Source organism: Pinus tabuliformis, chromosome 9, assembly GCF_031772625.1.
Source record: "Pinus tabuliformis cultivar Carrire ecotype Pingquan chromosome 9, CPIR1, whole genome shotgun sequence".
In the NCBI taxonomy this organism is placed as follows: domain Eukaryota; kingdom Viridiplantae; phylum Streptophyta; class Pinopsida; order Pinales; family Pinaceae; genus Pinus; species Pinus tabuliformis.
The window spans coordinates 403,596,955-403,741,133 of record NC_142307.1 but is presented as its reverse complement, the minus strand read 5'-3'; positions in this window follow the sequence as shown (position 1 = coordinate 403,741,133).

Below are 144,179 nucleotides of genomic sequence, written 5' to 3'. Positions count from 1 at the left end.
ATCTCTGAAAAGAGATGTGATGACTATATGCCTTCTAAGCCATGTTATAATGAGTCTTGGAGGCCTTTTTATCATGAAGAAACATTGAGAAACCCGAAACATCCAAAAACTTAGCCCTAGGAGATGAAGCACCCAAAGGTATGGGCCCCTATGGGGTTAGTTGGAACGTCAACTTTCTAGGGTTGTAACTTTGGCATAAGATCTCCATTTGGTGTGCATGATATCCCATTAGAAAGCTCTATCTAGGGACAACAAAATTTCAACTATCAATGTTAGACAATGATTTCTGTTTGCCTGTTTCGCCAAAAAAGCGTTGTTTAGGGCCTCAAAACAATTCCAGAAGTTTAGGACCCAAAAACTACAAAAAATAAAAAATGTTGAAATAGGAAACTATATTGAAAAATAGGAAACTGATAGAAAACAATGTTGGGGGTCCAAGTGGAATAGGTAGGTGGCCACCAATATCCACCTAGATCAGTCCTCGCCCCTTAGGAAGCAATGGTCCCCATTGCGTTGAGTGCCACCATGAGGTGAGGAAACTTTTGATGAACTTTGTCCCTTGTGAGCCACTTGCCTTGGTGTCGGAGTTGGCTGGATTTGACAACCTGAGATAGTTGAATCCTCTATTGGAAAGTGCTCTTAATTTGTGTGTCCATGATTTGATCAATTATGGCCTGTTCAATGCAATCCGAGTTGAGCTCTATTGGTGTCAATTGCTCAACAGTGATTGATGTGTCCAACAATGGTGGAAAATATGGTTGAAGGCGACCCACATTGAATAATGGGTGTAGGCTAACGAAAGGGGGGATACTTATCTCGAAAGCATTGTCATCCATAACCTTGGTTATGGTGTAATACCCGTATCAGAGTGGTTGAAGCTTTTGATGGGATCTAACAAGGTGTTCCTTCTACAAATGCAACTACAACTTATCGCCCATTTGAAATTGATGTGGCACCTGATGTTGGTCATGACATTATTTATAATTAGTATTAGCTTTATCCAAGATATCATGAACCCGCTGGAAGATGTGCTAAATGTGTTCAATAAACTTGATGGCTTTATCATCCTCAGATTGAATATGAGCATATTCTACCTGGGAAGTTGCAAGAGGCATTGCAACATCAATGAGACACATTGAATGAAATCCCATAGCCACCTAAAAGGGGTTGTGTATAGTTGAGCTATGGAGAGCTTTGTGGCAGTTGTGTTGAACATAGGGGAGACTCTCATCCCATGTTCATGGATGCTTAGAGTTTTACATGCGTAGTATGTGCACTATCATTATGTTCATGACCTATGTCTGGCCATTACTCTAGGGGTGGAAGGTAGTCGACTTGGTGAGCTTGGTGTCCAAAAATTCCCAGAGGCTCAACCAAAATGCGCATAGGAACTTGTTATCCTAATATGATATAATGGTTTGTAGGATCCCAAAATGTACCCACTCTCGTTCAAGGAAGAGTTTGGTAGTGGCTTCTGTTGTGATACTCTTATTGCAAGCAGTCAATATGGCCATTTTAGAACATTTATCAATGACTACAAACACATAGTCATTACCATGCTTGGTAGAAGGGAGGTCAGACATATAGTCCATGGAGATGGATTCCCAAGGCCGGATAGGAGTAGGTAGATGAGTGTACAAGCCTTGCTTCTTAATGGTTGGTTTGGCCATGGCACATGTAGTGTAGGATTTAATATATTTGTCAACATCCTGTTGGATTTTAGGCCAATAAAAACACTTTTGCAGTACTACCGCTATCTTCCCCACACAAAAGTGCCCGTGACCCGACTCTAATGCACCTCCCAAATCATCTTGGAACGCTCGCTTGAAGGAAAACAAAGATGTCCCAGATAACACACTAGTCCATCCTGAAGGTGGAAGTCTAGAACTAGATCTCCAACCATCAACATCTTGTAGGTGGCAATGGATTCTAAGTCATTTTCATATAGTTGTGGCCATCTGTGGGTCTCATGCCCACAAGTTTTGAGAACAGTTCTCAGTGCCACAAACAGGGGCTAATTGAGGCAATCTACAAAGTGATTGGTGCTTTCCTTGTATTTTATGTTCAGACAAAATTGGTGCAAACATGTCGATCATTTTTTATGGCAATCATTCTACAACTTCCCCTATGTCTGCATAAATTAAAGAGATTGGTGATCCATGTGGATGATAATCTCCTTCCCCATAATATGATGTTTCCATTACTGATAGAGTTTCATAATAGAATACATTTCCTTATAATAGGTGGGATGCCTTTGAACAATATCTAAGAGTGTCTCACTATGATAAGCCACTAGATGCCCTTGTTGAGTGAGGACTGCACCAATAGCATAATTTAAGGCAATTGTATCAATCTTAAATGGCTATTTCAGATATGGCAAGGTGAGGATTGGTGTAGAGCAAAGGTGGTGTTTCAGTTCAACGAAAGCCTTCTATTGAGACTTAGACCAAAAACACTTTTCTTTTTCCCCACCCTTGGTAACTTGACATAAGGGCAAATACAAGAGAACCCTAACACGAATCTCCAGTAGAAATTAACAAGGCTCAAGAAGTTGCACAACTCTGTTAAAGTCGTCGAGGCCAACCAATCTTGAATGAATTTGATCTTAGCTGGATCCACATGCACGCCTTGCTCATAAATTAAGTAGTCTAGATATTGGACCTAGTCAATTTCGAAGGAGTGTTTCTCTAGGTTGGCACAAATCTTGTGTTTTCATAGGGTTTGAAGGACCTATTGAATATGTTGTAAGTGATATGCCCAACTCTTTTTGAAGATGAAGATATCACCTAGATATTCAACCGTGAATGAGTTAGTGAAAGGCTGAAAGATGTCATCCATCATCCTCATAAAATTTGCGGGGCAATTGTTATTGCGAAGGTCATGAAAAACCACTCAAAGAGACCCTATGATCTGTAATCTTCTATGGATATTATAGTGGATAGTTCGTCACAACAAATTTGACAATATTATATTTAAAATATGAAATTCTACACTATTACAGTTTTATTAAATTTATGGAAATATAGATTTATTGCTAATAGTGCACCCATGCAAATGAGAATTATGTAGAAAATAGAGAAGGACAAAATAAGAAGCTCATACACACATTTGACACAAGATATTCTTAGGGAAACCCTTTCGGGAGAAAACCCATTTGGAAGGTGAGGCTGCTCCATTCTCTTTCTCTAGATGGAAATATGGCCGAGTATAAAGAAGTATGGCATGTGGCCTATGGGCTATTACAGTGCAAAAATCCTCTCTGCGTGCTCTACCTCATACCTCTCTTGTCTCTTTTTGCTTAAATATGGAACAAATGTACTTGAAAGAATCAAACCCCCTTCCTCTTATTGGCCCAATTTAACACAACCCGGTAACCTATTAGTGGTTAGGTTTAACTACCTTAACCCTTAACCAGAGTCACAATATAAACTATTATAGAGTCTTCTACATAATAATCACGTGGCTATCCCCTCATCCATGAATATTGGGGGCTGACATTGCATCCTCTCGAATTATGGTGGTGAAAATAGGAAGGTCAACTTCTGAGTGGCATAACTTTCAAATACAGACTCCAATTGACGTGATTTTTTGCACCATTGGAAAGGTCTCTATGTGTAGAATAACATGAGAAGTTGATACGCTAAAATGACAAATATTTATCCCCAAAAAAAATTGTTTGATGTCTCAAAACGTTCCCATAAGGTTTTTTGACCATGTTTTTCCAAACTGGGTCCCGCTGGTAAAAACAGCCTCCTGAGCTGATTCCTCCACTTTTTCCACTCTGAAAGCATCGAGATGGAGGAGAAACAATATAATGATCAAATCCAGACTACCCTCCTTAGACTTGAAGGTTGTCTTCCATACATTCATGGATTTTATTGGAACTTGGTGATAACTGAACTTCAAATCAATATTGTTGAAGTATTTAGCCCCCTTGAATTGGCCAAGAAGGTAATCAATATGTGGGATCAGGTATTTGTTCTTAACTATGATTTTTTTCAGTGCTTGATAATCATTGTAGAGTCTCCAGGTCCCATCTTTCTTTAGTACAAGTATAATTGTGCTCCCACAAGGTGAGGAACTTGGTCGGATGTGCCCTTTTTGCAGCAACTCCTAGATTTTCCGCTTGATTTCCTCATTTTCCATAAGAGAGCGATGATAGATTGGCCCATTAGGTAGAGGTGCAACGAGAGTTAGATCGATCGAATGCTTGGCCTGACAGTGTAAAGGTACCCTTGTGGGTGAGGAGAAGATGTCCCTATACTCTTCCACAACCTTATCCACTTGCTTCTGCTACGCAGAGTGGCCCTTTCTAGGGGCCACAGATGTGGAGACGATATTCCCCTTAATTTGAGAGTGAATAAGGAAGAAAACAAAATTCCCAATCTAGGAGAAGGTTTTACTACATTTCTTAGTAGAGATCATAGAAATGATGGTAGGCAGGGCTACCTATGGTATCCTATATAGCTTTCTGCCCAAAGTAATAATAACCTTACGAGTTCTGGACTCATACACAACATGACACTTCCAAAAATATAGTTGGATTAATAAACCATCACACACTTCAAGAGGAGCAACATCATACAATACCTTGTTCGTGAAAATATTGATGCTATAGGGAAGGTGACACTACTGACTGACGCAGAGATCTCGTCCTTAGTGGAGCCACCTGATGGTGTATGGTTGTAGGTGTGGTGTTGTTGGTAGGCATAAATTCTTAAAAACCTCTACTAAGATGAGGTTCTTTTGCCTCCCACTGTCAATAATGAACTACAACAAAGCACCCTTCATCCACATCTGTGAGTGGAAGAGCCGCTCACCCTCCTACAGATCGTCAGGCTCATTTTTCTTGACCTTAGTGGTGAAAACAATGGCACTAGGTTCTACATCAATGATTTGTTTCCCCTAGTTAGGTTCTGGCTCAGAGTTGAAGCATGCATCTCATTCTGAAGCTTTCAGCTCAACCACCAGTGACTACTTTGTGCGACATTCATTTGTGATGTGAGTGGGGCTCTTGTGGAACTCATACCACTTTCCTATGTCTTTCTTCATCTTCCCATTTTGATTATTTTCTTATGGCTTCGATGAATTGTCATGGGTCATTACACCTTGGATATGTCCTTTGTTGTGCAGTTTAGAGGTGCCTTTGCCCTGCTTTGGACTCACAAATCCAAAGTGTAACTTCTTCTGTTTAAATTTCTTCTCTATGTTGACAACATATCAGTATGTTGCGCCAAGAAAGGAGATGTCCTGGAACTCCATTTCATCCTAGATGTATTTTTGCAAGAAACCATAATAATTGAGCACTAGGTGTCGCTCAGAGTCCTAGATACCCAACTTCGTGCATAGGGTTTGAAATATATTCGTGAACTCCAACACTTCTTGGTCCCTTTCCTATTGTAGTGTGGTCCATTTTATGTACCTGTCTTCATAGCTCCCAACAGGGTAATATTGTTCCTTAACAACATCTCAGAAAGAGTCCCAAGAGGGTGTGGATGAAAATAGTGAGGATTCCTCCTCATCCTTCTGCTCACAGTAAGTTTCCCACCAATCCTTGACATGGGTGTGGCCTTAAGGAGTACAAAAGTAATATTTTCTCTATCAGAAAAATTATGGAACGAAAAATATCCTTCCAGTAGATTTAACCATCTATCTAGAGCATCTACATCTATTTGGCCTTCAAATATAGGAATTCCAAAGTTAACTTGTACCTTAAAGGATGCGGTGCCTCCAAAGTGACTTATGGATCAATATACTTAACCCATTGACATTCACTGAAGGATTTGGGAAAAATCATCTATCATCCCATTCCTTTGTCACTCGAGGGAGTCTTAGAGAAATTTTTTGAAAGGATCTCCTGCTTCCTTGTCTTTCTGATCTCATATTCCCTTGTCTTTCTTTTCTTCTGCCATATGAGGTCGTTAGGGTCGGCAAGGTCAACCTTGTAAGGGTTCAACTAGTTTTAGTCCCAACTCCTTATACCCCAGCCTCGTTGGGGACACGCACAAAAAAACAGAGAAACAGTAGATGACTCAGATACCAGTGATCCAAATTTATGAAGGAACGAAATGAAATAAAAATAAAAAACACATAGGTACATCGAAAAAAACTTCAATTAATAAATAACAAATGTTGGAAAATGTTTACATGTAAAATGTCCAATAATGGTAGCTTATCCTTGAGAAGAGATGTGATGACTACATGCCTTCTTGTAACACCCTCCTACCGCATTTACCCAAGCTAGCCAACCAATCGAGGTAAATATGTGAGGAAGAGTTAATATGATATGATTCAACTCCCCATGTATAGTTAAGGAAGTGGAACTAACAATACAAGACCATTTTGACCTTCCTTAGAAGCTACAAAACCTTCAGGAGACAACCAACACTTCCACATGCCTAACCCCTGAGACAAATTGATGTTTTTCTGATATAGACCCCTAGTGGCTCCCATGACAAGACATGCATTCGATTGAGACCCTCTAGTCGCTCCCATAACAAGGAATGCATGCGACTGTGGCCTTTTTTAATCAGTTCTGTGCTAGCGACCCTAAATTTTATGCCAATTTTTCAGGGCTAGGACTTAAGCCAACTACCTAGAACTTCATGAAACTTCCAGAAAAGATAATTAATACACTTGATAAGGTTAATAATGCAAACACTTGATCTGACCCCTACTAGCCATGACAAGCATTTCGTCAAACATACCGTAAACATGTAATCTACAGGCCATAACAATAAATTTGAACATAGGGATATCATACTTATCTGAGGATCGTCAAGGAGGACTTATATCTCCTCCCAATATATGCATTGTTATCTATTAGGTCATTCATTCCTTATTATTTCATCTACTAACCAAAGCATGATGAGATCCATACATCAATATTATCATAAATCATGCTTTAACCAATAAATAACCAGAAATACATCAATGATGAAGCAACCATTAAAGCCATATAATGACGAGCACATTTACTCATAAAATACCAAAGGAAAAGGAGCTCTTATTAACATATGAAAATCCAACCAAGTTAGGGACTTCCATGTACCACCTGATTATAGATTGGGATAAACTAAATCTCTCTTTCAGCCAATCACCCCTGTGCCATATTCCAAGCATGAATGTGGGATCTCATGAAACAAATCAAACAAAACCAAACTAGAGCTTCCAGAGGCCAAACCACTTCAACCCTCAACTGATGATTCCGCATCACTGTCGGACATCACCAACCATCACTAGATCGTTCTCTACCCAAGTTGTCTAGGGCTTCAGAGCGTTTGTTGCAAACAAGGCTTCCATGACTAGTAACTCAACCCACAATTGTTATTGGGCTTTAGAGCATTTCTCCAACCAAGGCTTTCAGGACTAGTAACCCAACCCACCAGGGGCTCGAGAGAATTTTTCCAACAAAGGCTTCTAAGAATAGTAACTCAACCCAAGCTATTATAGGGCTTCTAGTGCGTTTTTCCAACCAAGGCTCCAAGAACTAGTAACTCAACCCACAAGCATAAGGTACATGAGAACCAACCAAAAAAAAAGGGAAAGAAACCCACAACACCATGGCTATCCAGGAAATGAAAAGGCTAGGTAAAACCATTGTCAATTCAGGCAATCCTCCATTCCAATGACATATCATAACCAAGAAACCACATGCATGTTCCATGCATGCCAAAACTAGCAAGGAAATCATACATGCAACTCGGTACCTACAAGAAAAGCCCACTGTCGCTTCTGATCCTGATGTCCTCTTGTGCTTTGTTGCTCTTCCTTTGCCTTCTTGCTCCAAATCCCAAGTATGCCACACTCCTCCAAGAGTACTCCAAGAAAACTCAAGTGTCCAAGAATATGAGAGAGAGAGAGAGAGCTCCAAGCTAAAACTGAGAAAAGGTTGAATTGATCCTCATAAGCCTTTTTATCATCGAGGCCTCTATTTTCTTCATTTTCCATTATTTTCCTTCATTTTCCTCCTCACATGCAACCTATGACCATTCACCTTCCTTTCTCCTATTTTCCATTATTTTCATAAATAAAATGCCAATAAATACCTCATGCCTTTCCAAAGCCTTTGCCAATTTACATAGCCATAAATAAATCATAAGTGATCCTCGTCTCATGTTTTTTTCCCAACATTCAGCTTGGAATACATGTCCCATGACCTTGGTTATTATTTTTCCTTTATTAATTTTATTACATGCATTTTTTACTAGGGTTGTTACAAAATCCCTCTCCTTGGAGGAACATCGTCCTCAGTGTTCAATGACACCTACAATCCAACAAGACTGATGAAAAGAAAGGTATACTGTCCATGGAGCTTTATAACTTAACTCGTTGTAGTATTTACAAAGAAAAAAAACCTGCTGAAAAGCAACCAACATGACAAACATAACAACATGACAACCATACCGCTTATTGGAGATTTATAACACAACTCATGGTGACATTTACATCCATATACATATACCAAAACTGTTTTTCCTTAACCAACAAACAATGAAATAGATACATAGCCCACATTTGATCAACCATCTCCCATGTATCTTCATCAAGCCTAAACTGCTACCGCTGCACTTTAACTTGCTTGATTGCTCGGTTCCGGAGCATGAGCATCTTTCTTTGCAAAATGCACTAAGGTTATGGCTATAATTACTCTTCTGGCTCCACCTGCAATACAGACTAGTCAATCACATGATCAACATCTTTAACATACTTCTTAAGCAATGACACATGGAAAACATCATGGACTTTTTGTTAGGTGCAACCCAACTTGGCTAGATTTTGGGCAGATTTTGGGAAGAAATCCAAGTTTTGTGGAAGTGCGTAGTAGAAAGGATGTCGCGGAGTACGAAGTGAAATGCACAACAAAGCAGTGGAGCATGATGAAGACCCCACAACAAATTCACCACGCAACATCGAGGCTTCACGGTGAAGCCCCTTCTTTTTTGTAAAAGCATTAAAATATTGTAAAGTTGTTGGTTTTGGGCCATAGTCCCTTGTATTTCGGAAACCATGGTATCGGGTCCATGGTAATGTAGCGATGTAAATCCCTCATGTAATAGTATATATATGGATGAATAAATAAGGAAGGAATAATCGAATTGATCCATATTTATGTTTATGTGATATTTTTGTGGTTTGTAATTTGGAGTAAGGGTGAGGCTCTGCAGCTGTTTGCGCGGAGGCTTGGGTCTGCAGCTTCGTGCGCATATTGTCTTCAACTTAGTGCGCAGACACCCTACAACTATGTGCGCAGGGAAGAACTATTTGTTGAACCAAATTCCATACTATAATCAATAGTTCTTGTGGACATAGTCCCACATTGGGATGAACCACGGTAAAATATGTCTCAAGTGTTTATTTTCTTATTATCTGCACTTTATTTAAGTACTGCACAATTTATGAATGTTTATGACATGTTAAGTGATGAATATAATTATGCGAAGTAATCTATAAGTGTGAAGTAATTTGTTGATAAGTATTAAAGCATAAAGAAAATACAAAAGTGCCACTTCACAACATCCTTCAGGCTGCAGAAACCTGGTTCTACAACCTCCCATAGTCACTTCGGGTGAGACTGCGACTTTCTTGCAGGTTGTTGCTGAAAGGGCCAGTGATTGAGGGTTTTGTTCGATCACATCAAAATAATCGAACCTGGGTCAGCCCAACCCCAAGACAACAAATGGTTCCATTACCGAGACCGAGATCTATGTAAGGGATGTTTATGTGGAATCCATCTAAGAAGGAAATTCAACAATGGATAGAAAAGAAGGAACGAGAATTTCCAGATAAGAAGAACATAAACCCTAAACTGTCATCTAAAAGGTGGTTACAACAATATATTTTTGAAGATCCATATGAAATTTTCTTCAATTCATTTCCTGTCGAGCTATACGAGTGTATTTCAAGATTGACTGAGATAAATAATTTTTTTAAAGGAGACGAACCTAAGCATTGGACTCTAGAATTGATACAACAACTAAAGAACACTGGTAACAGAATTTCAAGAGTTGTCAATTTATGGGTTGACAAAATTTTAGGAGGATTTATTACTGTGTTCACGGTAGATTGAACTGTATCATACAGTGAAGCTGAACAAATTTTTTCAAGGGACCGCGAGGTAAGTACTTGAGAGCTTTCAAATTCTCGATTAAAATGCTCTTGTGAGAAAAGGGAATTCTTCGAATGCAGTCAGATTAGTAGATTATGTTTGGAAAAATATTTGAAGAAGAGACTAGAACAACACATAGTGTAAAAAGGTATAGAGTAGACACTAAGAAGAGATCTCATGGCCAAGATCATAAGATTTTCATAGAGACTAACTATAGCCCTCTGCTGAGTGAATCCGAAGGTGAAGGAAACCTCCCTAAAAACCTTAAAGGAAATCCCCAATGTTCACTTTTTCAGCCTAAAAGTGCGTCGAAGACCGAATCTAGCCAGAGTCAGAAAAATTTTGGTTTTCCCCATCCCCCTACCCTTCCCCCCTAAGAAGAATGATGGTCGATGATATTAAGTTACTGATCTTTAAAGGAACTAGGTCAGAGGATCCAAATCAGTTTTGGTTCTTATGGGAAGCAGTATGGACTGCGAAGTAGGTCCATGATGAAAATGTGGAAAAAGTGCAACTTGCCACAACATTCAGAGATCAAGCATTAAATTGGTATATGAAATATTCAAGCAACTTGATCAGCTTTTACACAGACATTAAATCAGCATTGGTAAAGGAGTTCAAGAAACTAAAATCCGAGTCACAGTGCATCACAAAAGTATAGGAGATCAAACAGAGGCCGACTGAGTCAGTGTCAAAATTTGATCAAAGGTTTAAAGTGTTGTTGGATCAGGTGAACTTCTATATAGCTCTGCAACAACATAAGGAATGCTTTATAGTTGTGTTGCTGCCACACATCAAATTACCTTTGACACATAAAAAAATAGAGACTCAAGCCAAAGCTTTGGAGTTGGTGATGAAGTTAAAAGCTTCGTCAATAGGTGATATAAATTTGGGTATGCAGCAGATCCAGAGTCAGTTGGCGAATTTGAATTTTCAGTTACAAGACATGAAGAAGATTAAGGAAGTTTACTAAGAGATCTGGTGTACAAAGTGCAAAGCAGAAGTTCACTCTAAAGAGCAATGCCCTATTTTCAAAAATTACATAGCTAGTGGAGAACCTAATACTTTGAATGCTTGATCTAGCTTATGGTATGAGATATGCAGAACTAGAGGTGAACATTTCTCTAAAGATTTCTATTTGTTACAAAAATATGTGCAGATTGCGAAGAATTTATTTTGCAAGTTCTGTAAGTCGGTGGGGCATGATGAAAATAACTGTCTAGCTTATGAATTGATGATGGATCATGGTGCTGATACATATAGAATGCAAACTGAAGAACAAGGACATGAAGGAAGTGGACAATGCGGTGCTCGAGGTGGCTATGCAGGACGAGGTTGAGGTGGTGGATCTAGTCAAGGTTGAGGGTAGATTATTTCTTATAACTGCGGTGAGGCAGGTCACTGGGCAAGAGATTGTGAGAATCCGACTATGACGTGTAAGTATTTCAAAGCATTTGATCATGTAATAGAAGTGTGTCCAGTACTTATAGCGAAAATGAAAGAAAATAAGAAACACAATCGACCTAGAACATCTAGATGATGATCATGGAGTTAAGGACAGATGAACCTCACATTAATATTGTAAGAAGGAGTGGAGTTGTGACAGGAAATGACAAAGTAGATGGGAAGAAGGTAGTTGAAGATACATGGGTTAGAAAGACTACAAAGAAAGCACTGATGTTTGATATTCACAAGGAAAAATAAGTCTTTATGGAGGCGAAGCAAAGCTTTATGGATGCAGGATCTTCGACATCTAGTGCACAACCGAAGTAGAAGAATAACAGTGACATAATAGCAGTTGTGACATAAGATATGGATCCAGGTATTTTAAAATATTTCCTACAAAATTGCATGAAGTTGTTACGAAACCAGAAAGCTGTAGAAGGACTACAAGAATTGATAGACTCCTATGCATCTAAGGAAGTACTGCAGAGTGAAATGCGCGAAGTAAATAATTTATATAGACAAAAGAGAACTGGAAAGGAAATGAGGCTTAGTGCACAAATAGGAGAATATGATATGGACCAAGTTATTTTAGATCTGGGATCTGAAGCTAATGTCCTGACGAAGCAAACATGGGAACTAATGGGTAAACCAAAGTTGCAATGGTCACCTATTCAGTTGAGAATGGTAAATCAACAGAAGATTGTTCCTCTAGGAAGATTATCAGGCATTACAGTGGACATTGAAGGGGTGCACACTACTACATATTTTGAGGTAATAGAAATTGTGGATGATAGTAACCCCTATCCTGCATTACTTGGATTGGATTGGTCATTTGCAAACATGGCTATAATCAACTTGAAAAAGAGGCAAATGATATTTGAAAGCAACAATATGAGAGTGATCATTCCCTTGGATCCATTAGAAGGAGCAAGGTATACTGAACCAGTTCAAGAGGAATATAGCACAACTGATATAGATAACATCTATCAAGTGACAACCAAAGAAGAAGAATGGATCAACCCTACTGTAGATGGAGAGTTGAGTTGGGAGCATGATAGCTCCCATGTTTCAGATTCAGAAGAAGAATTAGAAAATTATCAAAACAGGTTATATGAAGTGTCTATAAGGCGATGTGCAAGAGTGACTAAATCACTTCGATGTATAACCTCTGAGGTATATGATTTGCCTTACTGCGATGGTTTGGGTGATATAAATAATTTTATTGAAGAATATAAAGAACAGGGACCAGAATGTCAAAGATTATTATCCCTGGATATAGCCCTAAGAGCTACTCCTGCTAGATGGTGGGGTACACATAAGAAGAATATAAGAACTTGGCAAGAATGTCGAAGGTTGATATGGGTAAGGTTTGGTCAAGTAGACATAGAATTGATAGATAAATATGATGGTCAAACTAATCCTAGAGAGCACATCCATCTTTGTGTGACAACATGGAAGGAGATTCCACGAGAAGAATGGGTGCATGGGTTCATCCATACATTGGAGACAATTCCTTAAAACTGGTATTTGGAAACAAAACTTCGACATGGTATTGCGAACTGGGCAGAGATGGTTGATGGGTTTATATTGACATTTAGCTTTGAAGATGACTATCCATATATAGACTCAACCCTTTAAGATAGTTAAAAGGAATATTTTTGAGAATGAAATTCCACTCACTTGGCAGCCTGATTGAGTTGTACAACTACAAAATGTATTAGAATGCTACAACACCACTGTTGAAGAAGATGAAGAACCTCACAATATTGACATAGCAGAATCTTAAGGTTACCGCAAAGTGAATGGACATGAGTTAGAAATGCCTGATATAACGAAGCCATTAAAGACAAAGAAGGTAAATATAGGGTCAGAAAAGGAGCCAAAGTTTGCAATGATAGGAGATTATTGGGATGAAGACACAGTAAGCAAGGTAACATATCTTTTGCATGAATATCAGGAGTTATATATGAAGGGCATTATAGGAGATTTAGGAGTTATGAGGATTCCTCTGAATCCCGATGGAAGCCACTTGAGCAAAGGCCTTATAGACTGAATCCAAAATACAAATAAAAAATGAAGAAAGAACTTGAGAAAACGATAATAATTGTTATCATTGAACCCGTGGAAGAATTAGAGTGGGTAAGTCCTATGGTAGTACAAGAAAAGAAAACATAGGGTGAAATCAGGATTTGTGTTGATTTAAGGAAGTTAAATGATGCATGTCTACATGATCCATTCCCTACTCCTTTCACTGATGAAGTATTGGACAATGTAGGATGTCAGGAAGCCTATTCATTTATAGATGGATTTTTAGGATACCATCATATTATAATTGCACCATAGGATCGACATAATACCGCCTTCGCTATAAAATGGGGTTCATATTAGTATACAATGATGCCTTTCAGGTTGAAAAATGCCCTTGCAATATTTTCAAAAGTAGTGGTTGCAACTTTCAAAGAGTATATTCAAAAGTTTTTTGAAGTATACTTAGATGATTGGGCAATGTTTGGGTTATTAAAGAAACATGTTGGGATCTTAAGGCTGATGCTCGACACATGCAGGCAGTATCAGATTTCTCTGAACATCAAAAAGTATATATTATTTGTACCTTTTGGTATATTATTAGGACATATTTTTTGCAAGCAGGGATTGATGGTGGATCCTGCGAAGATTGCTATTATTGTGAATTTACCTCCACCGATGATCATTAGATAGATTCACACCACACTGGGACATACATGATATTACAAAAACTTTATAAAGGGGTATGTGCAGAGAACTGCACCAATGGAAAATTTTCTAAAGAAAGATGTGCCTTTTCAGTGGAACGAAGAGTGCCAGAAAATCCTGGACGTATTGAAAGAGAAAATGGTGACTACACCTATTCTGGTTTTCCTGGACTGGAATAAGGAGTTTCATGTACATGTCGATGCATCTTTCATAGCGTTGGGTATAGTACTGGCACAACCAAGAGCAGGAGAAATTGATCACCCAATAGATTTTGCAAGAAAAAAATATCCAAGGTAGAAAAGAACTATACTACGACAAAAAGATAAGGGTTAGCCATGGTCTATGCATTACAGAAGTTTAGGCACTACTTGTTGGGAGCACATTTCAAGATGTTCACTGATCACTCCAGACTGAAATATTTGGTGAATAAGCCTGTTTTAGGAGGAAAAATTTGTCGATGGTTGTTATTGTTCCAGGAGTATGACTTTGAGGTTGAAGTCAAACTAGGAAGATTTAATATTGGACTTGATCATCTGTCAAGGTTGGAGACAGGAGAAGAAACCACAAGTATTGAGGATAACCTGATCGACCTGCAATTATTCGCAATTAGGGTCACAGATGATGACTTCGTAGATATGATTCCGTTTCTTGCCATAGGAATGGCACATGCGGAGTACACTACGCAACAAAATAATGAGCTAGTAGTCAAAGCAACCGATTTCTCGTTGATTGCAGGACATTTATACAAAATGGGACCAAATTAAATATTGCGCAGATATGTCCCTGAATATGAAAGGCAGAGTATTCTGGAAGAATCTCATGGAGGATTCGCGGATGGACATTATGTAGGAAAGGCCACTGCGTAGAAAATCTTGAGAGCTGGGTTATGGTGGCCACAATACATAAGGATGCAAAAGAGTTTTGTCATGCATGTGATGTATGCCAAAGAACAGGAAAGCCATTTAGAAGAGATGAGATGCCCTTAGTGCCACAGGTGACGTTGCAAGCATTTGAAAAATGGGCTATTGACTTTGTGGGACCTATTAACCCACCAGGAAAGAAGACCGATGCAAGATACATAATCATTGAAACTGATTATTTGACGAGGTGGGCCGAGGCATAGCTAGTGAAGGATTGTAGCACAAATACTGCCGCAAAGTTCATATTTGAATATATTTTGTCAAGATTTGGGTGTCCCAAGATATTGATGAGTGACTGGGGTTCACATTTCTTGCATAAGACTATTGAGGCGTTGACTGAAGAGTTTCAAGTATACCATCAGAAAAGTACTCCATATCATCCTCAAGTGAATGGGACAGTCGAAGCCTTCAATAATATTATGGAGAATGCACTCACAAAAGTGTGCAATGTGAATAGAAATGACTAGGATCTAAGGATTCCAGTGGTGTTGTGGGCATATAGGAAAACATGCAAGAAACTAATAGGACATACACCTTTTAGGTTTGTATATGGACAAGAAGCAAACATGCCTATGGAATAAATTGTGCCAAGTTTGAGAATTGCAGCCTTCACAAGAACCTCTCCCACTTCCAAAGCTTTAAATATTTGCAAGTCTTATTGATTAGCCAATGTGGAATTGAGAATATGCTTGAAAAGGTAGGTGTATGCTTATTTGTTTTAGAATGCTTATGTATGTTTATGTGCTTTTAAAATTCCATTGTTTGTGCTGATATGTAAATACATATGACAGTAGATAAATGCAGTAATAAGAAAACACATAAGACAACAATTTAGCATGGAGTTCACCCAGAACTCTTGGGTTACGTCTCCTTGAGCTCTGGTCAACTCGACTAGGTTGTCTGGGATTATGGCAAGTCTTTTTTACAAGCTCTTGGCTCAACTCCACTGTTTTACATAGAAACAATGGGCTCAAAACACCATCTCTCCCTGGCTCTGAAGCTCTCGACTTTCTGGCTTAGGCTCTCACTCTCCGCCTCTGCGTGCCTCTGTGATTCGCTTGACCTCTGAGAGATCCTCGACAACCTTCTAGTGACCTTTTGCAGCTCTGCTTTCAACTTTCTCTGGCTACTTCTTCTAGCTTCTTCCTCCTGTGCCCTCACTCGTGCTCTCTGGCTCTTTTGAGGCATTTTCTCGGCTTTTTGGCTTCCCTGGCCATTTCTCTGTGATTCATTGTCCCTCTACGGCTTTGTCGCTTCATAATGCATCATTGCCTGTAAAAACGCCTGCTGCAGTGTGGCATGATGATCAGGAGCAGTTACAGAAGGAATTGGGGCCTTTTCATAGGCAAAAACCCGAAAACTAAGAAAAATCCCATTATACAGGGAAGACCCGCAAAATAGACTATCGAGCGTGATTTCCGGACGTGAAGTCCCATTCAATCGACCCTAAATCTGCATCAGGTCCACCTTTGGCTGCTATCGCAATCCCCACCGTCGATCTGGGTGATCTTCGATCCAACGGTCAATATGCGATCTTGGGCGGCTTAAGGGTACGAAGATTACCCGCCTGAAAAGGTGGTTTTCCTCTCTCTGTTGTGGGGAAAAATATCCGACTCGGAATGATTCTATCCCTACTCTAAGGGTGATAGTTCCTTAGCAACAACTGAAAGTAAAGCTTTGATATTTTCCTTTATGAAAGTACAGAGAAGGAAGAAAAGATTGACCAACCGATATCCTTCGCTTTTGTCGATCCTGTCTTCTCTCGTTGCCTCTTGTTCCCAGCTCCTTGCTCCCTTTGCCGGCCCAGCTACACAAAGATCCTGCAAAAACAAGAGAGGGAAACTACAAGAAACATGTACTCATAACTGATGCATGGATTAGAGTGAATCAGATATACAAGTAAATACAATACATCAATGCAATACAAGTATATAGGAGAACATTCAAAGCTTTATTGATAGAAGTAAAAGGTTCTGAGAAGGTTACAACCATAAATGGCTCCAATCCAGCAACACCTCCCCAGCAGCAAGAAATCTCCTCTTCCCCTCTATAAAAGCAATCACCCAATAGCTCTAACTGTAAACCAACAGCACTTCCTTGCTTTGCCCAAAATTCCAGCCTCCTGAGCTCATAGGAGAGAGCTCAATATATAGATGAATTGAGAAAGGATGAGTCAGCTTGCAACTGATGTGTAGCTGCCTTGTGTCCTCTCTCTCTTCAGTTAATCTTTAGTTAGTCTTCAGTTCTTGAGTCCACTTGGTGAACCTTGCTTCCACTTGGAGAAACAAAGCCTCTGACTCATCACAAGGCGAAATACCTGATCCAAGTGTCATTTTTGGAAGTTTCCAAGGTAATGACTCACTGTGCCACATGTCCAATCTCGCCCAGCGCAGGTAGCCTTCATTGATTTTGACTTTCAGCGCAGGTACAAGGAGGAGCAGTTGACTTCCAGCGCAGATGCTCAGTGGAGCAGCTGACATGATCCAAAAATAGCCTGTTTTTGAGTGTTTTCAGGTGGAGAACTGATCAGGAGTGCTGTGGTTTGCTGACCTTGTTCCTCTAGGGGTAAGAACAACATGTTTAGGGACTGAGGATCCCTGTAATTATTGACATTTCATGCTCCATGCTGCGAGGCACAAAAATGTCTATAACAGTTGCCCCCTAAAGTATGAGGTCGTTTATCGGGTGAAATGCTTTATGCAGAGGGTCCGAAGTTCATTCAAGTGCCGAGAGGTGCCCTGTAATACAATACAATACAATACATTATTTTTCATTCTGCTTTCATGATCTAGCTGAGGCGGGCATTCCCATGCTCAGCTTTATAAATACATTTTGGTACATAGAACAGACGATCGTCTGATAGTAGACTGATAATTCTCTGCTGAAATTATCATCCTTTGAATAGGATGATCATCTGCTGCAATGATGTACATGGCAAATGCTTTTATATTTCCTGAATATATATCGCAGCCCGGATGGATGAAACTAGATCCGGGGTCTTCAAACTCGTTCGATCTTCACTCTAAGTACAAGTTGATCCATGTGAGAATTTCGCTGAAGTCGAACATGGAAAGACATCGCTTGATTACCGGTCAATGATGAAAACCGTTAACAAGCGCGAGAGGAATCACCGATAATGATAATGACCCTCAAGGTACTCCAGTACAATTCACGTGGCGTGAATAAAGGACTTGGCGTCGAACGCCACACAAAATCTTCTGGTCGAAGGTCATTGATGTATACCTGTCGCCGGAAGTGAGAAACTTGCCATTGAGGCATGCAAGATTCAAAGTACTGATGGGGGTTGTCCCTAGATCAACTTCTTGGATAATAAGCTGAAGTCGACAAGAAGCGATCCGTCAAAGGAGGGCCTTAATGAATCCCACATCAATGACACGGAACGGAGCTAATGATTTTAATGGAGGTGAAAACAAACTGTGACATATGATTCAGGGTGGCGATCATGAATGGATGAAGGATAATGTATGGCAGTGGATGGGACACGGTTGACACTTTCAGAATGACCTCTCTTGAACATATAACGACACTGATGCGATGGATCGGTAGCATTACCCCAAAATGTGGATGGTTTGGCGAAGACCATGGTGATGAGACCGGTGAATGAAACAACCCAACCCGATGTGGTACGGAGGAAAAGTGTCATGTTCAAGAGCGACTTGCTACCATTAAGCTTTGATGTTCTCCCAATTTTTCCCCAGTCATTTCTGACCAGTACCTCTTTATTTTTGTCAAGCTTGAGGAGGATAACATATGCTTGTTCTATAACCTGCCCTTCGGGCAAGCTCATCGCTATGATTTAACGAGCTTAGCGATAGGGAAACTCGTTCTCGTCTAAAGACAAGTTTGTCGCTATTTAATCATTTTAACGAGTCTAACGACAAGGAAAACTCAGTCCTTTTCATTTTTAGAGAGTCTAAAAAGGTACAGAAAGTTAACTCCATAATTCCTTTTTCGTCATCTAATCCCTTAAGTCCGAAAAAGTATAAAACAATACAGAAGGGATGGGTGTTCGGTACTTTTAACGAGCCGAACAAGACAAGCGCTCGATCTTTTTGTGCAATAATCCCTCAGGTCCAAAAAGATTAAAATCTAGAGGAGGGATAGCTCTTCCGATCGTTTAACGAGCTGGAAGGCCAAAACTCGGCAATCTTTTCATATTTTACGAGTCAGTTGAAAAGAGCTTAAAGAAGACTCGTCTTTTGAGGAACGAGTGATAAACAGGGATAGCAGCAGATTCCAGGTACAGTTTGGAATTTTCCAATCACGGCAGTGTCACAAGGATGACTAGGTGAAATCACTCTTCGCAGCTGTTTCTCAAAAGAGGTAAACACACAAATGGAAGTGAATGATCGGCCAAATGACGGTGGAGGTGACGGTGCACAAACACGACCAAGGCTTTTATGGCTGATGAATTTGCGATCTCAAAAGGTTATTTACCGGTTCATTTTTTCTGAATGAGCTTGAACTCTGAAGGAAAGCCTGCTCATAAACTTATGTTTATTTTTTAACGAGCATGAACTATGTGCTAAAACTGCTCGGATCTTGCGTTTATTTTTTAACGAGCATGAACTATGCTAAAACTGCTCGATATACCAGTCATAAAAAAGAATGCCTCCTGTGAGATAGCTATTTTTTAAGGAGCTTTATCTCACGAAGCTATGCTCCAAATTTGGCAAGTTTTTCTTTTGCCCCACAGGCTTTCTTCATGCAAGGTCGGAATCGGCTAATCCTACGAGTTTAAAGGGTTAGACCTACAGGTTTAAAGGGAGGACCTAAAAATTTAAAAAAATAAATAGTCGTCCCTCGCTCACATTCCAAAAGTTTGCATGCCCCCAGGTATAGGATAGAATTTCGAGGCTGCCCCTCCTCTCCCCTACCTCCGCTTTTCTTTGGGTGTTCACAGCTACTTGTCATCTTGCCAATCTAATGTTAACGATACTAGTCTTCTCGTTATTTTAAGGGGTCTTACGCGGTACTTGTCTTCCCGTCGGCCCAACTTTTAACGAACAGCTATTTGTGACAAGAGAAGAACACTACTCAAAGACAAAACATTGGTATTATTGAGGGAGGCTTGCCTCTTTCTTATTATCCGAAGAGGGTTCTATTTGCTGCCGCAAATCAATCTCTTTCTTCGGCGATGTCTATCATTGGGTTACTCAAAGATGGTTACCCTATATCACAACAATAGAATCTCTTTCTTTGGAGGCTGCCCCTACTTATCCTTCAAAACATTTGTTTTAATGGGTGAGGCTTGCTTTCCCCAAAGATGGTTACTACTTGTCGCAATAAGGGAATTCCTACTTGGGCATTGCCCACATCTTTAGACAAAGGTGAATGACATGCTTGTCAAACACATAACTTTAACAAAAGAATACTATTCCAGAACAACCCCTCTTCCATCCACGGACGGGGTACGGACTAGTCATATTCTTCTGCGGAAATTCTACCTTATACCCAGGGTTTCTTCTGCCCGAAGCAGACCAGGGTGCATGCCCCCTGGGTTCCAGTCTTTCTTTCCGAATCACTCGCACTCATCGGGAAGGAGGACTGGGGGTGGAGGCAAATCTTGAGTGAACAGACCATTTAGGATTGGTATTTGACTATTTGCTATGCGAGATCCCGGAAATGAAAGTTGGTCTACGAGCTTGACCATCCTTCCTTCGTGTGGAAAACACATTACTCTAAAGAGTGAGGAGACTATCGCTCCCATGCAATAAATATAGTCACGTCCAAGGAGTAGGTTATAATCCAAGGGTCCTTGGACGACCATCACGTTCATATTAACGGTCTTCCCTTTCAATGTAACAGGCACATTGGGGAGGATCCCTAATGGTCGACTCGTTCCTTTATCAAAACCTGAGAGATTTCTTAACTCAGGTAAAAGCACCGGGGAACCCAGTGCTTTCCAAGCAACAGAGGAAAGGATACTCACAGACGCCCCTTCATCAATGATAGTACCAGCCATAATCATTCTATAGATCTGGACAATGATTCTGAATGGTATGCTGGCTGGTAACCGGGGTCTGCCTAGTTGATTCCAATCAAAGGATACAACCAGGTTGCTTGGTGGTGGGACCGAATATACGGCCGGGTATGACCCTGACGATGTTCCTTCCTGCGATAAAGGAATGGGCGCATTGCCCTGACGCTCATCAGAGTCGGTGCTGATGAAAAGAACCTGGATGGTGTCATCCTTATTCTCTTCAGTGAGGGTGTCGCTTGAAGACGACTCTTCGGCGACGGTGTCATTTGAAGATGAAACTTCTGAAGGTAGAACCGGGTCAACTGCCGTATCGACCTTTGGACTTTCGTCCGATCTGGATTCAGTAGGTTCATTCTCAATGACCGACACTTCAGCTGACCACTTGAGCGGGTCAACTGGATTTTCAACTATCGAGGGATTAGGTGCGAGTTTTTGGTATCCAGGAGGAAGTCGCAATGGTGAAACCGGGCGATCTTCCAAAACTCTCTTTGCCTCATCTAAGAATGGACATCGGTGGATGGCATGCTCGCCTTCACACAACATACAGGGTGATCTTGGTCTCCCTCTTCGTCCTTCACTCTCGCTAGTTGATGGACTGCAATCAACATGACTACCAGAGGTTGATGCTACCGGATTGTGCAACCTTGGGGACCAGTCCCTTAGTATCCGGGGAATACAAGGACAATCACGATGGAAGTGGGTCCCTTTGCAAATGACACATGGTGATTTAGGCCCGGTCGGTGCAGTGTGTGGGTTTTTGTCAGCTATCTTTTGCTTGCCCCCAGTCGCCTTCGCCATAGGCTCCTTCTGCTTCTTTTCTTTCTTCTTCTTTTCTTTCTTCTCCATGGGAGGCTGACTTTTGCCGGCTCTACCTCGTGAAGATGAAGGATGAGAGGAAGAATTGTAAGAAGTGGAAGGCTGGTGGGTGACTCTAGATTGGTCTGACTGTTGATTCGACTGCTCAGGATTAGTGGCGATCTGGACTACATTAGTTGAAAAGAGCCATACAGGTAGGCCAATTGTCAATCCTGGAAGTGACAATGTTGCCATATGAGGCACACCAACATCTCCCCAAGAGGAGAAGGGATTTGGACTTCCTCCAAGGTTGTTTCCTTGGTTGGTGGGCTCCATACTTTTCAACTGGAAGATCAACGTGGGAATAATAGGTGATTATGTTCCGCTTAAAATAAATTTTATTAACGACGCTTTTAGACACAAACTTGCTTTTTCATGTTTTAAGAGTCGAGAAAAAGCTAAAGATGACTCTAGTCGCCTTCGATGTATTAACGAGCCCGAAGTGACAAATGCTCGGTTGGACCTTTTCAGTTATAGAGTTTGAAAAGGGCCAAAAGAAACTGCTCTGGAGATCTAGGCAGAGGGTGTGCCAAACTTTTCGCGAAACCACAGAATACGTTTTACGGTACGGGTGGTCGATCTTCGTGAATGCTGTGTTCACTGCATCGCGATCAGTAGGGCGGTCGACATGGCTTCCTATGGATAAAGGATGATTGCCTATAGGGGTCTCCCAATATATACGCGACGGTACGTGGGAGCACAAGTCCGTATTAGTGCCACTGACTCTCAGGAGGAATCACCCACCTTCGTAGAGATCGATAGTCACTACGTTTAACGACGCCGGAACACGTCTCTACCTAGACCTCTAGATGTTTGCGTTATGTTACAAAGCGTTGTTATGTAAATTGGGTTTATTTTAATGTTGATCTTGCTTAACAGTTTGCCTTTAAGGATCACCACGAGATGTATATATACAACTTCCTAAATGCAATCTAAGATGAGAAGCAAAACTTTTCAATCTTTCAACTTTGAAAACCTTAATCTACTGAGGGAAAAGAAAGACATCAACTTTTCTCACAGATCATAGAACACACACTAAAATGCAAATTTTTCCTAAATCGTCAAGCACACAGTCAAATGCAAAATGCACAATGCATGTATTTTCTTTTCTTTTTCCTTAATGTTGATGTAAGACAAAAAGGAAACTGTTGTATAACTTCGAATCTAATTTCAAGCGAAAGTAAACAAGCTTGTCCAAAATCAAAAGACACCTTAAGATCGACTTGTTTCGACACTGGAAATGTATAGATTCAAACCATAAAATGAAAAAAAAACAAACTCAAACAGCCATGAACAGTGATAAAACTAGCTCTTAAGATCACAAAGACACTTTTACAGTTCAGGATCTAAGAGGCCACAGCTATACTGGTTTTCTTTTCACAATGGGAAACTGTAACTGAAACAAGAAATACTGAAAGAACAATCACAGTTTCATCACACAACTGAGGCGGAATAATGTCAAGGAAAGTTGTTTTACAGCAAGTACAAATGACAAGCAATCAGCAGCAAAATAACAGTGAAAACAGGGCTAAGACTCAGTGGGAAACCTCAGGAAGACATAGCCTAACTGGTTCAGCGCAGGCTCTGGTCTGTCAAACTGACTCTCAGCGCAGTTCCCGAAGGGAGTACCTGCGCTGAAATGCAGACTGCCTGTGGACAGGCTGCACTGAGACACGAGAGTTGCGTTTACAAGGATTTCCGGGTCATAAAAAGCTCAAAAATTCACTGTTTTTGCTGAAATAAAAAGCTATAGGTCAAGTACAAGCTAAGGGATGATCAAGAGGGTGAAAAGCTATCACAAAGAGTACTAAAGGATCTTTGTAGATCAGCTCTTCAAATCATGAACTGGCTCATAAATGAGCCAGAGTAGCAGCCCCTCTACTTCGCTTTTGATATAGTCAAAAGCTTTTCGATTCGGTACTCTTTGGTTCAAGAAATGAATAGCAAAGATACTACAAACACAATCAAACGGATACGCTCCCCAGCGGAGTCGCCAGTTTGTTGTGGGGAAAAATATCCGACTCAGAATGATTCTATCCCTACTCTAAGGGTGATAGTTCCTTAGAAACAACTGAAAGTAAAGCTTTGATATTTTCTTTTATGAAAGTACAGAGAAGGAAGAAAAGATTGACCAACCGATATCCTTCGCTTTTGTCGATCCTGTCTTCTCTCGTTGCCTCTTGTTCCCAGCTCCTTGCTCCCTTTGCCGGCCCAGCTACACAAAGATCCTGCAAAAACAAGAGAGGGAAACTACAAGAAACATGTACTCATAACTGATGCATGGATTAGAGTGAATCAGATATACAAGTAAATACAATACATCAATGCAATACAAGTATATAGGAGAACATTCAAAGCTTTATTGATAGAAGTAAAAGGTTCTGAGAAGGTTACAACCATAAATGGCTCCAATCCAGCAGCACCTCCCCAGCAGCAAGAAATCTCCTCTTCCCCTCTATAAAAGCAATCACCCAATAGCTCTAACTGTAAACCAACAGCACTTCCTTGCTTTGCCCAAAATTCCAGCCTCCTGAGCTCATAGGAGAGAGCTCAATATATAGATGAATTGAGAAAGGATGAGTCAGCTTGCAACTGATGTGTAGCTGCCTTGTGTCCTCTCTCTCTTCAGTTAATCTTTAGTTAGTCTTCAGTTCTTGAGTCCACTTGGTGAACCTTGCTTCCACTTGGAGAAACAAAGCCTCTGACTCATCACAAGGCGAAATACCTGATCCAAGTGTCATTTTTGGAAGTTTCCAAGGTAATGACTCACTGTGCCACATGTCCAATCTCGCCCAGCGCAGGTAGCCTTCATTGATTTTGACTTTCAGCGCAGGTACAAGGAGGAGCAGTTGCATTCCAGCGCAGATGCTCAGTGGAGCAGCTGACATGATCCAAAAATAGCCTGTTTTTGAGTGTTTTCAGGTGGAGAACTGATCAGGAGTGCTGTGGTTTGCTGACCTTGTTCCTCCAGGGGTAAGAACAACATGTTTAGGGACTGAGGATCCCTGTAATTATTGACATTTCATGCTCCATGCTGCGAGGCACAAAAATGTCTATAACACTCTCCTTCGCCAGCCACACATCATTCGCTATATGGGATCGGGTGGAGCCAACCCAATGCCATTTGCCGCTTGAGGCCCACCCAAAATCCCACTTATGGAACTCAAATTTCATTAATTGCGCCTTTAATTCCCCTTCGGGTTTGGCTGTATCGCTTTGGGGGCTTTTTCCTTTGTATTTCAGTTTTTACACCGAAACACGCTATTACATGGGAAAGTCTGTTTTTCCAGAACTCAAAACTTATCAACCCATGCCTATAAAGTATGTTGAGTCCGGCGTTATCACCCCTTTATACCACTGCGACGTGATGATGCGATGCGATATATCGTAATCGCATCTCGCATAGCCCCGGGGGTCCTTCCCTTGCCTCATGACATTGCCGATGCTGATCCGCCAATATTGACAATTGCAATAACACTCGGCCCGGGGTCCCGCCTCACGTTATATGCACCAACCTGCTTCCGATCCGATATGTTGGGGATCGACAATCGGGGGTGGCTTCCCCTCTCTGCTTAAGTTTTCTTGGCCCTCCTCTGATACGATTTCCCTTTATAAGGGTTTTTTTGCCCATTTTAGGGGATTTTGCCCCTTTTTCTAAAGAACAAGGGGCAACTTCTTTTGGTGATAACTTCTGCATCCTAAGTCCATTTTTGTCCATTCAAGTTGCAGGGGATTTAGAATGAAAAGATCTCTGCAATGGGGCTATTTCCAGGAACTTCCTTGGACTTTCATTTTCCTATGTGAGGAACACTCAGACTTAGGAGTCTATCCAAAATCCATTTTGGATCACGCCTTCCCACTAAAAGAACTTTTTGGTCTCCAAGAGACTGATATACTGATCTGAACAGTAAATGAGAGTAACAACACCCTCTTCTTTCAGCCTACACACACTTGCCTTGCATAGTGTCTTTGAACCAAAGCCTTTGACCACTTTCCTTCTTGGATGTGCTGGTCCTCCTGGGAAGAACTATCTTCCCCCTTGCCTTCCTGCAGAACTCCTGCTGAAATGGTCACAAAAGGTAGTTTGAACTTCTCTGCCTTGATCATTGATCCAAGGTGGCTCAAACAAATGTGAAGTACACCTACTCCACAAAACTCTCATTTGTACCTGTTTGAAAAGCTGTCAACAACAACTGTTAACAATAAAAATACAGACAATAGCTAGATGGACTAAACTCCTGTTTCAACAAAAGAAACAGATTCCACATATTGTGAACACCTCCATGTCTTACATCTGCATACAAATGATGGCCTAGACAACAAGCCCATAAAACATGCCTTTAAAACAAATGACCCTTCAAGTCAAGCATATATAAAAAGACCATTAGGACTCCTTTCAAAAGATGAAACATTTCATCACTATCTCCATCTTGGAGACCAAGTCAACTTTCCTCAAGTCAACATTACATGCATGTTTACATCAACATCCCTGTGTTCATGCACATCATGCTTATGCATGCATTTCATCCTTCAACTTTTGCTTAAGCACACTGTACTTTCGAAGCTGAAATGAAATATAATGTTGCAACAACAAAGTGAGTCTCCTACTCAACCTTTTTCCATTCACCTTCTTGGTAGAAACCTGCAACTTGCATCTCATCAACAAATAAATGAAAATAGATGCATCAATAGACCTGCACCGTTAATTGGAAAAGAACTCTAACCATTTCTTACTAATCCAGTTCAAAGGTCTTTCCTTTGCTTGCATATCAGCATCAACATGTGATTCATCTTGAGAAATCATTCATGGAAACTTCCTTTCCATTTTTTCCATCTTCTCTTTCCACTTTCTTTAGCTTTTGTGGAAGAATTGCTAGATTCAGAGTCCAACACCTTTCAGCAAGATGCCTTGCTTATGGCAGTAAGTGCAACACATGTGCATCCTCTTGACAACATGATTTTCCTTGTCTAATGGAACTTTGGCCTCCTACTTCTTTTCCTTCAAAAGTTTCCTGTATGTGGCTATTCTCTTCCAACATCTAGAAACATGATGGTTATCCAAACCACAAAAGGAACATGCAATTCTTTTCCCATACTTATGTGGAAATTTACCATGCTTTGCAAAATCAAAAGGAGTATGTTTAGAACCAGATTTATACCTGCCTCTTTCACCTTTATTTCCTTTGTGAGGAGGTGAAGCAAATGAAGAAGTGGCTCCTTTTGGAACACTATCAATCTCTTCAAGGCTGTCAGAGTTTCCACAACTCCCTGGTTCAAGTGTGTGCTTCTAAACACCTGCATCCTGCAAATGATGTTTCAAGCCATTGCATTCCTCTTGAATACAATCTTCGCACTTTTGAGGTAGAGGACATGAAATGAAACTCCTTCTTGGGACTGTTTCAATCGCCTCCATGGTAGCTTTGGAACTCTCTCCATAAGACTGTCCATAGCCAAGACCCAAATACTTAGGCCTTTCCTCAAACATTATTGGCTCAACAATACCTTGTGCATGTCTGCCCAAGCCTTTTCCTTCATAGCCCATATTGGACATTAGCTTGGAACCTATGCCTCTAGTATGTTTTTCAAAAGAACCAATATAAGCATTCTTAGAAGAATTTGAAGACAAACTGGAATGGTTTACCTCTTCTTCAAGCTGATACTTGACCAAGACTTCTTTGGAAACAAAGAGCTGCAACTCCAACTCATGCATCCTTTTCAGGTTCATATTTGCAATATGAAGTTGCCTCTCCATTCCCTTCAATTTGTCAGAAAGCAACTTCTTCTCTTCCTTCATGGAATTCAACTGCTGTCTAAGTATGCTACTCTTCCTTCCCTCCTCACACATTTTTCTCACCTTGTCCATCATAATGAACAAGTCTTGCTTCCTGCCTTCATCAAAGAGTCTTGTGATGCAAGAGGAGTTTGAGGACTCACTTGTAGAAGTTGTCATTATACCAATGAACAAGAGAACTTCAAACAAGATTACTAAAGAGCTTATTATTGCAACAAACCTTTTGTGCTTTGAGGACTGCCTTGAGGTCCTTTGGGATAGAAGAATGCCTTCAGCCCTTCTTCCTTCTTGTCTTTCCTGGACTGAGCTATCAATAGCTTTCCCTTCACCTCTACAACTCAAACAATAGTCAGTCTCTAAATAAGCATACAATCAATCAGACAATCAATCCTTGACTGCCCAAATACCTTTCAGACAAGCAATCTTTGGTCTTGCCAATCAAGCATTCTGATATAACCTTCTTTGAAGGTGGGTTAATCAATAAAAAAAGCTCTGATACCACCTGATCTGAAAATGGGGCACTTAGGCTTCTTGTCTAACTTACAAGAACCTCTCCCACTTCCAAAGCTTTAAATATTCCCAAGTCTTATTGATTAACCAATGAGGAATTGAGAATATGCTTGAAAAGATAGGTGTATGCTTATTTGTTTTAGATTTCTTATGTATGTTTATGTGCTTTTAAAATTCTTTTGTTTGTGCTAATATGTAAATACATATGATAGTAGACAAATGTAGTAATAAGCAAACACATAAGGCAACAATTTAGCATGGAGTTCACCCAAAACTCTTGGGCTACGTCTCCTTGAGCTCTGGTCAACTCGACTAGGTTCCATGGGATTATGGCAAGTCCTTTTTACAAGCTCTTGGCTCAACTCCATTGTTTTACACAGAAACAATGGGCTCAGAACACCATCTCTCCCTGGCTCTGAAGCTCTCAGCTTTTTGGCTCTAGGCTCTCGCTCTCGGCCTCTGCGTGCCTCTGTGATTCGCTTGACCTCCAAGTGATCCTCGACAACCTTCCAGTGACCTTTTGTAGCTCTGCTTTCAGCTTTCTCTGGCTGCTTCTGCTAGCTTCTTCCTCCTGTGCTCTCACTCGTGCTCTCTGGCTCTTTTGAGGCATTTTCCTGGCTTTTTGGCTTCCCTAGCCGTTTCTCTGTGATTCATTGTCCCTCTGCAGCTCTGTCGCTTCACAATGCATCATTTCCTGTAAAAATGCCTGCTACAACATGGCATGATGATCAGGAGCGGTTACAGAAGGAATTGGGGCCGTTTCATAGGAGAAAACCCAAAAATTGCGAAAAATCCCATTACACAGGGAAGGCCTGCAAAATGCACTATTGGGCGTGATTTCCGGACGTGAAATCCCATTCAATCGCCCCTAAATCCGCATCAGGTCCGCCTTTGGCTATTATCGCAATCCCCACCGTCGATTTGGGTGATCTACGATCCAACGGTCAATATGCAATCTCGGGCGGTTTAAGGGTACGGAGGTTACCTGCCCGAAAAGGTGGTTTTCCTCTCTCCTCTGCCAGGCACGCGTCGTTCGCTGTATGGGATCAGGTGGACCATTTGCTGCTTGAGGCCTACCCAAAATCCCGCTTACGGAACTCAAATTTCATTAATCACGCATTTATTTCCCCTTCGGGTCTGGCTGTATCGCTTTGGGGGCTTTTTCCTTTGTATTTCGGTTTTTACACCGAAACACACTATTACACGGGAAAGTCTATTTTTTCGGAACTCAAAATTTATCAACCTGCGCTTATAAAGTCTGTTGGGTTCGGTGTTATCACCCCTTTATACCGCTGCGACGCTACGATGCGATGCGATATATCGCAATCGCATCTCGCATAGCCCCGGGGGTCCTTCCCTTGCCTCATGGCATTGCCGACGCCGATCCGCTGATATCGGCGATCGCAATATCGCTCGGCCCGGGGTCTTTCCTCACGTTATATGCACCAGCCTGCCTCCGACCCGATATGTCGGGGATCGGCAATTGGGGGTGGCTTCCCCTCTCTGCTTAAGTCTGATTTTGGCCCTCCTTCGATGCGATTTCCCTTTATAAGGGTTTTTTTTTTGCCCATTTTAAGAGATTTTGCCTCTTTTTCTAAAGAACGAAGGGCAACTTCTTTTGGTGATAACTTCTGCATCCTAAGCCTATTTTTGCCCATTCAAGTTGCAGTGGATTCAGAATGAAAATATCTCAGCAATGGGGCTATTTATAGGAACTTCCTTGGAATTTCATTTTCCTCTGTGAGGAATACTCAGACTTAGGAGTCTATCCAAAATCCATTTTGGATCATAGTGCCACCTGTAGTTGAAAGTTGCCACTGAACTATAAAATACTATGTAGAATGGAACTTCACCAAAGGAAGATTATTACGTGACATTTAGGAGTATGTCAAAGTCTGAAAGAACCATGACAAAGGAAGGATTGTTGCGCCACGAGGGAAGGTTTGTCGAAATTTGCCAAAAATATGACCGTTGGAAGGAAAAAGTTGTTGTTAAAAGAAAGCTATCATTAAAAGACGTGGGAGAAGCACATTTATGAAGCATAGCTGGTTGGATCTAGATCCATATTTGCATTGAATGAGAAATATCTAAGCTAATCATGGGGTTTGAAATTCAAATTCGCTATAAAATCCATGTCCCGCTCCACATTTTACACTTTGCTATCTGGATAATTTAGTCTAAGAATTTGCGACCAAGTGTGTTGTTGTATGTCTGAGAGAAGTTTCAAAGACATTGCTAGAGAGTTTGCAAAGAAAGGGCTAGCAGGCATCATGGAAGCCCAGACTAGTAAATCCGCAACATCAAGTGTACCTGTGTTCCCAAGACGCGCGAGGTCACTGCGAAAACAAGTAGCCACAGAAGAACAACCACAAAGTAGACAAGAAAAGAGACCAGCTGAAGCCTCTGGAGTAGAGCTAAGGACATCCATGAGAAATAATGTAGTGAAAGAGTAGCGAACAAAGAACAACAGGATAAGAAACCCGCGTAGAAGGCAAAGAAACCAGTGTAGCAGAAAGATCCAGAACAAATCCATGACAGTGAGGGGGAAGCCAAGATGCATCAGATGGAGACACAGGGCACAAAAATTCCCTCTGCACTACCACCAAGGCAACTGGGTGCCAAGCTGATTAAAGATCCCAAAGATGTGAAATTCATAACTTTCACACAGCTGCTAGCAAACAAAGTGCCATTTGAAGGAGAATTACTGGGAAAAATTCCACAATTGAAGATGGAGGATTGGAACTTCAATGAACAAAGTAAGTATCTGCAGTTCGAGCCAAGCAGGTACCTACAATATGTATACTATCCAGATAGCGGAGTTACAAGGTTGGAGCCACACTAGTGGGCTCAAGGATTGGAGATATCGGGCTTGCTGAACATGTTAAACGTGCCACACTTCGGTAGAAGCGCGACTAACACAACCGGTGTTCAACAGTTATTGGTATTAGTGCATGATGGATGCCTCTAGCTGGGGAAGAGGATCCTAATTTACGAAATGTTGATATGAAGGATTACTAGATTTCCCTACTCAGGAAAGGACCCCAATTCATTGGCAAAACCATGACAAGGCAGTAGAAAAAACCATGAAGGACAAGTTTGGCATAATAAAAAGGTCATGAGGTTATGATATTAAATCCATCAACGACCAAGGGGTGTGATTTTCCTCACACATCTTAGCCGGAAAGATAATGCGGAAGTGTATAGGAAACGAAGTCCTTGTGACCCTAGTTTTCTTAGCCGCGCAGTGCAACATCGAGAATCAATTCAACTGGGCCAGATATTTATGCAGGGAATTTTTGGAGGACTACCAGGAAGTATAGGAAGAGATTAATACATTTCACTATGCATGGTTGATCTTTATAATTGCAATTTTAACATAGAAGGAGCTGGAGGAGTCATAGTTTCCTCCAGTCGAAGTAGATGTATGCATAGCCATGCGGTATGCCTCGCTCTAGCATACCAAGAATCCATAGCATGCACAAGAGAACATGATATTCTTTGTGTAGTTGCAAATAGCCTTGTACATGGTGGTGAACCAAAATCCCAGGCTATCACCAAGTTTGTATGATCAATATCGCAATATAATAGAGTTTAAGGCAAACTTTCATAGGATATATGTAAAGGCTCAGAAGGATCCGATCGAGAAATGGCATCCTCCGGTGACCTTCTTGGGATAATACAACACTGGTCAACAGAGTGGATGACTCCAACCATATAAGACATTAGAGTAGAGAAGGAAAACTCGCAACATGCGGGTCCAAGTGGAAAGGACAAAGGAAAATACACATAAGAGGCAGAGCCAGAGCAGGAACAGGGTACCCAGGACCCTCTCTGTGACGTAGAGGCAACATAGGAATTAAAATTCATCATCAATAAGAGGATACCTACAACAACTACAACGAGCAAAAGGAAGAAGCAAAAGGCAGACAAATATAAGGGCGTAATACCACTTGTCCTTATTGATGGGGACATCAATGAAATTGGAGACAAAGTCCAGGAAGTAACAAAAGAAACATGGAAAATGATTTATAATCGCTACAGAGCGCTCTTGACAGATGTTCAATAAGGTATTTCAGAGTTAAAGGCACTGCCACAGACAACTAGACAACCATAACAGACCGGTCAACCACTGCAGCCAAAGTGATGGATAGAAACAACATTTGGATTTATGATTATGCAGATATCAGCTCGAGCATTACAATTTGAATAAACTGAAGACAGAGAGTGAGCAAAAGGGTGGGATCATGTCAATATGAACATCGCCACACTGCCAACTCAGATATTGCATGATTTCCACCAAGGTATAACAACTGAACTGCAGGAGCGAGAACAACACACTTTGCTGTTAAATATTCAGGTGGAGAAGGAAAGAGATTCGTTGAAGAAGGAGATCAATCAATTGATTAAGGAAAGGGATGGAGCACACCAACAACAACAAAATCTAGAGAAAATCATCGCAAAAACTTATAGCGAAGTTCCAGATGTAAAGTTCTGCGAAGAAGAGTCACTAGAAGAGAAGGTCGTGAAGCTCATACTCGCAATAAGGGATTCAAAGAATAAGTTTGTAGAAATGAAGTTCGAGTATGAAGTGAAGGTTACTAAGCTGCAAATGAGGCTCCAGCCAATCACGCCACCAGAAGTACGTAACCAGAGAGAAATGGATCTAAAATCTACACTGCAAGGCATCTTCGACACAATGGCGGACTATGGAAAACTACTAGATGAAACTATGCATATTTGGACCTCACCGCAGGAGTATCCAAACATTTAGAGGATTTAAGAAGAGCTCTAGAGGAAGCAGAAGTAGTTGGAAGAAATTCGTGCAAATGCGAAGACCTTACTAGTCTCACAAAGGCTCACCAGAATCACTGAAGGAAACACTATTCAAAAGAAGATTGAAGACCTTCAGAGAAAATAATTTTTTTTCATATAGAGGTCTCAACTTTTGTAGGCAGTAGATGATAGGCTTAAGGAGCTATGACAGAGGGAGAAAGAAGTGCTATAGAAGATTGTCAGACCAACAACAGAGGCACTACTATAAGAAGTGTGCCAAGAGGAGAAGCAGGTAGTAGAAATACTTCAGCAGCAACAAAGATTTGGGGCACAACAATTGAGTGAATCGAGACGAGTCACATGTGAGTGTTGGGGGCCTATTGGGCACAACCCAACTTGGCCATATTTAGGGAAGAAATCCAAGTTTTGTGGAAGCGCGCAATAAAAAGGATGCCATGAAGTATGAAGTGAACCATGCAGCAGAGAACGATGAATACCACGCAACAAAGTCACCACACAACATCGAGGCTTCACGGTGAAGCCCCTTCCTTTTTGTAAAAGCATTAAAATATTGTAAAGTTATTAGTTTTGGGCTATAGTCCCTTGTATTTTGGAAACCATGGTATCAGGTCCATGGTAATGTAGTGATGTAAATCCCTCATGTAATAGTATATATAGGGATGAATAAAGAAGGAAGGAATGATCGAATTGATCCAGATCTATGTTTATGTGATATTTTTGTGGTTTGTACTTTAGAGGAAGGGCGAGGCTCCACCACTGTGTGCGCAGAGGCCTGGGTCTGCAACTTAGTGAGCAGACCGTTTGTAACTTAGTGCGCAGACACCCTGTAGCTATGTGCGGAGGAAAGAACTGTTTGTTGTGCCAAATTCCATATTGTAAGAAACAATTCTTGTGGACGTAGTCTCACATTGGGATGAACCACGGTAAAATCTATGTCTCAAGTGTTTATTTGCTTATTATCTGCACTTTATTTCAATACTGCAGAGTCTATACATGTTTATGACATGTTAAGTGATGAATATAATTATGCGAAGTAATATATAAGTGTGAAGTAATTTGTTGATAAGAATTCAAGCATAAAGAAAATACAAAAGTGCCACTTCACAACATCCCTCAGGCTGTAGAAACTTGGCTCAACAACCTCCCATAATCACTTCGGGTGACACTGCGACTTGCTTGCAGGTCATTTATGAAAGGGCCAGTGATTGAGGATTTTGTTGGAGTGCAACAAAATAATTGAACCTGGGTTAGCCCAACCCCTAAGCCAACACTTTCACTGTCAGAGGAAGTGAAATTTGGTAGGCTACTGGCCCAATCCTCTCAAGAATATTGAAAGGTCCACAATACTGTGGTGCCAACTTGGCACATTATCCAATCCTCAAGGAGCTCTTCTCAGGCTTGATGCGCAAGTACACATGTTCCCCAACCTGGTACTCCTTAAATAACCTGTGTTGATCTGCATAAATTTTCTACCCGTCCTAGGCTGCCTTTAGATTTTTCTTGATTACCTACATTTCTTGTTGCATCTATGCTAACATGTATGGTCCAATCAATACCCTGTTCACTGGATCACTCCAACTGATGGGAGTGTTATAACTCTGCCCATACATTTCCTTGAACAAACTCATCCTTAGTGACTCCTGATACCCATTGTTGTAAGCAAACTCAACCAGTGGAAGATACTCTTCCCACCTTTGCTTCTGATGCATCACATACATCCTCAACATGTCCTCCAATATCCTATTGACACTCATTATCTTTCCATATGCCTGTAGATGATAAGCTATGCTGAAGGTCAACTCTGTACCCAAACCTGCAAACAAATCTTTCCAGAATCTAGAAGTGAACTTAGCATCTCTGTCTGACACAATCTTCTTCGGAACACCATGAAACCCCACTACATCTCTGATGAAGACTTGTGCTACATCATTAGCTGAATAAGTAGATTTCACTGATATGAAGTGTGCTACCTTTTTCAACCTGTATACAACAACCATAATAGAATCATGCTATCTAGATTCCCTCGACAAACCTATGATGAAATTCATGGAAATGACCTCCCTTTTCGACTCTGGGATCAGAATCAGCTGTAGTATACCACCGAGATGCTTACACTCTGCTTTTACGTGTTGACAATCCAAGCATCTAGCCATAAACTCTACCACTTCTTCAAATTTGGATAATAATAGAACTTATTCACTGTTGTTAATGTCTTCTGATATCCTGGGTGACCTGAATACGACTTAGCATGAAATTCCTCAATATAAGCTTCTTGAGCTCACTATTGTCAGACACATAGATCCTGTCCCTAAATCTTACCAAACCATCTAATATGAGACTATATTCTAGATCCTGATCACCTCTACCCTGATGTAACCTGTGCATATGCTCCCTATACAGATAATCTTGCACAAGGACTCCACAAAGCCCTCTCTTGCAAGCATCTATACACACTATGAATTCTTTATCTAAATCAGCGATCTTTAGAACTGGAGCATTTGTCAACATCTGCTTCAAGTACTAAAAAATGGCTGCACATTCCTTTGCTCATTCAAATTTCTTACCTTGCCTTTGCAGTGGCATAATAGGATATGAAATCTGAGAGAAGTTACTGATGAACCTCCTATAATAACCTGCTAGCCCCATAAATGATCTTACCTCAACCACATTTCTAGGAATTTCCCATTCCATGATAGCTCTGATCTTTTTTGGATCCACTGCTATGCCTTCCTTGGAAACCACATGCCCCAAGTAGTGTACCTCTGTATGAAAAAAACTGCATTTTCTAAGCTTGGCATACAATTTATGCTCTCGTAGCAATCTTAATATTGCTGCTAAGTGTTCGACATGTTCTTCCTCATTTTTGGAATATACCAATATATCATCAATGAATACAATCACAAACTTGTCCAGATAAGGAAACAACACACTATTCATCAAGAATATAAAATTAGCTGGAGAATTATTCAAACCGAAAGGAACTACAACAAACTTGTAATGCCCATACCTGGTACAAAAAGCAGTCTTGTAGATGTCTTCTTCCTTAATGTGCACATAATGGTATCCTGATCTCAGATCAATCTTCGAGAACACTGCTGCTCCCTTCAACTGGTCAAACAAATCATCAATCCTCCGCAAAAAATACCTGTTCTCAATGGTTACCTTGTTCAACTTCCTGTAATCAATGCATAACCTGAGAGTACCATCCTTCTTCTCCACAAACAACACTGGTGCACCCCAAGGCGATACACTTATCTTGATGTATCCTTCATCAAGAATTTCCTTCAACCACAACTTTAATTCCACTAACTCTAGTGTGTTCATCCTATATGGTGCCTTTGATGCGAGTGTTTCCCATGGTACCAACTCAATAGAAATGTCCACTTCCCTGTGAGGCGACAACTCTGAAATCTCTGTCAGGAACACATCCCAAAACTACTGCAAAACTGGATACTTCTTCAAGAGATCCACATCCTCAACTTCCTTACCTTTTTTATTGGAAATATGTACTGCAAATAACACACACCCTTTCCTACGACTGCGCTTTTCCTGCATAGCTGTAACAATCCTCACTAATGTTGCCTTCTTTTTTCCCTGCAAGGTTCTTTGTTCCCCATTGTCATCCAAGCACTCAATAGCTTTATTATAACAATCCACCATGGTCCTATGAAGATACAACCATGCCATACACAACAACGCACTGTATGATCCCAACAGAAGTATAGTTAGATGCGCTGACATAAGCATACCATTCAACTCAAATGCACAAGCTCTTACCCAATGATGAACTCTTTTCTTAGTACATGTAGCCAATTGCATTAACCAAGATTTTGCACACACTTCTTTATTCAAACCACACTTATCCACCGAGTCAGGATTAACATAACTATAATTAGATCCAAGGTCAATCAAAATAGAAATAACTTGATCTCAAAGATTACCGTCCATCTAGAAAATAGATGCCTAGTGATATTCTTATCCAGTGCTGCATAAATGTGAGGCTCTATCCAACATCCCCCACTATCTGTTCTTCCTGTGCATTGTAGCTCTGAGGGCTACCACCTTTATGTTGTGGACAATCTCTCTTGTGATGCTCTCCTCCACAAGTCCAACAATGCAAGGGATTCCTATCATCACCCTTGTTCTACTCCTCATGCCGAAATCCTTTTCCTCTATCAGATGCATTGAAATTATTAGGAAGTGTTGTATTCTGTTTGTTACCCGTGTCCTGAGGTCTTATTCGCTTCTTATCCCATTTTCCCTTATTCTTATCATTACCTTTCCAATCCTGCTTAGTCTCAGATCTGTGCTTTGATTTCTCATAACAATTCTTTAGGTTTCTGATGGATTCCTCCAATGATATAGGCTCATCAAACTCGATTTTGTCCTTGAATTCTATCGACAACCCACTGATGAATCTCTGAATCTTGACCTTCTCCTCACTAAGGTAAGGAACATATCTCAATAAATCCGAAAATATGCTAGTGTACTCCTCATCGGTCATAGATCCCATCTTCAGCTCATAGAATTAATTTGCCTTATCATCATAGTATCTCTTTGATAGATACTTCTTCTTGAAAAATATCTTGAAGTCACTCCAAGTCAAATCCTCTTCATGAATACCTCTGAAGTTCTTTACATCTTCCCACCATATGTCTACTTAACCTTTAAGACCGAATGTAGCTATTCTAGCTTTCATGTTCTCTGATTAATCATGTAATTTGAAGAACTTATTCATCCCAAGAAACCATTCTTCTGCATCCTGTGACTTCTTCATTTCCCCATCAAATGTAGGTGGCTTTTCTTTCTTGAACTCATCTGAAAAATATCCCCTATCACTCCTCCTATAAGGATGATAGAGGTTATGACAATGATACCTGTCTGAACTAGAACTAGAGTAAAGCCCATGTCCACTACGTCACCTATCAGGTGTATCTAGGAACCTACCATCTTTGACTGTGTCATCTCTATCCAACCTGTGCCCACCGTGTGACCTGCTAGCATATGCTCCATTAGTCCTATCCTCTTGTCCATGACTGATTCTAAGCGGTCCTTATCTCTACAAGTTTGACAAGATATGAAGTATAACTACATTAGTTCTGCTTGTTTCTCCCGTGCCCTTGTGATTGAATGATTTAGTCATTATATTCTTTGCAACTTCTTATTTATGCCTTAAAACTTCTCAGAGTGTTTGTTATGTGAGAGGAGTACTCATCACCATGTTGCTCATTTGATGTATAGGAAGAATCTCGAACTGTAGTCTACCATATTGCTAGTCATCTTTGTTCTTCTCTTCCTACAAGGTCTATCATGCATGATTTGTATATCATCAACCTAGTTACCATGCATGATTTGTATCCAGGAACCTACCATCTTTGACTGTGTCATCTCTATCCAACCTGTGCCCACCATGTGACCTGCTACCATATGCTCCATTAGTCCTATCCTCCTGCCCATGACTGATTCTAAGTGGTCCTTGTCTCTACAAGTCTGACGAGATATGAAGTATAACTGCATTAGTTCTGCTTGTTTCTCCCGTGCCCTAATAAGTCTCTCTTGTGATTGAATGATTTAGTCATTATATTCTTTGCAAATTCTTATTTATGGCTTAAAACTTCTCAGAGTTTCTGTTATGTGAGAGGAGTACTCATCACCATGTTGCTGATCTGATGTATAGGAAGAATCTCATGAAATGTAGTCTACCATCTTGCTAGTCATCTTTGTTCTTCTCTTCCTACAAAGTCTCTCACGCATGACTTTTATATCATCAACCTAGTTACCATGCATGATTTGTATCCAGGAACCTACCATCTTTGACTGTGTCATATCTATCCAACATGTGCCCACCATGTGACCTGCTACCATATGCTCCATTAGTCCTATCCTCCTGCCCATGACTGATTCTAAGCGGTCCTTGTCTCTACAAGTCTGACAATATATGAAGTATAACTGCATTAGTTCTGCTTGTTTCTCCCATGCCCTAACAAGTCTCTCTTATGATTGAATGATTTAGTCATTATATTCTTTGCAACTTCTTATTTATGCCTTAAAACTTCTCAGAGTGTCTGTTATGTGAGAGGAGTACTCATCACCATGTTGCTCATTTGATGTATAGGAAGAATCTCATGAACTGTAGTCTACCATCTTGCTAGTCATCTTTGTTCTTCTCTTCCTATAAGGTCTATCATGCATGATTTGTATATCATCAACCTAGTTACCATGCATGATGCCACAACTACAACACCGAGTAGGTACCATGCATGCGTAACCAACATACGTACAACATGTTGGTGCTTACATTGTTCCAAGAGTAGACCAATTTAAGGACGCATTCACTGACGACTCAAAATCCCTCCCACTCTAAGTGTTATAGAGCGACCACCAATACGCCATAGGGGGTATCCCTACACTCCTTATATGATTTTGAGAAAAGCGAATATAAAAAGGTCAGATAATAATAATTTGAAATGTTGTAGCAATATTGTGGTATTAACATAAGGAATATTAATTAATAACAATTGCTTAATGATACAACTCGTGCATCTCTTTCACTAGCCACGGGGGCTCTAGATGATCCAGGAGTAGAAATAATAGGACTTCTACATATATTACATCGACCATATGAAGACCAGTAGCAGAATGGGGTCGACAGACCCTGATTGTATGATTTATCATGACTTATGATTGTATTTTATAATTTTGCACTGTTATTTATGTTCATATTTATACTTGAGAGACATATCATATGTAAATGTTAATAGTCTCCCAACTTGGAATAGTATTATTTATGCTAGCTCAACACAAATAGTGGCATGACCACACTTACAACATATGCTTCAAGCATCTACAACATGTAATTTTCAACTCATTAATGAAAAGTACGATTTTTCCGTGGGGAAAAAGACATAACTCGTGCATGTATGATAAATACAAAAACATTGGAAATAAAGGAAAATCAATGCAACTTAATAAAGACAAGTATAAAGATGGACACAAAAAATACAAGTACGTGAGATAATAGCATACCCAATAATAAGGTAAGAATATTGCAACAAGTGCAAGTATTCTTAATCTCTCAATTCAATTCTCTTATGATAGGTGAATCCAATTGTAAATCTTAAGATTCTAAAATCATGAAGACAAATGATGAAACATACAAATTTTAGGTTTTAACTAATATCTCAAATACAAATGAATTACAAAAGATATACATAACGTAACAATTGAAGATAAGTTTAAGCGAAGAGTGTCATTAGTTTTAGAGGCAAGCTTCTAAACCAATATCAATCAAAGCTTATTATTCAATCATTCAATTCGATAATATAATATCAAAACATGAAAAGATTGAATAGAAAAGGAATAATGAACACGAAGCAAGTCCTATATTCAGCGCTTCAACTGTCATATACGAACACACACACATCTAAAAGAAGTTTACGAGAAATGCAGAGTAATTTCATTCACACGATAAAAGTCATGTAACATGTACAATTAGAACTATGAAAACTAAAGATTTCTCTTATGTCGACAACCACTCCATTACGGGAAACAAGGTTTTAAATAATAATATGACAAATAAATGTTTTGGAATAACTGTCTTGAACTTAAATAAATGTCTGAATTGAAATTAAACCACTCAATTTTAAATAAACCACTAAAACATTAGGACACCTCTGCGACTTTGAAATTTTAACTTTCTTTGACGTACCCACAAGAGAAAGACTATGGGTCCCACACATATAAACCACCAGTGTTTGAGTTGTGATCAAAGGTATCTCACTCAAGTATTCTGGTTGATTTGTTATTGATTGCATCAGTTGAACAGGTTGAACTGCTTGAGTAGTTGAAGATATTTGTTCTAGAGTAAGACTTCATTTCAAATGCTTCCTCACCTTAGAAATTTGATCCCATTCAGTAGTTCTTAATGAGGGCACATTTTTATATTTTGTTATGACCACGACCAATCAAGATTTGATTTGGTACTTTTCCATAGGAAGATTCTATATAAGCTTATTAATTCTAGCTAGAATGGTAAAATATCTACAAAGAGCGTTCACCACCATGGATGGTGATACCGACTCTTATCCCTGTATGGCTAAGCAATCAAGGTCTTGTTCTATACTCCTCAATTGGTCGCAAAATTCTTCATGGGATATTAGCCAGTTTTCTTTTCCCCAGAAGGATGGTATGCCAAATCTACCGAGATAATTCCAGTCAACTCTAAAATCATCAATTTCTTCAGAATCCTTGTAAAACTCCTCCTACATAAGCTACATCACAATATGATTCTCCTTATTTATGCAAAGGGAGAAAATACACTGATCTCTTGGAGGTAAACTCAACTCTGCTAGCGTTTCATCCTCTAGGGTATTGATGAAATCGATAAGTGAATCAATGTCCTTTAATCTTTCCTCCAGTACTGTAGCTGTGCTTTTGGCTTCTAGATTGGCACTTTTAATGACCGCTTTCTCACAGTTAGAAATTATTTCCAAGTAAGCTATTAATGCGGAGATCTTTTGTTTAACGTGCCTCTAGATTTATTCTTTGACTTGTATTAAAACCTGTCGTCCTATGATGGTAACTCTAATTATCTCCTGTAGGGTTTTAACCTCACATTTTTCCTGCTTAAGCGCATTCTAAATCTGTTCAATTATGTCATTAGTTTGGTTATCTAAAATTTCCCCTCTATGTTATGCTCTTTTCTTCTCCAATCTAGCCCCTTCTAACTCCTTTTCTAGCTGAGCCATTTTGATGTGAAACAGCTTTGAGTCCTCAGCTTCAGATGCTTGGGATGTATTGAGGGATTGATCAATTTTAGTTTTATAATCCACTACAAGTTTGAGATGGTGTTCCTATTTTGTTCGGGATTCTTATTTCAAAACCTCCATTTGTTTTAGTACTTGAAATTCTTCCTCTTTAAGTCACAAGGATGTTCTCATCTCTTGCAGATGAGTTTCAACCTCTTCTTTCCTTTCAAAACCTTGGGTTAAAATATGTGGGTCATGATCTCGTATCTTCATAATGGTCTATAAGCCCTTGATTTCCTTCACCTTTTCTTCTAGTAATTTCTTAAATGGCCCAACTTCTCTAGGTTGACCAGATTGTCAAATCACAGTATCTTCCAATTCTCTAATTCGATTAGATCTAGTTCTTAGAGCTACCCGCGCTATGTGTAACTGGTTAGAAACTTTTTCAAACATCGCTTGCATCCTCTTATTCCCTGCTGCTGAATCAAGCAATATCCTGAAGACAATTTCTCCTGCTTGTCGATGCAAGTTGATTACATCCATATCTGACACTTTTCCCAAATTAATAGCTAAAGAAGAAGTACGAACCTCCTAACATATGTTGATTCTCTGTTATGAAACCAGCTCACAAAAAGATAGAAAAGATAGATCAACACCTTAGAATTCAGCCTCTTCGAGGGGGCAACCTCCTTTACATTACACATATGAATGATTCCTTGATGATTCAAATGACAAAACCTCCTTTCTATATATAGGAGTCTAAGGAGTCACAATATAACCTAGCCGACCTATCAATAATAATATAAAGCCACAAAAATAGCAATAGAGGGATTCTATGGTGCATAGTAATAACAATATGGGGGCAATAGGGGCACAACAATATTAATAAGGGATACAACTACAATAGTAATGGGGTAATCACTAGTATTACAGGGACCTAACATGCCCCTCTCCTTCAAAAAAGTGTTGTCCTCAATGCTTGAGTAGTTCTGGATGCTTCTGTATAAAATTCTCATCCTCCCATGTGGAATCTTCCGTTGATAAGTTCTTCCACTTGATGAGATACTCCGAAATTGATCGATTTCGTAGCTATCGAGTTCTTGTTTCTATGACTGCTTCCAGTTCCAATATAGTTTTTCCTTCCTCGTCAAGTTCTGGCAATATTGTTTGAACTGGGAGCTTGTCGCCTATAACCTTCTTTAAACATGAAACATGGAAAACTGGGTGCACTCGAGAAGTTCCAGGAAGCCCCAATTTGTATGCCATCGTACCAATCTTTTGCAACACCTTGTACGAACCATAATACTTTGGTGATAATTTATTATCCTTCTTAGCTTGTTGGAGGGAGATTTGTTTATATGGTTGTAGCCATAGGAATACCCAATCACCTACGTGAAAACTTCTTTCACTGTGATGTTGATATGCCTGTTGTTTCATTCTATTCTGCGCCAACATGAGGTTATCCTTTAAGAGTTGGAGGACTTGTTGTTGATGCTCGATGTGATTTTCCACTGCTTGAACCTTAGAATTTTCTCTTAAATACGATGTGATGGATGGTGGTTGATACCCATAAAGTGCCATAAATGGGGTCATTTTTGTTGCTGTATGGAAGGAAGTGTTATACCACCATTCAGCCAGAGGCAACCATTTGACCCATTGTGTCTGTTTATCGGATATAAAGCAACGAATATATCCTTCCAAACATTTGTTTACTATCTCAGTTTTCCCATCAGATTGAGGATGATAAGATGAGCTATGAGCTAACTGAGTACCGAGACAAGAAAATAATTCTGTCCAAAAATTTCCAGTGAAAATGGGATCTCTGTCACTTACAATAATCTTTGGGTTTTCATGTAGCTTTTGAATTGTTTCCATAAATGCAGTAGAAACCGTACTGGCTTTAAATGGATGTGATAATGCACAAAAGTGTGCATACTTGGTAAGTCTGTCAACTACCACCATGATGACACTCTTTCCCTCAGAATTGGGTAAACCTGTGATAAAATCCATTGAAACATCCTCCCAACGTTGGCTTGGAATGGATAAAGGTTGTAATAGACCTGGGGTCTTAATTGTTTCAAATTTATTTTGCTGGCAAACCAAACATTACGCCACAAAATTTTGAATATCTGATTTAAGGCCATCCCAAAAAAATTCATTCTTAACGCTGTGGTAAGTTTTTAAAAATCCTGAGTGCCCTCCTAAGGGAGAAGTGTGCAATTCCATAAGAATATTTTGTTTGAGTTGGGAATTCTTACAGAGGTATAAGCGATCTTTGTACCATAACGAATCATTTTGCCAGCTAAATGTATCAGATGTACTGGAATCTTGTTGTAACTTTTGAATAAGTGCCCACATTTCTTCATCATTCTTCCATTCCTCCCTTGCTTCGTTTATCCAATCCGGTTGGATAATAGAAATGGCGCACAACAATGCTTCCACATCCTCATCCTTTCTTGAGAGTGCATCTGCCACCACATTTTGCTTCCCTTTTTTGTAGATGATTTCAAAGTCATAACCCAACATCTTTGTGACCCACTTTTGTTGCTTTTCAGATGATAATCTTTGTTCTAAAAAGTATTTAAGGCTACCATGATCCGTTTTTACCTTGAAGTGTCTTCCCATTAGGCAGGGTCGCCATTTCTTAAGTGCATGTAGTATTGCCAACATTTCCTTCTCATAAATAGCTTTGTGTAAAAACTTTCCCTTGATTGGACGACTTTCAAAAGCAATGGGTCTTTCATCTTGCATTAAAACAACACCAATTCCATTTCGTGAAGCATCACATTCCACAATAAAGGTTTTTTTGAAGTCCGGTGTAGCTAAGACTGGTGCTTGGCACATGGCCTCTTTAAGATGTTCGAAGGCCTTTGTTGCTTCTGGAGTCCATGAAAATGCATCTTTCTTAAATAATGTTGTTAGAGGTGCTGCTATTCTCCCATAATTCTTAACAAACTTGCGATAATACCCCGTCAACTCGAGAAATCCTTGCAGATGCTTTATGGATGTGGGGATTTTCCATTCCTTAATGGCTTTAATTTTGCTAGGGTCTACCTTAACTCCTTCATGAGATACAATATGACCCAGATATTCCACCTCTTGTACTCCAAAGAAACATTTGGATCTTTTTGCATATAATTGATTCTCCTCCAATAGTTGTAGTACCCTGTCAACATGTTCAACATGATCCTTCCACGACTTTCTGTAGATTAGTATATCATCAAAAAATACTAACACAAACTTTCTAAGGAAGGGTTTGAAAATGGAATTCATCAAACCTTGAAATGTAGAAGGTGCATTGGAAAGGCCAAAAGGCATGACCAAAAATTCATAATGACCCTCATGAGTTCTAAATGTTGTTTTTAGAATGTCTTCAATCTTCATTCTGATTTGATGATATCCTGAACGAAGATCCAACTTGTTGAAGTAAATTGATCCATGCAATTCATCCAATAATTCATCAATGACAGGAATGGGAAACTTATGTTTAATAGTGAGCTTGTTGAGCTCCCTATAATTTGGACACATGCGCCATGATCCATCCTTCTTGTGCACCAATACTACTGGAGCAGAGAAAGAACTTTGACTAGGTTGAATTATACTAGCCTCAAGCATTTCTGCAACCATACGTTCAATTTCACTCTTTTGGGCATAGGGATATCTGTACGGCCTGATGTTTGGAGGAACACTTCCTGGAATCAGATGAATAGCATGATCATGATCACGAATAGGTGGAAGACCTTTGGGAGTCTCAAATACCTTGGAATGATTGTCCAAGACTTTTTGGAGATATGGAGAAATAGATTATTTCGATGTGGAAACATCTAGCGAACATAATTGTGCAATTACACCTATTTGTTTCTTTTTTAGAAGCTTTGTCATACCGTTAGAGTTGATTATCTTTCCCGGTTTCCCTGTAATACCCCTTAATTCAATTTCCTTTCCTTCCGCATAAAATTTCATGAAAATTTCTTGAAAATTAAAAGCTATTGTACCTAAGGATTGTAGCCATTGGACTCCTAGTACAATGTCAACACCTCCCATTGGCATGGAAAGCATTGGGCTAGTTAATACATATTCTCCCATGGATAGCTTGATATTATGGCACTTTCCAGAGCAATTTATTGTTCCTCCATTTTCAACCATCACTTGACACTCTAGTGCTGGATATAGGAAGAAATTCAATTCTTTTGCTACCTTACAATGAATAAAATTGTGGGCACTTCCTGAATAATCAACACTATTACCTTTTTCTTCTTGATTTGTCCTTCTATCTTGATGGTTTGAGGAGTGGTAATTCCAGCCAATGCATTACAAGATATGGTCGGATTCATTTCTTCTTTATCTAGACTTTGTTCCTGGAGTATATCCTCTTCTTTTGACCTTTCTTGCTCCTTTTCTTCTTCCTCTTCACAATATATGTAGAATAATTTCTTCTCAGCACACTTATGACCTTTAGTGTATTTGCTATCACAACTGTAACAAAGCCCTTTTTCTCTTTTTTCTTCCAATTGTTGTGGTGTCAACCTTATAGGTTGTGGAAGACTAGGGGCAACAACACTTCCATCATTATAGTTGTGAGTTGTATGCTTCCTGGTTGCCATAATTTTGCTTTCCCTTTTTCTTGCTAACCTGAATGCCTTCTCTAATGAGTCAGGTTCCCAAAGGCGAACATCATGTTGGATATTATCCTTTAAAGTCCCTATGAACACATCAATCCTATGTTCCTTTGGAATATTTTTTACCCTTATGTTCAATTTTTGGAACTCCTCAATGTGCTCCATTATTGAACCCTTTTGTTTGAGACTTATCAATTGGCTAAAAAAAGTGTTGCTTTTTGTATCCTCATAATGTGTTGTCAATTCTTCCGTAAAAATTGCCCAAGTGATAATTTGTTTACGAGAGCAAAGCCATTGATACCATACAAATTGATTTGGTTCCAAATAAAAAGTTGCAATACGTAGATTTTGTGTGTTTTGCGCATTATTGAGATCGAAAAATTGCTCCATCTGTAATATCCATGTCGCGGGATCCTTGCCATCAAACTTCCTCATATCGATTTTTCGAATATGGTGGGTCTTCGATCCAACATTAGAGTCTATGAAATCATGATTAACATTTTTTTTGTTCGTATCATGAGTTTCCTTTACTACCCTTTCACCATTAGTAAGTATTTCTTGTAGAAAATTTGTCAAATCTGCCTTCAAATCTATCTTCAAATTGTCAATCTTAGCTTCCACGCCCTTTATCTTAGATTCCACGCCATTTATCTTAGCTTCTGTTAGCTTTTGTGAGAGTGAAATTTGTTGCACTTGGTATTGTAATTTTGATATATCATGTAGCATTTCTTCCTCTTCTTCATGAGTCATGCTAGAGCTTTCAGGTTGCTTACTAGATGTTTGCATTTTCTTTCCTTGGGGCATTAGTTACCAATAATAATGCTCTACTATGTCCTTTGAATTCCTTCAAAATAATTTTTCCAACCAAGCTTAAGTAAAAATTTAAAAAAATCTACACACCTTTTTTCACTTTGTAGGAGCTCGATATTTCCTCTGATGTATCTTTGTAATTTCTGATCATCCAGTTCTAAAATTTCAACCTGCAATAGCCCTTTGTGTCCTCTTTCCAATAACACTAGTCTGATCCCAATTGGATTCTCCAAAGAAGAGTTATGCCAAATCTCCCACAGTGACCTGATTATAGACTAGTTCAGTAGAGCGAATTTGTATGACGTGCCATGTGTCCCTGTTTCGACCTTTGGCTCTGAAAAATATATACAAGAAACTATAGTCCGTCCTCTTTCTGTAACTTCTTACGAATTTTCAATCTGATGCACAGAGAGAAAGTTATAACGATTTTCCCTAGGTCACCTTTTTGGAATGTAATTGAGGAGTCTGCAAAAATACCAACTTCCTCACATCATATCTCCGCAAATATAGCGCAGAAAGCTCTGAAATTTGTATCTAAGCTTCAATACGATCTCACCTCAAATGGGTTTTTTTTTTTAACTTCTGAAACGTCGCAGAAAAAAAGTTATAGAAAAAATGCCACGATGACCTATTTGGAGCAGCGAAACCCTAAAATCCAAAGCTCTGATACGAAATGTTATGAAACCAGCTCACAAAAAGATAGAAAAGATAGATCAACGCCTCAGAATTCAGCCTATTTGAGGGGGCAACATCCTTTACATTACACAAATGAATGATTCCTTGATGATTCAAATGAAAAAACCTCCTTTCTATATATAGGAGTCTAAGGAGTCACAATATAACCCAGCCGACCTATCAATAATAATATAAAGCCACAAAAATAACAATAGAGGAATTCTATGGGGCACAATAATAACAATATGGGGGCAATAGGGGCACAACAATATTAATAAGGGATACAACTACAATAGTAATGGGGTAATCACTAGTATTATAGGTGTTGTGGGGAAAAATGCCTATGCAGGACGATCCTATCCACCTAAGGTGTGACAGTGCCTTAGCAACAAACAGAGACAGCTATTCTAGTATTTTTCCTTTATGAATTAAGAATGAAGAGAGATGGATGGACTAACCGGTGTCTTCCGTTTGTCCCTCGATCCGGTTTCTCTTCTCTTTGGGAGTTCCCAGCTACTTGTCTTCTCGCTCGCCTAGCTTCAACAGGTCTCTGCAAGATCACAAGAGAAGAACACTACACAAAGACATAGATTCATAATCATAACTAGTTCAGGATTAGAAGTAAACTAAACATACTAATGCAATCATACATCAAAGATACATCAGTATATAGGAGGAACCAAGATAGCTTTATTGATGAATAACAAGGTTCAAGAAGAGATACAACCCAGAGGGCTCCAATCCAGCATCTCCTTCCCACAAAAATGGAATTCCTATATTCACCTCCCTTCAAAGAATTAAGCACCCAATGATCCCAGTCTCAAACCAACAAAAATTCTTTGCAATAAAAAAATTCCAGCCTCTAGATCTCATGGAGGAGAGATCCATATATATATGTTTGGAGAGAGGATGAGTCAGCTTGAGATCTGACTAGTGTCCTCTCCCTCTGTCAGTTCTTGATTCCACTTGGAGGTTCTTGCTTCCACTTGGAGATTTGGAACCTCTTACTCATCATAGTCGAATTCCCTGAGGCAAGTGTCATTCAGGAAGATTTTGGAAGCTTCCTGGGTTTTGACACCTTGTGGAATGAACTTGCCACATGTCAACTCTCGCTCAGCGTAGGTAGCCAGTGTTGGCTTTGACATTCATCACAGACAGCTAGTGGAGCCACTGAATTGATCTTGAATTGACTTGTTTTTGAGCAGTTTCTGGTGGAGAACTTCTGTGAATCGCTGTGGTTTGTTAGCCTTGTTCCTCTAGGGGTAGGAACAACATGTTTAGGGACTTTGGATCCCTTAGATTATGGACATTTCATGCTCAATGCTGTAAGGCACAAAAATGTCTATAACAGTTGCCCCCTAAAGTATGAGGCCGTTTATCAGGTGAAATGCTTTATCCAGGAGGGTCTGAAGTTCATCCAATGTTGGGAGGAGACTTGTAATAAGATACAATACAATACATTATTTTTCATACTGCTTTCATGATCTAGCTGAGGCGGGCATTCCCATGCTCAGATTTATAAATTCATTTTTCTGTACATAGAACAGACAATCGTCTGATGGTAGACTGATAATTTTGATGAAATTATCATCCTTTGGGTAGGATGATTATCTGCTGCAATGATGTACATGTCAATGTCTTTATATATCGCAGCCCGGATGGATGAAACTAGATCCGGGGTCTTCAAACTCGTTCGATCTTCACTCTAAGTACAAGTCGATCCATGTGAGAAATGTTCTAAAGTCGAACATGGAAAGACATCGCTTGATTACCGGTCAATGAGGTAAACCGTTAACAAGCGCGAGAGGAATCACCGATAATGATAATGACCCTCAAGGTACTGCAGTACAATTCACGTGGTGTGAATAAAGGACTTGGTGTCGAACACCACGCAAAATCTTTCGGTCGAAGGTCATTGATGTATACCTGTCGCCGGAAGTGAGAAACTTGCCATTGAGGCATGCAAGCTTCAAAGTACTGAAGGGGTTGTTCCTAGATCAACTTCTTGGATAATGAGCTGATGTCGACAAGAAGCGATCCGTCAAAGGAGGGCCTTAATGAATCCCACATCGATGACACGAAACGGAGCTAATGATTTTGATGGAGGTGAAAACGATCTGTGACATATGATTCAGGGTGGCGGTCATGAAAGGATGAAGGATAATGTATGGCAGTGGATGGGACACGGTTGACTTTTCTGAACGACTTCTCTTGAACATATGGCGACACTGATGCGATGGATCGGTAGCATTACCCCAAATATGGATGGTGTGGCAAGACCATGGTGATGTGACCGATGAATGAAACAACCCAACCCGATTGTGGTACGGAGGAAAAGTGTCATGTTCAAGAGCGACTTGCTACCATCAAAGTTTTCTTGAGTTTCTCCCAATTTTTCCCCAGTCATTGCTGACCAGTACCTCTTTATTTTTGTCAAGCTTGAGGAGGATAACATATGCTTGTTCTATAACCTGCCCTTCGGGCAAGCCCATCACTATGTTTTAACAAGCCTAGCGATAGTGAAACTCGTTCTCGTCTAAAGACAAGTTTGTCGCTATTTAGTGATTTTAACGAGTCTAACGACAAGGATAACTCGGTCCTTTTCATTTTTAGAGAGTCTGAAAAGGTACATAAAGTTAACTCCAAAAGTCCTTTTTCGTCATCTAATCCCTTAAGTCCGAAAAAGTATAAAACAATACAGAAGGGATGAGTTTTCGATAGTTTTAACGACCCGAACAAAACAAGCGCTCGATATTTTTGTGCAATAATCCCTCAGGTCCAAAAAGATTAAAATCTAGAGGAGGGATAGCACTTCCTGTCCCTTTAACGAGCTGGAAGGCCAAGGACTCGACAATCTTACGAGTCAGCTGAAAAGAGCTTAAAGAAGAGTCGTCTTTTTAGGAACGAGTGATAAACAGGGTTAGCAGCTGATTCCAGGTACAGGTTGGAATTTTCCAATCACGACAGTGTCACAAGGATGGCTAGGTGAAATCACTCTTCGCAGCTGTTCCTCAAAATGGGTAAACAATCATATGGAGGTGAACGATCGGCCAAATGAAAAGTGGAGGTGACGGTGCAAACACGACCAAGGCTTTAATGGCTGATAATGTTACATTCACAGTGGTTATTTACCGGGTGGGTTCATTTTTTATTTTAAAATGAGCTTAAACGCTGGTGGAAACACTTGCTCATTGCTTATGTTTATTTTTTAACGAGCATGAAGTCCGCGTTAAAACTGCTCGGATCTTGCATTTATTTTTTAACGAGCATGAACTGTGTGCTAAAACTGCTCGATTATACCCAGTCATATGATAAGAGTGTCTCATTAAGATTCTATTTTTTATGGAGCTTCATCTCACAAAGCTATGCCCCGCATCCTTCCGTTATGCAAGTTCGGAAACGACTAATCCTACGAGTTTAAAGGGTTAGACCTACAGGTTTAAAGGGAGGACCTAAAAATTTAAAAAATAAATAGCCACCCCTTGCTTGCACTCCGAAAGGTTTGCATGCCCCCAGGTATAAAGTACAATTTCAAGGTTACCCCTAATTTAGTCCGTCAAAACATTTGTTTTGCCGAGAGAGGCCTACCTCTTTCAGATTACCCAAAGATTGTCTCGTTAATCTTTCAAACAAAACACTTCCTCAGCAATGTCTATCGAAATAGACAGAGGTGAGTGACGAAGCCCGCCAACTCACATAACTTTGACAAAAGAATATTATTCTAGAATAACCCCTCTTCCTAGACGGACGGGGTACAGACTAGTCATATTCTCCGGCGGAAACCTACTCTATACCCAAAGTTTCCCTGCCGAAGCAGACCAGGACGCATGCCCCCTGGGTTCCAGTCATATCCTCCCGGATTACTCGCGCTCATCAGGAGGACGGACCGTGGGTTGAGACACTTCTTGCGTGAAGAGACCATTTAGGAATGGTACATGACTATTTGCGATGCGTGATCTGGGAAATGAAAGTTGGTCCACGAGCTTGACCACTCTTCCTTCGTGCGGAAAACACATTACTCTAAACAGTGAGGAGATGACGACTCCCATGCAATATATATAGTCTCGTCCAAGGAGTAGGTTATAATCAAAGGGTCCTTGAACGACCATCACGTTCATTTGAACGATCTTCCCTTTCAATGTTATGGGCACATTGGGGAGGATCCCTAAAGGTCGACTGGTTCCTTTATCAAAGCCTGATAGATTTCTCATTTCAGGCAAAAGCGCTGGCGAACCAAGCGCTTTCCAAGCAATAGAGGAAAGGATACTCACAAATGCCCCCTCATCAATGATAGTGCCAGCCATTACCATTCTATATATTTGAACGATAATTCTGAATGGTATACTGGCTGGCAACCAGGGTCTGCCTAGTTGGTTCCAGTCGAATGAGACAACTAGGTTGCTTGGTGGTGGGACCGAATAGACGGCCGGATATCGCTCTGACGAACTTCCTTCTTGCGATAAAGGAATGGTGGCATTGCCCCCTTGTTCGTCAGAGTCTGTGTTGATGAAGAGAATTTGGACGGTGTCGTCTTTATTCTCCTCTGTGATGGTACCATTCGAAGATAGAGCCTCTGAAGGCAAAACCGGGTCAACTGCCGCCTCAACCTTTTGACTTTCGTCAGGTATGAATTCAGACGGTTCATCTTCAATGATAGGTGCTTCGGCTGACCACCTGAGCGGGCCAACTGGGTTCTCAACTAGTGAAGGACTTGGCAGGAGTTTTCGATATCCAGGAGGAAGTTGCGCTCGTAAAATCGGGCGATCTTCCAAAACTCTTTTTGCCTCATCTAAGAAGGGACAACGGTGGATGGCATGATTGCCTTCACACAGTTTCCAGTGAAATCTATCTTTCCCTCTCTGTCCTGGGGCTTCACTTCCACTAGTTGACGGTGAGCAGTCAACATGGCTATTAGAGGTCGACGCTACCGAATTGTGCAAACGGGGAGACCAGTCCCTTAGTATCCGAGGGATGCAGGGACAATCTCTGTGGAAGTGGTCTCCCTTGCATATGACACATGGCGATTTAGGCCTGGTCAGTGCTGTGTGTGGATTTTTTTCAGACGACACTTGTTTTCCCCCAGTCGCTTTTGGCTCCTTCTTCTTTTTCTCTTTCTTCTTCTTTTCCTTCTTCTCCTTAGGAACTCGGTTTTTTGTTTTACCAGTTCCGTCAAGCGAAGAGGAAGGAGGAGAGGAAGATGAAGTAGAAGGCTGGTGGGTAACTCTGGTCTGGTCTAACTGTTGACTTGACTGTTCAGGAATAGTGGTGTTTTGAACGACATTGGTTGAAAAGAGCCAGACCGGCAGGCCAATTGTCAGTCCTGGAAGCGACAATGTGGCCATATGGGGCGCACCAACATCTCCCCAAGAGGAGAAGGGACTAGGATTTCCACCAAGGGGAATTCCTTGGTTGGTGGGCTCCATCTTTTCAACCTAAAGATCAACGCGGGAATAAAGGGTGATTGTTCCGTTTAAAATAAATTTTTAACGACGCTTAGACACAACTTGCTTTTTCAATTTTAAAGAGTCGAGAAAAAGCTAAAGATGACTCTAGTCTCCTTCGATGTTTTAACGAGCCCGAAGTGACAAATGCTAGGATGGACTTTTTCCGTTATAGAGTCTGAAAAAGGCCAAAAGGAACTGCTCTGGAGTTCTAGGCAGAGGGTGTGCCAAACTTTTCGCAAAACTGCAGAATACTTTTTAGGGTACGGGCGGTCAATCTTCCTGAATGTTGTGTTCAGTGCATTGCGATCAGTAGGGCGGCCGACACGGCTTCCTATGGATAAAGGTTATATTCCTATAGGGGTCTCCCAATATATACGCGACGGTACGTGGGAGCACAATCCGTACTGGCGCTATCATCCCTCAGGAGGAATCACCCACCTTCAACGAGATCGACAGTCACCAGGCTTTACGACGCCGGAACACGTCTCTAGCCTAGACCTCTATGTTGTGCGTTATGTTGCAAAGCATTGTTAAGTTCATCCAGTTTATTTTAAGTTGATCTTTTTAGAAGTTTGCCTTTCTGGATCACCACGAGATGTATGATACAATTCCTAAATGCAGTCTAAAGATGATAAGCAAGCTTCATATCTTTTCAACTTTGAAAATCCTAGCTACTAAGGGAAAAGAAAGACACCATCTTTTCTCAAAGAGAAATCAACACACTCTAATGCACTTTTCCTAAATCAAGCATGCAAACTATCAAAATGCAAATGCACAATGCAGGTGTTTGTTTTCCGCTTTCTTAATATTGATGCCTACAAAGAAAGCTTTTTGTACAACTTTGAATTTGCTTTTAAATGACAAGTACAAACAAGTTTACTTTTTCGAAATCAGAAAGGGTAGAAGAGAATACAACACTTTACGACTTTCGAAATAAACACTTGTTTCGACACTTAAAAGAGACAAACTCAAACCAATAAGCAAAAGCAAATGTATAATCAACTGTAAACAACCAATGAACTCTCTCCTAAGATCATAATCAACAGATCTGAATCAAGGGCTACAAGATGATTATTTCACTCGTGCAAAGGAAAACTGTAAATGATGCCACAAACACATAAAAACACTCATAGTCTTTTTGTACAAAAGGAGGCGGAATTTAAGCAGAGAAAAGGAGTTATCAGACTGGTACCTATGCTGGTTACAGGCTGCAAAAATCAGAGATCAAAACAGGGCAAAACAGAGCAGAGAACCCCAGCTGCACAAGGCCAAAGTGGATCAGCGCAACCTCAACACTGGGGTTTTGACATTCAGCGCAGGTAGCCTTCGCGGGACCTGCGTTGAAATGCAGAACCTCTTCACAGGGGTCGCGCTGAAGGAGAAACGAGAGTTTCTCACTGGGTTCTGGGTCACAGATTGCTGATTAATCAACGGTTTCAGGCCAAATAAAAGCAACAAGCAAGGTACAATCAAAGGGATGCTTTGAGAGAGTACTAAGATCTATCACAAAGGATCATCAAATCATTTGTGAGTCCATTGTTCAGATCATAGACAAATCCAGTGGTTGGATCAAAGCAGCAACTGCCTACTTTGCATCTGAGAATAGGAGATGCAGTTCGCTTGTTGCTGTTGAGTCTATGAAACAAACAATGATAGAGACACAAATAAAATGACTAAACAGATCTCCCTAGCGGAGTCGCCAATTTGTTGTGGGGAAAAATGCCTATGCAGGACGATCCTATCCACCTAAGGTGTGACAGTGCCTTAGCAACAAACAAAGACAGCTATTCTAGTATTCTTCCTTTATGAATTAAGAATGAAGAGAGATGGATGGACTAACCGGTGTCTTCCGTTTGTCCCTCGATCCAGTTTCTCTTCTCTTTGGGAGTTCCCAGCTACTTGTCTTCTCGCTCGCCCAGCTTCAACAGGTCTCTGCAAGATCACAAGAGAAGAACACTACACAAAGACATAGATTCATAATCATAACTAGTTCAGGATTAGAAGTAAACTAAACATACTAATGCAATCATACATCAAAGATACATAAGTATATAGGAGGAACCAAGATAGCTTTATTGATGAATAACAAGGTTCAGGAAGAGATACAACCCAGAGGGCTCCAATCCAGCATCTCCTTCCCAGCAAAATGGAATTCCTATCTTCACCTCCCTTCAAAGCATTAAGCACCCAATGATCCCAGTCTCAAACCAACAACAATTCTTTGCAATAACAAAATTCCAGCCTCTAGATCTCATGGAGGAGAGATCCATATATAGATGTTTGGAGAGAGGATGAGTCAGCTTGAGATCTGACTTGTGTCCTCTCCCTCTGTCAGTTCTTGATTCCACTTGGAGGTTCTTGCTTCCACTTGGAGATTTGGAACCTCTTACTCATCATAGTCGAATTCCCTTAGGCAAGTGTCATTGAGGAAGATTTTGGAAGCTTCCTGGGTTTTGACACCTTGTGGAATGAACTTGCCACATGTCAACTCTCGCTCAGCGCAGGTAGCCAGTGTTGGCTTTGACATTCAGCACAGGTAGCGAGTGTTGGCTTTGACATTCAGCGCAGACAGCTAGTGGAGCCACTGAATTGATCTTGAATTGACTTGTTTTTGAGCAGTTTCTGGTGGAGAACTTCTGTGAATTGCTGTGGTTTTTTAGCCTTGTTACTCTAGGGGTAGGAACAACATGTTTAGGGACTTTGGATCCCTTAGATTATGGACATTTCATGCTCAATGCTGTAAGGCACAAAAATGTCTATAACAATAGGGACCTAACATTCTCTCCTATCGCTGACTGAACTACTCTAAGGCTTAGAGTATTTGTTTCAAAGTCGGTAGCAAAAATAAATCAGGGTCCAACTGTGGGGATCGCGTTCTTGAATGTTGTAGCTTCTATCGATTGATATTGCTAAGAAAACAAAGCTAATTATGTACTGGTTATCAGTATTGGTTTTCCTTATGTGAAAATATGCTTGATGCCAAGGGTCAGTGCTCCAAAATCCTTTGGCTCGATGTCATTGATAGCTTGTTGCATCTCCTTAATTATTCTATTTCTTTCTCTAATAACTAAGTATCGACATCATTTCCTTTCACTTTCACCCATCGTGATGCTTTAGTCCTAGTTAAAAACTCTGATTTTCTTTTTGTTGCAGAGGCTGGTGGAACAGGTGTGGCTGCTCCATACTGGTTTCCTGCGTTTGCACTTTAGTTGACCTTAAAGCAAGGTGATATATTCCTTTATTCTATGTAGGTATATGTGTCACTGTTTGTACAAGACTATCCATAAGAAATAAGATATTAGCGAACTTATCTGTTTCGGGCTTACTTTCATTCACATAAGCTGATATCCCCACTTGTTTCTTCAATCCCAAGATAATTCCTAGGGGATTGTATTACCGGTTGTCATCCTACAACAATCCAAATGACAAAAATTCCCTTTCCAGGGTATCTATAGCATTTTTACTTTTAGAAATTAAAGGCGTAATAGAGTAATGATAACTAAAAAGTGCTCCCTTTTTCTTAGAAACAAAATGTAATTCATTTACACTGTTTGAGCACCTCAAAAGCAAACAATAAGGGTGAAACATACTTTGGTAATTTGAAAGGTTGTTTTTCAAAATTGTACAGATGAATTAAAGTGAAGTTAGGGTACAAAAACCGACTTCCTATACTCTGCTTTTCAGTAAGTTTGGGTATCCTCCTATTCTGTTTTGAAATTATGTCCACAATTTATTCAATAAGTTTAACTTTCAAATAATATGTGAAACATTTTATGTATTGAGCACATGAGTTGGGAAGGTGCTCTAGATATATTACATCTGTCCACCTATATATTTCCTTTTCTTTATCATTCAAATTTGTAGTACTTAGGAGAAGCTTAGTAGATAGGAAATAAGAAGGATAATTGAACAAAATCAAATGAATCAGATATGTACAATGATAGAAAATAGAGAAGTCAAAGTCTGATAGAAGGGTTTTAAGGAATTGGATATTACATGGAAATGCAACTTCAGTTTCCGTTCAGGGATTTGGAGTAAACCTTTTAAAAATTCCACTTTATCTTCTTCGACCCAGGTAATAAATTCTTGATCTAGCCCTTTGTCTATTATATCAATTCCTTGGGCCAGGGTGCCAAGCATTTTGAAAATTATTTCTTCACTCAGTCTCAGGAAAACCTTTCGACTAAAAGGAGAGAAAATAGTCTGTTGTTTAGGTTTGAAGCGCTCGACAAGCAACAAGATAGAGTCTGGGTCAAAATGAATTGGGGGTAGCATGGCGTCTAGAACCCCAGACTTTATAATACATTGGTCTTCATATGAGATGATCAAAGAGGAGGTTAAGGTTCTTTTAAGTGTAAGGATGTCCATCAAATAGGTCTTAATATCCCTGACTCTAGCTAATTCATTAACTAGGGTGTCCCTAGACTTTAATTCAGACATTTCAAACCTCTCAAAAGCCAAATTACAAGCTGAATGAAAGGCATATCAGGTGAAGGAGAGATTACCAGGTGAGTGGCGACTATGAATCGACCTTGAGTTTGCATAGAAGCTTGCTTCTGCTATTGACAGTCTCCCAAGCTACATGCAAGAGAAAGAAACGAAGACGAATGAATAATGGAAAGTTTGCGGTATTATTATTTAATCAAGTTAGAAGATTAATTAATGCAATACGAAAACTATTATGTGATAATTGGCGGGCTCCACGATTGAAAATATGGGTCCCATCCATCGGATGAGAGAGAGAGTGATTAAACGACATGCAAGTATGCACTTGATGACTGTCGATAATAAATAATTTGGATGGTTGAGATCGCATCGGGTTTGAGAGAGGGATTATCTACCTCGCATATTTGGGCCTGATATGAATCAACAACCATTAGATAAGTTTAGATTAAACAGTTGTGATCCATCAGGTGGAGGCTAGATGTTTAACACTCATGCATGTTTACATGCGATAAGGTAAATCAAAGCATTGATCCTTCATCGAACAACTGAAACGATGAGAAATTGATTAAATCTTACGTTCATCGGGGACATGGAAATGATTAAAACTTACACATATTTTGACATGATGAACTACTTCGCGTCGTTGATTTCGATAGGCGTAAGATAAACAATCAAATCTATGAACTTGATATCACCCTTCCAGATTAAGTAAATTTTAATGAATTTTTAATTAGCTTTATCATAATTATCTCGGGAAGTTTAGAAGGGGGTGAATTTCGTGTATAACACAAGCTCCATCTGGGGATGATACTCCCTCGCGGAGGATCAAGAATGAAGACTAGGTTGCTTACCCATTGGGTTTTGGAGTCTTAGGAAAATGATGACAAAGAGATTTTCAATGGGATAACTCCGTACCAAAACGAACTTCGTACGAGCTAAGGCACGAACGAAATTTTTGAAGATGTGATATTAAAGATAAAAGAATCAATGCAGAAAAGACGCGAAATAATTAGGGGCGCTATAACGGAAATATCACTCTAAGTTTAGGCCATTATCTACGACTGCTCGCAGTAAGTTAATTATGATTCAAAAATGGCTAGTGTTGTAGGAGGAAGTAGAGGAAGGCGTGAGAAAATTCATGAGAAGTTGGACAAATTGTTGCGTTTATTGGAAGCAATAAATGAACATGTGACGTGAATTGAGGATAAGCTGGCTCTCCTACCAAGAATTTACAACATTGTCCAAGAAGTGCGCGCAAGGGAGGCTATTGGAAGCATGCCTCCTGAAGACTCTAATAACTTTAGGAGAGGTGTAATTCAGGTTTCAGATGGATATTTTTTGTAGCATCAAGTAACTCTACACAAGAAATATGTTATGATATTAATTTAGTCTAAACTATAAATATGACAGGCTTTTAAGGACTAGTTATTCACACGTTTGATGGATAATGTGTTTTGAACTCATAGTTCATTATATTTAATGTATGTTTAACTCGTCAAAATGTAATACGAGCGTTACTTGTTTAAAATAGCATGCTTTTCTTTAAATAATTTGTTGTTTATATTTATGAAAGACTCAATAAGTCAGATAATGTTTAAGAAATTGGCCATTTACAGCATGGCCAACCTCTTCTCCTTCGAAATTCTTAAGGGAAAATGAGTTTTCCCCTTCTACCTAATCAATAACAAAGGCGCCTGGCCATATGTTATCGAATTTACCGATTTACCGTGTTTTCTAGGATCTTCGTTCCTCTTATCCCATTTTAAAACCCAATCACTAGGAAGACAAGTCCTATGCTTTCCACATTTATCAAACATTTGTTAACTTTAGCTTGATGTTTATTAATTCTTTCATATGCTTGTTCTATTTCTTGATGTAATTGGATCATTTGATTAATTCTTCGTTGGAAATCATTAGGTTCTTCCTTTATTTCTTGTAAAATTTTCATAAATTTCGTGTCGAGATAAAGATGAAAGACAACATCTAGTCCATAGACTAATTAAAAAGGCGAGGCGCCAATAGGCTTATTTGTTCTAATCCTACCTTCCCATATGATGTAATTTAATGCTATGTGCCAATCAAACTTTTTTGAGTGTAAGGATTTCCTAAATATTTTCATAATAGTTTTATTAATTGATTCGACGAGCCCATTTCCTCGAGGATAATAGGCTACCAAATGACAAGGCTTGACTTCGTAATTATCAAAAAAGTTTTGTAAGGCTACTGAACAGAAAGGCTTAGCATTTTCAGCTATAATATTTCGAGGGAAACCAAATCATGAGAATATATTCTCAATCAAGAAATCCATAGCCACCTTATCATTGATATTATTCAATGGGATAGCCTCAACCCATTTGGTAAAATAGTATGTGGCCATAATTATCTAGCGATGTTGACCACTAGAAGGGGGATGGATTTCTCCGATAAAATATAAACCCCATTGCTGAAAAGGGGCTTCAATTATAATGGGTTTCAAAGGTAATGTTGCAAGATTCATCTTGCCTGTGAAAATATAACATTAATGACATGCTTGTACTTTCCTATTTACATCCCTGGAAAGTGTGGGCCAATACAATCCACTCTAGAGTATTTTAGGAGCAGTGGCCCTCCATGAAAAATGACAACCACACACCTCCCTATGATTTTGGGTAATCAGATAATCAACTTCAGCAGGTAATATGCAATTGAGGAGTACGCATACTGGGTATTTCCAATATAACCTACCATTTATGATACAATAATTTACACATTTTAATTTCAATGAATGTCGAGCAGATTTAATCAGGTGACTAGGAAATTGTAGAGTCTGGAGGTAGCTAATGATGTCTTTATACCACTCAAATGAGGTAAAATCTAAATTGACAATGGTAGGAGCTGAGTGAGGTAGAAGTAACCATGACTTCTTATCCTGCTGATCTTCAACTACTTCAACTAGGGTCACATGAGTATACTGATTAATTCCTAATGCATCGAATTTAGCTTCGATTAATAATTTGGCCATTCCTTTTCCTTTCACGATTTTAATGGGTTTTAGTTCTAGTTCATACTCTTGAACTTTAGCTATCATTTCCCCCATCTCCCTTCAATATCGTGTTGCAACAAAATATCCTTTACTGTAGGGTGTGGGAGACAAACAATAGTTCTGAGTGTTGAAGGGCTTTACTGAAAAAAGCAAGAAGTTGTTCATACCCTTGTAGATTCTTCTATAATAGAACAAACACTATAGTATGTTCAGAGGCAAAAGGGAAGATAATAAAATCATTTTTATAGTCGGGACTAATAAGGACTGATACTTCCATAATAGCGCTTTTAATTCTTTCAAAAGAGTGTTTTTCTTATTCACTCCATTTTATATCATTTCCCTTCTTGAGCATGCGTGTTATATTTTTAACAATTTTGGCAAAATTTGGAATAAATCTTCGAAGAAAATTGATCTTTCCCAAAAAGGCTTGTACTTCTTTCTTAATATGAGGAAGTGGGATTGTTTGGATTCCTGCACTCTTTTTGGGTCAATCCCGACCCCATGTTGAGATACAATATGTCCTAATAGTTTACCCTTAGTCATTGCGAAGACAATTTTTTTTTGGGTTTAAAGATAAGCCATACCTTCGACATTTTTGAAAATTATCTCTAGATGTTTCAGATGTTGTTCATCACTCTATGAAAATACAATCATATCATCTAAATAAATGACTATAAAGCGATCTTTTTCATCAGTGAAAGTGATGTCCATTTCCCTCTCGAAAGTAGCCCCTACGTTCATTAATCTGAAATGCATTTTCTGCTATATAATTTTTCCCCAAGGAGTAGTAAAGGTTGTTTTAGACATATCATCTTTATGGACAACGGTATGGTTATATCTAGAAAATCCATCCATCATGGAAATGTGTGTTAATCCAACAAATCGCTAAAGGATACTATCCATTTTTGGTAAAGGATAGTTGTCCTTTAAAGAAGCTTGACTGAGATTTATAAAGTCTATGCACAACTTGATACCACCATTCTTCTTCCTAACTAGAACCAAATTGGTTACCCAATTAGAGTTAAGCAAGGGAATGATTATTTAAGCATCAAGAAGTTTCTTTATTTCTTTTTCAATAGGAGGGAGTACGAGAGGGTTAATATGTCAGAGCTTTTGCCTGAAGGCTTAACGCCTTCTTTTAGTGGAATGCGATGCTCGATAATGCTTTGGTCGTATGCCTTAATATCGTCGTAAGACCAAGTGAAAACATCGATGTATTTAGATATAAGTTTGACATATTGTTCCTTTATTTTAGACGACAAAAATAGGGATAAATTAACCAGTTTGTTTTCCCCTTTGTGGGCAATGTTCACTGGTTCTATATCAATGTTAGGGGGCTTTAATGTTGATTTTGCAAAACATCATTGCGATAAAAACATTTCTCTAAAGGGATTAATCCTTTAGGGATATAATTATTTTTCAATTGGATAATGTCATGTTTTTTGATTTTGGCTTTGAGACGTGCTGTATCATAACTTATTTGGTCCTCTTCATCATCTTCATCTATATAGTGCTCTGAAAATTCACCAATTAATTCAATAAACCTCTTTATTTCCTAATCATCCTCAAACACTTACTAATGTTTAATATTATCAGGTATGGAGGTCGGTACAGAATCTCAATTTCGAATTTCAACTTAGGCTCGATAGGAGGTATGAAGGTAGCCACAATAACTGCGAGTTCATCTGCTAATTGATTCTTTTCCCTAGGTATAGTTGTGAAGTTAATTGCGGAAAAGAAATTATTGATCAAGTCCTAGACCTGATTTATATATGCACGCAATCTAGGGTGCTTGGTTTGGAATTTATTAGTTACTTGTTTAATAATTAATTCGGAGTCACCAAAAATTAATAAGTTATGAATATTAAGTTTTCATGTTTTTTCTAATCCAAGCACTAAGGCTTCGTACTCGACTATGTTATTAGTAGTTTAAAAATTTAACTTAAATGAAAAGGGTTTATTACGTTGAGATGGTGATATAAACATGACCCCTGCACCTGACCCTACCCTAGAGGAAGTACGATAGAAGTACATCTACCATATGACATTGGAATCTTTGGGTAAACTGATCAGGGCATCCTTTTTGTGAATAAGGGATTTTTCTTCGTCAGAAAGAGCAAAGACGAAATTTCCGATGTTATCGTCAAAAGTGTAAACAAGAGAATTTTTAGGATGTTGCTCAGAGTTGATAGTATAAGTCAATCTAGACTCCTGATAAAGATGATGTGTCCCCCCCTCGAAAAATGGTATGGTCGCATAAGAAAGGTCGAGCCACAATGAACTGCTGAGTATAGCACCCTAGCTCCTTGACAGGAGCATTCCATAATTAGGTCTTTTAATGAGAACTTGAGTTAGAACCACAACCAAGTCTTTAATTACCCCTAGACACTTAACCCTTCAAGAGTAGAAGGAATACAAATCCTTACATTCTTGAGTAATGTCTAACCTGGGCTTATCCATAATTTCTTTAGGCATCAAATTATGGGAGGCTCCCGAATCTAGCATACAATTATGCAATTCAAATCATGGATTTTTAAATTGATTTAGAAAAGGGGTACCGAATGATCATCTTTTTAATTTAGAGGTCCAGGAGTGATCTTAGGAGCATCATACTAGATGTTGATAACATCTGTCATTTCCATTTCTCGGGGAGGAAGGTGGGAAGTTCTAAAAAAAGTACTGATTTCTTGTTTATAGGTAAGGAGTCTAACAACTTCGGCTAAGGGCATACTAATCTTAAGTTGATTTATCTCGTTTTGTAAATTAAATTTATGTACAGAGTGAGGATCATAATCATGAGGGAGAGGATTATTTTGCATGGATGGTCTTTGATTAAAAGGGGAAGGTTGGGGAGGTGATTATTTTTGACGAATGTGATCCTTCCTAGGTCTAAGGTTGTATTTATGCTGAAATTGTACTTCTAATTGTTTAGAAAAACGCTAAAGCTAAGGATCCAAAAAATATTGTTCTACAAAATCAGTTGGGTTTTGGTCACAAACGTCAAAAGAATTAATAGAATTTCTATTGGGATAGTCCTCTTCCTTGGGATTCGTCAATTGACTGACCACCTCATTGTCATATTCTTCGATGAGATTGGCATTATTTCTGAGAGGGGGTTGAATAGGAGGCTCTTCCGACCTCTGCCCTCTTTGTCATATTTGAGGAGGGTTAGGATGGTGGTAAGGAATTTGATTTATTAGTGAGAAATTTAGATTTCTATTTGGTGCATTTGGACGAAAATTTGGTTGGACGGGAGGATTAACAGGAGCAAGGGGAGCTTCCCTGTTCCTAACTTCATGGTGCTAAATCTTATTAGTCAAGGATTTGATGAGTTTTGACATTTATTCTATCTTTTGGACATGGGAAGATGAAGAGGTAGGGATTTGAGGAGATGTCTCAACAACTTTCTTCTTCCCTTCAAATTGACTATCTCAAGATGATCATTTCCTAGTGGCAATAATATTTCCTTCATTGGCACAGGCTTTGGATTGGGCATCAGCTAGAGTAGATGACTCCCTCTCCCGAAACGCATATGATAGATCATCATTGAGAGATGTGGAGTAAGCAACAATTTTTGTGGTATCAAATGGCCTAACATCCACTGGCAGCAAGTTGTAGCATTTTGTAAATATTATTTTGAAATAAAAAACCGACTAATTAGGATTGAGTTTTAGAGCGTAGAATTTAGTTAGCCACAACTGATTACTTTTATTTACGCCGAAATGCTTCAGAAACAATTTGACCATCCTATCCATTGTGTTAATACTATTGGGAGGTTGAGTCCTAAACCACTTTCGATCCTCCCCCTCTAGACTTTGCATGAAAAGTCTCATGCAAATTTCATCAGACTTAGCACTAAGGTTTTCACAGTAATCTTGGAATTTAACTATGTGATATTTTGCGGTTCTTCCACCTTCATTGTCGAACATGGGAAGTTTCTTATCATATTTAGGGGATATGTCATGAAGGAGCCCCTAAAGATCAAGGGGGCAGTAGTGGGCGTTTACCCAAGCATTCATGGGTGGAGGTGAAGGAGGTGAATGAGGTAAGGGTTGATAAGGGAAAGGTGGAGGGCTATTTCGTGGAGTAAAAGGAACAAGAACATATCAAAGCATAGAAAGAAAAGATGATGATGAAGGTAGTGAGTGAGACTCAGAAGTAGAGAGAGGTGGTTGAAAACTTTCTTGTATCCTTGGATTAGGATACAAAGGATGATTGTGCCTGAATTCATCCAAACATATTCTTCTATTGGAAATTGTAACCAATAGTTCCGGATCTTCTAAAGGGGTAGGACTTATTTCGGATGTAGACCTAGTCAATATTTAGGGAGTATCGAGATTGAAAATCACCAATGATATAAGTAAGTAGTTGTTATTATTTTATTATTTTATTTTGTTATTTTTTTCCTCTTTTTATTTTTTTTAAGAAAAATATAATATCCTTTTAAATTTTAAACTGATTTAGGAAACCCAATAACGATATCATAAAGCCACAAAACTGAGATGTGATTATTAGAGTACCTGGTTGACAACGAACACGCACTTTCATCGCAAACTTAGATCCTAAGTTGTTGTTGTCATCTAGGAACATTTGGATTTGGTTGGGCGTGCTCGTCCTCCTGTGCCAATACTTCCAAATTTTGATGAAGCTCTTTGAGAGTACGGGAGACTTGCAAGGAGAGTTCGTACAAACCATTCAAAATGTTGCATTGATTGGCCAAGACAAAAATAATATGTGGTTGTAAAGGGTTAGGATTAGTCATCCAGTAGATTTAAACCAATCACTTCCCAACAACGATGCCATAAGAATGTTGGTGCTCAAATTGTTCCAAGAGTAGAACAATTTAAGGGTGCATTCACTAAGGACTCAAAAACCCCCCCGCTCTAGGCGTTATAGGCTGACCACCAATACACCACAAGGGGGTATCCTTGACAATACTTATATGATTTTCAGAAAAAGCGAATATAATAAGGTCATAAAAAAGTAATTTGAAACGTCATAGTAATATTGTGATATTAACATAAGGAATATCAATTAATAGCAAACGATGAATGATACAACTCTTGAATGTATGATAAACCCCAAAAAACTGGAAATAAAAGAAAATCAATGCAACTTAATAAAAACAAGTATAAAAATGGACACAACAAATATAGGTATGTGAGATAATAACACACCAATAATAAGGTAAGAATATTGCAACAAGTGCAAGTATTCTTAATTTCTCAATTCAATTCTCCTATGATAAGGTGAATCCAATAGTAAATAGTAAGATTCTAAAATCATGAAGACAAATGATGAAACATACAGATTTCAGATTATGACTCATATCTCAAATACAAACGAATTACAAAAGATATACTTAACCTAACAATTGAAGATAATTTTAAGCAAAGACTGTCATTAGTTTTAGAGGCAAAATTCCAAACCAATATCAATCAAAAGCTTATTATTCAATCATTCAATTCGATAATATAAAAACATGAAAATACCTAATAGAAAAGGAATACTGAACATGGAGCAAGTCCTGTATGCAATGTTTCAATTGTGATATATGAACACACACACACACACACATCTAAAAAAAGTTTACTAGAAACATAGAGCAATTTCAATCACACAATAAAATTCTATATAACATGTACAATCAGAACCATGAAAGCTAAAACTTTCTTGTATGTCAACAAACCCCCCATTATGGGAAATAGGGTTTTAAATAGTAATCTGACATATAATGGTTTTGAAATAACCATCTTGAACTTCAATAATTGTTTGAATTCAAATTAATTCACTCAATTTTAAATAAACCACTTAAACATTACAGTCGCCTCCGCGACTTTGAAATTTTAAATTTTTTTGACGTGCCCGCAGGAGAAAGACTATGGGTTCCACACATCTTGACCACCAATGTTTGAGTTGTGATCAAAGGTATCTCACTCCAGACTTCTGGTTGAATAGTTACCGATTGCATCGGTTGAATAGGTTGAACTTCATGAGTAGTTAAAGATATCCGTTCTAGAGTAAGATTTCATTTCAAATGCTTCCTCACCTTAGAAATTTGATCCCATTCCGCAGTTGTTAACCATGGCACATTTTTATATTTTGTTATGACCATGACCAATTGAGATTTGATTTGGTATCGTGCCATAGGAATATTCTTTATCATCTTATTAATTCCATCTAGAATGGTAAAATCTCTATCAAAGAGCGTTCACCACCATGGATGGTGAGACCGAATCTTCTCCTTGTATGGCTAAGTAGCCAAGATCTTTCTCTGTACTCCTCAACTGGACGCAAATTTCTTCATGGGATATTAGCTAGTTTTCTTCTTCCCAGAAGTATGGCACACCAAATCTATCGAGAGAATTCTAGTCGGCTCTAAAATCATTAATTTCTTTAGAAGCCTTATAAAACTCCTCCCACATAAGCTACATCACAATGTGCTTCTCCTTTGTCACAAAAAGGGAGAAAATTCACTGATCTCTTGGAGGTAAACTCAAATCTACTAGAGTTTCGTCCTCTAGGGTATTGATGAAATCAATAAGTAAATCGATGTCCTTTAATCTTTCCTCCAGTATTGTAGTTGTGATTTTGGCTTCCAGATTGGCACTTTTAATGATGGCTTTCTCACAATCAGAAATGATTTACACGTAAGCTCTTACTGTGGAGATCTTTTGTTTAATATGCCTTCAGATTTCTTCTTTGGCTTGTATTAGAATCTGTCTTCCTGCGAGGGTAACTCTAATTATCTCTTGCTATTAGAAATACTGAGAGGGGGGATTAATCAACATTCCTTCTCAATTGTTACTTTTACCAGTTAAATCAATTATATTTAGAACACAAAATGAGCAATAGGAATAAATGCTTTTATTAATATAATATTTATAATGAATCAAGTACAATATATAGGGCTCCAACCATTGATGAAGACACTGGTCTTCAATTTCACAGGCTCCAACCTGTTGCCAAGCACCAACTTGGTCTTTTGTGAGGCTCCAACCTTTAGGGCACTGACCGTATCTTCTCAAGGCACTGACCGTGTGTTTAGAGGCTCCAAACCCTAGGGCACTAACCCTTCTATGATACAGGCTCCGACCTGGTTTCTTGAGGACACTGATCCTCTAGGGATCCAACCCTATCCTTCAAGCCACCAACCTTTTCTTTTCGATGCTCCAACCTTCAGGGCACCAACCCTCTGGGCTCCAACCCACTGCTATACTTTATCAAGATATGTTTTATAGTAATTCACGATTCCCAAAATCTTATTCACTGAGTTCTGTCAATCTACAAATTCACTGTAGTCCCCATGCTAAATCATCAATGATAACCTGTCTTCGTATGAAGGAGTCTTCACAACTCTTCATATTGCCTAATGGAGTCTGGAAAGTTACCCTCATGATGATTTCAACAATGCATCATGATCTTCAGTAATATCTTCAAGATCTTCTGATGCTTTTCAATAAGATATCTGCACTAGGCTTCAATGTTTGCACAAAAATAACTCTCTATTTCTACCCTTTGTTGTTACTGTCGCGGTAACTGCTTCAAGAGTGACTGTCGCGGTTTCATATTGTGCACTTAATTAAAAAAAACCCTATTCATATAAGATAATCTTATTAGATCCGTAGAGTGTCCTTTTGAAATGTTATCTAAATCACTGTCAAACATAGATCCAAGCCTTTCAATAAATAACCCAGTCAACAAAATGCTTGACCTTCAGCTTCCTTCTTCTTTCGCTGGACCTTCGGCTTCCTTCTTCGCTCCCTTGACCTTCAACTTCCTCTTTTATTCGCTTGACCTTTGGCTTCCTTTTTTCTGCTACTTCACGTTCACGAGTTGTGAATTGTCCTTCATCTCTGTGATAAATACCCGAGATCCATACTTGAGGTGAAGCATTTGACTTGTATTTATACGGGTTTCACCAATACCCAAAAGACATGTTTATTGGAGGGGGGCCGACTTGTTGTATGAGGTCGCATATTACAAATATATATCAGAGACTAGTTTATTTCCGGAAATCTCATTGGAGATGCTATACCCACATGGAGGTCCCACATCCACGTCATCACCTTAATCGCAACCACAACTTCATGAAAATCAGAGGTTTTACAAGTCGTGCTTATGCTCTGTTTTCCGATATAGCCAATGCCCCTACTACCGACGGAGCGGATGCGATATGGTATTAAACTATTTTTGATAAGTCTGTTGGGTCCACAACTTTATCACAATCGTTGGTCTGTCGGGTTCGTAACTCTATCACAATCGGTGATCTGTCAGATTCATAAATCTATCGCAATCGGCGGTCTGCCATCATGACATCCCTTAGAAACTTGCGATTCAACAGATGCGATATCATATTGAGTTATGCAATAATGGTGTAGCGGGTCCTCATTATTATCGCAATCGGAGGTTTTAATGTGACAACTCTTTATGATTTGCGATACATAACTTCCAATAGGCGGATGTGATATTTCATTAAGGTATATTATAACGGTCCAACGGGTACGCATATTATATCACAATATATGGATTTGAATGTGATAAGGCTTTAAAGCTCGCAATGCAGTAGATGTGATATTTCAATAGAGTTGTTACCATAAATTGTTTCGGGTCTGTATTACATATCGCAATCGGGGGTTTTGAGCGGTGGCATATAATAAAACGATACTGCTGATATGTTAACTCTGATTTGTTTTTATTACATGTGTTGTGAACTTTAAAGGGTTTCCACGACTTATTACTCGGATGTTCCTTAGCTCCTCCAATATCTTAAATCCTCCGATAACACTATTTTACTCCTATAAACTGCTTCCGATAAACTGCTTCTGATAACCTGCTTCTCTTCCGTCGCTGGCTTTCAATGACTTCTTCCTCTTACTCTTTCTCTTTATCTTCCGATGTCTCTTCTTTGATGGCTCCTATTCTTGAATTCCAATGGCTTCCCTGATGGCTTTCCTCCTTGGCTTCTTGCTCATGTTACTTCACATCATCATTTAGTATCCCAAAATATTTCCATATTGACATAAATGACAGTCTAGATCAACAATATCCCCCTTTGTCATTGATGGCAATATTCTTCTTCTCTCCCCCTTTGACATCAATGGCAAAGGAGTGCACAAGGACTCCCACTATAGAACTGCTCCCCCTCTCATGGTGCTCTTCTTTTTACTCAAGATAAAAAGATTGCTACCTTATCATCAGCTAGCACATTATCCTTTGTTCATATAAAAAAAAATCACTTCATCATGGCTTCAACAAAGTTGCTCCAAGGATGTTCCAAACAGACTTTTAAAGTTTTCCTTTAATAATGCTCAAGTGTGGGCAATGATGCCTGCTCCAACATAGTTTTGAATGCTACTCCAAAAATAATAACTCTCTTGAGATGTTTCAAGTATCAATCCTTAAAGATGCTCAACTTCAATGCTTCCAAACAAACTCCAAATAGCTACACACTAAGTGTCCAAGTCCAAGTTTTTATGCTTCTACACTCCATATTCTATTCTCTCCATAGTCAGAATTAAGAGGTCTTCATAGTCCGAATCAAGGGAAAATGCCACTAAAATTTTCTTTCTCACTATCTCTCTTTAGATTTGTGTTCCTCCGTATCTGTGTGCTTCTCCTTAAGTAACTGCCATTCAATATTTCAACATCATTGCATTCAGATGAAATCATGAGAGGTTGTGCCTCAATGTTGTTATTTTTCTAAGTGATCAACATCAACCTGAGCTATATTCGACTGCACAACATTCTTATTTCTTGATCCAGGTGGATCTCCAGACACCAGTAGCATGGAAAAAGCTCAAAATTCAAAGTGGCAGAAAGGCGATGAACTTGACATCATATTGAAGTGCTCATCGCCCTGATTCGAGTGGTGTGAACGACACTCCAATCCAAGTCCGGATGAAGGAGATAGAGGCAATCAAAGTTGGGTTGACTTTTTGATAACTGGGCAGGATTAACAAGGACACAATTTGAACTTTTCTGGCAGACGGAATCCGGCCAACTCTGGCCAGATTCCAGGCAAAATTGTTGCCTCGTTAAAATGACTCCTTCAGCTTAAATTCAGAATTTTTACCAACGGTATATGGTTTTGATTTTAACAAAAAAAAATATAAAAAAAGGGTGGCAGGCCACCAACCCCGCCACCCCAACTCTTCCACATAACAACCAATGTATTGGTGGATGGGAGGGCCATGACCCTCGGCCCCTCCCATAGAACTATTATAACAACAATAAATAAACGGGGTGGGCGACCATGACCCCGCCACCCCCCAACTCACACCAAACAACGTTGCTCTACATATAGTGGGTGTTGGGCCGGCCCTTGGGGAATGGACCCAACTACGCCTAAAGAAAGGAAACAACCACTTAATGCACGAAACCAGCCAGAGGTGGGTATGGTGGGTGGGCCCAACCCAACCATTATTTAGAAAAAAAGATATTTTATTATGTAAAAAGGAGGAGGCAGGGTTTGACCGCCCGACTTCCTCCCTATTAACCAAGATCCTTAACCAACTCAGCCAACCATCCACTTTGAAAAATCCGCTGGCCAAGTTTTATTTAAACACAATTTGTCAGTGCACTCAGGGAGAGGAGGCAGTGCATGCAGTTTGAGGTAGAATTTCGCTGGAGGGCCGAATTTTCACTTTGTCAGATTTTAACAAATTTTATATGGTTTCAACACTTCTCGACGCCACGAACGCAATGGCGATGTTCATTTCTCCATTAGAGTTCTACATTTTTCAGCCATTTTTCAGTATGGAGGTATAGAACTCCTTTTTTGTAACTGATGCTTGTACTCTTCTTTCTCATGCCACTTAATGAATGAAGGCCTCCCCATTAATTTAGTAGGGCCCGAAGATGTAGTCCAAGTCGGACGAACTCCGTTATCAAGTCTTGTTGTCTTCTTTCATGCTTAATGTGTTTCTCCTCTTCTCTCATGTGCACATTAAATTTATATGTTAAGCTACAATTTATGCAAGTAATTCTTTAACACATCTATAAGCAAAAGATTTTGGATCATTTCTATAGTCCTTTTGATGAGCCATATTTTCATTGTGTTCTTTGCAAGTTATCTCCATTAGAAGATTTTGATATCAATCTGTGACTGTCTTTTAAATTATTTCTACTTGCTGACAACTTCTTGCAATGCTTTAATTATGTTAAATGCTGCCAACTTCTCTTGCTTGTGTAGTGAACAAAAAATTCAAGCTCCATTTCTAGATGTATCTATTTGTTTGAAGGTTGAATCTATTTGTGTCCACAATTTACCTATTCTCACATCATATCCTTGAGTTGAGACATTCAACTTCTGTAATAACAACAACATAGTTATCTGCCTTATTAGCATTAGATGGCCTTCTCCACTGCTCCAATTTATACTTAGTGATCAAGTGGAAAACATCTTGTACAAAAGTCCATTAGATAGATAAGAGATCATGTTCTTCAACGGAGTGTTCTTGAGAAATGATCTACCAAAGAATGATTGTCAATATATCTCATCAAGGATTTCATAAGGACCCTTTCATGGATAGCTTCTGCAATAATGATCAAGAATCACAAGCTCCCCCTAACTGTATGCATGGTCTCTTTTTGGCAGAATCCCATCATCAAACACTCAGAATATCAAGGATATCTTCATCAAGTCAACAACATGTGTTGTTAGCTGGAGAGTTCAGGAGATTTTCGGATTGTATTTGCTTTCTTCTCCATACTTGTGCAACTTTCTTCTTTGGCATGGTTCTAACTTGTGTAGGTTCCCAAGTCAAGTTACAATCACATGTCATATGTCCAATGTTATGACACTTGAAGCACTCTATGTTGTTCATGAATAATAATTCATGACTTCTTCTTGCAAAATTTCTTCTCGGAGATTCACAGGGACAATTATATGTATCTTTGCGATATGCCCTACAATCTTTTGCCATGTTTCCAAAGTTTGTACAAGCATAACAATAACCAAGAAATAAACTTTGGTACCTAGGAGATGGAGATTTCCTTGATGTACTTCTAAAGTCTTTCTGCCTTGAGATTCTTTAATGATATTCATTGCCTTTTGTATTCTTGACACCATCTACAAGTCTTCTTGGAGTAATATTTATTTCATGGTTGTCTTGACTCTTCTCCTTGCCTTTGTTGGAACCGGGAGCATCAATATTTCTTTTTGGCTTCCTCACATGCTTGTTGTTTGAAGAATTATCATTCTTGCTTGGGGATTCACTTGTATAGCCAAGACCTGATTTATCAAATGGGGATCTTTGATGGCTGAGAATGTCATCCAAGGCTTGAGAGCTCTTCAAGATTTTATTCATTCCTTCAACCTTTCTCTTGAGGGAGACAATCTCTTCTTGTAATCTTTCGCAGTCATTATTCTTCTTATCAAGTTGTTTCATTTGCATCTATTTTAAGGGAGATGATGTCTGATTTCATTTTGAAGATTTCTTCATTTTCCTTAGCTAGATTGCTCTCTATTTCTTCCATGATCCTTGTAGCTTTACATGTTTCGGCCTTGAGAAGGTTGATGTTAGATTTTAGTTTGAATATTTCTCCATCCATTGCTTTTAGTTGACATATCATGGTGTTTTTTTTCCTTTTCTACTTCATCAACCTATCCTTCTATGATTTCCAATGCTTCCATTGTATTCTCAGCTCCTTGTAATAGCTTTCTTGCTTCTTCTAGCTGAGATTTAAGAGAGGATACCTCTTCCTTGTATTGACCAATCTCTGCTTCAAGTTTTGTTGGACACCTAATCCTAAAGGGTTAGCGTGGAAGTTGAATGGACAACGCAGTCCAAGAGACCTTGGGATCTGAATCCCAAGAGTCACCTATTGTACTATAAATGTACATCTATTGTTAATAAAAATTGCACTCACTGATTTATCTTTCCGATTGTTTTACTGTCCATGTCTGTTTAACATGGTATCAGAGCCTTGATGAGTGGCCTGCTTTCCTGAGCAACTGGTCTGAGTTGCCTTGAATAGTGCTGACTAGAGCTGGCCTAGTCTTCTGTAACGCTCCATTAATTCTATCATCCCTGCGCTGTACCTGCGCCCTGCTCTTCTGAAGCTGCACACTACCGTAACGTTGCCTGAAACACTGCATTTAATACGCTGCCTCTGTTATGCGTTTCTTTCTCTGCCATTACCTGCGCTCTGCTCCATACTTTTGTTGTAATTATTGGTTTGCTGTAATTATGTTGGGTTTGGTGTAATTATATACCACTGTCCGCTGTCTAAACGCTTGTGAAGGCTGCCCTTAAGCCTGTGTTTAAATGGCCCTTCGCTCTATTTTGTGGCCTTTTTGCATGATAGCTATGACATTTCCGCTCCTATCAGAAGCATTTCCTCTATTTAATCCCCTGGAAATATTCATTCAAAGGAATTCCTTCTGTGCTACTCTGACAAAACGCTTCGGTGCTACTGTGTAGTAGTGCCCTCTTTACCTGCCACTCTCTGTCATATATTCTCTTTTTGATGCGTTATACCTGCTCCAGATCGGCGACCGAGGGCTTGAGACTTTATGCCACCTAACGTGTAATTCCAGGGCAGATTTTGCTTGTAAACAACGCCATTGCAGTTGTTTATGATTAGCCCGGGCAGAGAAAGGATCCGGCGGATTTCACTGCGGATAGACGAGTGGCCGTTTGTTCTGGTGCCTCCACGCAGGACGTAGCATTGATTCCTTCACAATTATGAATCCTCAGATCAACAAGCCTTGGCATTCACACAGCCTCTAGTGAAATATTTGGACAGTGGGACGCATCAAGAAAACGGATATCTGTACAAGCAGCTGCAATTTCTCTGAGTGTATCATCACTAACATAAGAGCAATTGGAAATATCCAAGGACTGTAATAATGGACATGATATAGCTGCACCACGAACTCCTGGATCTGAAAGCTTATGGCATGAAGATACATCAAGCTCTCGAAGAAGAGGGCATGACAATATGGCAGATGAAATGCTTGAGCGCTTAAGCGACAAGGTTTCCAGCAGAGAACAACTGACAGAGATTCGAAGTGCTCGACATCGCATAACCTCAAGATAACGCAAAGACTCATGATGAATGTGTATCTCTTGAGTACCGCCTCTCTCCAAAGAAGCTTCAGTGATTACCAACCGGTTCAACACAGGAAAATCGGCCAATAAGCTGAAAAATGCGTCACTTAAAGTTCCACGGTCTATAGTTAATACCTCAAGACTCCTAAGAGTACGCAATGCTTCACGGACAGGAACATCAAAAAGCCTAAGCTCCAGAACCATTTTCGTATTTGCTCTGCAAACAAGCTGTATGGTCTGATGGGCAGCTGTATGGATGCTTGAGTTTGTGACTGTATGGATGTCTGATCGGCGACTATATGATGGTTATGACCAGTTCTCATCGTATACCGAAGGCTGCTCATAGCTTGGCAAAGGCTCTTCCATTTTAGGCGACTCACAATGGCTGCGCTGCTGTAATTGGCGATGGCCGCGCAATCCTGAACGACGGTGCTGACAAACTCATCAATACCATCTACGTTTAGAGGGAGGGTTGCTTCCATAGATTTCTTGGTTGAATCCATTAAATCCGTCGCACGCTGCATGGATCTTTTCCAATAGGGTAACAGTGCCTCTAAGGGCTCGCGCACATATTTACAAGGGACCAACAAAATTCGAGAGAATATATCACTTCCTAAAACGACATTGCAGAACTGTTCGCCCCACCTCCTCCGACGAACTGTTCGTGCGAGAATTTCATCGCCAATTAAAGGGAAACCAAATGTGGTGCAGAAAACAGATTTAGGCCGGCCAGGCCGGGTTTGCTTATCCAACATCCACAGCGTCAGCAACAAAGCAATAGCCGCTCCCATGGAATGACCGGTAAACACAACGTTCTTCCCCCGTCGATTTCAAACTATTGATTTTCTCCCTGCATTCACTGTGGGATAATGGAAGAAGCAGCCGAAGAGAACGATAAGGTCAGAGTAGGGTTTGCGAAGCACTTGGCCTCCTGCAACAAGAAGACGCGCGACACAGCAGTCGAGCTTCTCAGGAGATGGCTCGAAGCCCAGACCCACGTTTCAGATCTCGACTTCAAGAAGATCTGGAAGGGTCTCTTCTACTGCGTTTGGCACGCCGAAAAGCACGAAGTACAGGCCCAGCTCATCGACAAACTCGCTTCTCTGATTCGAACACTCGACCTTGCCCTCGCTCGGCACTACTTCCAGGTATTTCTCTTAACCATGGTACGCGAATGGAGTGGAATTGATCATCTGCGACTAGACAAATTCTATCTCATGCTCAGCCGATTTCTTCATCATCTTTTTCTCCTTTTAGATGACCATGGGTGGGACTCTGAGTTGACAAAAGGATTCATGGCGGATTTGAGGGACGGATCCCTTTTGGCCGAAGATAAGTACTCTGCAAAGGGGGTTAATCTTCACTTTGTGGATGTTTATCTCAATGAGCTTGCTGATTTTCTACCGCTTGGGATAGAAACTTTTGGTCTGGTATGTGAGCCCCTTTATTCTGTTCTGGCCAAGTCTCCTGATAAGCTTTTGGTCAGCAGAGTAAGGCACAATGTGTTTGATTGCCTTTTGGAAAATGGGAAGAAACTTATTAAGCGCAGACAAGAGCAACGACAAGGTCATTACGTTGTTGTCGATGATAATTATAAAGTGGAGAAGTTGGGACTTATTGCGGTTACAATGGGCATTGCGAACGGGCTCTTTGAGTTGGCTACCGCAGATTCAACTCTGCAGGCCAACAGGAAAGTTATCTATGCTTTGTACGAGGATTTCGGCAAGCTGGAGAAGTATTTCTCGACTTCTGGCATATCAATTTTCCCAAATGGGGTGAAGAAGAGGAAGCTCTCTGCAGAGGAGTTTTCAGTTGCAGTGGATGACGTGAATCAGCAGGTAGATGATAAAATGGAGAATATGCCTCGAATTACTAAAATATTAGAGCTCTTAAAAAATATGATACATTCCTGTAATCATGGTACAGTAAGAATAAGCGAAGCTTCTCTGGTTGACATTAGAACCTGTTTGTATAATGTACAAGAGAATATTGAGTTTTTGCAGCTTGAGACAAAGCTACAACAAGAAGAATTAAAACAGAGGAGTCATCATTCTGAACCTGTTTCTGTTCAGAACAATGAAACACACTCCCATAAACAGCAAGTCAATAATGCTACACTTCATTCAAATAAAGCAGCAGGTGTATATACAGATGCAGAAACTCAGTGTGCACTTCCCAAGCCCATCATCAGACCTTGGGAACAGCTTGTCCACAACAAGCACAGAACTGGTCTTGGATATGACAAGGACTTGTCCTTTCATATTCCAGACTATGCCAAGCCCATTCAGTTTCAGAGTGCTGGTTTCATTAATGACGGTTCACCTGCTCCTAATGACAGTTCAGCTTCAACTGTTCCAGACTCTGCCCCTCTTCCACAGCAACAACAACAACAGATCGTGAAATGCCAACACTGTGACCGAGTTGGCCATATGAAAGATCATTGTTTTGATCTTCATCCATGTGAGCACTGTCATAAAACCAGCCATTCTTCACACAGGTGCTTCAAAAACAAACGTCCTGCAAGAACAAAGATTCATCTTGGATGGATCGCTTCTTGGCAATGGGCATCAACAGCCAAGAAGATATTCCAAACACATGTCAGAACTTGTTCCAGAGTATTGAACAGTCTTGCAGTTGAGTTTTCTCCATCTTCTCACCTTGTATCTGACAGGGGGGGAAATGATGGTCATCTACAAGCTTCAAAGTCACATCAAGCGAGCCTGAGCCACAACTTGCCACACCAGTTTCAGAGTTGTAGCCAGAGACAAAGATGCCCGTGAACACAGATTGAGAACACTTCCTCTAGCAGGAGACTTCAGCTTCTTGCCAGTATTGGAAGAGTTCCAGGAATTGCATTAAGCATTCCAGAGTTGTTGGTCAGCCTTAAACCATCACAGATTGAGAACACTTCCTCTAGCAGAAAACTTCAGTTTCTTGCCAGTTTTGGAAGAGTTCCGGGAACTGCACTAAGCGTTCCAGTGTTGGTGGTCATCCTTAAACCACCGCCCTTTTTTACCAACATTTCATAGAGCACATTCAGCCTAGTGCTGCCATGCATTTTCTGCACATTTTGTATTACAGCTCTCTTCTTGGACTCATACATAACCCTTCGGATTAAGGGGGGGAATGTTGGACACCTAATCCTAAAGGGTTAGCGTGGAAGTTGAATGGACAACGCAGTCCAAGAGACCTTGGGATCTGAATCCCAAGAGTCACCTATTGTACTATAAATGTACATCTATTGTTAATAAAAATTGCACTCACTGATTTATCTTTCCGATTGTTTTACTGTCCATGTCTGTTTAACAAGTTTGTTCAAGATTTTGTGCTTTTGTTCAAGGTGGATTGACAATGTATCTTCCCATTTCTTTGCCTTATCCAATTGATTTGTCATGGATATGACTTCTTCATGATGTTTTCTTTTGTTTTGATGAAATTCCTCCTTAAGCTTGGCAAGCTCTTCATTCCTTTCTTGTACTTGAAGCTTGACAAGGTCAAATTCCTTCCTTGTTTGGTCTTGGTCACTAGCTAGTGCTTTCTTCTTAAGTTCCTCGTTTTCCTTTTTCAAACTGATAATCTCTTCCATGGCAGCCATAAGTTTAGTGAGGAGATTTTATTCAAAATATTTTTCATTCTCTTCATCTTCTAGGTCTTCTTTAGCCTTAATGTCATCATTCTTATATTCAACTTCCATGATGGGTTCTAGATTTCCTTCTTGCTTTCCATCATCTTCTTGACTAGTCGTCATGGTCAATGCTACTTTTGAGTGAAGGTCATGAAGTTTGTCCCATATACCCTTTGCTGACGAACACTTTTCTAAATTTTCCTTTATAGAATCTGGTAGCCCATTCAAGATTGCCTTCATTGCTTTTGCATTGTACTCCTTGTATTCTCCATTCATCATGCTATCAAAAATCGCCGATTTCTAGACTTCAATTCCTTGAGTCTTTAAGAAATTCTTCATTCTTGCTTCCCATATATCAAAGTTTCCATTGAATAATGGAGCCTTCACAAATTGATTGATTTCAACTTCGGTGGTTGAGGGAGACACATCTTTAGGAGGAGTGGAGACTTTCTTCCTTGGCTTTGCCATTTGTGTTCTAATTGATTAACCTTAAAGCTGTTAGGCTTTGTGTGAAGGTACTGGATCTGAACCAATTGTTGGAAATACTGAGAGGGGGGGTGAATCAATATTCCTTCTCAATTGTTACTTTTACCAGTTAAATCAATTATATTTAGAACACAAAATGAGCAATAGTAATAAATTATTTTATTAATATAATATTTATAATGATCAAGTATAATATATAGGGCTCCAACCCTTGATGAAGAGACCGATCTTCAACCCCCTAGGCTCCAACTTGTTGCCAATCACTAACTTGGTCTTTTGTGAGGCTCTAACCTCTAGGGCACCGACCCTATGTTTAGAGGATCCAAACCCCAGGGCACCAAACCTTCTCTAATACAGGCTCCGACCTGGTTTCTTGAGGACATTGATCCTCTAGGGCTTCAACCCCTGGGGCACCAAGCCTTCTCTGATACAGGCTTTGACCTGGTTTCTTGAAGACACCGATCCTCTAGGGCTCCAACCTTATCCTTCAAGGCACCAACCTTGTCTTTTCGAGGCTCCAACCTTCAGGGAACCAACCCTCTGGGCTCCAACCCATTGCTATACTTTGTCTAGATTTTTTTTATAGTAATTCAATATTCCCAAAATCTTCTTCACTGAGTTTTGTCAATATACAGCTACACTGTAGTCTCCATGCTACATCATCGATGACAACCTGTCTTCATATGAAGGAGTCTTCACAACCCTTCATATTTCCTAACAGATTCTGCAAAGTTACCTCATGATGATTTCAACAATCCATCATGATCTTCAATAATATATTCAAGATCTACTGATGCTTTTCAACAAGATATATGCACTAGGCCTCAATGTCTGCACAAAAATAACTCTCTGTTTCTATCCTCTGTTCTTACTGTCGCGGTAACTGCTTTAGGAGTGACTGCTTTAGAAGTGGCTGCTTTAGAAGTGACTACTTCATGAGTGACTTATTCAGATGAGTGACTGTCACGGTTTCATATTGTGCATTCAATTAACAACAATTCTGTTCATACTCAGATAATCTTCTTAGATCCACAAAACTTCCCTTTGAACTATTATCTGAATCACTATCAAACACAGGGCTGAGCCTTTCAATAAATAAACCAGTCAACAGAATGCCTGACCTTCAGCTTCCTTCTTCTTTCGTTGGACCTTCGGATTCCTTCTTCACTCACTCGACCTTCGGCTTCCTCTTTGGTTCACTCGGCTTTGGCTTCCTTTTTTCTGCTACTTCATGTTCACGAGTTGTGAGCTATCCTTCATCTCTGTGATAGATACCCGAGATCCATATTTTAGGTGAAGCATTTGACTTGTATTTATACAGGTTTCACCAATACCCAAAAGACACATTTATTGGAGGGAGGCTGACTTGTTGTATGAGGTTGCATATTACAAAATATATCGGAGACTAGTTTATTTCCGAAAATATCATAGGAGAGGCTATACCCACATGGAGGTCCCACATCCACGTCACCACCTTAATCGCAATCATAACTTCAGGAGAATCAGAGGTTTTACAAGTCGTGCTCATGCTCTGTCTTTTGATATAGCCGATGCCCCTACTACTAATGGAGTGTATGTGATATGATATTAATTTTTTTTGATAACTCCGTTGGGTCCACAACTTTAACGTAATTGATGGTTCGTCAGGTCCATAAATCTATCGCAATCAGCGGTCTGTCGAGTTTGTAACTCTATTGCAATTGGCGGTCCGTCGAAGTCATAACTCTATTGCAATCGATAGTTTGCCATCGTGACATCCCTTAGAAACTTGAAATTCAATGGATGCGATATCATATTGAGTAATGTTATAATGGTGCAGCGGGTCCACATTATTATTGCAATCGAAGGTTTTACTGTGACAACTTTTTATGATTTGCGATATGTAACTTCTGATAGGCGGATGCAATATTTCATTAAGGTGTATTATAACGGTCCAACGGGTCCGCATATTATATCGCAATTGACGGATTTGAATGTGACAAGGCTTTAAAGCTCGTGATGCAGCAGATGCGATATTTCAAAAAAGTTGTTACCATAAATTGTTTCGGGTCTGTATTACATATCACAATTGGGGGTTTTGAGCGGTGGCATATAATAAAATGATACTGCCGATATGTTAACTCCGATTTGTTTTTATTACTCGTGTTGTGAACTTTAAAGGGTTTCCATGACTTATTACTTGGATGTTCCTTAGCTCCTCTGATATCTTAACTCCTCCGATAACACTATTTTACTCCTATAAATTGCTTATGATAGCCTGCTTCTCTTCTCTCGCTGGCTTTCAATGAATTCTTCCTCTTAATATTTCTCTTTCTCTTTTGATGTCTCTTCTTTGGTGGCTCCTATTCTTGACTTCCAATGGCTTCCCTGATGGCTTTCCTCCTTGACTTCTTTCTCCCCTTACTCCACATCATCATTTAGTATCCTAGAATATTGCCATATTGACATCAATGACAATCTAGATCAACAATTGCAGGGTTTTAACCTCACCTTGTTTCGGCTTAAGCATGTTCTGAATCTATTCAATTATGTTGTTCTTTTGGTTTGCTAAATTTTCCCCTCTATGTTCTGCTCTTTTCTTCTCCAATATAGCCTCTTCTAGCTCTTTTTCTAGCTAAGCTATTTTGATGTGCACGAGATTTGAGTCCTCAACTTCAAATGCTTGGGATGTATTTAGGGCTTGATCAATTGTAGTTTTATAATCTTCTAGAATTGTTAGGTGGTGTTCCTCTTTTGTGCAAGATTATTCTTTCAAAACCTCCATTTGTCTAAGTACTTCTTTAAATTATTCCTCTTTAAGTCGCAAGAATGTTCTCATCTCTTGTAGATGAGTTTCAACCTCTTCTTTCGTTTCAAAATCTTGGATTAAGATATGTGGGTCATGATTTGGTATCTTCATAATGGTCTGCAAGCTCTTGATTTCCTTATCCTTTTCTTCCAGTAATTTTTTAAATGGAACAACTTGTCAAGGTTGACTAGATTGTCAAATCACAATATCTTCCAATTCTTTAATTTGATTAGATCTAGTTCTTAGAGCTACATGCGCTATGTGTAACTGGCCAGAAACATTTTCTAACATTGCCTGCATCCTTCGATTTCCCTGTTGATGGTGTTGGACCCGCCAACATACAAGGGGTCTCCCTGATATGTGGTCCCAATTAGACCTCTCACCATTTGGGATAGGAGCCCCATCCATAATATGGCTTGATTGCCGATTTCTTAAAGATTTGCCTTGGCTATAACTGTCAACAAGAGAGAGGAATGAAAAATTTCCTTCGAAAAGCAAGTGAGTGTTCCTGGTGAGTGTTTGTTTGTAAGTGTGTCAAGGTTATTCTACTACGGAGGGAGAAAAGAAAGTGGCTTCTAAGAGAGAGGTAATGGTACCACCCTAGTAGAGACACATGTAACCAAGAAGGATCCATCTAACATCCAACAGAATAGTGCATAAAGATGCGACAATCAATACAACCAATAAACAAGAGAGGTATGTCTAGTATCCAACGGAATAGTCCACAAGGATGTGACAACAATAGTAACCATTACAACACATTCTTAATATGATAAGTATTAAAATAACTGAAATAGTTCAACTACTTTAGCACAAATGAAAACAAACATGAATTATAAACATCCACATAATAGTCTTACAAACATTCATAATCCATGCATGAAGAACGTGTTGGCCGTGAGGCTTCTTATATTAAGTAAAAGTTCTCAGAAACATGTATACAATAAACACCACTAGCTCCAATAGTGGAGCGTTGGAGCCACTCCTTTCTCCCCAAAAGAACTAGTTTGTCTCTCTAATGCCTTATGGGAGGAGCCAAGGTGAAAAGTCCTTTGCTCATACAATGATGGTGTATATATAACCAATGAGGTGATGCTTCACCTTTGTTGTGACTCTTTGAATTCCTATGGCTTTTCAACTTTACATGACTCTTCATACTGTGAATGTGTCCTTTGGATTTCCACTTTACAATACATTTTGAATAGATAATTACATAACCCACAATGATGATGCAGCATATGACAATTCATGACATGAAACTACTGACATGGACTGCTTGATGACTTGGCAATGTCAAGCCACTTCTGTTGCTGCTTGCTACATGTCTTTTTAAGGATGCTCTTCTATCCACCTCCTTATGGCTTAGAGGTAAGAAGTATTTAATGATATCAAGTCTTGATCTATGGCCGCAAACTGGTGTCCCCTTTATCTTCTCTTGATTTATTAGTTTGCATAATAAACTACACAAGTGTCTTTAAACATGATTCCCTTCTCTTTCTCCTTCTCCATCATCTTGTAATGGTATGATAGAGTGTCTACATTTGTAATTCACTCATGATGAGATGATATTAGTTCGATAAAACCCCTAGTTTAAGATGGCACATGTTGATCCATTGGTTGAGCTAGAACTAAGTTGTAGGCTAGGAGAGAGGCTTAATGATTGCGTAATTGCGTAGCTCAGGGGTGAAGCTTAAGCCTTGAGACTATAGAATGTGCAGGTTAGGCTGGACTGAGAAGGCAGACTACGCAATTTTAAGGTTTAGTGGGCTTAGCTAAAGGGTTTTGCATTGCTGGGGCCAACTGTGTAGTTCTGGGAGGCAAAGAAGGCCTCGAGATTACACAATTGCATAGCTTAGGATCTTAGGGTGTGAGATTGAGCTCAAATACTATGCAATGCACAGTTGGGGCCAGGTTAGAGGGCTGAATTACGTAATTCTAGGGGCTAAGGTCCGGGCTTGAGCACTGGAACTGCGTAATTCACAGTCCTCGGAGGCAGGAACTGTGCCTTGCATAGTAGCAAGGGATAAGGCTGCAACTTGAGGGTTGGAATGAGTGCGATGGAGGATTACATCTTTATATCAACTCATTTGCACAAATATAACCCCCTGAAACCACCAAAACAAACTTCTACACTTTATGCGACAACTAACATGCAAAATTATGACATTTTGTCTTTCTTTCAAAATGGACCAAAACACTTAAAGAAAACATGAGGAACAAACTTCAATGTTTGTGAAGACAACATGCAAGACCAATGTAGGCTCTGAAATTTGGTGCAGGCCAAAATTTTGGAGGGTGTTGTAGCAACGACATCATCCCTACTGTTGAATCAAGTAATCTCATGGCGAAAATTTCTCTTGCTTGTCGATGCAAGTTGATTACATCAATATTTGACACTTTTCCCAAATTAATGGCTAAAGAAGAAGTCTGAGATCCTAGCATCTGTTGATTCTCTCCTATATCTAGATGAACTATTGTGAGGCTTAGAGTATTTGTTTGAAAATTAGTAGCAGAAATAAATCAGGGTCCAATTGTGGAGACCGCGTCCTTGAGTGTTGCAACTTCTATCGATTGAGACTTCTCAGACAATAGATTTAATTATGTACCTGTTGTCAGTATTGGTTTTCCTTCCATGAAAATATGCTTGATGCCAAGGGTCTTTGCTCTAGAATCCTTTGGCCCAGTTTCATCAATAGCTTGCTACATCTCCTTACTTAATTGCTATATTCTTGCTCGAATAACTCAGTATCGATATCATCTCCTTTAGATTTCACCCGTCGTGATGCTTCAGTAAAAGTTAAAACCTATGATTTTTTTTTTTTTTGTAGAGGTTGGTGGAATAGACATTGGCTGCTCCATACTGGTTTCCTGCGTTTGCACTTCAGTGGACCCTGAAGCAATGTGATCTATTTCTTTATTCTCTGTAGGTGTATGTGTCACCGTCTGTACAAGACTATCCATAGGTAGTAAGATATTGACCAACTATTCTGTTTCAGGCTTGCTTTCATGCACATAAGCTAATAACCCCACTTGTTTCTTCAATCTCAAGATAATTCCCGAGGGATCGTATTGCCAGTTGTCATCCTGCAGCAATCCAAACGACAACATTTCCCTTTTCATGGTATCTATAGCATTTTTACTTTTAGAAATTAAAGGTGTAATAGAGTACGAATATTTGAAAAGTGGTCCCTTTTTCTTAGAAACATAATGTAATTCATTTACAACAATATTCCATCTGAGCATCTCAAAATCAAACAATAAGGGTGAAACATACTTTGGTAATTGGAAAGGTTGTTTTTCAAAACCATACAAATGAATTAAAGTGAAGTCAGGGTACAAGAACCAACTTCCTATACTCTGTTCTCTAGTAAGTCTGAGTATCCTCCTATGCTCTTCTAAATTTCTGTCCATAGTTTCTTCCGCAAGTCTAACTTTCAAATAATATGTGAAACAACCTATATATTGAGCATATGAGTTGGGAAGGTGATCTAGATATATTACATTTGTCCACCTATATATTTCCTTTTCTTTATCATTCACATATGTAATACTTAGGATAAGCTTAGTAGATAGGAAATAGGAAGGATAATTGAACAAAATCAAATGAATCAAATATGTACAATGACGACATGAGCTGAATGGGATGGCAGTAGAGAGATCGACTATGACGAATCAGAGTAAATACTTAGGAAAAATCAATTACCTGCTGGTTCAGCTTCAGGGTAATAAGTCGAATGGCCAAGAAGATGGATTTGTCCATTTTCAAATCGCCCACCAACCAAAAAATGATAGAAAATAGAGAATTCAAAATTTGATAGAAGGGTTTTGAGGAATTGGCTGGTACAAGGAACTACAAATTCAGTTTTGGGTCAAGGCTTTGGTGTAAAACTTTTAAAAATTCCACTTTATCTTCTTCAACCTAGGTAATAAATTCTTGATCTATCTCTTTGTTTGTTATACCAAATCCTTGGGTCGGGGTGCTAATCATTTTGGAAATTATTTCTTCACTCAGTCTCAGGAAAACCTTTCAGGTCGAAGGAGATAAAATAGTATATTTTTCGGGTTTGAAGTTCTCGACGAGCAACAAGGTAGTGTCCGGGTCAAAACGAATTGGGGTTAACGTGGTGTCTAGAACCCAGACTTTATCAGACATTGGTCTTCTTCCGAGATGCTCGAAGAGGAGGTCAAGGTTCTTTTAAGCGTAATTATGTCCATTTGACAAGCCTTAGTATCCCTCACAACAACTAATCCATTAGCTTGATCGTCCCTAGACAATAATACCAAAATTTCAAACCTCTCAAAAGCCAAATTACCAGTTGAATGAAAGGTAGAGCAAGCAGAGGAGAGCTTACCTCGTGAGTGGTGACAATGAATCAAAATTTAATCTACACAGAAGCTAGATTTTGTTACTAATAGGATCCCAAAAGACATGCAAGAGAAAGAGATGAAGATCAACGAATAATGGAAAGTTGGCAATATTACGATTTAATCAGGTTAGAAGATTATTAATGAAATACGACAATTTTTGTGTGGTAATTGGCGAGCTTGACGTCTGAAAAGATGGGTCCCATCCATCGGGCGAGAGAGATTGATTAAATGTCGTGCAAATATGGGTTCAACGACCATCGATAATAAATAATTTGTACGACTGAGATCACATTGGGTCTGAGGGAGGGATTATCTACCTTGCATTTTTGGGCCTGATATGAATCAACAACCATTAGATCGGTTTAGATTAAACAGTTGTGATCCATTGGGTGGAGGCCATATGTTTAACACTCGTGCATTTTTACATGTGATAAGGTAAATCGAAGCATTGATCCTTCATCGAACGACTTAAGGCCAAGAAATTTATTAAACTTATGTTCATCGGGGATGGGGAAAGGATTAAAACTTACGTTCATTGGGGACGGGGAAAGGATTAAAGCTTACACATATTTTGACCCGATGAACTAATTTTTGTCGTTGATTTCGAGAGGAGTAGGATAAACAATCCAATTTATGAAATTGATATCACCCTTACGAATTTAACAAATTTTAAAGGATTTTCAATTAGATTTATCATTATTATCTTGGGAAGTTTAGAAGTGGGGTGAATTTCATGTATAACATAACACACATGCATAAATAATACATATAAGCACTTACATGCATTCATGATGATCACATCCTGACAATATCACCATCAACTTCTGCATGACATCACAACGACAACCATGACCACCACCACGCATACAAAACAAACACATAGACCACAAGCATAAGGACACATATGAAACTGACATGTACACATGACAACACATTCATCCAAGGATAATGGAAACCCAACATCATCCAAAGAGAACATAACCATGTTTTGATACCACTCTATGGTATCAGATATCACCCAAAGAGAACGCAACCTGCTCTGATACCACTTTGTAACACCCTCCTCCCACATTTACCCAAAAAAACTGTAAAACCAGGGTAAACACATGATTACGAGTTACTATGATATGATTAAACTCCCCATGTATAGTTAAGGAAGTGGAACCGACAAGACAAGACCAATCTGAAATTCCTTGGGAGCTACAAAACCTTCAGGAAAAAACCAACTCTTCCAGGTGGCCAACCCCTGAGACAACTTGACGTTTTGCTGATATGGACCCCTAGTTGCTCCCATGACAAGCCATGCATGCGACTGGGACCCTCTAGTCACTCCCAAAAAAAATCATGCATGCGGCTGTGGCCTTTTTTAGGCAGTTTTGTGCCAACAACCCCAAATTTTATGCCACTTTTTTCAGGGCCAGGACTCATGCCACTACCCAAAAATTCATGAAACTTCTAGAAAAGACAATTAACATTGAGATAAGGTTAATAATTCAAACACTTGATCAAAGAATTGATCTAACCCCTACAAGCCATGACAAGAATTTTGTCAAACATATCATAAACATGTAATCTACAGGTCATAATAATAGATTTGAACATAGGGATCTCATACTTATCTGAGAATCGTAAAGGAGGGTTGATATCTCCTCCCAATAACTACATTGCTATCTATTAGGTCATTTATTCATTATTATTTCATCTACTAACCAAAATATGATGAGATTCATACATAGAGATTATCATAAAACATGTTATAACTGCCAAATAGCCAAAGATACATCAATGATGAAGTAACCATTAAAGCCATATAATGATAAACACATTTACTCATAAAATACCAAAGGAAAAGGATCTCTTATTAATGTTGAAAAGTGTGCAACAAGAAATGCTTGTTGAGATTGCAACAAGATGATGGAGCTTAGTGAAAAGAGTCGCCTTCACTAAGTGGGCCCGCAGGCTATTTTTGGCGCAAGTCTATTTTTAGACATATGGATCATGTCTATGGATTGCCGGTTGCTGTTTATGGATGATTGATCAAGTTGGGAAAAAAAATAGATGGACTTCTATTTTGATGAAAGTGTGAGTGATCAAAGTCAAAAATAGAAAAGTCAAATATTATTATCTCACAATAATATTTGGACTATAAACTTAATCTTATTCTCTTGGAGCACTTCATGATGAGCTACGGATGTGGTACATGCAGATCCCAGAGGGAAATACGTGGTTACCTATGGGATGACTAATATTTGCATGCACGACTTCAGTTAGAACTCAATCAGTTGAGTTTGGTGGAGTTGATGGAGTTGTGTTCAGTTTAGCTTTGTTAAACTGGTTGTATTTAGTCTAACTGGCAAATATACTAGAGATGAGTTGGGTGAATTAGTTATTAATTAATTCACAAGTTATTAACTCATAATACAACTAATGAATACATCAGTTAACTCAGTTGCATGTTCAGTTCAACAGGGACAGGTGGTAGAGAATCAGATTGCTATCAGTTGTGACTATAGTTGTGCACCAGATCTTGCACAATCAAGGGATTGAGGATGTCAATGAGTTTTCTCACGTATTTGCCCACATTATAGCTTGTGCTCACGTCCAACAAAGTGTGAGTGACTATTTTGCAGGTTAAATACGAGTTTGGGAAGCCATTCTCATCAGTTCTTGAGCATGTATTGAGCTGGAGAGGCAGGCAAGCAGTGGAATATATTTGGAGATCAGATCTTAGCTGTATTGTGTGTAACAGGTGGAGCTGGTACTGGATTGCTTGTGATAAGCATTGTACTTTGTAATGTTACATGATTCAATCACTATAATATACAGATAGTTGGGGTTTTTAGCGAGATGCTTTCCCTGGGATACATACCGTGTTAATGAGTTTGATTGATGCTTCTATGTGTGCCTGTGAATATTTCTGCTTCTGTAAATTGATGATCAACGTAGAGGAGATTATGTATTATACATGTTCTGCTTATAATTGTATGATCAGGATAATATCTATGAATATGTGTTAAATTATTCAAAATTTCTACAATTAACATATGCAAATCCAACCAAGTTAGGTAATTCCACGTACCAACTGACCATAGATTAGGCTGAACAAAATCTCTCTTTAAACTAATCACCCTCGCGCCATATTACAAGCATGAATGTGGGATCTCATGAAACAAATCAAGCAAAAACAAACCAGGGCTTCCAGAGGCAAAACCACCTCAACCCTCAACTACTTATTCCACCTCACAGTTGGAAATCACTAACCATCACCAGATTGGTCTCTACCCAAGCTGTCCAGGGCTCTAGAGCATTTGTTCCAACCAATAGTTCCAAGACTAGTAACTCAACCCACAACTGCTGCCAGGCTCCAAAGTGTTTGTCCAACCAGGGCTTGTAGGACTTGTAATTCAACACACCAAGGGCTCTAGAGTGTTTGTCCAACCAAGGCTTCCAAGACTAGTAACTCAACCCAAGCTGTTAAAGGGCTTCCAGAGCATTTGTCCAACCAGGGCTCCAAGAACTAGTAACCCAACCCACAACCATAAGGAACATGAGAACCAACCAAAAAACAAAAGGAAAGAAACCCACAACACCATGACTATCCAGGAAATGTCAAGGCTAAGCAAAACCACTGTCAATCTAGGCAATCCTCCTTGCCAAAGATAGATCATAACATGGAAACCACATGCATGTGCCATGCATGCCAAAACTAGCAAGGAAACCATACATGCAACACAGTACCTGCAAGCAAAACCTGCTGTCGCTACTGATCCAGGTGTCCTCTTGTGATTTCCTACTCTTCCTTTTCCTTCTTTCTCCAAATTCCAAGTATGCCACACTCCTACAAGAGTGATCCAAGAAAACTCTAAGTGTCAAAGAGTATGAGAGAGAGAACATGTGAGAGAGAGAGAGAGCTCCAAGCTAAAACTAACAAAAGGTTGTGAACTGATCCTCTAAATCCTTTTTATCATTGAGGCCTTTATTTTCTTCATTTTCCACTATTTTCCTTCATTTTCCTCCTCACATGCAACCTGTGACCTTCCACCTTCCTTTTCTCCTATTTTCTATTATTTTCATAAATAAAATGCCAATAAATGCTTCATGCCTTTCCAAATCCTTTTCCAATTTCCATAACCATGAATAGATCACAATTGATCCCCATCACTATGTTTTTTTCCTAACATTCATCTTGGAATACGTGACCCATGACCTTGGTTATCATTTTGCCTTATTAGCTTTATGACATGGATCTTTAACAAGGGATGTTACACTTCTGAACTGTGTTACAATGAGGTTCAGAGGCCTTTTTATCATGAATAAACATTGAGAAAAAATAAACATTCGAAAACCTAACCCTAGGAGATGAAGCGCTAAAAGGTATGGGCCCCGATAGGGTTAGTTGGAAAATCAACTTCCTGGGGTCGTAAGTTTGGCATACAATCTCCGTTTTGCGTGCATAATAACCTGTTAGAAAGGTATACCCGAGGAAAAAAACTTTCAATTGCCAATGTTAGGTGAACACTCAAGTTTGTCTGTTTTCGTTAAAAATCACCATTTAGGGCCTCAAAATGGGTCCATAAGTTTAGGACTCGAAAGCTACCAAAAATAGAAAACTGTTGAAATAGGAAATTGTACTGAAAAATAGGAAATTATTGAATTGAGGCTTCTGTGATCCATAATAGTTGTAAGCAGAACTTCGGCGAAAATCACATGAGGAAAGACCTTTGTCGACGCGTTTCGAACCAACCAGTGTGGTTATCGTCAAGACAAGTTGAAGAAACAGATCTAGCTTAGCATGTTAAGTAGTCTGAGCAAAGACTCCAACGGCTAAATCGACCAACGACTAATTTTGACCTACGGACCCAAGTCAAATTACTATTCATTAATTTAATATTATTATTATTTTTAATATTAATACATAAAATATTTTTAATGGTTAGTTTTAAAAATTAATTAATTAATTAATATATATATATATATATATATATATATATTAAAGTTATAATATTAGGTTATTAATATAAAAGGTAGGATTCAAAATAAATAAAATACTATTAGTGGTTAGTTTAAGAAGATAATTCACTTATTTATTTAAATTATTCACTAATTATTGTTAATATAAAACATATATATTAATAATATATATATATATATATATATATATATATATATATATTTCAATTAAAATCATACAGTTAAGGTTAAAAATATCAATAAATAAAATAATTTAAATGGTTAGTTAGAAAAGGTAATTTATTTAATTTAATTAAATTATTTGTTATTATATATTAATAATATAAGTAATTTTTTGTTTAATTAAGTTATTTATTAAATATAATTAATATTATATTAGTAATATAGTCTTGATATTAATATATTATTAATATTAGTAGTCAAAATATTATTATTAATTTACTATTATTAATATTAATATCAATATTGATATTAATATTATTATTATTATTATTATTTATGGAAATAAGTTAAATTAGGTAAAATATATAGATAAATAAAATACTTTTAATGGTTAGTTTAAAAAAAAAACTTTAATTTAATTAATTAATTAAATTTATATATATATATATATTAAAGTAATAATATTCGGTTATTAAGATAAAAGTTAGGTAAAAGACAGTTGGAAAAAAATAAAAAAAATAAATAAACGAATAAATTAACAAATAAACAAATAAATAAATAATAATAATAATAATAATAATAATAATAATAATGTAAAAATAGGGTATATAAATAAATAAATAAATAAAACAGAGAGAACGACAAAAAAGGGGAGGGACAGGAAAAAGACCAATAGAAACCACAGAGCAAAACGGATCAACCCCAGGAGGAAGGAAGGCTCCAGGGGGAACACAGAAAACTAAGACGACAGGGCAGGGATCCAACAGCTACTGATTTTCCAGCCGTCATCTCTATTGAGATTGTTAGGCCTTCTTTCAATCTCAATAGCTTCCCTGAATTTACGATGATGGAATTGAGCAATCTTAGCAACAACCTTGGCCTCCTCAATACAAACCTGATGCTTGGTCTTTTCCACATGCTCTGCTAACGCTGAAGACTTGGTTCTCCCATGTCTTAGGTCAGCTGCATGTTCGCTTATCCTCTGATGGATGGAGCGTCCAGTTTCCCCGATATAGGGGGTTCCACAAGAACAAGGGATCAAGTAGACACCCTTCATGTCCATAGGGTCAACAGGATCTTTCACCGATCGGAGGGATTTACGAATGGTGTTGAGGGGCCTAAAGGTAGAAGGGATATCATACCTCTTAAGGATCCAAGCAATTTTGTCTGTGGTTCCTTGAACATAGGGAAGATGGACCCCTAGTCGGCGCTCCTTCGGTTCTTTATTAATCATCGCATTTTTAGAGGCTTTAAGGAAAGCCTTCTGACCTAGGCGCCTACTGTAGCCATTCTCCACAAAGACATTGAGGAGATGGGATCTCTCCTTATCAAAGCTCTTATTATCAGAAATCCTCAGGGCACGAGTAGCAAGGGTGTTAAGAACACCCATCTTATGAGTAGGGAAATGATGGGAATCGGCATGAAGATACTGCTCAGTATGCGTTTTCTTACGGAATACTGAGTGGGAGAGAGAGCCATCCATATTCTTAGAAATAAGAATATCCAGGAAAGGGTGGCAACCTTTGACCTCTTTTTCCATGGTGAACTTAATGGCAGAGGACTGACAGTTGAGGTGATTGAAGAAGCGATCCAGCTCCTCTTGGCCATGGGACCAGATGACATTAGTGTCATCTACATACCTTCTCCAAAGCTTAGGAAGGAGACGAGCTGAGGCTAGAGCTTTGGCCTCGAAATCTTCCATAAAGAGATTGGCGACAATAGGGGAAAGGGGGGAGCCCATGGCAACACCACAAGTCTGTTCAAAGAACTCACCCTCGAAATAGAAGAAAGTGGAAGTGAGACAGATCTCAACCAGATACGCGGTATCGGGATCTGTAAGGCGATAGATCACTTCCAAGGCCTCCTTTATAGGGATGTAGGTATAAAGGGAGACCACATCAAAGCTAACCAGGATGTCCTCAAGGTCAAGTTTAATATCTTTAAGCTCCTTAATGAAGGATACAGAGTCTTTCACAAAGGACTCAGTGCGGCCAACTAGGGGCTTAAGTTTCAGGGCGAGGAACTTAGATAGAAGGTAGGTCAGACCACCAATGGTATTGACGATAGGCCTCAGAGGGACCCCTTCTTTGTGAATCTTAGGTAACCCATAGATCCTAGGAGTAAGGGGACTGCTCTCAATGAGTTTGTGGCTTAGAGAGCCCACAGAACTACTGGACTTGATGGCGAGAGCCACAGTCCTAGAAACTTTCTTAAGAGGGTTCTTGGGCAGTTTTTTATAACTGCCACTATTGTAAAGATGATCTAACATCTTCTTACGGTAATCATCCTTGTTAAGGATGACCGTAGCCCCTCCTTTGTCAACCTTCAGAAAGACAATGTCTAGGTTTTGATTTAATGATTTAAGGGCAGAGAATTCCTCCTTGCTGAGGTTCTTCCGAGGGGGCTTAGCCTTCCTAAGGACGACAACACAATCCTGCTTAATAGTGTCCTTGATATTGTCCAGAAGATCCCTAATCTCGTATTCCACGTCGCAAATAATGTCATCCATCGGGATTCTTCTAGGGGCAAGGGCAATGTTTAAACCTTTGCCTAAAAGGCTAAAAAACAGAAGGGGAAAAAGAAAAGCTAGAGAGGTTAACCACTCTTTTATTCAGGGAAGAAGGGGGAGAATGAACTTGATTCACAATCAAATTCTCATGTTAAGGTTATTAATATTAATACCAACATCAATGTTATTATTAAAAGAATATTTGTCCTTAGGGTATAAAGTATTATTATTAATGTCACATAAATTAACCTTAATATTACCCGAATTTTTTAATCCAAAATATTGTTATTATTCTTATGCTTAATACTATGCTTAGATAAATTCTTATTACTAATCTTATTATTATTAACATTATAATTATTAATCTTACAAATATTCATATTATTCGTATACATCATATTAATATTATTATTATAATGGTTATTCTTGCAAATATTATTAAAATTATAAAAATCCTTATTATTAACAATGGTGTCATTATTATTATCTAACTCATTGTTATCGATAATATTGTTATAATTATGAAAACCATTCAACTCATACCTCGTCTTCTTACCAATCGTATTAAAATTGAAACCATTCAAGGGCGCGCTATGAAAACCAACGAGAGACTCAGGAGTGACACCCGCTGGTTTTATGCAATGAATATAGGCAATGATTACTAGAGTCCAAAAGATTGAATTTACCTGCAATGCCAAAGCTATGAATGGCATACTCGCTGCCTACCTAAATCAAAACTAGTCAAGGTCATGGATTGCACTACTAAAAAACCAATATGGGACAAGATGTGAAACTGCTATGAAGGTGACAACAAGGTAAAGTAAGCCAACCTTTAGGGTTTTAGAATGCAATTTGAGTATTTGAAGATGCACGATGATGAAGATATTGCTAAATACTTTCTTAGAGTTGATGAAGTTGTGAATATAATAAGAGGTATTGATGAAGATTTAAAAGAGCCAATAATAGTCCAAAAGGTGTTGAGATCTCTCCTTGAGATATTTAATCTAAAAGTTTCAGCCATTGAGAAAATGACAAATCTCAAGTCTCTCACATTAGATCATCTTCTTGGCACTCTTATTGCCCATGAGATGAGGATTTCTAATGGAAAGTCTACAATAAAGGAGTCAATCTTGAAGGCAGACATGATCTGAAAATGAAGATCTTAGATTACATTTCAGGTATTACAGATTCATGTGCATGGATTTACCTACATTACTTAGTGCAACAGATTGATAAGATTGCGAATAATATAGGCAATGAAGCAGTTAAAGAAACATAATAGACAAACACACATAACACAACAAATTTAATATGGTGTTCACCCAAAACTCCTGGGCTACGTCTCCTGGTCCAGCCTTCATTGGTGACCTCTCTATTATGTCTTCAAGAGGAGAGTTTTACAAAAGTGAGCTCAATTTTAGTCTCAACACATAGATACAAAAAAACAAGAGTTTACTTGAATCTCTCAAGTCTCTTTGAGTACACAAACTCATTTTCTGTCTCTGTTTTCTCTCTGTCTCAGCATTGCTTGTCCTCTGTCTCTGTCAGTCTATGGCTTTAAAGCCAATCAACGCTGTCTGTTCGTTTCCCCTTCTTGGGCTTTCTGGCTCCCGACCTCTGTTCGCTCGAATCCCCTTCTGAGCATTAGCAATCATGGCATAACGTCTTCAGGGAAGGTGGCCACTTGTTCTGCAATGGAAGGGACCATCGGGCCTTTGAAATCCCCAAAAACTGCATTTTCTATTTACACAGAGAAACACTATAAAACATGGGAAAAATCAGTCAAATCACTGTTCATTGGATTTCAAATATTATGAATTCCGCTCTATATTCCATCGGGTCCTCCTTTTAAATCGCTATCGCATATCCACCGTTGATCTGCGTGATCCTGATCTAACGACTGAGATTCATTTCGGGCGGCTCAAGCGTACGGGGGTTAACCATCCGAAAAGGGTGGTTTTCCCTCTCCGACGCCTAGCCACGTGGCAACCAATGTATGGGCTTGGGCAGAGTCCGGCCAAAACCACTTACCGCCTACAGCCTGCCCGAAATCCCGCTCGTTTCGTGGTTTTCCTTTGTATTTGAAAAATACATTAAAACATTGAAAATCCCGTAAAATGGCACATATCGGACTTGAAATAATATACACTTCATTAATAAACCCTTTCGGGTCCAGTTTCATCGCATTGGCGCATTTCCTTTGTATTTCATTAATTTTAGCGGAAATGCGAATACACAGGAAAATGTTGTTTTCTGGATCTCAAAATATATAAAATATCATCTGTAACCTCATCGGGTCCGACTATCACAAGTCGCGTTGGTTATCGGCCCCGCTCCTTTGTAATGCTCCGATGCGATACTGCGATGCGATACATATCACAATCGCACATCGCATAGTCCTCGGGCTGTTGTAAGCGCTCCCTTGTAATTTTCCGATGTGATATGGCGGGTTAACCTGGGCTGTCGATTTGCGTGCTTGATCGATGGTCCTTGTTGACCCCGCTGATCACTATCGCAATATTTATATGGTCTTCTCCGATAGCCTCCCCCTGCCTTCGCCGATTGCGACATGCTGATCGGATCTGGACCGTTGATCGGCCAGATCCGACGACTCTTGTGCGTCATTCCTTTGACCTCTGATAGGCCTTATTTCACTGTTTTCTTCATGTTTTTGCCTCCCAATAGTGTAATCTGCCTTTTTAAAAGGTTCTTCTTTTGCGATAGTTTTGAATGTTTAGAAGACTTTGAAGACTTAGAGGGTGTTTTGGATCCATTTTGGATCATGCCTTCCCACTGAAAAAGCTTTTGGACCACCAAAAGTTGATTTTTAAGCATCAATCAAGTGAGGGTACAACTTCCTCACTTGTCCAATCTCTATCCATCTTGCACTGCTTGGCTTTGAACCTTTGAGTTTGATTCTGAGGTACTCAACATCCCCTCTGCACGTAGTTCTCACCTTCCTGCCTAGAACTGTATCTTCCTGCAACTCATTGAGATATTCAGGCAACAAATCATCAATAGAAGGCAATTGACTTTGCTCTTTGGGATCTTCAATCAATGAAGGTTCAAACAGTCTCAAGTTCTTTTCATTAACTACTGAATATATGTGCATGTAAGCTGGAAAATCAAGGCGAAAAGTGTTCTCACCAATTTTCTCAAGTATCTTGAAAGGCCCATACCTTATTGGCTTCTACTTCTTACCTTCACCTTGCATTCTGTCTTTGTTGATGTATAGCCAGACTTGATCAGCAACTTGGAAGCTATGCTCAATTTGATGCTTATCATGCCTTGTCTTGTACTTGGCCTGACTTCTTTCCAGCTGTTCCTACACTTCCTGGTGAATTTCTTGGCTCTGTTCAATGAACTTGGTTGCTTTGTCCACATCACTGTGTCCATCAACTACTATGTCTTTACTAAAGACAAAATCCAAGGGAGACCTTGGTGTAAAACCAAAACAAGTCTCAAAAGGAGATCTCTGTGTAGAAGAGTGTTTAACACAATTGTAAGAATTTTTCACATAACATAAATGTTCATCCCAAAGCTTGAGATGCTTGTTGCAATAGCCCATGAGCAACTGGATCACTGTGCTATTGACCACCTCTGTTTTGCCATCTATTTGTGGATGAAAGGTTGTGCTCTTCTTCAGTCTAGTGTCCATCAATTCCCATAGACTTGAGCAAAACTTCCCAACAAATCGGGAATCTCGATCAGATAGAATGGAAGTGGGTAACCCAAAATGAACCCATACATGCTGAAAGAACAAATTCGCTGTTTGTTCAGCTGTAATCTGTTTGTTACAAGGTATTAAAATACACATTTTGCTGAACTTGTCCACAATAACATATAAATAATCATGACCTTTTCTAGATTTTGGCAATCCCCCAACAAAGTCCATGGAAACACTTTCCCAAGGATGAGAAGGAATTGGAAGTGGAGTGTACAAGCCTAGTTTTCTATTGCTGGGCTTGCTTTTAGCACACATGGTACACCCTTTAATATATCTAGAAATTATTTCATGCATTCTTGGCCAATAACAGAACCTTTGCAGCTGTGCAACTGTTTTACTCACACCAAAATGACTTGATATTAGAGAAGTGTGTGCTTATCGGATTATGTTAACTCTTTTAGTTTGAGGAATGCATAACTTTCCCAAATGATACAAGATTTGGTCCTTAACATGATAATCCAATTCTTCTACTTGTTTTCCATGACTTAAGGTTGCACATACATCTTTAAAATCTACATCTTGAGCATATTGTTCAATGTAGATTTCATGCAATACTAAGTTATGCTTAAGTATGGTAGATGCATTTATGATTGGTCTTGATAGCATATCTGCAACTTTATTGTGTATGCCTTTCTTATACCTGATGACTGGATGAAACTGTTGTAGAAAACCCATCCACCTATAGTGTCTTGATTTCTGCAATTTAGTTTGCGAGTGTAAATATTGAAGTTGTTGATGATCAGTTTGTATAACTGTTTCTTTGCCCATTAAGTAATGTTTCCACTTTTTCACACTCTGTACTAATGCATACAATTCTTTATCATATGTGGGATAATTAACTACTGCAGAATTAAATGTCTCAGAATGATAACATATGGGTTTACCATGTTGCATCAACACTGCTCTCATGGCATAGTCATTGGCATCTATTTCAATCTCAAATGGTCTTTGAAGATCTGGCAATGCTAGTACTAGTGCTGTACTAATTTTTTCTTTCAAGGTGTCAAAGGCTTTCTGCTGTTTGCCTCCCCACTGAAACACCTTGTTCAATCTTGTTAAAGCATGTAAGGGAGATGCAATCAAGGAAAAGTTAGCAATAAACTTTCTCCAATATTGTGCTGCTCCTAGGAAGCTCCTAACTTCTATAAAAGATTTGGGTTTAGGCCAGTTCACAATGACTTCAACCTTAGAGGGATCTATCTTCAATTCACCACCCCCTACAATATGACCCAAATAATTTAAAGATGTTTTGCCGAATTCACATTTTGACAATTTCACATAGAGATTTTCTCTTTTCAAAACATCTAAAGTCCGCTTTACATGCTTCAAATGTTCTTCCCATGTTTTAATGAAAACAAGAATGTCATCTAAATATACAATTACAAAATCATCAATAAAAGGTCGGAGTACATCATTCATAACTCTAATGAAAGTGGCAGGAGCATTAGTTAAGCCAAAAGGCATAACTAGCCATTCATACAACCCTTGCTTTGCTTTGAAAGCAGTCTTCCATGCATCTTGTTCTGTAACTCTGACCTGATGGTAATCACTACGCAAGTCTAACTTGGAAAAGTAAACCCCTTCTTTCAGCTGATCTAATAGAACATCAATGCGAGGAAGAGGATAACGATTCTTGATTGTTATTTTATTTAGTGCTCTGTAATCAATGCACATCCTCCATGAATCATCTTTCTTTCTCACCAACACAATTGGAGATCCACATGGTGATGTGCTTGGCCTTATGAACCCTTTATCGAGTAGCTCTTGTACATGCTTCTTGATCTCTGCATTCTCTAAAGCGGATAACCTGTACATTCCGATGTTAGGCAATGGAGCATCTTGTTGCAAATGAATATCATGTACAATTTTCCTTTTGGGTGGCAGACCTTTAGGTTCTTGAAATAGGATATAATATTCTGAAACAACTTTTTCTAAATCAACTTTCTGTTTAGCATAACAACTCTCAAATACATTGGTTTTATTAGGGTTCTTTTCCTTTACAACCATTAGTAAAAATTGCTTGCATGAATTTACACTTATTTTCATCTACCCTGAGTTTATGAGAGTATAATTATTTTTGAGTTGATGAGCTTTTACAATATATTCTATTCCATCTTTGGTGAGTTGATACTTATTTTCAGCTCTATAGAAAATGGCTTTTCTATCATACAAGTAAGGACTTCCTAAAACAATACCACATATATCCAAGGGAACTATATATAACTAAACCTCATCTACAAATGTTGACCCAAATGCAAACCTAAGTTTACATTATCTAGTCACTTGTAGCTTTGCTTTATCACATACCCAACCTAATGGATATGGCTTCTTGTGAGGTGTGGTTAGTAATCCCCACTTCTTTACAATTGTTTTAGAAATCAAGCTTACTTGTGATCCACTATCAAATATTGTATCAAGCTTTTGATGCTTGGAAATAACTCTAATATGAAAAAGCTCATGTCTTTTCCTCTCATTTTCTTAATTATCAATAGATTGTGCATAATTACTAGTAGATGCTTCAGAATTTTTACCTTTTATGCCTGTGGCTGTGGTTGTTGTTTCATCACCTGATTCTGACCCCAAATCTTTCTAAATAGCAGCAACAATTTTCTTCTTCTTACCACCGAACTTCTTGGGTTTTAGCTCCGGATGCAAAGACCAACAATGTTCATCATTGTGTCCATCCTTCTTGCAATGAGTGCATGAAGGTTTTTCTTTCTGTACAGCGTTTGCCTTCCTCTCTTTCCATTTTTGCTTCTTCTTCTTCTTTACCTTGTTCTTGCTTGCAGTGGGTTTTGATGATCCCCCAATCTTTGGGTTCACATTCTTGCCTCTAGCCTCTAGATGTGTAGCCTGAACGGATACCTCATCTATGCTAGTGGGGTTAAACATGAGAATGGTGTGCCTCAAATAGCTATGCATATCACCTATATACTTCAACAAAGTTTCAGGTGAGTCTAGAGAAATGCCTAGAATTAAAGCTCTTTTTCTAAATTCCTGGGTATAGCTTTGTACACTTTAGCCCTTTAATTGGCGAAGAGTTTGCCAACTCATCATCGCTTTTTGCATATAAGCTAGTGGATAGAATTTTTTTTTTAATGGCAGAAACAAATTCACTCCAGGTAGAAAGAATTTTACCATGCTTCTTCAAATCAGCTTGTGTCCTGCCTTCCCACCACACTAGGGAAATTCCTCCAAGGCGAAGGCTAGCCAGCTGAATCTTTCTCCTTTCTGAATCGATGTTCTGCACCCTACAATATACATCAATCTGTCTAATCCAATTATCTAGCTTTTCTGCATTTAATTCTCCATCATAGATTGGCAAATCAAACTTTACATCTAATTTAATCAAAGATGTTTCCTTCTTTTTATTTTCAGGGCTAGAAGGAGGAGTTGATGGAGGAGGCTTTTCCCCTTTCCCTCTGCCTTCTGAATGAGCAAATAGAAGAGGTTCCTCTACTCCTTTGCCTTGTTCGGGTGTTGAGGTGCTTGCACCTCGATCCTTCTTAAATTCCCGATACATTTCTTCCACCATGGCTCTCATGGTCATGAAACTATCCATGAACTGAGAGTCTGATTCCAAGGGAATCTCTTCTGCCATCTTTCTCCGAGGATAGACTCTTCCAATTTTTGGGTTAGCCTCAACCAATTCTCCTTCTCCTAGTTTGAGCTTTGACCTAGTTAACATTCAACAATCCAGCACAAGCTTGTCTGACCTTAGCAAACCTAAAGCTCTGATACAACTTGATCTGAAAATGAAGATCTTAGGTTACTTTTAGGGTATTACAGACTCATGTGCATGGATTTACCTACATTACTTAGTGCAAAGGATCGATAAAATTGTGAATAATATAGGCAATGAAGCAGTTAAAGAAACATAATAGACAAACACACATAACACAACAAATTTAATATGGCGTTCACCCAAAACTCCTGGGCTACGTTTCCTGGTCCAGCCTTCAGTGGTGACCTCTCTATTATGTCTTCAAGAGGAGAGTTTTACAAAATTGAGCTCAATTTGAGTCTCAACACACAGATACAAAACATCAGGAGTTTACTTGAATCTCTTAAGTCTCTCTAAGTACACAAACTCGCTTTCTGTCTTTGTTTTCTCTCTGTCTCAGCACTGCTTGTCCTCTGCTTCTGTCAGTTTGTGGCTTTAAAGCCAATTGGCACTGTCTGTTTGTTTCCCCTTCTCGGGATTTCTGGCTCCCGGCCTCTGTCCACTCGAATCCCCTTTTGAGTGTTAGTAATCATGGCATGACGTCTTCAGGGAAGGTGGCCACCTGTTCTGCAACGGAAGGGACCATCGGGCCTTTGAAATCCCCAAAAATAGCGTTTTATATTTACACAGAGAAACACTATAAAACATGGGAAAAATTTGCCAAATCATTGTTCATCAGACTTCAAATATTATGAATTCCGCTCTATATTCCATCGGGTCCGCCTTTTAAATTGCTATCGCATATCCATCGTTGATCTGCGTGATCCTGATCTAACGCCTGAGATTCATTTCGGGCAGCTCATGCGTATGGGGGTTAACCATCCGAAAAGGGTGGTTTTCCCTCTCTGGCGCCTAGCCACGTGGCAACCATTGTATGGGCTGGGGCGGAGTCCAGCTAAAACCACTTACCGCCTACGGCCTACTCGAAATCCCGCTCATTTCGTGGTTTTCCTTTGTATTTGAAAAATACATTAAAACATTGAAAATCTCGTAAAATGGCTCATATCGGACTTGAAATAATATACACTTCATTAATAAACCCTTTCGGGTCCAGTTTCATTGTATCGGTGCATTTCCTTTGTATTTCATTCATTTTAGCGGAAATGCGAATACACAGGAAAATGTTGTTTTCCGGATCTCAAAATATATAAAATATCATTTGTAACCTCATCAGGTCCGGCTATCACAAGTCACGTTTTTTATCGGCCCTGCTCCTTTGTAATGCTCTGACACGATATATATCGCAATCGCACATCGCATAGTCCCTGGGTCGTTGTAAGCACTCCCTTGTAATCTGCCGATGCGATATGGTGGGTAAACCTGGGCCGTCGATCTGCGTGCTTGATCGACAGTCCTCGTTGACCCCGCTGATCGCTATCGCAATGTTTATATGGTCGCCTCCGATAGCCTCCACCTGCCTTCACCGATTGCGACATGCTAATCGGATCTGGACCATTGATCGACTAGATCCGACGGCTCCTGTGCGTCATTCCTTTGACCTCCGATAGGCCTTATTTCACTGTTTTCTTCATGTTTTTGCCTCCCGACAGTGTAATCCACCTTTTTAAAAGGTTCTTCTTTTGCGATAGTTTTGAATGTTTAGAAGACTTTGAAGACTTAGAGGGTGTTTTGGATCCATTTTGGATCAAGACAAGAAGCCCAAGGAAGAAAATAATGACTCATGTTGTGAATCAGATGAAAAGGAAGCTAAGTTCATGAGAAATATCAAGAGAGGCTCAGGAAAGTACAAAGATAAGCTACCTTTTAAGTGCTTTAACTGTGGTAATGTAGGTTCCTTTGCTTCTAAATATCTCGAAAATAAAAGGAAATAATATGAACCTAGAGAGAAGTTTAGAAAAATGTAAAAGGACAAAAATAAGTCTAAGAAGAAAAGTATCTACATGCAATACTCCACCTCCTCGGAGAGTGAATAAATCCAAGCATCAGATGAGGACATAACTCATGAAAGTTCAAAAAAATTGATGCTCATGGCCATAGATAATATGGTGTTGATTTTTGGTAGCATTGAATGTGCTCTAGCCATGATAATTGGTGGAGAGGGTAAGGCACATAAGGACTCCCAGACCCAGAAATCGTTTGGGGAAATTCCACCCGGATGGAGAGATATTAAAATAATTAATATTTTTAATGGGGTTCCTAGGTATAAACTTAGGAAAATTAAAATATTAATGTGTATTAATATAATATGGGTGAGAAAGTTCTAAATAATGAAGATCAAGCCAAATCTAATGTTAGCCATTGATTAGGGATTTAATCTCGGTCGTTGAATCGTCAACATGAAAAGTATAAGAGGAGGCTTGAGGGTCAATTGGAGATACACCAAGTTGATCAAGAATTCGATTTTTTGGGGCAGGGTTTACTGAGAAATCAAGTTAGTGATCTATTGCAGCGAGGGGCAGTTCGATAGAAGGTCGAGAATACATAGTAGAGAGGCTGGGAGAGTGTCAGAGAGACAACACAGAGCATAGGAAGGCTGACACAGAGGCAACCATGACTGACACTGAGGCTAAAGAGGTAACGCTGAGGAATTTTCATGGGGCAGACTGAGAGCTGGTTCGCTGACGCAGAGTCGTTAAAGGTGATACAATATCTGAAGGGTGACATAGTTCCTAAGGGTGGCTTGGAGTAGCTTTCGTTGTCAAGCTAAGGGAACAATCAAAGTCACTGTGAGGCTATTCATTCGGTTGCTGATCAACCAGAATATCTGTCTCTGAAGAGAGGTACTTCTGCCAAAGAAAATCTCTGAAGGGTGAGCCATTTCTGGCACCCTAGTTGTATTCAGAAAACTGCATAATAATAAAACCCTCATATCTACTGCACTGGTTTTCCCGCATTGGGTTTTTCCGGGGACGATTGTCCAAAAATAACGGTGTCCCTTGTGTGGTTGTCTCAGTTATTTTAGTTGCTGATCTGTATATCTGTTAAGGTTGCGTTTGTGTTTATTTCAATATTTATATTTATAAATAACTTGTTAATGGAAAGAACAAGTGGGAGATAATAAACCAGATAATGTAGTAGGAATTTCTAACGTGTCAAACTTAGAAATTTCAACATATGGAAACAAAAGTTGTTGACCCTGATGGAGAAGAGGCTGAAGTTAACTTAGAAGGAGAGATGATTAGTGCTCTTGAGGAAATTCAAAGGTCGAGAAAGAAAAAAATAAAATAAAAGGAATTGCTGATCAAGGATAAAGCTGAAGTAATAGAACCCCTGCTCCTGCAAATTGAAGAAGGAAAAAAGATCCAAGAAGCTTTGAATCAATAGCTCAATGAGAAAAATCAAGCATGTGAAAAACTTCAAGGGGAAATTATTTCTCTGAGGAAAGAACTTTAAAAGACAAAAACCCAGCCAAGTTTTCATGAAAATTTTGGAAAAGGGACTAAAGCTTTAAATGAACTCCTTGAAGCATAGAGGGTCTCAAATGACAAAATAGGTCTTGGATTCGAGGCCTAGTTAAGCTCAACAACTAATATGAAATGTAAGAAGGTTATTAAGTTTTCACAAGATGTGAACAAAGCAACCAACATAGACAACTCTTAGGCAAATCAACCATTCAAAGATGAAATGATTAAGTTGAATTTAGCTCAGCAAACCACTAACAACAAAGAGAAGACAAATCAATAAAGAAATTCAACCCTCAGACAAGCTCAATTACCCCAAGAAGTAGCACAAATAACAAAGTTACTGATCAAACAAGAATTATTACCTCAAAAAGAGAACTATAGCCAAAGAACCCCAAAAAATTATGAAAAAGCAGCTTGAAAACGAAAAGTGTTGATGCTGGAATAACAATTTTTTCTTTTTGGTTTTGGATAAATTTTCAACATTTTAAAAAAAGAAAGTAAAAGCAAAAAAAGCCATTTCTTTTTGTGCAAAAAACAACCTGAAAATGAAACATGTTGATGTTGGAATAACGTTTTTTTTTTGGGTAAATTTTCAACATTTTTAAATAATGACGTTAAATTTAAAATATCATGACTCTGAAAAACCTTAAAATTCCAAAAATTTATAGGCATGGCATTAAATATAAAATATCACCTCTTTGAAAAGTCTTAAAATTCCAACGATTTTTAGGCATGACATTAAAGATTAAATATCAGGTCTATGAAAAGCCTGAAAATTCCGACGATTTTTAGGCATAAAATTAAAGATAAAATATCACACCTATGAAAAGCCTTAAAATTCCAACAATTTTCAGCCATGGTGTTAAAGAAAAAATACTTATAACTGTTTTCAACTATAAAATTAAAGATAAAATATCATGACTTAGAAAAACATTAAAAATTTGACAAATTTTCAACCATGGAGTTAAAACCAAAGATGTAACACTCTCCTCCCAGATCTACCCAAGCAACTGGAAAGCGGGGTTAAACATGCGATGAGAGGCCACTATGATATGATTCGACCTCCTAAGTCATGTCAAGGAAGTGGAATCAACAGAAACACACCATACAAACATTCAACACTAGCTTCAAGAGCCTCAGGAACTAATCCAACACTTCAGACAACTTGCACTTGGGTCCCAATGAATTTTAGAACAACTTAAGCCTCAGTCTCTCTCATGCTATAGGAATGACAACATTGAGAAACCCAAAGTCTCTCTCATAGGCTTTCCTGCTAGCGTCCATAGACTAAATTTGTTAGTGCTATGCCAACATCCCCGGGATTGAGCCACTTTTTTAGGCCCAGAGCCCAGGTTGCTGCCCAAAATTTTATGACAACTTCAAAACAACAAAATAACATGGAAATGATAGTACTAAAGAAAATACTTGAACGAAACCTTGACTAGACCCCTACTAGCCATGACTGGCAGTTCATGAAACATATCATGAATATGTAATCTACAAGTGTAAATAAAAATTATGAGCATAAGGGTCTCATACTTAGCTGAGAATCGCTAAGAACCGTTGATGTCTCAACACATCAACTTCCATTTAATCCATTAGGTCATAGATACATTGATCATTCAATTACAAGTAAAAACATGATGAAAGCGATACACAGCTGTTGTCATAAAACAAAAAATAACCAACATAATAGCAACAAAAAATACTAATGAAAGTATAGCCATATAGACCAAATATAATCCATTAGAATACTCATAGAAATACAAGGAGAAATAACCTTTCATTAATGATGCAAAATCCAAACCCGGGATGGGACTTCCACGTTCCACCCGATCGTAGAATGGCCGAGCTAAATCTCTTTTCAGCCATTCACCCCCATGCCATATTCCAAGCATGAATGTGGGATATCATAGAACACATCAATCAAAACTCATCCAGGGCTTCCAAAGGCCATCCACCTCAACCCATCAAACAATGTTTCCACCTCACAGTTGGACATCACAAAACCATTATCAGATGAGTCTCTATCCAAGCCTTCCAGGGCTCCAAAGCATTTTTCCAGCCAAGGCTCCAAGACTAGTAACTCAACCCACAAATTTTATTGGGCTCCAGAGCGTTTGTTCAACCAAGGCTCTAGGACTACTAACTCAACCCACCAAGGGCTCCAGAGCATTTTTCCAACCAAGGCTACGAGACTAGTAACTCAACCCAATCTTTTTGAGGGCTCCAGAGCATTTTTCCAACCAAGGCTACGAGACTAGTAACTCAACCCAAGATAAGGAAACATGAGAACCAACCAAAAACACAACAATTAAAATAAACCCACAATCACCATGGCTATCCAAGAAAATGCAAGGCTAGACAATCCATTGTAAATCTCGACCATCCTCCATGCCAATGACATATCACAACCAAAAAACCACATGCATATGCCATGCATGCCAAAACTAATGAAGGAAAGATACATGCAACTCAATACCTGCAAGAAAATATGATATAGTTGCTGATCCCGATGCCCTCTTGCACTTTCCTGTTCTTCCTTTGCCATCTTGCTCCAATAATCCAAGTATGCCACACCCACCAAGAGTGATCCAAGAAAACTCTCTGTCTCCAAGAGTATGAGAGTGAGAGAGAATAATGAGAGAGCTCCAACATTGAACTGACAAAAGGTTATCGATTGATCCTCAAAATATTTTAATGAATGAGGCCTCTATTTTCTTAATTTTCCATTATTTTCCTTCAATTTCCTCCTCACATGCAACCTGTGACATTTCACCTCCATTTTCTCATAATTTCCATTATTTTCATAAATAAATGTGCCAAAAATGCCATTTTGCCTTTCCAAAGCCTTAGCCATTGCCTTTGCCAATTTTCTTAGCCATAAGCAATCACAAGTGATGCCCATCACAAGGATTTTTCCCAACATTTAGCTTGGAATAAGTGTCCCATCATCCGTGGTTATTATTTTGCCTTTATTTACTTTTATTACATGTTATTTTGCCTTTGTTTACTTTTATTACATGGAATTTTCACCAGGGCTGTTACATAACCCTCTCCCTTGGGGGAACACCATCCTCAGTGTTCAAAAACATCTATAACCACAAAACCGCTGTAACCAAAACATATTTCCAATGGAGCTTTATAACTTAGCTCATTGCAGTATTTACAATGATCAACCTGCTAAGAAGCAACCAACATGAAAACATAACAACATAGCATCATAATGACATGACACCCATACCGCTTATTGGAGCTTTATAACATAGCTCACGGCGGTATTTACATCCATATACATATGTACATAAACCAATATCATCAAAACATATATAAAGACATATACCACATCATATACCAACATCACACCAAAACACCAAGCTAAAAATGATTTTCCTCAACCGACAAACAAGGAAGGATACATAGCCTGCATCTGATCTGCCATCTCCCATGTAGCTTCATTGGACCCAAAGTGCTTCCATTGCACCTTAACTTGCTTGATTGCTCAGTTCCGGAGCATGAGAACCTTTTTCTGCAATATACACTTAGGCTTCGACTGGAATTCTCCATCTGGTTCCACCTACAATACATACTAGTCAATCACATGATCAACATATTTAACATACTTCTTAAGTAATGACACATGGAAAACATCATGTAATTTCTCTTTTAGAGGCAGTTCAAGTCGATAGGCTAATGACCCAATCTTCTCAATGATACTAAAGGGTCCAGAAAACCGTGGGGCCAACTTGGCACATGATCCAATCCGTAAGGAGTTCTTCTTTAGTTTGATGCGCAAGTACACCTGTTCTCCAACTTGGAACTCCTTGGACATCATGTTCCAATCTACATAACTCTTCTGCCTATCTTGTGCAACCTTTAGATTTTTCCTGATCACCTGCATTTCCTGCTCCATGTCAGCCAACATATCTTGTCCAATCAATACTCTGTTAACTGGATCACTCCAACTGATAGGAGTATTGGAACTCCATCCATACAATGCCTCAAAAGGACTCATCCTCAATGAATTCTGATAACCATTGTTGTATGAAAACTCTGCCAAGAGGAGATACTCTTCCCACTTCTACTGCTGATGCATCACATACATCCTCGACATGTACTCCAATATCTTGTTGACCCTCTCTGTCTGTCCATATGTCTGTAGATGTTAAGATGCACTGAAGGCCAACTTTGTGCCCAAACCTGCAAATAACTCCTTCCAAAACTTGGAAGTGAACTTCGCATCCCTGTCTAACACAATATTATTTGGAACACCATGAAATATGACCACATCTCTGATGAACACTTGTGCTACATCACTAGCTGAGAATGTGGACTTAACCAGAATGAAGTGTGCAACATTTGTCAACATGTCCATAATAACCATTATGGAATCATGCTGTCTCATTGTCCTCGTCAACCTTGTAATGAAGTCCATGGAAATGACGTCCCATTTCTACTCTGGAATCTCGATCAATTGTAGCAGTCCACCCCGACGCTTACATTATGCTTTCACTCGCTGGAAATCAAAACTTCTAGCCACAAACTCTGCTACATCCCTCTTCAGATTCAACCAATAGTAAAATCTCTTCACTGTAGTTAATGTCTTCTCATAACCTGGGTGACCTGAATAAGGTTTCACATGAAACTCTCTCAAGATCATGTTCTTGAGCTCACTACTATACGAAACATATATCCTATCTCTAAATCAGACTAGTCCATCTGTTGTAAGGTAATAGTCCACATCCTGTGCACCTGCACATGTACCATGACCTATACCTATACCTATACATGTACTATCACATGTACCTTTACTATCAATTGTAGTTGTACCATCACCTGTACCTGTACCTATTCTCTGCTGCAACCTGTGCATAATCTCCATATTTTTACATCCTGCTAACCTGCATGTAAGATCCCATCCTGTAGATCTATCCCATATGAGCTCATAATTGCTAAGTGATTTACCTGTATCCACCTGTTAAGATCACCTACCACTTTGTTCTCTTTGCCTTTGATATATCTGATCTCAAAATCAAACTCACTGACCATAGCCAACCACCAAGCTTGCCTACCATTTAGATTTTGTTGATCAAATAGATATCACAAACCAGTGTGATCACTCATCAATGTGAACCTCGTGCTCAGAACATAATGCTTCCACATATTTAATGCATGTATAATCACTGCCAACTCAAGTTCATGCATGGGATATTTCTGCTCGTGCTCATTCAACTTTCGCGACTCATAGCATACCACATGTCCATCTTGAATAAGGACTCCACCAAGTCCTTTCTTGCAAGCATCTGTGCATACTACAAATTATTTGTCTGGATATGAAATCTTTAACATTGGTGCATGTGTCAACAACTGCTTGAGCTTCTCAAAACTAACCTCACACTCCTCTGTCCATTCAAACTTCTTACATTTCCTTTGCAATCATGTGATAGGATAAGGAATATGTGAGAAGTTCCTAATGAACCTCTTATAATAGCATGCTACCCCATCAAATATCTCACCTCATCCACATTATTAGGAGCTACCCACTCCATGATGGCTCTTATATTTTCTGGATCTACTGCAATGCCCTCCTTGGAGACAACATGCCCCAAGTAGTGTACCTCACTCTGAAAGAAACTACACTTGCTGAGCTTAGCATACAACTGATCCTCTCTCAACAACCTCAACATTGTGGCTAAATGCTCGACATGCTCTTCCTCATTTTTAGAATATACCAGTATATCATCAATGAACACAATAAAAAACTTATCCAAGTACGGATGCAACACACTATTCATCAAACACATAAATGTAGCTGGAACATTAGTTAATCCAAATGGAACAATAACAAACTCATAATGCCCATACCTAGTCTCGAATGCGGGCTTGTAAATGTACTCTTATTTGATGCATACTTGATGATATCCGAATCTCAAATCAATCTTCGAGAACACTACTGTTCCCTTCAGCTGATCGAACACGTTATCAATCCTCGAAAAAGGATACCTGTTCTTGATGGTTACTTTGTTCAAATGCCTGTAGTCAATGCATAATCTAAGAGTACCATATTTATCCTTCATAAACAATACTGGTGCGCCCCATGGTGATACACTTGGCCTAATGTACCCATTTTCCAATAGTTCCTTCAACTGCAACTTTTACTCAACCAACTCAGGTGTGCTCATCTTGTAAGGTGCTTTTGATGCTGGAGCTACCCCTCGCACTAATTCATTAGAAAATTATACCTCCCTATGAGGTGGAAACTTCGAAATATCCTCAAGAAATACATCCTTGAACTTCTATAGAACTGGGTACCTGCTCAACACATCTGCATCCTTAACTTCCTTACCCTTGTAACGAGAAATGTGCACTGCAAATAACTTACACCCTTTTCTACGACTGCACTTTTCTTGCATAGCTGTCACCATCCTAACTGATGTGGATTTCTTCTTACCTTGTAAGATTCTTGGTTCCCCATTTTCATCAACACACTCAATGTCTTCATCATAACAATCTACCTTGGTTCTATGAAGATACAACCAATCGATGAACTCGCTTCTTCGTACCTGTAGCCAACTGTACTAACCAAGACTCTACATGCAATTCCTTACTCAAACCACACTTATCCACCAAGTTAGGACTAACATGGATATAATTAGATCCAGGGTCAATCAAAATAAACATAACTTGATCACAAAGCTTACCGTCCATCTCAATGATAGATACATGATGCTTTGCCTATTTGTTATTTGATTCTACATAGATACAAGGAATACTCTCGCTAACATCCCCAACGGTCTCTACCTCCTTTGCATTGTATATCTTAGGCCTACCACTCTGGTACTGGGGACAATCCCTCCTGCGATGTTCTCCTCCACAAGTCCAACACCGAATGGGCTCCTTATTTTGCTCCTCAAATCTATGTCCCTGTCCTTTATATCATGCATTCAACCTCTTAGGTGGTGCAACATTCTCCTTGTTACCTCAATCTTGTGGTCTTACTTGCTTCTTATCCCATTTTCCTTTCTTCTTTGCATTATCTCTCCAGTCTGGCTTAGTCTCAGATATGCGCTTCGATTATTCATAACAATGATTTATCTTTCAGATGGCCTCATCCAATGATCTAGGCTCATCGAACTTGATCCTATATTTGAATGCCATCGGTAACCCATTGGTGAATATTTGAATCTTAGCCTTCTCCTCCTTGAAGTAAGGCACATACCTCACCAACTCTAAGAACCTGCTAGTGTATTCATCATCTGTCATGGATGCCATATTTAGCTCATAGAATTCTTTTGCTCTGTAATTGAATGTTGAGAAATGGCAACACGAAATTCCATTTTAATTTGTCCTTGAATTAAACTGTGAATTAAAATAGATTTCTTTTCTCATAACAATTTGGAAATAATTAATTAAGTTTAATTAACTTAACTAATTTAGGAAATTTGAATTGGAAGCCTTTTAGAAGACATGTATATGTTCTCCCTAACTTATAGGAGTTAAGGATGAGTTATGAATGAGTTGTAATTAGTTAACTCAGTTTATTGAGTTATGTCCAGTTAAATTAGTTCCAATGAGTTTCATGAACTAATAGTGAGTAAACAGTCAGTTGGGACACTAGTGACCTAATTAGTGCTACTCTAGTTAACTGAAGATTCCGCCATTAGAAACTCATGCATGTTGATTATGAAAAATGCCCAGTTGAGTCTAGAGTGCAAGGACAATGTACTATTTGTTTTATATTTTTCTGAGTTGCACTGACAGTGCACGCAATCAGGAACTGATCCTTGAGGGATTGCACTATCTTTAGAGGCTTTATTTCCATTGAAATACAAGCTATCCTTCACAGGAATTACACATTGGAATAGAGACTTGGAGAGCTTGTGAATTGGCTAAGCTTTGGCCTTGAGCTTGCTTATGAGTTGGAGATTGAATTTTCTGAGTGCTAGGATTGTTCTAGAGAGAACAAACATTGTAATTTCATCTTGATTTTCCAGATTAATGAAAAATAGATAGTGGATTTTGAGCTGTGGCTTTCCCCGGATATTTATTGTGTTATGTGCCTTTGATTCTCTTTCTCTATTGATTATTGTTTGCTCGATGTTTATGGGCTTCCGTTGTAAAGAGTAGAAGTAGATTCTTGTCTCTTGTTTTAGTAGATTACATGATCTTGTGAATCTACAAGTTTTTCTACATGGTATTAGAGCAAGATTGTTTTTTGGGCCGAGAGTTTGTAGAGAATTTTTGTGAAAAAATTTAAGAAACAAATTGTAGATTTGGATTCCCTGGGAAAAAACACCCAAATTCAAAAAAAAAATTCGGCGGAATCATAGTTCGGATAAGGGAGATATCACTGGTTTAAAATCATCTCTCTAGAGGAGATTTCGAAGTTTTGAGTTTCTGGGATACAGGGGAAAGTCGAATTTGCATACATACTTCAGGATTGGCAGATGGTGTTCCATGGGTCGCGGCTTGAGTATGCCTTGGAAGGAAACTCTAATTTTATAGCCTGGAGCGACAGGGTGAAGGTTGTGCTAGAAGATAATGGCTTGAAGGAATTCATTGATCAAGAAGTCCCCAAGCCAGCTACGGATGCACAGAACTTGGCTGAATGGAAGAAGTGTGTGGCGAAGGCAAGGTGGATAATCCTTGAGGGAGTTCGAGACCACATTGTCTCGAGTCTCCGTGGCAAGGAAACTCCACATGCTATGTGGAAAACATTGATGGACTTGTATCAAAATAACAATGATCAAAGGAAGTTGGCACTAAAGGATAAACTTCATAAAATCAAGATGTCCAGAGAAAGGTGAGATGATTCCAAAGTACTTGACCAAGTTCAGTCAATGTCGGGATGAACTTGGAAGTGTTGGAATCATAATTGTCGAAGAGGATATAGTGAGCCTTGCTCTTCTTGGACTCCCAAAGAGTTGGCATAGTTATCAAGACTCCGTTAATGGTTGGGAGAAGCTGCTAGATTAGGAATGACTATGGTCAGATTTGATGCAAGATGAGATCAGAGGAAAACTAGGGACGACTCTTCATCAAATACTGATGATGAAGAGAACTGTGCCTCAACGATTAAGGCAAGGAAGGGGAAAGGTAAAATTTCTCGTTCCAAATCAGATTCTTATCATGGAGGTAAGCAGAAGGACATGACGAAAGTTAAATGCTTTCATTGTCACAAGATGGGTCACTTTGGTACAAATTGTCCATTGAAGAAGTCCAAGGAGAAGTCCTAAGGAGGAGCAACGGGTTAGGCTTTGGCCTCCCAATTCGAATTGGACTCTTCCCTCATTGCATGCATGGTTTCTTCAATAATGGGAAGTGTCTAGTACTTAGACAATGGAGATTCTTTCTACATGACTGGAAACAAAGATTTATTCAGTGAACTGGAGGAGAAAGATCTCAATATGCATATCGAGATGGGTGATGACAATAAGTATAGTGTTACTGGTGTGGGCACTATTAATTTTCAGAGGGAGCATGCAGCTCCAATCACCTTGAAGAATGTTATACATGTACTCAAATTGACGAAGAACTTGGTATCCCTTTCCATGCTTGAGGATAGAGCTTATGATGTGATCTTTTCAAAAGGAAAGGTGTTCCTTCGACACATAGCCACATGTCAAGTAAAGAAGATAGGGATTTGAGTTTAGAATCACTATAAGATAGAGGTAGAGGATTGTGCTGCTTTGAGTTCAAAAGTGGAAAAGATGTTGAGCCGAGAAGTCCGTGAGTTGTGGCACAGGCGATTGGGCCACTTGCCTCATGGGGCTTTGAAGATATTGCAACAAATCTCTACTGGTATTCCAAAGGTATGCTTGAGCAAGTTGATACATGCAAGGGTTGTACTTTGGGAAAATACACCAAGTCTTCCTTTGGAGATAGAGATAGTCGAGCATAGTCTATTATGGAGAGAGTCCATTTAGATGTGTGTGGACCATTCTCGAAAATATCCACCGCCAAACATAGGTATTATGTTATATTTGTAGATGACTATTCTCGTAAATGTTGGATATTTTTCATGCAAAGAAAGGATCAAACATTCACAAAGTTTTGTGAATTCAAAGCACTGGCCAAGAAAGAGTCAGGAAAGAAGGTTAAAGCTCTACGAAGTGATAACGATGGAGAATATGTCTCCAATGAGTTTAAAAAATTCTATGCAACAGAAGGGATTAAATGAGAGTTGACAACACCTCATAACCCTCAACATAATGGTGTTGCCGAGAGGAAGAACATGAACATTGTAGGGGAAGCAAGGGCTACGTTGCATGATTAGGGCCTACCACTACACTTGTGGGCTGAGGCATGCAACACAACAGTTTATGTTCAAAACCATAGTCCACATCAGATACTTGAGAGTAAAACACCAAAGGAAGCTTATTCGGTAAGAGGCCAGATGTTGGTCACTTCATGATTTTTGGGTCATTGGTTTATTTCCATGTGACCAAAGATGCACAGAAGAAGCTTGAGCCAACAACAGAGTTGGGGATCTTTGTGGGGTACACTGATACTCCCCACAACTATCGGGTGTACATGCAAACCAGTTAGATGATAGTGGTTCACAGGGATGTCAATTTTGATGAGGAGAAGGCCATGCGAGTATCCCTTGAGAGGGAGCTTGAGCTACATGCAGAGGAGGAACTTTTAGTTCCTAAGGTTGAGGAGACTCAGATTGATGTGGAACAGCCACATACAGAGGTTCTGGGAGTGGATACATCCACTCAGGCAAAGTCTTTCAGAGAGGGAAGAAAGCGCACTAGAGAGGCTAACAAATTGTTGGATGATGCATGGGAGAATGTGGGAGCACCCTCTTCTTAGCGCAGGTAGAGGAAGTCACCAAAGAGGTACACTGGATACATGGAACTTATGGGTGCATGTGTTGTGACAGAGCCTTCTTCCTTTTGGGAAGCAGTGCAACAACCAATTTTTTTTGATGCGATGGTGGAGGAGTATGACTCCATAGTTCGAAACAGTGTTTGGGATGTGGTCCCAAGACCGGAGGACAAGTCATGTGAGCTCCTGTTGGCTTTACAAGGTAAATCAAGCTACAGATGGTAGTGTGGAAAAGCACAAGGCTAGATTTGTGGCCCATGGATTTTCACAGGTAGAGGGGATTGACTATGATGACACCTTTGCTCCTTTGGCAAGGTACTTGTCAATCAGATCTATTTTGGCACTATCAGCACAGATGGGTTGGAAGATCCATAAGATGGATGTGAAGTTTGCCTTCCTCAATGGCATGATTGAGGAAGAGGTGTACATAGAGCAGCCCGAAGGTTTTGAAACCTTGGACCATGAATCGCATGTGTGCTAACTGAAGAGAGCGTTGTATGGGCTGAAGCAAGTACCCCGTGCTTGGTACACTAGGATAGATAGCTACTTCATTGGGTTGGGCTTCACAAAAGTGAAGTAGATGCAAACCTGTATCACAAAGTGGTGGAAGGTAAGCTTTTGATCATTGTACTTTATGTAGATGATCACATACTAACAGGTGATGAGAAGCTCATCAAATCTTGCAAGGAGGAACTTGCAAGAGAGTTTGAGATGAAGGACATGGGGCTCATGCATGAAGGTATGACAGGGAGATGCAGAGTTGTTTGTTTCTCAAGGAAAGTATGCCAATGAGATACTCAGGAGATTCCACATGGATAGCAATAAACCCATGGAGACTCCTCTAGCTAGTAACTGGAGGAAGGAGGATGCTACTTCAGGAGAAGTAGTGGAAGCTATTGTTTACAAGCAGCTTGTGGGTTCACTCATGTATTTGGTGAACACACGAACATATATGTGTTATGCAGTTAACCATCTTAGTCAAGCGATGGTTAGGCCTACCAAGCTGTATTGGAAGGTGACAAAACATGTATTGAGATACCTCAGAGACACTACTCAGTTTGGGTTGTGGTTAAAACAGACAGAGGGAGTGAAGCTTCAAGGCTTCACCGATGCAGATTTGGCGGGGAGTCCATCTGATAGGAAGAGCACATCAGGAGGGATCTTTAGTATTGGGTCAACTGCAGTTTCTTGGTACAACAGGAAATAGAGATCGGTTGCACTCAGTTTAGCAGAGGCAGAGTACATGGTTGCAAGTCAAGCAACATGTGAGGCTATCTAGATGAGGAAGATCCTAGTTGGTTTGTTTGGTCAACAGATGGATCCGACAGTGATTTATTGTGATAATCAGAGTTGTATCAAACTACCTGAAAATCTAGTTTTTCATGATCGGTCCAAGCATATAGATATCCAGTATCATCATCTCAGAGATTGTGTATTGAGGCAGATCATGTTGTTAGATTACATTCCCATGGAGGAGCAAGATGCTGACATCTTGACAAAGGCATTGCCAAGATGTAAATTCGAGTTTCACATAGATAAGATCGGGGTAGTGGATAATCCCTTTCTTGTTGATAGGGAGTGTTGAGAAATGGCAACAAGAAATTCCAGTTTAACTTGTCCTTGAATTAACCCGTGAATTAAAATAGAATTCTTTTCTCATAACAATTTGAAAATAATTAATTAAGTTTAATTAAATTAATTAATTTAGGAAATTCGAATTGGAAGTATTTCAGAAGACATGCATATGTTCTCCCTAACTTATAGGAGTTAAGGATGAGTTATGAATGAGTTGTAATTAGTTAACTCAGTTTATTGAGTTAAGTCCAATTAAATTAGTTCCAATCAGTTTCAGGAACTAATAATGAGTAAACAGTTAGTTGGGACACTAGTGACCTAATTAGTGCTACTCTAGTTAACTGAAGATTCCACCATCAGAAACTCATGCATGTTGATTATGAGAAAGACCTAGTTGAGACTAGAGTGCAGGGACAATGTACTATTTGTTTTAGATTTTTCTGAGTTGCACTGATAGTGCATGCAATCATGAACTGATCCTTTAGGGATTGTGCTATTTTTAGAGGCTTTATTTCGCTCTAAATACAAGCTATCCTTCATAGGAATTACATATTGGAATAGAGACTTGGAGAGCTTGTGAATTGGCAAAGATTTGGCCTTGAGGTTACTTATTGTAGGTTCTAACCCCATACATAAATTACCTACATACGAATTCTAAAAAACTGAAAAATAAACAATAGCAAGAGCATAATAGATAAAATAAATATACATAGATATTTTCCCTTGGATCCCAAAACCAGGACTACCAGATTGATTTTTCATTATGATCCTTTCAATGTTACAATACATATATATACATGTCGAAGCATCCAATACCATGGACCAAAAATCATCGCGCCCAAAACCATGTGCAAAAACCATGCACAAAACCATAGGTAGGTTCACCCACCTAATATAGGGTCCAATTTTTTTTTCCCCGGGGCGTTACCCTGGACCCTGTACAGGGGGGCTACCACCCCCCCGTGACACCCCTGCTGCGCATCAACGCAACAAAGGTGAGCTAGTCGCGGAAAGAATATAACATAACCAAACAATTATGAGATGGAGATTGAATTTTCTGAATGCTAGGATTGTTCTAGAGAGAACAAGCATTGTAATTTCATCTTGATTTTCTGGATTAATACATAATAGATAGTGGGGGTTTGAGCTGTGGCTTTCCATGAATATTTATTGTGTTATGTGCCTTTGATTCTTTTACTCTATTTATTATTGTTTTCTCGATGTTTAAGGTCTTCTGCTGTAAAGAGTAGAAGTAGATTCTTGTCTCTTATTTTAGTAGATTACATGAGCTTATGAATCTACAGGTTTTTCTACATTGAAATATCTCTCTGATAGGTGCTTCTTCTTAAATAGTCGCTCAAATTCATTCTAAGTCAAATCTTCCTCATGTATACCTCTCACATTCTTCACATCTTCCCACCAAATGTTTGCTTTACCTTTGATGCTAAATGTAGCCACTCTAGCTTTCATGTTCTCTGAATAGTCATGCAACCTGAAGAACTTCTTCATGCCTAGGAACCATGCCTATGCATCTTGTGATTTCTTTACCTCTCCATCAAAAGTAGGTTGTTTTTCTTTGTTAAACTCATATGAAAAATACCCCTTATCACTCCTCATGCAAGGATGATAACGATGACGATCATGATGCCTATCTAAATCGGAACTAGAATCATACCTGTGTCTATCCCCTCTCCTATACAGAGTGTCCAACAATCTTCCATCTCTAATTATGTCATCTCTATCTAATCTGTGACCACCATGCGATCTACTACCATATGCCCCATTAGTTCGATCCTCTTGTTCATGGCTGATCCTAAGCAGTCCCTATCGCTGCAAATCTGACAAGCTCTGAAGTATGATTGTATTTACCTTTGCTAACTTTTCCTGTGCCTGTATGATTATGTCGTTATTTGCCTTACAACTCCTTATTTCTTCCTTTAAACTTCTTAGTGTAACTGCCAAATCGGAAGAGTTCCCAACAACATACTTCTCTTTGGATTCATAGGGAGAGTCTTTGTAGTCAACCATTGATCCGGATTTAAACAGGAACGCAACAAATTATAGAGATAACCATATACACAAAGATGCAGCGGAAATAATACTTCATTTCATTAATGGAAAATACTGAAATATGCTTACAACCAGAAATGGAAATAAACCAGCTAGGGCGATGGTAGCTTATCTCTGAGAAGAGATGTGATGGCTACATGCCTCTGAACTGTCTTACAATGAGGCTCGAAGGCCTATTTATTGTTGAGAAATAGTGGAAAAACCCTTAACCTTCCAAAACCTAACCCTAGAAGATGAAACACCAAACTATGGGCCCCGTTTTGGGGTAAGTTGGTACATCAACTTCCCGGGGTCGTAACTTTGGCATACGATCTCCGTTTGACGCATACAATAGCTCGTTAGAAAGATCTATCCGAGCACTATCATTGTTGGAACAAGCAACATCGGTCCATTTCCTGGACCCACGTTGCCCCCGGATTCCCCAAAAAACGTCGTTTAGGGCCTCAAAACGGCTCCGGAAGTTCAGGACCCGAAAAACTGCTAAAAATAGTAAGTTGTGCTACAATTAAGGAAACTGAAAATGCTGAGAAGAACAATGGTGGGGGTCCAGGTGGACTTGGCAGGTGGCCACCAATATCCACCTGGATCATTCCTCCCCCCTTAGGAAGCAATGGTCCCCATTGCGTTGAGCTCCTCCATGAGATGAGGAAACTTTTGCTGAACTTGTTCCCTGGTGAGCCACTTGCCCTGCTGAAGGAGTTGGCCTGCTTTGACAACTCGATACAGTTGGATATTCTGTTGGCGAGTGTTCTTGATTTGTGTGTCCATGATCCGATCAGTTGCAGCTTGTTCCATGCAATCTGGATTTAATTCTGTGGGTTTGAGCTGTTCTGCAATGTCGGATGTGTCTAGCAATGGTGGAAAGTATGGCCGAAGGCGGTCCACATTGAACACTGGGTGCAGGCCGAGGAATGGGGGAATGCTGAGCTCAAATGCATTTTCTCCCATAGCCTTAGTAATGGTGTAAGGACCATATCGGAGTGGTCTCAATTTCCGATAGGCTCCAGTATGGTGTTCCTTTTGCACATGCAACCAGACTTTGTCGCCCACCTGAAACTTGTGTGGCACCTGATGTTGATCATGTCGCTGCTTGTACTTGGCATTTGATTTCTCAAGAATGTCATGGACCTGCTGGCGAATGTGTTGGATGCGCTCAATGAAGCTGGTGGCCTTATCTGTTTCGGGCTGGACATGAGCTGAATTTATGTGAGTAGCTGCAAGTGGCATGGCCACATCAATGGGGCATAGTGGCTGGAATCCCAAACCCACCTGAAAAGGGCTATGGCCAGTGGAGCTGTGAAGAGCTCGGTTGTAGCTGTGCTGAACATAGGGGAGGCTCTCGTCCCATGTGCGTGGATTCTTTGAGTTATACATGCGCAGAATGTGCGCAATCATCCTATTGACAACCTCTGTCTGGCCATCAGTTTGAGGATGGAAGGCTGTGGACTTCGTGAGTTTGGTGTCCAGCATTGACCAGAGACTGGCCAAAATGTGCTGAGAAACCGACTGTCCCGATCTGAGATGATAGACTGTGGGATCCCAAAGTGCACCCACACTCGTTCAAAGAAGAGTTTAGCAGTGGCTTCTGCTGTGATATTCTTCTTGCAGGCCACCATAATGGCCATCTTCGAGAACCTGTCGACGACCACAAAAACACAGTCATTTCCATGCTTAGTGGAAGGAAGGCCTGACATGTAATTCATGGAGATGGATTCCAAAGGTCGACTTGGGGTACGCAACGGGGTATAGAGGCCGTGCTTCTTAATGGTCGGTTTGGCAATGGCACAGGCAGTACATGATCTGATGTACTTTCCAACATCCTGTCGAAGATTCGGCCAATAGAAATAATTTTGCAAAACTGCCATTGTTTTCTCGACCCCGAAATGCCCAGTAGCCCGAATGTAGTGGGCTTCCCAAATCATCTTGGCACGCTCGCTTGAAGGAACAGAAAGGTGACCGAGGTGGCATAATAGGGCATCCTGAAGGTGAAAATATGGAACATGCCGACCCTCCAAGAGTGTCTGGTATGTGTGGCCAAATTCTGGGTCGCTTTTGTAGAGAAGTGGCCAATCAGAAGTCTCGTGCCCACAAGAGTTGAGCACGGTGGTTAATGCCATGATCGGTGGTCGACTGAGGCAATATGCAACATTATTGGTGCTGCCCTTCTTATACTTGATATTCAAGTGGAATTGTTGCAGGTATGTAGACCACTTCTGATGGCGATCATTCTGCAATTTCCCTTGGGTCTGTATGAACTGCAGGGGTCGGTGGTCTGTGTGGATGACCGTTTCCTTCCCCAAAATGTAATGCTTCCATTGTCGGCAGGCCTGTACAATGGAATACATCTCTTTATCATAAGTGGGGTGCTTCCGGACTGTGTCTGAAAGTGTTTCACTGTGATATGCCACTGGATGTCCATGTTGAGTGAGGACTGCCCCAATAACATAGTCAGAGGCATCTGTCTCAACCTCAAATGGTTGTTGTAAATATGGTAATGCGAGCACTGGTGCCGTACAGAGGCGATCCTTCAACTCCATGAATGCCTTTTGTTGAGATGCAGACCAAAAGAATTTTGCTTTCGCCCCTCCCTTGGTGACTTGACTCAAGGGCCAAGAAATATGAGAAAACCCCAACACAAACCTGCGGTAGAAGTTGGCAAGACCTAGAAAGCTGCGGAGCTCTGTTAGAGTGGTTGGAGAGGGCCAATCCCGAATGACTTGGATCTTGGCTGGATCGACATGCACCCCCTGTTCATCAATGATGTATCCCAGATACTGAACCTGGGTCATGCCAAAAGTGCATTTCTCCAAATTGGCACATAGCTTGTGTTGCCGTAGTGTTTGGAGAACCTGTCGGATGTGGTGGAGGTGCTCTTCCCAACTCTGGTTGAAGATCAGAATGTCATCCAAGTATACTACTACAAAGGAGTTGGTGAATGGCCGCAATATGTCATCCATTAGCCTCATGAATGTTGTAGGAGCATTCGTCAATACGAAAGGCATAACCAACCATTCGAAGAGGCCCTCCTTGGATTTGAAGGAAGTCTTCCACACATTAGAGGGTTCGATTGGTACCTAGTGATATCCTGACTTCAGATCGATCTTGTTGAAATATTTCGCCCCCTTTAGTTGGTCTAGGAGGTCATCAATCCGCGAGATCGGGTACCTATTACGGACAGTGATCTTGTTCAGTGCCCGATAGTCAATACAGAGTCTCCACGTCCCATCCTTCTTCTGTACCAACACGATCGGGCTCCCACAGGGCGGTGAACTCGGACAGATGTGACCTTTCTGCAGGAGCTCCTGAATCTGCCTCTTGATTTCATCGTTCTCCAGAACGGAGCGCCGATAAATTGGTCCATTGGGTAGCGGCGCACCTGGGGTCAGATCGATGGAGTGCTTGACTTGACAGTCCAGAGGAACCCCTGCCGGGGAGGTGAAGATGTCCTCGTACTCCTCCACAACCTTTTCCATCTGTAGTTGTCGTGCAGAGGGACCCCGTCTGGAGGCCGCGGCCACTGTATTCTTCTTTCCTTGAGGGTGTATCATTAGGAAAACAAATTTCCTGGTTTTGGAAATGATCTTACTGCATTGTTTTGCAGTAATCAAAGAGATGGCGGTAGGTGGTGCTACCTCTGGTATCCTGTACAACTTATTTCCCAATGTAATAATAACAGCACGGTGCCTTGATTCATACACAACATGTCGCTTCCACAAGTATGGTTGTCCTAGTAATACATCACAAACTTCAAGGGGAGCAATGTCACACAATACCTCATCCGTGAAGGGCTTGATGTTGTATGGCAGGCGACACTGCTGGCTCACGCGAAGATCTCGTCCTTGGTGAAGCCACCCAATGGTGTATGGTTGTGGATGTGCTGTGGTCGGTAAGCCCAACCGCTTCACGACCTCTGCCGAAATGAGGTTCTTTTGACTCCCGCTATCAACAATGAACTGTATCGAGGAGCCCTTTACCCACATCTGGGAGTGGAAGAGACGCTCCTCCTCCTCTGGATCTTCGGGTTCATTTTTCTGGATCATTGCGGTAGCAACAGTGGCACTGGGATCCGCATCAATGATCTGCTTCCCTTTTTCATTCCCCTTATCGGGTTCTGACTCAGAGTCGGAACATGCATCTGATTCTGAAACCTTTAGCTCAGCCACTAGTGACTACTTGGCCCGACACTCACTTGTGTTGTGAGTGGAGCTCTTATGGAACTCGCACCATTTTCCAGTGTCCTTTCTCGGCTTCGCGGTGCTGTTCTTTGCTTGCAACTTCGGCTGGTTGTCTTGGGCTGTCCCGCCTTGGCTTTGTCCTTTGTTCTGTGGTTTAGGGGCACCTTTCCCCTGCTTTGGATTCGCAGATCCAAAGTCTCGCTTCTTTTGTTTAAACTTCTGCTCGACCTTGACGGCATATCGGTATGCTGCGCCGAGCGAGGAGATGTTTAGGAATTGTATTTCTTCCTGGATGTACTTGTGTAGGCAGCCACGATATTTGAGTATCAAATGTTGCTCTGAATCCTTGATACCCAACTTTGTGCGAAGGGTATGGAAAAGATTGGTGAACTCCGACACGTCTTGGTCCCTTCCCTGCCGCAGCGTGGTCCACTTTATGTATTCATCCTCATAGCTTCCAACAGGGTAGTACTGCTCCTTGATGGCATCCCGGAACGAATCCCAGGTGGGTGCGGCTGAAAATAGTGAGCCAGTACTTTCATCCTTCTGCTCGCAGTAGGTTTCCCACCAGTCCTTGACGTGGGGGGCTGCTTTGAGAAGAGCAAAAACAATCTTTTCCCGACTCGAAAATTCATGAACAGAAAAATAACCCTCTAGCAGATTTAACCATTTATCTACGACATCTGCGTCTATCTGACCCTCAAATATGGGGATTTCAAAATTAACTTGTACCTTAAAGGGTGTGGCGTTTCCAGAGTAGCTGCTGGAAGCCGCTGTGTTGCTTCTGGGTAGCCGCTGAAGGATCTGGGCAAAGCTGTCCATCATCGCGTTCCGTTGTCGCTCGAGGGCTTCTTCAAGCAAGATTTTGATGGGATCTCCTGCCCCCTCGTCTTTCTTCTCATCCGCCATGGGAGGCCGTCGGATTTGTGAGGCTGGTCTTGCAAAGGTTCAACCAGTTCAAGCCCTAACTCCTTATATCCCGACCTTGTTGGGGACATGCAAAGAAAAACAGAGAAAAAGCAGACCGCTCTGATACCACTGATCCAGATTTAAACAGGAACGCAACAAATTACAGAGATAACCATATACACAAAGATGCAGCGGAAATAATACTTCATTTCATTAATGGAAAATACTGAAATATGCTTACAACCAGAAATGGAAATAAACCAGCTAGGGCGATGGTAGCTTATCTCTGAGAAGAGATGTGATGGCTACATGCCTCTGAACTGTCTTACAATGAGGCTCGAAGGCCTATTTATTGTTGAGAAACAATGGAAAAACCCTTAACCTTCCAAAACCTAACCCTAGAAGATGAAACGCCAAACTATGGGCCCCGTTTTGGGGTAAGTTGGTACATCAACTTCCCGGGGTCGTAACTTTGGCATACGATCTCCGTTTGACGCATACAATAGCTCGTTAGAAAGATCTATCCGAGCACTATCATTGTTGGAATGGGCAACATCGGTCCATTCCATGGACCCATGTTGCCCTTGGATTCCCCAAAAAACGTCGTTTAGGGCCTCAAAACGGCTCTGGAAGTTCAGGACCCGAAAAACTACTAAAAATAGTAAGTTGTGCTACAATTAAGGAAACTGAAAATGCTGAGAAGAACAATGATGGGGGTCCAGGTGGACTTGGCAGGTGGCCACCAATATCCACCTGGATCAACCATCTTTCTAACCATTTGATATTTCTTCTTGCAAGGTATATCATGTCAGCTAAACCAAATCACAATAAACCAACGTACCTTAGTAGAGCTCGGGGATGATACCTTGTCTACAAGATCAACAAATCAACATGATTCATGTATAACATAATCATGACAACATATAGAAATATAAAACATAAGCATACGACTATACAACCATCATTCTATCTAGGGTCTAGTCATCAATGCATGACCTTAACAACAACACATACCACGACCTCATGCATGAAAACCACCATCAATACGTCACTATACACTTGACCACATGCAAACATGAGCATGCATAAGTGATGCATAACCATCGACACATATGCATAAACGCATATGATCAAGTATGAATGAACAATACTTGAAATCAAACATGCAAGAATGATACATGCAACGAAGCATACACGAATGTAACCAAAAAGCAATATTGTAACCAAACATACTACAAAGGTACATGTAAGCGACATAAATCTACATGTAACCAATCATACACTCATGATGCCACATTCCTCAACAACAACCTCAAGTTTCACATGATGACATCACTACCACCATGATCAACATCATGCAAATGCAACAAATACATGGAATGCAACTGTAAGAGACACACATGCAACTGACATGCATGTATGAACAACACACATTCCATCCAGTCTGAGGCATGAACCATGCTCTGATACCACTCTGTAACACCCTCCTCCCACATCTACCCAAGCAACCGTCCAACCAAGGTAAACATGCGACGAGAGGCCACTATGATATGATTCGACCTCCTAAGTCATGTTAAGGAAGTGGAACCAACGGAAACACACCATACAAACATTCAACATCAGCTTCAGGACCCTCAGGAACCAATCCAACACTTCAGACAACTTGCCCTTGGGTCCCACTGAACTTTTGGACAACTTAAGCCTTAGTTGCTCTCATGCTATAGGCATGACAACGTCTAGAAACCCAAAGTCGCTCTCACAGGCTTGCCTGCTAGCATCCAGAGACTAAATTTGTTAGTGCTATGCCAGCGTCCTTAGGATTTGAGCCACTTTTTTAGGCCTAGAGCCCAGGTCACTGCCCAGAATTTCATGACACCTTCAAAACAGTAAAATAACATGGAAATGACAGTAGTAAATCAAATACTTGAATGAAACCTTGACTTGACCCCTACTAGCCATGACAGACATTTCGTCAAACATATCACAAATATGTAATCTACAGGTGTAAATAACAATTATGAGCATAAGGGTCTAATACTTAGCTGAGAATTTCTAAGAACCATTGATTTCTCAACACATCAACTACCATTCCATCCTAATATTAGGTCATAGATACATTGATCATTCAGTTACAAGGAAAAACATGATGAAATCCATACACATCTACTATCATAAAACACAAACATAACCAACATAATAGCAAGAAAAATACTAATGAAAGTACAACCATAAAGACCACATATAATAGATCAGAATACTCATAGAAATACAATGAGAAATAACCTTTCATTAATGATGCAAAGTCAAAACCCAGGATGGGACTTCCACGTTCCACTCGACCTTAGAATGGCTGAGCCAAATCTCTCTTCAGTCATTCACCCTTGTGCCATATTCCAAGCATGAACGTGGGATCTCATAGAACATATCAATCAAAACTCATCCAAGGTTTCCAGAGGCCATCCACCTCAACCCATTAAACAATGATTCCACCTCATGGTTGGACACCGCAAAACCATTATTAGATCGGGCTTTGTTCAAGCCTTTCAGGGCTCCAAAGAATTTGTCCAACCAAGGTTCTAGGACTAGTAACTCAACCCAAAAATTTTACTGGGCTCCAAAGCGTTTGTCCAACCAAGGCTCCAAGACTAATAACTCAACCCACCAAGGGATCCAAAGTGTTTGTCCAACCAAGGCTACAAGACTAGTAGCTCAACCTAAGCTGTTCCAGGGTTCTAGAGTGTTTGTCCAACCAAGGCTACGAGACTGGTAACTCAACCCAAGCTAAGGAAACATGAGAACCAACCAAAAACACAACAATGAAAATAAACCCACAATCACCATGGCTATCCAAGAAATGGCAAAGCTAGGCAATCCACTGATAATCAGATCACAACCAACAAACCACATGCATATGCCATGCATGCCAAAACTAGTGAAAAGAAACATACATGCAACTCGGTACCTGCAAGAAAATCTTATGTAGCTACTGATCCCGATGCCCTCTTGCGCTTTCCTACTCTTCCTTTGCCTTATTGCTCCAAGAATCTAGGTATGCCACACCCACTAAGAGTACTCCAAGAAAACTCTCAGTCTCCAAGATTATGAGAGAGCTCCAACATTGAACTGACAAAAGGTTACCAACTAATCCTCAAAAGACATTTTGTGAATGAGGCCTTTAAATTATTCATTTTCCATTATTTTCTTTCAATTTCCTCCTCACATGCAACGTGTGACCTTTCACCTCCCTTTTCTTCTAATTTCCATTATTTTCATAAATAAATGTGTCAAAAACACCATTTTGCCTTTCCAAAGCCATAGCCATTGCTTTTGCCAATTTCCTTAACCATAAACAATCATAAGTGATCCCCATCACTAGGATTTTACCCAACATTCGACCTGGAATAAGTGTCCCATCATCCGTGGTTATTATTTTGCTTTTATTTACTTCTTTTACATGGAATTTTCACTAGGGATGTTACAAAAGATCATGACAACAAAAAAACCTTAAGTTTTCAACATATTTCATCCATGGCATTAGAAAATTTTTATGACTAAAAAAACTTTAAAAATGAACTTTTGAATGAAAGAGTCATTATACCAAGAGCAATTTATTTTTTAAATGCTAAAAGTATAGCAATTTTAAAATCTTAACCTAAGACAACTTGACACATTGCAACAAAAATTTAAAAATCAACCATCAAATCAACACAGTGTAGGTGAACTCGACTTGTTGTAATGAAATCTTAAAGACCAACCATGAAATTGACACGTCGCGGGGGCAGCCTCAATCCATTATAACAAAAACTTTAAAATCAACTATCAAATTGACACATAATGAGTTCGGGTTTCTAGTCGATGATCGACACGGTTCCTGCAGAAAAAAAATAAAATAAAACAAAATAATAAATAAATATATAAATAAATAAAAATTAAAAATACAAAAGAAAACAAAAATTAAAACATTGAAAAAAAAGTAAAAAAAATATATATTAAAACAAAAAAAATAAAAAACATAACAAAACAAATCAAATATAAAAAAATAAAAAAAGGGTAAAAAAAAAAAATTCAAACTTAAAAATTAAAAAAATAAAATAAATTAATCTTATAAAAGATAAAAGTTTAAACAAAAAAATAAAATAAGAACGAAAAAAATTTAAAAATATAAAATAAATAAATTAAAAAAAATATTTCCAAAAAACATAATTTAAGAAAAATATTTAAAAAATTAAGGAAAAAAAATAGAAAACAAATAAAAATATTGATTGAATAATTAAAAAAAATTAAAATAAACAAAATAAAAATCTTTAAAATAAAAATTAAAAACATTAAAATAATACAATAATTAAAAACACATTAATTTTTTTTAAAATAAATAAGTAAAAAAACATAAAAAAATAAAATTGTTAAAAAACATTTAAAAGTTTAAAAATTATTAAAAATAAAAAATAATTTAAAATTACTAAAAAAACCCAACTCCTTGCCCGCCCTCCTAAGGCCTAGCCCTGCCCGCTCAGGCTTGAGGCCGCTCGGGCCCTTGGGTGCAGCTCCTAGCCCGCTCGCTTGCTTGAGACCCCGCGGGCCCCTAGTCGGGTAGGTTGATTATTAGAATCGACCTGGCCCACGTGGCTTCGGGCCTGGGTGGGCGAGGATTTGTGCCTAGGCGAGGCCCCGCAGTCTGTGGGTGGAAGAGGCCAAATCGGCCTGGCCCCCCTAGGGGTCCGCATGGCTTCGGGCCTGAGCGCACGAGGAGTTGCGCCCAAGGGTGAGGCCCTGCAAACCATGGATGGGAGAGGCCAAATCAACCTGGCTCGCCCAGGCCCGAGGTCTTGAGGGCCCTGGGTGGGCAAGGTCAATTCTCAAAATCATCCTTTCCTTGTCCAAGGCCGGTAGGATGTCGATTTTTTAATTTTTTTAAATGTTTTTTAAAATTTTATTTAATTATAAATTTTATTTATTTTAATTGTTTTTAATTTTTTTTTTTTTGAATTTAATTTGTTTATATATATATTATTTTTTAAAATCGGTATGTTTTTTTTTAAACATATTTTTTTGTTTGTTATTTTTACTTAAAATCTTATGAGAATCATTTTTTTGGGAAAAAAACTTAAAATCCCATCATCTTTGAATATGAAATTTATAAATCATAAAATTTGCTATTTTTTCAAAAAATGTATTCACTTAAGATTTTTTTTTTTTAATTTAACATGTCTCTTTTAGTAAAAAGGTCTTAAAATACATATTTTTTTAAATGTGTATCTTTTGTCGAGTGTTTAAAATTATTATTTTTGGTGACAATTTTTTTTTTTTGGTATTGAAGTATTAATTAACGATATATAAATATATAAAAAATCATAACCTCAAAATATTAAGGTTATTATTTTTTTAAACTTTGCAACAAATAAAAAATAAAAAATTCATTATAAAAAAACATTGCAAAAAAAAGCAAAAAACACATGTTTGGAAAACCCTTAAAAAACAAACATCTTACGACGAAAACAAGAAAATGAATAAGACAACTTGAAAAATGGTTAAATAATCAACATTTAAAAAAATTGTGCATACGTAGGACATACGAATATTTAGTGTCAAAAAAATGCCTTAAAAAAGTTATCCAAACTTAATACATTAGAAAATTTAAAGCATAAAAAATAAGCCCTTTAAAAAAAAAGGGGTTGATGCTGCATCAACACTTTTCAAAATCAACATGAAAATCACTAACATTTAAAAGAAATATTCATACTTGATACATAAGAAAATTTAAAGTTTTAAAAATATGCTAAAAAAGTGTGTATTATGAATCATCACTTTTCAAAAATAGATGATTATTTTGCTACCTAAAAAAATGGGTAATCAGTAAAATTCTCGTTTGATTGGTAACTATGTTAAATAAGCTTCATAAATCAATGTTTTACCAGGTATGAGAATATATTTCTAGATAACGGTTTTACTTGCACTAATTATGCACATAAGATTGCATATTGCATGATTAACCTAATGTTTAGGCAAATTGTTTCACAAGAAGAAATTATCAGTCTCATAATTAGTTTGCCAAATAGAGGAGAAGAAAAACTAGTCTCAGAAATCCATTCTCTCCTTTGAATAATTTGATTCAATGTTATATCTGTTAGAATTTTGGCCATAAAGAAACTGCTTGCAAACTCAAAAATAAAAGGCGTACTTTTGAATTTAAACAATTAAGCCAACAACCCAAGGTATAGAAGAAAAAGGAAAATGAAGAAAACTACAATTTGGTTTTATATGCACATAATGATGGGAGTGAGTGGTCCGTGGACAATGGCTATTCCAAACACATTTTAGGAGACAAAAGTAAATTTATGTCATTAAAACCTGTCTACAAAGATAATGTTACCTTTGGAAATAATGCACCAGGCAAGATTATGGGTAAAGGAATAGTCAGTTTGGAAAATAAAAGAGGCAAGGCTAAGGATGTTTTGTTTGTTGATGGGCTGAAGCACAATTTACTCAGTGTATCCCAGATGTGCGACCAGGGCTATGATGTGTTGTTTAGATCAAAGAATTGTTAAATCAAGTATGCAAACACATGAGAGGTAGTAGCTAAAGCTGTTAGGACATATAGTAATGTCTATGTTCTAAAAGAAAATGCTAAAAATGTTTGCTTAAGCAAGTTTGATGAAAGATGGTTGTGGCATTAAAGGTTAGGACATCTAAACTTTGATCAGATTGTCAAACTGGGAAAGAATAATTTTGTTAGAGATCTACCAAAGCCATCTAACCCAAATAAAATGATTTGCAAGTCTTTTTAGATTGGAAAATAAGTGCGAGTACCATTCAAGTCCAATGAGAAATCAACAATCAGACCATTGCAATTAGTGCATATATACTTGTGCGGTCCTTCAAGAAGTCATTCACCCTCAGGTAATTGTATTTCATGTTTATCATTGATGATTTTAGCATAATGACATGGTGGCCTTTTTGAGAGAAAAATTAGAGGCCTTTGAAAAGTTCAAGAACTTTAAGGCCATGGCTAAGAATGAGACACACTGTAACATAAAGTGTATGTGGTCTAATAATGGTGGAGAGTTTACCTCCCATAAAAAAATAGTTCACCATTGAAAAGTCTCCACAACAAAACCAGAGTAGTAGAGAGAGCCAACAAATCTTTCTAACAGTTGGCTAGAGCCATGATGGGAGAAGGAAGTACACCGCAGAGATTTTGGGCTGAAGCCATTCACAAAGCAATGGTGATTGTAAACAAGGAACTTCAAACCAAACAATGATAAAACCCCATATGAGCTATGGTATGGTAGACATGCTACAATTAAGCATTTCAAAGTTTTTGGGAGCAAATGCTACATCAAGAAAAATGATTAAAAGCTTAGTAAGTTCGATACAAGAGATGATGATGGTATTTTTCTTGGGTACTCTCAAAATATCATGGGCTATAAATGCTACAACAAGAATACAAGAAGAATAATTGATTGCATTGATGTTAAAGTTGACGATAACATTGAATTTGAAGAGAAACAAGTAGCAAATGTCAATACTAATGATCCAGTCAACAATGATGAGAAGGTTGATGAGCCATTTACAGATGATGACATTTAATAACCCATTAGTTCACAATCCAGATATCCTGCATGGTATGTACAAAAACACCACCCAACAGACCAAATTGTTGGTGACTTGCATACATGTGTTCATACAAGAAGAAGGTTGATAGATCACCCTATGCAAGTGCATGTATTTGTGTTATCTATGATGGAATCAAAGGATTTTTCTTAGGCGAACCAAGCTGTCAATTGGCTAAAGGCCATGAAAAAAGATCTTGATTAAATGGCGAAAAATTAGACATGGGAGCTTTTTCCAAGACCAACAAATAAGAATGTTGTTGGCATGAAGTGGATCTTCATGAACAAATTGAATGGAAATGGTGAAGTGGTAAGAAGCAAAGCAAGGTTAGTTTGCAAAGGTTATGCACAAATTGAGGGTTTGGATTTTGATGATACTTTTGCTCCCATTGCACGATTAGAAGCAATTCACATGTTCTTGGCTTTTGTTAGTTTCAAGAAATTTAAAATATAGGATATGGATGTCAAATATGCCTTTTTAAATGGATAATTGAAAGAATAAGTCTACATTGAGCATCTTTATGGTTTTCAACTGTCAGATAAACTTGATTATGTTTTCAGGATGAAAAATGCCTTATATGGTCTTAAGTAAGCCCCAAGGGTTTAGTACTCAAAACTGGACAATTATTTTCTTAATTATGGTTTTAAAAGAGGCACAACTGACAATAATTTGTATGTGAAATATAATGATAGAAAATTGTTAGTAGTGGTTGTCTATGTTGATGATATTATTTTTTCAAGTGATTCAAATAATCTAACTTGTTAGTTTGCAACTAATATGAATGCTTAATTTGAAATGTCTATGCTTAGTGAACTTTCTTATTTCCTTGGCTTGCAGATTGCACAATCTTCAAAAGGAATTTTTGTCTCACAAAGGATGTATCTCAAGGAAGTTTTGAAGTGATTCAGTATTAAGGAATGCTCTTTGGTGAGCACTCCAATGGTTAGTGGATGTAAACTTGACAAGGATGATGAGTCACCAAAGGAGGATCATACTTTATATAGATCTATTATTAGCAACCTCATATACTTGACAACCTCTCAGAACATAAATCGTGTAGGTAGTTCGTATTTTTGGAATATTTCAAGCAACCCCTAGACAAAGTCATCTCCTAGCAGCCAAGAGGATTTTCAAATATCTAAGAGACCGAATGGACTATGGACTTTGGTACCCTATGGGTAAATTTTTCACTAACTGTTTTTACTGATGCTGATTGGGCACGTGATGTGGATTATGGGAAAAGCACTAGTGGTGGTGATTTCTTTCTTGGTGAATGTACTGTTTCATGGTTGAGCAAGAAGAAAGATTTTATTTCTCTCTCTATTATTGAAGCATAATATACAACACCAAATTCTTGTTGCACTTAACTATTATGGATGAAGAAGACTTTACAAGATGTGAAAGTAATATATGATCATCTGATACCAATCATCTGTGACAACGCAAGTGAAATCAACATGTCTAAGAACCCTATTTTTCACTCCAAGACAAAGCACTTTCCAATCAAGTACCATTACCTATGAGAGCAAGTTGCAAATTAGATTGTAAGTTGGAGTATGTACCTACAAAAGAGTAGGTAGCTGATATATTCACCAAACCTCTCCCAAGAGATAGATTTGAGTAGTTAAGGCAAATATTGGGAGTAGTTCCTCTTACCTATCTCCACTAAATATTCCCTAAGATAAAAAAAGGCAACTAACAAGCACTCAACATATAAAAAGGGAGCTTCCAGGTCCACAGCTCAACAAGACAGGGGGATATTGGTTGCAGGGGGAGCATATTATTTCCTTTGCTATTGATGTCAAAGGGGGAGAAGTAATAGGGGGGGGAGAAGTAATAAAAACATCGCCTAATTATGAGGAAAAGTAAGTACAAACAAAGAAAATTTACCAGTCCATTAATTATTCAAACAAGGGAAGAATTCAACTAACAAATGCTAAAAGTTACAAATGCCAAAAAGTGTCATGCTTATGCTTCCATTATTTGACATGACATATGATTTTATCATTGATACCAATTTTTTTGGTGTTGCCATCAATTACAAAGGGGGAGAATGTTATAAATATGTTGGAATTAATGATAAAGGATGCCAAAGGATCTATAATTGAGTGGCAAAGATCATTGGTTGAAGGTAGATTGATGAATTCAAATAGGTAGTTATGAAGCAATATATTCAAATCCATTTTTGGAACAAGTGATCAATCCATATAAGGTTGGAAACTCCTTAGATCAATAGGCCTTGAAGAAATATTTCCAACGATATATCGAAGTTGAAAAAATCCCCCCTGGAACAAAAGATATGACCAGTCCAAGTTGCAGGTTAAAAGTCAAAATTTGTAGGCCCAAAACTGCTAGTGAACTTAACACACTTTAGACTTGGTGATGTTTTAGATTTCTGCCAAGGTTGGAAGAGCTGTTGGTAGAGCAAACATTGTATTGAGCAACTAATTAGAGTTGTAGATTGAGCAGAGAAGAGTCTGATTTGACTGTGCAAATCATATCGAGCGGCAAACTAGCAAGCAATTTAACGGAAAAACTCCACCCAAAATGATCTAACGATAGAGGAAAGTGCGATTGGATGGCTAATATTTCCATTAGGTGATGAAGTTGCATATGGTTTAATAGGTTTCCAACAACCGATGGGGTATTCAATGATGAATTGGCACAATGACATGGAAAAAACAATGACATGGCCTAATGAGAAAAGGACAAGTAGTAGTATGACATGGCACTAGGTTGTAGATGACATGGTAGTACTTGATTGGTGACATGTGGTAAGCCTTTTTGAGGTTTTTGGGTGGCCATGTGGGCCAATTCCAGGTGAAACATCGAACTTATCAGCGAGTGACACTTGGAAATTATGCACAGGTGGCAGACATGGTAACGTCAATGCCACCTTGACAATTCAGACTGAGTAATGGGCACATTGGTAGGGACAAGTAATCCTGACAATTTTCTGATTAGTCCGTGACTGCAGTGAGTGGTCCCATAGGGACACATCACCTTGGTGGTATTTTCCTGGAAGTTCCCAGGGGGACTCAAGTGTAAACTTTCAGGGTGATGAGGCACTAGGTTGAGGTGGAAATCGTAGTGGATGAATGCAGCAGGTGATTGGCGCAATTCAACAAGCAGAGGAACCCACAGGACACGTAACCCTAAAAGTTTTCCTTGATGGTTTCAAAAATATCTCCATTATAAACGTTTGGGGAGATGGAGAAATTGGTGAGAAAATATGACATAAAAATATATCTTGGGTAATTAAGGTGATGATGTCACCTCGAATGTCCTAACCTCGATGATTTTGAAATGAGGTGCATTTGAAAAGGCTAGGGTAATGAGTATGCAGAATAGAAATATTTAGAAAAAATTATGTCTGTCAAGTGTGTCAAAGGGGCCCAACAAGATGTGTTGTGCAAAGGTTTCTCTTGTTAAATATTTCATGTTTTGCGAGGGTTTTAAAAAAGGCCACAGGGTTTATGTGAATAATCCCTCTAGGATAAAATGATCTACAATATTGATTAAAATGAAATGAACAAGTTGGAATCTTTGGAAAAGTGGGCCTTATTTGGTAGTTCAACCAAAAGTATCAGTGCACTAAGACTTGGAATAAAGTGACGTGGACAAGTCAATGGCTATTTGGTGACATGGAGAGATTTAGTGGAATATTTGGAAGATAAACCAAATTTAGCAGTCAACCAAAGTTAGAACAAGATATAAAGTCACTAGTAAAATCTATAACATACCAAAGTGATTAAAATCAACAAACTAACTTAGAGTTTGAGATCAGAACAACATAGCAGAGATTAAAGCCTACGTGAACTAATCCAAAAATGAAATGAAGGTATTACTGAACAAATTGCAAATTACTTTATGTATTCTTATGCAACGGATTGAAATTGCGAAAACACATAAAATTTATAAAGGTTTGCAAAAAAAGAAAAGAATGGAGACTGAAAATAGAAGCAAGAACAAGAAGACAATTTGATAATGGAGTTCACCTCTCCTGGGCTATGTCTCTGGGTCTGCTTCCAGTGTGACTGCTTTATTAAGATGCTCAAGTGCTTAATGCATATGTTTACAAGCTCCAACTTATCAAAATAATGCTTCCAATGCGTTCATAAGGACCAAAAACCCCTATTTAGGCTCTTGAAACACTTGATTTGGTCTCCAAATGGCCATAATAGGGCCAAAATTGTCTCTGCCTACAACTTAAAACAAATTCATTTTTGCAAAATATTCAACAAAAAGTCCATAGGTGGATTGGTAGAGAGTGTTGGTTAAAAAGGTAGAGGTTGGGTGTTCGATCCTCAACTTGCACATTTTGTTGAGTGATATGAGGGTGGTTTCATTATATGATAAAGTTTGTTTGTAATATGGTGGCATGGTCCACGAACCCACAACCATTTTTAACCCATTCACTTTGCGATTTTGCTATCGCATATCCCCAAATTGTCGCTATAACATTATTTAAGATACTAAATATAGCATCTCATGGATAAATGTGGGGATATGGTGGTCCCCTGTTATATCCTTTCCCCCATCTATGGTGCCGATACTCTTCAAATAAAAGATTTCTGCCAGCATTTATTAAGAATGTTTGGTGGCTTAGCGTTGAGGCACATGAATTGGAGGCAGAAGGTTTGGGGTTCAACCTTGCCGAGTGAATTTCAATAAATTTTGGTCCAACCCATAGGGTCATGTGGCCTCCTTGAATCGGGTCATGTTTCACCCTTTGATTGGGCTACATGGTACTAGTCCATTGCTCCACATTCCACCAACCATACAATGACACTTGTCGAAACCTGAAGGTGCCATTGTTGGCATTATGATACACGTTTTGTTCTTGATGGCAACTCACTCATAGGTCAATTCAGTGTTGGTAAAAGGCAACTCACAGGTATATTAAGAGGTAACAGGGCAATGGTACAGAAGAACAAGAAGACGGAACAAAGGTCTACTGATCAGAATAAAGAAGGTAAAGGAAAAGGATGATGAAAAGTAGTTTAAGAATTATATGCAGGTCCACTTAATAAAAAAAACATATATACGCTAGTCCACAGAACAAAAAGAGCGTATACGTATACACGCACTCCTATAGGAGGAAAAGAGTGTACATGATGGAAAACCAAGGTTTTGGTCTGAGGTATTTGGTCCAAGGTATTTGGTTCGAGGTATTGACCCTAGGTGTTTGTTCCAAGGTATTGGTCGTAAGTGGTTTTGGTCCAAGGTATTGACAAAGGGCCTAAAGCTATATAAGGAGGAGAAGATCATAAGGCCAAGTGTGCAAGTGTATGGGTTTCTAAGGAATACTTCTATCTGAAGTATATTTTATGTTGCAGGGGCCATGTTTGTGATTTGATCTGAAATACTTTGTGCACCTTGAATTAAATGTTGGATAAAGATCCTGAGATCTGAAATGACTTATTATTGAATGATCTGATATTGGCAATGCTAGATTTGATTATGTACACCTGTTTTATTCCTTCAATGTCGTGATTTGGGTTTGTCTGAAGTCCGGAAGTGCAACGAAGTTAAGAGTTAATATTTGCAGATCTATACTCTAGTTCGTCTCTACAAAAGCGCGTGTACATGCAGGTTCTACTCTTAAAAATAATGTATAAAAAAGAAAAACCTCTTCTTTAAATCAACTGATATATCTGATCAATTCTATTGTTTTACTGCTGTCTGTCAATGAAGTCTTCTTAGATATGAATGTAAAACTGAATGCATAAGGAGTTTGATATCTGATTGATTGATTGAATAAGTGAGAAGGGTGATCTCTTCTACTACCTATGTAAATCTCTATAAATAGACAATAGATGGTCAACATACTACTAGTTGGTACAAACTTGATTAAGAAATTTTATGTTTCAGTAGTCTTGAAGGTATATGCATGTTTGATTACAGGAAGTAGCATATACAAGCAGGTTGGGTTCAGTAAAGTAGTGTGTACATTCTGATGCATGATTTTTGAGGTTGCAGTTGGTTTTGAATGATGATGCAAGTTTCTGGGTTTAGCACAATGTTCTGGTGACAGTGATATGATTGTTGAGATTAACTAATTGTTGGTTGATGCAGTTTGAGTTTCAAAGTTCTTGACGAGTCCAGTATGAAAATCTGATGAAACGAGGCCTTCATGTGTATTGTTGTGTACCCGGAGTATCAAGTCTGAAAATTTATGAAATGTGGTCCCTAAAGGAAGAGAGAAGGTCGTAGCCTTCTGTAGGCCGACACCTACATACTAGTAATCACACTGGCTAGTACAAGAGCTAGGGGGTTGCACGAGTACAACATTGTAAACATATTTTCTTCTTATTAAAAGAAGACATAGATGACAGTAGCAGGTGATTTTCACCCACATTGGGTTTCCACCTTAAATCTTGGTGTTCATGTGTGTTGCTTATGTGTGATGATTTATTCTGTTTTTACTACTTTGTTTAATAAGTTACTGATGCACTGGTTAAAGATCAACACATGATAAATTGTATAAATCACAAGTTTTCTAGGTGTACGCTGGTTTCTCTAATCATAGTTGCTTGTACATGCTAGTTCACTTTATAGAAGTAGTGTATATAAATTTGTTTGAGAAAAGAAAAATTATTAGTCAAATAATACTGATTCACCCCCCTCTCAATATTATTTCCAACAATTGGTATCAGAGAGATCCTCCTGAAGAAGCTTGATCGCTCGAAGGAATATCTTTCAAGATGAATAATCACGAAGGCATGGGAACCATCAGACCACCTATCATCAATGGGAGCAACTTAGTATATTGGAAAATAAGAATCAAAGATTATCTACAATCGCTTGGAGCAGATGTTTGGGAAATTTTAGAAGGAGGATATCAATTTCTAGCAGCGATTCCTCCAGACTTTGCAGGTAAGAAGTTATAAGAAACCAATGCCAAAGCTGTTAATACATTATTGGGAATTCTGTGAGAATTAGAATTTGTCAAAGTCATGCAACTCAAGACAACCAAAGAAATATGGGACAAAATCATTCAAAGCTACGAAGGAGACTCTCAGGTAAAATGTGCTAAGCTTCAAACTCTTAGAATTCAGTATGAAACTCTTAAGATGCATAATGATGAGAGTGTTGCTAGTTAATTCTTACTTATAGATGAGATTGTTAATTGTATGAAGAATCTGGGTGAAGAGATAAAGGAAGTTACATTAGTGGAGAAAATTTTGAGATCTTTGTCTTCTAAATTTGAGTCAAAAGTGTCTTCCATAGAAGAAAAACAGGATCTTCAAACTATTACAGTGACTCAACTCCATGGAATCCTAACTGCCTTTGAAATGAGAAAAGGAGGTCCATCAGATATGAGAGAAGCCACATTTAAAGCATCAACAAAGGGAAAAGAAAAGGAAGAGCACCATGAATCAGGACACATTTCAGAAGAAGAAGATGAGGTAAATTTTGTCAAGAAGCTTCAACGGGGTTTCAGAAGATTTAGAGGTAAGCTACCTTTCAAATGCTTTGCTTGTGGTAGAGTTGGTCACTATGCTGCCAAATGTCCTCATAAAGATAAATATGAAAAAGGGAAGGAATATGCAAAAGGAAATAGAAAACAAGTTGTGAATAGAAGGAGTTACTATACGCATGAAGATAGTGATGGTTTATCTAAAAATGATGAAGATGAAAATGAACAAGATTATAGACTTCTCATGGCCTATGAAAATGATGATTTTTTGGATGCATTAGAAGAGGAATATTTTCTTGAAGAAATCACTAAACTCAAAATCTGTTTAGAAGAAAAGAATATGGTCATAAATACTTTAACACACCAACTTGCTGAAAGAGAAAAACACAATGAAAATCTAGAATGTGAAATTGTGGGTCTAAGAAAAGATCTTAAGAAGACAAAATCTCTCAATCTTAGATTTGTTAAAGGATCAAAAACTTTAAATGAAATTATCAAAGTTCAGCGTTCTCCTCTGATAAAGATAGGTCTTGGATATACTGAAGAATCATCTCAATCATAGAAGTCGTCAACCTCCACTAGAAGCTATCTTGATGCAACAAAGACGAGTGAACAATATGTCAATCGTCAACAAAGGCCTAAAACTACTCATCAGGTAAATCATACTCAATTTACTCCAAGGATGAATATTAGTAGAAGCCACAACCAATAGGTAAACAATGTCAAAAGATTCTATGATAGAGAAACTTCTTTAATGGGAAATGTTTTTCATGCCATAACTTTGGACACAAGGCTGCTCAATGTGTTGCTTACAAAACCATCATGACTAGAGAAGCACGAAATCAAAGAAGTGCAATAGGAATCAAGAAAAGTTCCTATAATAACTTTTCTCCTCTTGAAAATGAAATAGAATGCTCGATTTGTAACAACTTTGGTCATGAAGAATTTGAATGCAGGAGAAAATTTCGGAAAACATTTCAAAAGGAGCAAATGCCATTAAATCCCAAGATATGGAGAAGGAAGGAATCTCAATAAAAAATATCCGGTATAGCTTTGTATGCGTAAGGACAAGAAAATCAGTGGTACTATTGACACCTAATCTTCATGATTGGGGGAATTTGTAAATAAATAAATTAGGAATGTGAACAGTCATCGGGAGATGAACTGAAAAATCACTCCTATTGTATATAACAATAACTACCTATGGAACAATAGACGAATCAGTTTTACTGCATTTGGAGAGTTACTGCCTGGCCTGACATGGTATCAGAGCCAGTTCTAAAAATAGTTGTAACTCCCTTCATTTTTGCTACTATGGGCTGTACGCTGGCCTGAGCTCTGTCCTCAAACGCCTCTGTCGTTCTAACTTGAGCTCTGCCTCAAACCACCTCCATTTGCTTCAGCTCCATCTCGCCCCGTCGGACCTCCGTCTCTGCGGGAAGACGCTCGGAATCATTGTATAGTCTCATCTTCGCCTGCTCCAACTTCACAATGGAATCCGCAAAGGAGCGAATGCTCTCGGCCACTTCACTGCTGGAAGCGTGGTTGTGAGCATGTTTTAAATGCTGGCCTGATCACGGTGGTATCAAAGCTCAAACTGATTAATTCTATTGCTGCGCCAGATTCATTTTTTTCCGATTAAAATTTTTGTTTAATACGACCATGAATTGATACTAGGGATCTACACAAATTTTAACAAGGCGCTACAGTGTCAATTTTTCTGAAAGTGGAATAGTAATAATGAAAAGAAATGATCATGCCAATAATATATTGATAGACCACTTCAAGCCTCTATTGAAAGCGCAAGCGCAGAACGCCAAGATGCTGCACTGATAAAATGGTTTTACCGAAAATCGTTTTTTTAAGTCATACTGTTTGTCGTGCTCCTCTTTGAATACACTGTTTGTCGTGCTCATACTGTTTGTCGTGCTCCTATTTGAATACACTGTTTCCCTTTTCTGAATACACTGTTTCCATGCGTACCAGAATCATGGTTGTGAGAATATGCTCGCCTGATCACAGTGGTCTCTGTCCCATATATCGATTGGTATATTTTTTGAATGGACAACGCATTTAAATGGTGTTGCTGGTTGTTACTACTTCGTTGAAACCTGCATTTACTGTCACCACTTGACAAGTACGTGGTGTTTTCCTGCCTCTGCCGGAAGAGGGTCGCAGGAAAAGGGAACACTTCAAAAGAGATGCTGGTGGTCACAATTTCATAAAGCGTTAAGTGTATGTTTTTGGTATGACTTGGTATATGTTATATGGTTGAGTACAGAATTTTTTTTTTGCATTCCCATTTGCGTTGAATACCGTATATATTGATTGGCAATGGTGATCCAACGCATTTTTTAAAACGACTTTAACACTGTCCCATATTTTAAAAACTGTCCAACACTTTAACGCTGCCATATTTTATTACTGGCTTCAAAGTCTAGAGAATCAAAGGGATTTATGGTGATTTCTTTTAGTCTTTTCAGTGAACTTTGAAATTGTAATACCATTGCTGCTCCAACTTTGTAGAGCTCGTGGTTGATGTCGTTGCTGCTCCAACTTTGTAGAGCTCGCGGTGAATGATTGATTATTTTTAAACAACCAAAGTTATTTCCCAAGAAATTTTTTGAGTACAATTTCACTGTATATCAGCAGAAGTTTTTTTATCAGCAGAAGTATTTTTTTTACAGAATGCATTCAATCATCTCTATGGTAGGAATAGTTCTCACTGGCAAGGAGAACTATCCTGAATGGTCCCGGATGATAAAACACACCCTCATCTTCAATGAGTTGTGGAAAGGAGTGTGTGTCGGAGAAGCAGACAATGACCCAATGCAGCCTACATCAGACAAAGAGCTCGTCATTTGGGAAAACAAGAACAACAAAGCCTATGCATTAATCACAACATCTGTAAATGAAGAGGTGAGTCGCCATATTTCATCATATTCAATTGCCTTTGAAGCTTTACAAAAGCTGAAAGAACTCTATGACTCACATTCTGCACTTGAAGTTGTTCAGCTCATGATTAAACTCTTCACTCTTGAACTGAAAAATAATGATCCTCTTGCTCTTGCATCTGAAGTAAAGTCTATAATGCATGATATCAAATCCACTAAGGTTGAGCTAGATATCCCTCTTATTTCTTTTCTCAAGGCACTCTATCCTACCTACTCCAATTATCTTGAGTCTTTACAAGCAAATGGAAATCTTAAAGATATAACCTTTGATTATCTTGTGAAAAAGTTTGCTGAAAGAGAGAAAGCCTTTGGAAAGAAGACAGCCCCTGAATCTTCTAAAGAGACTGTGTGCCTTGTTCATAAAGAAAAGCATCCTGCTCAAGATTCTACAAGAGGAAGAGGTGGACGAAGAGGAAGAGGAAGATACTTCAGAGGCAGGGGGGGCAGACATTCTCAAGGAGAAAAGGCAGACTTACATTGCATTCACTGCAAAAGAAATGGATCACATGATGCTTCTACATGCAAGCTACCATGGGACAAAATTGAGCAGAAAAGAAACCAACATAAAGGTAAAACTGATGATACAGACAAAGGTAAAGCACCTGAATCCGCTCACTATATTGAGGCACAATGTAACATTGGAGTAAATGAAGATTTGTTTAATGCTTCACTTGCTTCTTCGAAAAATGATTGGTTGCTTGATTTAGGAGCAACCTGTCATATGAATCATAGAAAAGATTTTTTTGAAGATTTCACTGAAAATGTTGATGGAGCAGTATACTTTGCAGATCAGTCAAAAATCAATCCATCAGGGCTTGGCACAATTAGGCTTAAACTGCCTGGTCTTCCAGACTTTCTTCTGGATCATGTTCTATATCTCCCACAGCTCAAAAGAAACTTGCTGTCCTTGGTTCATATCCGCTAGCAAGGTCACTCCATTCATATGTTTGATGGCAAGCTTGAGGTAAGAAAAGCATCTGACCACTCACTTGTCATGAGGGGAATAGAAGAAGAAAGGCTTCTCAAATTGCAAGGAACCCCTGCTCATGCACAACATTTCTCATATATTTCTCATCATGAAGAAGGTACACTTCCATCAAGTTTACTATGGCATGCTAGATTTGGACATTTAAACTATGACAGTCTCCACTTATTAAAGAAAAATGGTGTTGCTGGTTTGCCTACAATTCCTAGGAAACATAAGCAATGTGATGCTTGCATTCTAGGAAAGCATAGCAAACAGTCTTTTCATGATTCACATTCAAGAGCACATAGGAAGCTTGAACTCATTCATTCAGATTTATGTGGTCCAATGCATGTTCCTTCTGCAAATGGAAATAAATATATCATGACATTTATTGATGATTACACCAGAATGTGTTGGGTTTATTTATTGAAGAACAAATCTGATGCCTTTCAAACATTCAAGAATTTTCATAAATGGATTGAAAATGATGTACAATCTCATATTGGGTCTATTCGCACTGATAATGGAAAATAATATACATCAAATGAATTTGAAAACTATCTTCGCCAACATGGGATCAAACATCAAACAACTATACCTTATAATCCCCAATAGAATGGTGTAGCTGAAAGAATGAATAGAACAATCTTGAATATGGTACGATCCATGATTTTCTTCACAAATGTAAAGATAATGTTTTGGGTTGATGCTATTCTATGTGTTGTGTATATAAAGAATAAATGTCCATCTAATGCTATAAGAAATAAGACTCCTTATGAATTGTGGTATGGACATGTTCCTTCGGTAAAACATCTCAGGATCTTTGGTTCCACCTGTTATGCTTTGATACCAAAGGTACATAGAAACAAACTTGGTGCTAGAAGTCGTAAGTGTATCTTCCTGGGGTATTCAAACACCTCCAAAGCATACCGCCTCTATGATGAAGTAAATAAAAA